The sequence below is a fragment of the Oncorhynchus masou genome, chromosome 23, assembly GCF_036934945.1.
Source record: "Oncorhynchus masou masou isolate Uvic2021 chromosome 23, UVic_Omas_1.1, whole genome shotgun sequence".
Taxonomy (NCBI): Eukaryota; Metazoa; Chordata; class Actinopteri; order Salmoniformes; family Salmonidae; genus Oncorhynchus; species Oncorhynchus masou.
In genome coordinates, this window is record NC_088234.1 from 50,052,863 (window position 1) to 50,197,041 (window position 144,179).

The window sequence follows — 144,179 nt, forward strand, 5'->3', positions numbered from 1 at the left end:
CGTCTCTGAGGAACAGTGGATAGGATGACACCGGGGTCAAGGTAGGGGCCCCAAAAAGTTGTGTTGGTCAGTTAGTTTGTTGATTTGTCATATTTTGTCACATTTTAGAACAGTAACAGACCTGGTGTAGTTAGTCATTTCTCCCATCAATCTAAAACAAGAGTGTAAGCGTCATTGGCAACTGTAGCTAACTCTTCATTCAACTTTTCTTTGTTGCTACGACTAGTTCCTGCAAAGATGCTGAGAAATGCTAGACGTGCAGCAGTTCATGTCAGGAACCTCTTTGCGCGGTTCAAAACATGGATTTATTGTCTTTCAGAGTTATCTGGCGTTTGTAGAACCACCTGCAACTGGACATTTATAAGACTAATGTTTTCCAGAATCGAGAATTGAGAGTGTCGGCAACACCAGATTAGTTGAAAAATCGATGATGACGTTTTGTATAGGCAAACCTGTAACGTCCAGTACAACAAACATATTTGGTTATATCACATTCTGGCGTACAAACTGTAGCAATTAAAACATTTAGTCTGAGATCATTTATTAATCCTGCGAATCTGATTGGTCACACAACTGAATAATTAATGCAATTCTTCATTTTTATCGCTGCTTGTTACTTCCAAGTAGGCTAGATACAAAACAAAGTGAAGAATTCGGTACTATTAGAACTACTTTTAATCAGGGTAAAACGTTACCTGCTGATGACGAGGTACCTGGCATCAACAACTTTTCGCCAACACCACCCGTGCTAAACGTCGCACTCAGGGACTCAACGTCAAAGTTGACATCAGGTCGTCTTGAAATATCATCTTTGGGAATATCCTCCGAGCGTCTCGAGACATGTTCCGCAAGATTGTTCATTTCGTCGGACACAGCTGAAAGTCTCTGCTGGAGTGTTTCTAGAGCTATGTCTGCCATATGTTTGTTGACCAAACCTTCCATACGTCGCTGCATCGCCCAGCTAGAAGTATCTCCATTATTTTGCTCCATAAAATTCCTCAAACAGTCGACCTCCTCAACGTTAGTTTAAACAAAAAAAAACCTTTCTACAATGTCTTTCTATCGTTCAAGGTAAACGCAAATGTGGAATAGTGAGAGGAAAACGGAAGTGGTTATCAAACAGTCCACAGCCATAGCACGATATCACGTTGCAACAACGTCACAGTAATGTTGCGAGAACATTGAGGGAGCTCGATTCATCCTACCCGGGCGCCCGTGCAGCGGCGGAAAGTTGATTGCATTCGATTTGGAACCGGGCTTCCTCTCGGGCGTGAGCCAGGTGCCCCATTCAGTCTGACGGCGTAGTCGGCTCAAAACAAAAGTGATGTAATTAAAATCGTGTAGCAATGAGTAAGATACTGTGTTTCTCATGTTAAAGTGATTGCTTTAATGGCATTCCCAATTAAAACTAGTTTGAAAATTCAAACATATTTTATACAATACTTGTATGTTTCTGGACAATGCTACCTTGTTGACAACATACCAAGCTACGAATATTTACTGTCCAATTTGAGAAGGCCTGAAGACGTGCCGGGCCATAGCTTGGTGTACCCCGGGCCAGATTAATCGAGACCCCACGTTGGGAAGGCCGGAATAACTACATTTCCCAATAGCACCAGCAAAACAATAATTTCCTACGGGTTGACTGCATATTTTGTAGCGTTCAAAACAACTGGGAACTTGAAATTCTCTGACTTCCGACTTCAGTGCGTTCAAGACAACTGGGAACTCTGGAAAAAAATGAGCTCCGATTGGGAAAAGTCGTTTTGAACGCTCATCCAACTCTGAATTCCAAGTCGTGGACTCGGGCTTCATCTTAAACATGTGAAATAGATATGTACAATTGAATAGTCATGGATGTGACCTGATAAAAATGGTATTCAATGTTATCCCATTAACTGTTTTCATAAAACAGGGGACTAGAAACTTGTAAAATTCCATAAGAATGACAATACGTTTTAACCTAATATCTTAATGAGAGCAGCAAACCATCACACATAGTCAGTCTTATTTAAGATGTATGTTTACCATGGGCCAGTTACTAGAATACTAAAATAAATATAATTGGCCACAACAGTCCCAACATTGCATTTTACTACATTGTAATGGAAAGAATGGGGCATGTTTATAGTCCCCATGATGAAAACAGTTAAAGGATAACATTGATTATCATTTTAATCTGCCCACATCCATGACTATTTAAATGTACAAATACATTTAACGTTTGAAGATTGATTAAATGATGTGAATAATTTATCATCTTTACATATCTGACACACCTGGCTCATTTGGTTGTGTATTCTACATCACCACCAATACATCATTGAGCCTACTACAATTATATTTCATACAGGTATGGTCATGCTAAATTGATCCAATAAGACGCCATTGAGTTGTTTGGTGGCAATATTGGAAAACGGTTTCTGTGTGGTTAATATGTATATCCTGTGATGCCCTATATCTACAAATCTTTTTAAAATCCTGTTCTAGCTGTGTGTGAAATGTGGTGCCTCTATAACCAAAGTTACAATCCAAAAACATAGCTGCCCCAGCTTAGGGCTCTGTGCGGGTCAGTCAAGTTCTTCCACACTGATCTTGACAAACTATTTCTGTACTGACCTTGCTTTGTGCACGGGGGCATTGTTATGCTGAAACAGGAAAGGGCCTTCCCCCAAACTGTTGCCTCAATGTCATTGTATGCTGTAGCGTTAAGATTTCCCTTCACTGGATTTAAGAGGCCTGGCCCTGACCATGAAAAACAACCCGAGACCATTTTTCATCCTCCACCAAACGTTACAGTTGACACTGTGCATTCAGGCAGGTAGCATTCTCCTGGCATCCGCCAAACTCAGATTTGTCAGTCGAACTTTAGATGGTGAAGCGTGATTTATCACTCCAGAGAACGCGTTTCCACTGCTTCAGAGTCCAACAGCGGCGAACTTTACACCACTCCAGCTGACGCTTGGCATTGTGTATGGTGATCTTTGGCTTGTGTGTGGCTGCTTGGCCATGGAAACCCATTTAATGAAGCTCCCGACGAACAGTTCTTGTGCTGACGTTGCTTCTAGAGGCAGTTTGGACCTCGTTAGTGAGTGTTGCAACCGAGGACAGACGATTTATACACATTACGTGCTACAGAACTCGGTGTCCCGTTCGGTGAGTTTGTGGGGCCTACCACGACACGGCTGAGACGTTATTGCTCCTAGACGTTTCCACTCTACAATAACAGCACTTACAGTTGACCGTGGCAGCTCTAACAGGGCAGACATTTGCCAAACTGATTTGTTAGAAAGGTGGCATCCTATGACAGTGCCACGTTGAAAGTCACAGCTCTTCAGTAAGGCTATTCTACTGCCAATGTTTGGAGATTGCATGGCTGTGTGATCGATTTTACACACCTATCAGCAATAGCTGTGGCTGAAATAGCCGAATCCACTCATTTGAGGAGTGTCCACATACTTTTGTACATATAATGTACCAACATTCTATTGTCAATGGCACAATTTGTTATTTTTAAACAAAGTTTTCAAAGTTGGTTATATTATATATCATTTGAAAGGTAATTTCCTGACCTTTCAGAACCACTTGTCAAACAGAGGTTAAATATATCAGAGTTTCCTTTTTTATGTGAGTTATGTACACTACTGTTTAAAAGTTTGGGGTCACTTATAAATGTTCTTGTTTTTGAAAGAACATTTTATTTTTGTCAATTTAAATAACATCAAATTGATCAGAAATACAGTGTAGACATTGTTAATGTTGTAAATTGTAGCTATTGTAGCTGGAAACGGCTAATTTGTAATGGAATATCTACATAGGCGTTTGGAGGCCCATTATCAGCAACCACCACTCCTGGGTTCCAATGGCACGTTGTGATAACTAATCCAAGTTTATAATTTTAAAAGGCTAATTGATCATTAGAAAACCCTTTTGCAATTATGTTAGCACAGCTTAAAACCGTTGTGCTGATTTAAAGAAGCAATAAAACTGGCCTTCTTTAGACAAGTTGAGTATCTGGAGCTTCAGCATTTGTGGGTTCGGTTACAGGTTAAAAATGGCCAGAAACAAAGAACTTTCTTCTGAAACTCGTCAGTCTATTCTTGTTCTGAGAAATGAAGGCTATTCCATGCGAGAAATTGCCCAGAAACTGAAGATCTCGTACAACGCTGTGTACTACTTCCTTCACAGAACAGTACAAACGGTCTCTAACCAGAATAGAAAGAGGAGTGGGAGGTCCCAGTGCACAACTGAGCAAGAGGACAAGTACATTAGTGTCTAGTTTGAGAAACAGACGCCTCACAAGTCCTCAACTGGCAGTTAAATAGTACCCGCAAAACACCAGTCTCAACGTCAACAGTGAAGAGGATACTCCAGGATGCTGGCCTTTTAGGCAGAGTTGCAAAGAAAAAGCAATATCTCAGACTGGCCAATAAGAAGAAAGATTAAGATGGGCAAAAGAACACAGACACTGGACAGAGGAAGATTGGAAGAAAGTGTTATGGACAGACAAATCTAAGTTTGAGGTGTTCGGATCACAAAGAAGAACATTCGTGAGATGCAGAAAAAATGAAAAGATGCTGGAGGAGTGGTTGACGCCATCTGTCAAGCATGTTGGAGGCAATGTGATGGTCTTGGGGTGCTTTGATGGTGGTAAAGTGGGAGATATTTACAGGGTAAAATGGATCTTGAAGAAGGAAGGCAATGACTCCATTTTGCAATGACATGCCATACCCTGTGAACGGCGCTTATTTGGAGCCAATTTCCTCCTACAACAGGACAATGACCCAAAACACAGCTCCAAACTATGCAATAACTATTTAGGGAAGAAGCAGTCAGCTGGTATTTTGTCTATAATGGAGTGGCCAGCAGTCACCGGATCTCACACCTATTGAGCTGTTGTGGGAGCAGCTTGACCGTATGATACTTAAGAAGTGCCCATCAAGCCAATCCAACTTGTGGGAGGTGCTTCAGGATGCATGGGGTGAAATCTCTTCAGATTACCTCAACAAATGGACAACTAAAATGCCAAAGGTCTGCAAGGCTGTAATTGCTGCAAATGGAGGATTCTTTGATGAAAGCAAAGTTTGGAGGACCCAATTATTATTTCAATTAAAAATCATTATTTATAACCTTGTCAATTTGTCTTGACTATCTACCTATTCATTTTACTAATTTCATGTATGTATTCATGGAAAACAAGAACATTTCTAAGTGGCCCTAAACTTTTGAACGGTAGTGTAGGTAATTCTGAGATGTACTCTAGAGGTCAAATTCCAGAAATGTATTTGATTGATAGCTGTGATTCTAAGATTTTCAATGATATATCAATAAAGGAAATATGTGAGCAATAACTTGTTGTATGCTGACATTGTTTGTTATAGGGTAAAATCCCTATGGGAAAAATGATGGGACTAGCACACATTTTCCAACTCTAGGAACATAGAGCTTCAAGAAAATCCCTATGAGACATCGTCGGCCCAAGTGAGCCCAACTGACCCCCCTGGCTTGGACTAGTTGATGCAACGTTCTATAATGCTTTCACATAGCTCTGATGGAATGTTGAATACATTATAATATGCTGAGACTGATTACTTGGGGGAACGTCTACTTGAGTGTGGGAGTAGCAACATACTATTCTGCATTTTGATAGTCTGATAGCATTTTTGCAGACGAGAGTGATGGTCACTACTGCTAATTTGTCCAATGTGTGCTCCAAAAGTTGTGAATGCCCTAAAACTCTGTACACAATACAGGAGGCAGTATGTATTGTGAAATTATAAACCACATGATTCAAGCCCTGAATGCTGATTGTCTGAAAGCCATGGTATATCAGACCATATACCATGGGTATGACCACTTAAAATATTTTTTTACTGGTCTAATTACATTGGAAACCAAATTTATAATAGCAATAAGGCATCTTTGTGGTTTGTGGAATATGGCCAATATACACAACAGCTACGGGCTGTATCCAGGCACTCCACGTTGCACCCAAGAACAGCCCTTAATTGTGGCATACTGTCCATATACCACACCTCCTCGGGCCGTATTGCTTAATTATACATCAGGTAATTGACTCATGAAAATACAGTTTTAGTGAATTTCTCTCTGTACCTTTCTCGGTTATATCTAAAAGTACATCATGGATTTTGTTTAACAAAAACAGCTTTTCTGGAGCTAGTATGGATTCAAAGCAACATAAGGATACATGCATTACCTTAAGCAAAAATTACTTTATTTATGCTCAAGTAGCAAAATTATTCTAAACATCTGAAACATCTGAAACATTAGAACACAAAGTAAACCATTCTGTCTAGATCTCCCTGTTCAGGAGGCATACCTTGGTCCATTTGATTAACATTACGTCATTAAACTCAGCAATCCTATCAGCAACAATGCAGTCATCTAGGAAATCCTGTTTAACAGCTGAGTCTAGTCCATCTTTAATATATATATATATATAGTACCAGTCAAACGTTTGGACACACCTACTCATTCAAGGGTTTCTCTACATTCCAGATGACTACCTCATGAAGCTGGTTGAGAGAATGCCAAGACTGTGCAAAACTGCCATCAAGGCAAAGGGTGGTTACTTTGAAGAATCTCAAATACAAAATCTATTTTGATTTGTTTAACTCTTTTTTTGGTTACTACATGACTCCATATGTGTTATTTCATAGTTGTGATGTCATCACTTTTATTCTACAATGTAGAAAATAGTAAAACTAAAGAAAAACCCTGGAATGAGTAGGTGTGTCCAAACTTGACTGGTACTGTATATAACTATGATTCAATTACATTATAATTACCATAAATAATGTATTATATTAAAATATATCCATGCAAGTTAACAAAGGATACAGTGATATCAATAAAATCTCAACCACAAAACAAGGACTAAGGAGGGTAACAAGGGGGATGTAGGATCACATCTATGAAAATATATTCGACAGATTGGTTGACTAAATATATAAATACATTTACATGTATGTATATCTATGTACATCAGCAATATATCACCATGTTTATATCACCAATTATTAAAATATTCATTTCTTCAAGACACTCATATCTGCAGATGAGCTCTTGGCAATAGTTTGGTTAATTTCAAGCACATGATCGTATAGTATATGTTTTTAGAACATAATCCTCAAACGTACTGTAGAAGCTGTAATACAGGGATAAATTAACAGCAACACATGCCATCTGACCATATTGTCCATGCTATTATGGTCAATGATGAACTTGTCACTGGTTAACATTTCAGTTACAATAGATGTGCCACTGAATATAGATTTTTTTCTCAACATAAATACCTGTATATTGAATGCTGCATGGGGATATTTGTATGATATTTGCAAAAACAAAGAGAGTTGGGAGCCTTTAACTTATAGGCTGGTAGATATTTAGATAAGTCCCATTTTCATAACAAGCTTCCAGTGCAGATTTCTGTAAACCATTTAGCCTTAGTCTGTCCTACAAGAAAGATGTTCCTCTATTGACAGATAGATGTGCTACTGTGTACGTGCATGTACCATCTAGAAAACTGTCATATGTGCCTTCAAACAAACAACATATTTACATTGTAAAGCTCATAATTATTGCATTATAAATAATTTGACATTTGAATGATAAACCCTGTTTTCCTTTGACACTAGAGTTGTGCTCTGTCTATACTAATCACCCAAGGAAAATATGATAAATATGATATGAACAAAAACAAACAAACATCCTTTAAAAACAAATGCAACCCTAAGACTTTGTACATTCTGAGACTTTTTTTTTTCATTATAATTTATGCATTTGAGATGTTGTGCTATTGGTCCATGAAATGAGTGTTCACAAGATAAGTAATTCAGAGCAGTTTGTAAAACAACGTTTTTCTTCTCCAATAAATGTGTTATTTGCATTTATGAAATAAACCCACCAGGTGAAACATCAAGATTTGAACAGTGTTTTAACAGTGTTCCCCTGCTTTCAGGAGAGGATAGAGAGAGACATATAATACTTTCTGTAGGGCCAATGTAATTATGGTGCTTTGCTGGTTGGCTTGCCTTGAGCAACAGTCTCTCAGAATCCCCTGTAGGTTGACAGATGATGTCTGATATATTCCCTTTAAACTAAAGGCGCAAAGGACATAAGCAGTGATTTAAATGTACCACAACCTCTAAACATTGTGCATTACAAAACACAAATTACCACAGCCCAACCAACACCAGGTCAGGTCAAAGTTCAGATGCTTTATTCAAAGTGCATCCCTACCATAGAGATAGATCGAGGACTAATGTTTGTATATGTGCCATTATAGCATCTGTGACAACATGAGCGCATCTCCATGTTTAAGTAGTACATTTTCTTCTTCAGGATTGGCTGATCCCTCCTGATGACCCGGGTGGACATGATGCCAACAGGGTCACAAGGAGGGATCAGCCAATGAAGTTGGAAGTCCCACCCAGTTGACTATATTGTAATGGTGGAAGCCCTCAATGGCGCTGCCCGTGCTAATATGACTTTTTGGCCACTAGAGGACTCTGTCATTCTCAATGATCTCGACTCCTATGAATAATATCACTAGGAGTAATTAGTACAGATACGCCTCATTTCCTCTGTGTGCCACCCTTTAAACAGGAAGTCCTTCCAGGCAATGTACATTTGGTAAAAGTTACTTTGAATAGGAGAAAGTCTGTAGGAATCCAATAGTGTGCTGTTGTTCATAGTTGTGCCCCTAGGTAGCAGCACATCTCATTCTCTTGAGCAACATGAGTGGAAAAAAAGGAGTTCACTGTTTTTGACAATCGCTTGCTTCATTTTACCAGGAGATTGTCCTAACAATCAGCAAGTAGGGACACTCATGGCCATTGAGTCTCCCACCTTGGATAGGTACCACATATAATATACCCCAGTGTAAATAAATTCTCACTGAAGAGGTTTGACTTGCTAAGGAACAATACATTTTCTTCCATAAATTGTTACCATCTCAATCAAGTCCGTCATAAAGTAAATGTTCAGAATAACTTAAGTAGAAATTCCTCTCTTGCAAGAGTCAAAAGAGTGTTGAAAGGATGTTTTTCCAAAAAGTGACTTTTGACTTGAGTCTCACAACATGCCAAGGAGTATTGGTGTCACTAAGCTCTGCAGACAGTATCTCCAAAATGAACTAATCTTTGAGACCAATATGGGTTGGTTTGGATTTAAAATGCAGACCCCCCCCTCCAAATATGCATAAATAATGTTCAATAAGTTAATAAATAAAATATCTGTCGTCTGGGTGTATTTACAAAGGGTAAAAATGTACAAAACCCCTAATTCAACACATTTCATTATATTTTAGAGATACTTTTCACTTTCCAACAGTATAGCATATCTGACCTCATATTGCTGTTGCCTATTCCAACCAAATGCACTCCATTTATCCTGTCCTCTCCTGAAATCGACTCTATAGATTAAATCAAAAGGGACAGAATCAATTCAATAAAAGCTGATTAAGCAATGTTTAAAAAGTATCTTTGTGTACATACTGCTGCTCAACAGCATTGTCTGTGTGTGTGTGTAGATTGGGGGTGGGGGGGGGGGGGGGGGGTAATGCCCACAGATCATGATGAGAAGTCTGGGGTGTCATTCAGCTAAATGTCCTCTGTCAACTATTTACATCAAGTTACCTAGCACTTTCACGTTAATTGATTTCCATTGACATGATCAACCATAAGAATCATTGCTAATATTGTTCAAAGAACAACACTATTCCAGTAGACTACCAATTTTCTTCAGGCCGGCTATCCTCTAAGCCAGTTAGCAGCTATTAAACACATTACATTATAAAATATAATCAAGATCACACTGTAGAATATAACGCAGTTTCAATCACCTTTACAAAAAAAAAATCCCAAACAAAAACAATCTTCACATCAAAGCAGGCAGTAGTCGACAAAAATAGCTTTGTTCACGAGTCCTCGTGAGAGCTTTTTACAAGTCAGTTTGTGCTCCCGCATGTGTGTGCCCAATCATCTCCTCTCCTGTTTAAAAACAACCCCACACACCAGGGCTGCTCCATATTACTCTGACCATAAAGAAAAGAGACGAAATTCAAAAACGAATGCTTTGAACAATAAAAAAAATATCTGAGCCGCAGACAGACAGGGGGCGACAGAGAGGAGAAAGAGGAGAGAGAAGCAAGCCTCAGCGGTCTCTGCAGGTGGGCAGGTTGACGAAAGTGAAGATGTTGTACTCTATGAGGATGGAGAAGCAGAGAAAGATGGAGTACATGAACAGACACACCAGGCCCAGACGACGGTCCAGTTTCCACCCGTTCAGATGTACCCCCAGGACCTGAGAGAGAGAGAGAGAGAGAGAGAGAGAGAGAGAGAGAGAGAGAGAGAGAGAGAGAGAGAGAGAAGATGTGGGAAGATATGGTGGGGGTGGGAAGATATGAAGAAATTATATCTATAGTTGATCAAAATACCAAACACAAGTACATTTGAGTATTTTAAAAAGTACTAAAAGGTCACACACCGTGAGGAACACAGACCCCAACAGAAGTCCCACAGAGAAGATGAGCCCTTTGCTGTTCAGTTGAATCTAAGAGAAGAACGGGTTAAACAGAAGAGGGTAAACCTCGGGGTTGGGAACTGATTTACAACACTTTTGCACCAGTGTAAAGTGTACACCTTCTATTTCCAAAAGAGAATAACAGTTTGAAAAACAACACCAACTTTACACGACCACACTGATGCATTAGAAGGACGGCATCTCTTTTGAATTCGAGCCCTTCTGAAATGAATACAGTACATCAGCGGTTCTCTGTGTATCCTCTTCTACACCCTCAATACACATCTCGATTCTCTAACACACAGTCAAAGCCTTCATTCAGAATAATCATGTCACACTCCAAAAGCAGCAAAGCTGTATGTAGGCATTCCTTCACAGCACCCCCACGTGTGTTTGATCTAGTGGGGTTATGGGCTGCAGGTGCACTCAGCTCTATATTTCACTTGGACTGCCGACAGCTACTCTTCTCCTCCCTCTTTCAGCTGTTAGGACCATATCCCTCCCATGCCAAGCTGGAAGATATGTTTATCTACAGAGATCACAAATAACACATGCTCCAATGGCTATGTTAGCATGACATGACTAATATTGTATATAAACCTACATACCATTGGTACCATGTGACATGAGCAGAGAGAGCTCTGGACAGAAGATCAATTGTGTCATCTCTCACATGATAAAGCAACATCAAAATGACCTCAGAATAGGCCGAGCATGTCTAAGTGTCACAGGGGTTGTACATGGCAGTTTTGATTGTGTATTGCTAGTAGAGGTTTACTAAAGACCTTACACAGTCAGGGTTAGGAGAAATGGTGTTTGCTACTTACGTAGGAGCCATAGTTGATGGCTAGGGTCTGCAGGGCCCAGGGTAGTCCCAGTCCAATAAGGATATCAAACACATTACTGCCTATAGAGTTAGACACAGCCATGTCCCCGAGACCTGAGAGAGAGAGAAAGAGAGAGATGAGTCATAGGCCCGAGAAATATAAATCAAAAGACAGAAGAAGGAGGGAGAGGGAGGCAGAGAGAGAGAGAGATGTTGGTAAACATCTGTAACATCAATAAAGAATTCCAACTTGCTGAGGTATTCAGGTTGCCACAAACAACAAACAAAACAACAACAAACAGACTGTCAGGGAATGTGGTTCCCATTTCCCCCTCTCAGACAGACTGATGAATATTTGACAGGGGGAGTGGGAATTAACACAGATTTAAAAAATGGAGGAAGGAACCACACTGTGTTTTCTTCTGTCACTGCCACACGACTCTGTCACAGAGGTTGGGAGGGGACCTGGGTGACACCCAGACTGCCTCATCCCTTCTCTCTTTCCCCTCTCTCTGTTGACCAGGTACACAAACCGTATGGAGCTGTTTGATTCCTGGGTGTTGGTTCATGGGGCAGGTGAGCAGCAATGCAAACAGCCTGGTTGAGAAAGTACTCTGTGCGTCCTCACCTTGCCGTGCCACTATAAGACTGGCCATGCAATCAGGGACACTGGTGCCAGCTGCCAGGAAGGTGATGCCCATGATAACATCAGGGATACCCAGAGTAAACCCGATCACTGTCACCTGAAGGGAATAGACACACATCAGTCTGTCTGTCTGTCTGTCTGTCTGTCTGTCTGTCTGTCTGTCTGTCTGTGTCCTCACCATCCAGACCATGACATAGGAAAAGCCAGCAATCCAGAGGGTGGAGTTGACGAAGGAGACCATGAACCATCTCTCCCAGCGAGGGGTGGCACAGTTAGGCACCGTGAAGAACAAGAGCAGGCACAGAGGCCAGGCCAACAGCCACTTGATCTTATTACAGCACCCAGCTAGAGAGAGAGAGAAAAAGATAGAGAAAGGAAGAAGAGATGTAGTTTCAATGTGTTCTTTGCTTAGATTACATTGTGTGATGCTTTTATTAAGGAAATCTAAAAATACCTTTAGGTGGGTGTGAATGTGGCTGACCAACACAATAAAGAGAGCTCAGAGAGACTGAAAATTGTTTGAAACCCTTTAATGTTATTAAAAAAATTATACCTGGGGCATGAAAGGGTACGAAAGGTCCTTCCCCTTCTTCCTCCTCCTCTTCCTCATCATTCTCATTATTCTCATTGTCTTCGTTTTCGTTTTCCGTCTCGTTGCCAGACTCCACCCCTCCCCTGTCGTCCTCTCCATGGTGACCACGGCGACCATTGACGCCCCTTTCGGGCCCGCCCAGTCCATTCTCCAGGCCCCGCCTACTGCCGACTTTCACCGTGATCTCCGAGTCTCCGTTCGTGAACGGCCGGGTGCTAATCAGACGCTGTCTCTGCACAAATGCATGCACACGTCATAGCTAAGGCCCTGTGTTTTGGTTAATCATGTCACATGACCTGGATTTTTCATCAAACTATCCCCTTTTCTTTTAATGTTAGATAGACCAGCACCACCCTCAGAAAATTGCTTTCATTTTTTGGTCTAATTGCCATTTCTGGAAAAGGCTTAAAATAAAGGTTAAAATCCATGTCATATGACATGACTTACCATAAAACAGGTATCTAGTCATAGCCTATACTGTACAAACACATGCCATTTTCTGAACATGTTTGTACAGCATAAGTATGCTGTAAGAATATAATTTCTTCATACCCACACAGCAAACAGAAATACCCACGTGTGCAGAAGGCCATGGGAAAGTGTGTGTGTGTTTGTGTCTGTGTGGTCCTACCTCAGTGATGAGCATGCATGATGCCCTGGTGAGGTGTGTGTGTGTGTGTGTGTTTGTGTTGTCCTACCTCAATGATGAGCATGCATGATGCCCTGGTGAGGTGTGTCTGTGTGTTTGTGTCTGTGTGGTCCTACCTCAATGATGAGCATGCATGATGCCCTGGTGAGGTGTGTGTGTGTGTGTCTGTGTGGTCCTACCTCAGTGATGAGCATGCATGAGTCCATGGTGAGGTGTGTGTGTGTGTGTGTGTTTGTGTTGTCCTACCTCAGTGATGAGCATGCATGAGTCCATGGTGAGGTGTGTGTGTGTGTGTTTGTGTTGTCCTACCTCAGTGATGAGCATGCATGAGGCCATGGTGAGGTGTGTGTGTGTGTGTTTGTGTGGTCCTACCTCAATGATGAGCATGCATGATGCCCTGGTGAGGTGTGTGTGTGTGTCTGTGTGGTCCTACCTCAGTGATGAGCATGCATGAGTCCATGGTGAGGTGTGTGTGTGTGTGTTTGTGTTGTCCTACCTCAGTGATGAGCATGCATAATGCCCTGGTGAGGTGTGTTTGTGTGTTTGTGTCTCGGTGGTCCTACCTCAATGATGAGCATGCATGATGCCCTGGTGAGGTGTGTGTGTGTGTTTGTGTCTCGGTGGTCCTACCTCAATGATGAGCATGCATGATGCCCTGGTGAGGTGTGTGTGTGTGTTTGTGTCTGTGTGGTCCTACCTCAGTGATGAGCATGCATGATGCCCTGGTGAGGTGTGTGTGTGTGTTTGTGTCTGTGTGGTCCTACCTCAGTGATGAGCATGCATGATGCCCTGGTGAGGTGTGTGTGTGTGTTTGTGTCTGTGTGGTCCTACCTCAATGATGAGCATGCATGATGCCCTGGTGAGGTGTGTGTGTGTGTTTGTGTCTGTGTGGTCCTACCTCAATGATGAGCATGCATGATGCCCTGGTGAGGTGTGTGTGTGTGTGTGTCTGTGTGGTCCTACCTCAGTGATGAGCATGCATGAGGCCATAGTGAGGTGTGTGTGTGTGTGTGTGTGTGTGTGGTCCTACCTCAGTGATGAGCATGCATGAGGCCATGGTGAGGTGTGTTTGTGTGTGTGTGTGTGTGTGTGTGTGGTCCTACCTCAGTGATGAGCATGCGTGAGGCCATGGTGAGGCGGGTGCGAGGGGAGAAGTGGCTGGTGATCATGATCCTCATGCCGGCATCAGAGAAGGACAGCTGGTGGGGGTAGGCTGACAGCAACTCATCTACCATCAACACTGACTGCTTTCTATGTAAGTTAGCTACAAGAGAGCGTGAGAGAAAGCGAGAGAGAGACATGATGCAAACACACACACACAGACACACGTATGACAGGACAGGCAGACCATACCTTTCTTCAGCAGGACAGCGGTGGCATCACAGTTGTCTTCCAGGTCAGCGTTACTGGCTGTGCCGTTCCCCAGGCTGGACGAGTTCTTCTTCCGCCTCTCCAGGAAGTGCACAATGTTCGAGTTAAACCTATACACAGAAACGAACAACGCGACAGTTGAACCGAGACAAAGAGGGACAGAACAAGGACGTGGATCCGACTTCATTGTTTTGAAGTGTGCACCGGCGGTTTCAGACACAAGACTTACTTCATTATCAAAATGTAGCCGAAATACATCAGAACCAGTGTCAGAGACTCCCACCTGGAACAAACATCAAGAGGGATTCAATTGAAGCCGATTTTTAACAGCTATACAATACAACACATAACATATGTACTGTATACACAAGAAAGTGAAAGCCATATTTACCACGAAACCTTTTCATCATATATGAACTGTAAGGAGAAAAAGAGGAATGATACTGAACACTTGGAAGAATGCCTGGAAGTATGGTACACCTTGTGGTTCACCATTCTCTGATGTAAACAGTACTGTATGGATCCACTGTAGTTGCACCCTCTGATCAACAGGATGCAACATACTCAAATCCAAATCCTACTCTGGGATTGCGATCCGGAGGCTCCGTATGGAGGGTGTGACGCAATTACGGAGCCTCTGGACGCCCAATTGAGCTCCGTACCGCATTGCCGTGCGCCTCCCAAATTTTGTAACAATGCGGAGGGCTCCGTATAGTTCCGCATTGACATGATTGGTTGATGGTAGGTGGGGGCGGGATGTCCTGTGTAACAACAAACTCGCTTCCTTGACAACTTCCTTTACGACAGCTCTGCTCTACGAAGCGCAAGAAGTAGGAATGGTCTGACTTCTGCAGATGTCAGATTGACCATGCAGAGCCATGAAGGCTCACGTCACTGGTTTGCAATGGTCAGGCTCCACTCACCACTATGAGAGCAGCGATGGACAGGGTGTAGTACACGGAGTCTCTCAGAAGAGACCAACGAGACAGATGCACCGCCTGAGAGTGAGAAAGAGAGAGAGAAAAAAAGGTAAAGAGAATGGGAGAGAGTGGAATAGACAACATTTTAACCCGGGGTATTCATCCCTTCCGGTGTATGTGTGTATACCTGAGCAAGTCAAGGTACAGAAACCTACCTGGCCAGCAAATATTCCACACACTCCGATAATGCAGAGGATATTGAAGACGGCGGAGCCCACAATCGTGCCCACCCCCACATCCCCTTTAGTGATAAACACACCTGCACAGGGACAGAAAGAAAGAGAACAGAAGTTATACAATGGTTGGTAATGGAGTATAAAAATGGAGTGTTACAAGCTTGTACATGTAAAGTATTGACATGGCCAACATAGTGTCCCTTGACTTTTTCTATACGTTACGTTACAGCCTTATTCTAAAATGGATTAAATAAAACTATTTGCAATCAGCAATCTACACACAATGACCCACAATGACAAAGTGAAAACAGGTTTTTAGACACCTAATAGAAATACCGCATTATCTACCAAGAGAATTCTCTTCGATTATAATCACAGCCGTATATATCCCCCCAAGCAGACACATCGATGGCTCTGAACGAACTTTATTTAACTCTTTGCAAACTGGAAACCATTTATCCGGAGGCTGCATTCATTGTTGTTGGGGATTTTAACAAGGCTAATCTGAAAACAAGACTCCCTAAATTTTATCAGCATATCGATTGCGCAACCAGGGGCAGAAAAACCTTGGATCACTGTCACTCTAACTTCCGCGACGCATATAAGGCCCTGCCCCGCCCCCCTTTCGGAAAAGCTGACCACGACTCCATTTTGCTGATACCTGCCTACAGACAAAAGCTAAAAAAAGAAGCTCCCACGCTGAGGTCTGTCCAACGCTGGTCCGACCAAGCTGACTCCACACTCCAAGACTGCTTCCATCACGTGGACTGGGACATGTTTCGTATTGCGTCAGATAACAACATTGACGAATACGCTGATTCGGTGTGCGAGTTCATTAGAACGTGCGTTGAAGATGTCGTTCCCATAGCAACGATTAAAACATTCCCTAACCAGAAACCTTGGATTGATGGCAGCATTCGCGTGAAACTGAAAGCGCGAACCACTGCTTTCAATCAGGGCAAGGTGTCTGGTAACATGACTGAATACAAACAATGCAGCTATTCCCTCCGTAAGGCTATCAAACAAGCTAAGCGTCAGTATAGAGACACAGTAGAATCCCAATTCAACGGTTCAGACACAAGAGGCATGTGGCAGGGTCTACAGTCAATCACGGACTACAGGAAGAAATCCAGCCCAGTCACGGACCAGGATGTCTTGCTCCCAGGCAGACTAAATAACTTTTTTGCCCGCTTTGAGGACAATACAGTGCCACTGACACTGCCTGCAACGGAAAAATGCGGTCTCTCCTTCACTGCAGCCGAGGTGAGTAAAACATTTAAACGTGTTAACCCTCGCAAGGCTGCAGGCCCAGACGGCATCCCCAGCCGCGCCCTCAGAGCATGCGCAGACCAGCTGGTTGGTGTGTTTACGGACATATTCAATCAATCCCTATACCAGTCTGCTGTTCCCACATGCTTCAAGAGGGCCACCATTGTTCCTGTTCCCAAGAAAGCTAAGGTGACTGAGCTAAACGACTACCGCCCCGTAGCACTCACTTCCGTCATCATGAAGTGCTTTGAGAGACTAGTCAAGGACCATATCACCTCCACCCTACCTGACACCCTAGACCCACTCCAATTTGCTTACCGCTCAAATAGGTCCACAGACGATGCAATCTCAACCACACTGCACACTGCCCTAACCCATCTGGACAAGAGGAATACCTATGTGAGAATGCTGTTCATCGACTAAAGCTCGGCATTCAACACCATAGTACCCTCCAAGCTCGTCATCAAGCTCGAGACCCTGGGTCTCGACCCCGCCCTGTGCAACTGGGTACTGGACTATCACTCGTTAAAACATACTGGGACTGCTGATAAAGTAAAATATAAAAAAAGTATGTGTGTGTCCAATGAAAGATGTGGATGTGTCCATCTACGTGTCTGTACGTCTCACCGATGACAGAGGTGAAGAGTTCAGGAGCTGAGCTGCCGGCCGCCATGAAGGTTGCACCTGCCACATCCTCACTAAGATGAAGACGCTGAGATAGCCAGAGCGACAGACGCAGAGAGAGAGAGAAAGAGAAAAAGAGAGTGAGTATAGGGGGAGTAGAAAGCACATCTTGAATTGTGTGCTTAAAATTAATTCCAGTTGAATTGACCCTGACCCTGTTACAGAATAGTGTATTACATTCTTACCTCGCATATCTTCTCCAGAGATGGAACAAAGTAGTCATCACACACTAGGGCCAGCGCATAGAACATGTACATTGCCTATAGAGGAATTACACATCAACAATTGTCAGAACATGCATGCACATATAAGAACAAACAAATCTCAGCAGTGTTCTGGAACCTTTCAGATCCCCATGTGATGCAGTGATAGTGTCCCAATGTGTCAGTTTTTTCTGAGGAGGTATCCTAAGCTGAGACACTCTGTGCCATTGGCCTCATATGCCAGCTAAGTCTCTATACAACATCTCGCACCCAAGCCTGCCAGAGAGACGCTGCCCTCTTTATGATGGCTAGGCAACTTTGCCGTGGTGTAAATTATTTAAGCAAAAATACTTTAAAGTACTACTTAAGTCGTTTTTTGGTGTATCTTTTACTTCACTACATTACTAAAGACAATTATGTACTTTTTTACTCCATACATTTTCCCTTACACCCAAAAGTACTAGTTACATTTCGAATGCTTAGCAGGACAAAATATTTGTCCAATTCACACACTTATCACTGATCTGGCGGACACACTAAACACGAATGCTTCGTTTATAAATGATGTCCGAGTGTTGGAGTGTGCCCCTGGCTATCCATATAATAATAAAACAAGAAAATAGTGATGTCTGTTTTGCTTAATATAAGGAATGTTAAGTTATTTATACTTTTACTTTTGATACTTAAGTATATTTTCCTCAAGTAGTATTTTACTGGGTGACTCACTTTTACTTGAGTCAATTTTTATTAAGGTATCTTTACTTTTATGACAACTGGGTACGTTTTCCACCACTGCAACTGTGTTAAAGACACAAGACATCCTGCTTGTCAATGCATTGCATCACATGGTCAATGGCAGGTAGCCATTGTATGTAGAGTAGATAGTGTGTTGAGTGTAGAACGGGGAGGTGGTGGGGTGGGGGGGTGGGGGGGGGTTACACTCACAAATAGGACATGTAAGGCCACTGCTCCCTCTGTGCGCTCCTTGTTGGTGAACAGGTCTGTGGGGAACTCATGTAGTGCTGGAGAGAAAACACACACAATATTACTGTGAAAACACTGTCTCATTTAATGCAGCAGAAACTTGTGCAGTGGCACTATCATACACAGTCCATTTGAGTGACAGGACCTAAAAATAGCATTGCCATGAGTGTGCGTGTACACGCACACATGCCAGGGTGTGTTTGTTTGTGTGTATTTGTAAGGGGAGCCGTGTGTGTGAATGTATGTGCGTGTTGATGGCTGCACAATGTGCAGTGACATTCTCCCTCTGAACACCCAAGAGGTTGTGTGAGTCAGCGAGCTTCAGCCTGCCCTCAGTGCCCGAACAAAACCATTTCAGCTCATAAGAACTGACAAGGCCCGAATGAGAGAGAGAGAGAGAGAGAGAGAGAGAGAGAGAGAGAAAAAGAAGGGGTGAGGATGTGTGAATTGTGTAGGGTTGTAAGACACATCGTTGTGTTGGATTTTAATGTCCTCGTCCCTTAGAAAGTGTATAATATCTATCTCCCTACCTCCTTCCAATTTTACATTCCCATTTTAATCATTTAACATATACTATTGTCCAGAGTAGCTTTCAAATAGTGTGTTCCAGTAAGCTGAATCAACTACATAGTACGATCATGGTTAGAAAACATGGCTTCAAAACCCTCAATCCATCCCTTCCTCCCACCATCCTTTTAGTACAGTACAAAGATATTCTCCCAGTAGGCACTACTGTACCATTCAGTTGGCAGGTCAGCAACACACCGGAATGCATTTCACACTGTGGCTCTGCAGCCAAAGCAACCAGTGCTAGGGCTAGTGCCCACTCTGTGCCCAGTGCTGCCCACTCTCATACAGGGCAATCACTCAGGGAGCCACTCACCCAACCAACCCTGCTGCCAACAGCGCAACTAGCAAGTATGGCTTCACTAAACAAAGCTCCACACACAGGCACACACACGGTGCGAATAATTACAAATACCTCAATCACACTCCAACCAACAACAAACAAATAAAGACATCAACAAACACCAAAACAACAGTTGGCTAGACACTTAGGTAAAGAAGATGGCTCCCTTACCCAATTTTGTGTTGGAGTTCACTTCAGCTTAGTTCAGTGATTCTTGGTCAAAAATAAAATAAAATTATTGGTCACATACAAGTTAAGCTGATGTAATTGCGAAATGCTTGTGTTTCTATCTCTAACAGTGCAGTAATATCTAACAATACACACAAATCTGAAATAAATGAATAGAATTAAGAATATATAAATATTTGGACGCGCAATGTCGGAGTGGCATAGACTAAAATACAGTAGAATAGAATACAGTATATACATATGAGATGAGTAATTCAAAATATGTAAACATTACTGAAGTGGCCAGTGATTTCAAGTCTATGTATATAGGGTAGCAGCCTCTAGGGTGCTAGTGATGGCTATTTAACTGTCTAATGGCCTTCAGATTGAACCACAGCTTCTGTCTCTCGATCCCAGCTTTGATGCATCTGTAGTGACCTCGCCTTCTGGATGATTAGCAGGGTGAACAGGCAGTGGCTCGGGGGGTTGTTGTCCTTGATGATCCTTTTGGCCTTCCTGTGACATTGGGTGCTGTAGGTGCTGGAGGGCAGGTAGTGTGCCCCTGTGATGCGTTGGTCAGACCGCAGCACCCTCTGGATAGCCCTACGGTTGCGGGCGGTGCAGTTGCCATTCCAGGCGGTGATACAATTGTGCATCTATAGAAGTTTGTGAGGGTTTTAGGTGCCAATCCAAATTTCTTCAGCCTCCTGAGGTTGAAGAGGCACTTCTTCACCACACTGTCTGTGTGGGTGGACTATTTCAGTTTGTCTGTGATGTGTACTCAGAGAAACTTGAAGCTTTCCACTGTGGTCCCGTCAATGTGGATAGGGTGTGCTCCCTCTGCTGTTTCCTGAAGCCCACGATCAGCTCCTTTGTTTTGTTTACGTTGAGTGAGAGGTTATTTTCCTGTGACCACACTCCCAGGGCCCTCACCTCCTCCCTGTAGGCTGCCTCGTCATTGTTGTTAATCATGCCTACTACTGTTGTGTCCTCTGCAAACTTGTTGATTGAGTTGGAGGTGTGTGCATGGCCACGCAGTCATGGGTGAACAGGGAGTACAGTGTTGAGGATCAGTGAAGTGGAGGTTTTGTTTCCTACCTCCACCACCCAGGGGGGGGCCTGTAAGGAAGTTCAGGACCCAGTTGCACAGGGCGGGGTTCAGACCTAGGGCCCCGAGCTTAATGATGAGCTTGGAGGGTACTTTGGTGTTGAATGCTGAGCTGTAGTCAATCAACAGCATTCTTACATAGGTATTCCTCTTCTCCAGATGGGATAGGGCAGTGTACAGTGCAATGGCGGTTGCATCATCTGTGGATCAATTCGGGTGGTAAGCAAATTGAAATGGGTCTAGGGTGTCAGGTAAGGTAGAGCTGCTATGATCCTTGACTAGTCTCTCAAAGCACTTCATGATGACAGAAGTGAGTGCTACAGGGCGATAGTCATTTAGTTCAATTACCTTTACTTTCTTGGGTACAGGAACAATGGCAGACATTTTGTGTAACCAGCTGTCATATCTGTTCCGCCCGCTAGGGACGTTTTCCTTTATGACGTTATTTGTAATCAAGGTATGATTCATTCTTTGTATATGTAATTCTGTATGATTAGTTATGTATTTAGTAAATACATAATTGAACCCAATTTTTTTAAACTCTTAAAGAGTTTATTCGGAAGATAACAGCTCTATAAATATTATTTTGTGGTGCCCCGACTCTCTAGTTAATTACATTTACATAATTAGCTCAATCAGGTCATATTAATTACGGAGAAAGGATTTTATAGAATAGCATGTCATATCACTTAATCCGGCATAGCCAAAGACACGACAACACACTTAAATGTCTTAATCACGTCAGCCATGGAGAAGGAGAGCCCATAGTCCTTGGTAGCTGGCCGCGTCGGTGGCACTGTTTTATCCTCAAGGTGGGGCGAAAAAGGTGTTTAGCTTATCTGGAAGCAAGATGTCAGTTTCTGTGACGTGGCTGGTTTTCCTGTCTGTAGACCCTGCCACATACATCTCATGTCTGAGCCATTGAATTGCGACTCCACTTTGTCTCTGTATTGACGTTTTGCCTTTTTGATTGCCTTACGGAGGGAATAACTACACTGTTTGTATTTGGCATTATCCCCAGTCACCTTGCCATGGTTAAATGTGGTGGTAGTGGCCAGGGTTAGGGTCAATTCTGTCCATGAATCAACTGAATAAATCCCTCATTGAAAAGTGATAGCCCAGACAGATTGTACCATGTTTTGGGGCATCTTTGACCGTGTCCTTCATTCTCCTTAGTCTTACCATTCCATACAGAGGATCTTTGCACTTCATTTTGAAGCCGTATGAAAGCATACGCATACATATTTTACACACAAGGTTTGAGTCCTAAATTAAAAATCACATAGAACCAATGCAGGATTTCCATAAAACTTACGCATCCGTTTCCCAGTTAGGATTAAGCCCTAAGCGGTGTGAGGGTGCAGGGTTGGAGAAGAGAGCGCGTGTGGAGGGCTGGAGAGGAGAGGGGGCTCATCTCTGCTCAGCCTGGCACCGGGAAAGAACACCCCTGCAGGAAGGACAAAGCTCCACATCCACATACATTACAGTAACCGCTGACCGAGACCCCACCCCATGTAGAAAAAAGTATTGTTACCATGGCGATGAGGCATCACACACACACCCCGGGAGTAATCTCATCATAGATTCTGTAAATATTCTGATTCCACAGTAATAGCTTTCAGTGCCCTGGCCCTTATTTAGACATCCTCAAGTTTAAATCCCTACGCTAAAGTCTACTAAATGTCCTGTCTGATGGCTCAAAACAATATGCTTTCGGCTGCATTAACCATTGCTGGAAATACATAACCGATTCTACTGTACATACTGCAACAGTCTGGCTAAGTGCGTAGTGCCATACTGGAAAAAGCTTGATCCTCTGGTATGGCCAGGGAGAATGACATGGTATTAGGACAACACAAAGTGCTGTAAGAGGTGATAGAGGAGCTACGGCTGTTGTATCTGCTCTTAAAAACCGTCAGAGAGGTAAGATACGATTTGGTTTTACTCGAAAGCACGTTACACATAGTAGCTAGCATGAGATAAACGCACACGCTCCACAGACTCTCTCATAGCACATGATGGTTACTATAACCAAGTGTCAAAGAGCAATCGATTCCAATGTTAAAAGTCATCTGGAAAGCTTTTTCATTTGGACACATAATTCCAATCCAATACATTTGAGGCTTCAGAGGTGGTTGGAGTTATTGTATAGTTTAAGACTGTTGAACACCTCTTTGGTTTATTGCATTGTCAAGCTAGAAGTCATTCCTTTCAGCTCCTCAATCGATTTCTTCTGAAGGTTTCAGGCATGGTTAAATATATACCGAACAAAAATATAAAATGGAACATTTCAAAGATTTTACAGTTCATATGAGGAAATCAGTCAATTTAAATAATTTCATTAGGCCCCAGTCTATGGATTTCACATGACTGGGAAAATGGATATGCATCATTTGGTCACAGATACCTTAAAAGAAATGGGCCTGACAATGGGCATCAGGATCTCGTCACGGTATTTCTGTGCGTTCAAATTGACATTGATTACAATGCAATTGTTTTCGTTGTCCATAGCTTATGCCTGCCCATACCATAACCCCACCGCCACCATGAGGCACTCTGTTCACAACGTTAACATCAGCAAACTGCTCGCCCACATGATCCCATATACATTGTCTGCGGTTGTGAGGCAATTGGATGTACAGCCAATTTCTCTAAAATGATGTTGGAGGCGGCTTATGGTAGAGAAATTAACATTAAAGTCTCTGGCAACAGCTCTGGAGGACCTTCCTGCAGTCAGCATTCCAATTGCACGCTCCCTCAAAATATGAGACATCTGTGGCATTGTGTTGTGTGATAAAACTGCACATTTTAGAGTGGCCTTTTATTGTCCCCAGCACAAGGTGCACCTGTGTCAGCTCCTTGATATGCCACACTTGTCAGGTGGATGGATTATCTTGGCAAAAGAAAAATGCTCACTAAGAGTGATTTAAACAAATTTGTGCACATCATTTGAAAGAAATAAGCCTTCTGTGCTTATGGAACATTTTGGGGATCTTTTAGTTCAGCTCATGAAACATGGGACCAACACTTTACATGTTGGCGTTTATATTTTTGTTCAGTGTTAGTAAAAAAAAGAAGCCAACACCTCTGATAGGGCTTTGTGTTTTGTTGTGTGAGAGGGATTTTAAATCAGTGATAACTTTGCTCCATGGGACAGTATGTGAAGTTAAGATAACCTGTCACTTCTGTGTGGCATCACAGTGTGGAGGGTGGGCGCATGCACACGCAAACGGACACACACACACACACACACACACACACACACACACACACACACACACACACACACACACACACACACACACACACACACACACACACACACACACACACACACACACACACACACACACACACACACACACACACACACACCTCAAATCCCTGACTTTGAAATCTGGACTGGATCAGGCAGGATTGAACTGAGCTGTGAGCTGCGATGGCTTGCTGGGGGCAGAGGGCTGCTGAGGAACAACAGAGACTTGACTACTCTCTCTCTCTTCTTACATAAGCATCACAATCATTACATAAGGCGGTGTGTTGGAGAGAGATAGAGAGATGAGTCCTCCAAATTCTCTACATCATTACAGAGATCTCAGGAGGCTTGAACAGTAGAAAAGACCACATTGAAGGATTTCACCTGGTGGTGTGGTTTGTTTACTTTCGCGATGGGAATATAGAGGTGCATTGTTAGAGAGAGAACAGAGCCAGCTGTCTTCCGTGTCACACAGAACGCATACACACCTATTTATAGTTTATTTCCTTTGGGGGGAGCACATTGGATTGCACATGCTTTGTTTTAAATGTGCTATATGAATACAGATTGTGCCTGCAAGCCCAAATTACTCACACACACACGTGCCAGTGTACGCTGGATCAGGTGTATGCATATGTGTGCGTGTTGTATTAGCGGTATCATGCAGTGTTGTATGTGGCTTTTGAAGTTCATCTTTAATATGAATAAATAAATCCAGCAGCTTTAGAAGCACAAATCCAGCACTCATCTATGAAACACTATTGTTTCTGACCTCTATGGACACCCACTGAGTGCTGTGTGGTCCTTATGCTCCCAGATGGGATAAAAGCGACCACCAATAAAGAAATAGCCAAGGTAGTTGAACGAAGGCAGCCGTGCCATACACACCGAAATGAACAGTCATCCTCGAAAAGGGATCAAAGCCTCCCACCCTTTGCATTTTCCACCCCTCCATAGCGCTCCTGAAAACATGTGTACACGGAAACATGTGGTTGCATTTCATTTTCACCACCTGCTTAAAAACAACTGGATGGCATTACCTAATGTGTCGGACATTCATCTAATTGTGCAGAAACGGGAAGAGGATGGGGGGGGGGAGAAAAAGGGGAAAGAGTGAGTGAGTTTAGTGATGTTATGCTTTCCAGTTGTGACATTAGGATATGAGGCTGATCATCCCTCAGGAATGGAAAGGAATTAAATGAGAGTAAAGGGTAGAAGAGAGGGTCAGCCACACAGGTTGAATATCCCCCGGCTCTACCACTCTGCAAAGTGCTCCTATGAATGTCTCCAGCTATGAGCTGCAATTAGCACCAGGGGTGGCTCTGAGAGAGGGTGAGATGGGTCATCTTAGCCCAGCTCCGAGCTCCTCTGGCTGGGTTATTGACCTCGCACAGCCCTGCTCACTAACTCAGACATCCAGAGCCCCAGATCATGCCAAAACCACCAATCCTCAATTAGCTCCTGTCAATCATTTAGTCACTCATTAAATGGAGTGGGCACGAAAGTGTGAAACAATGGATGGTCATCTCTCGTGTGAGATTTTCAAATAATATAACCCCGTTTTCCTGGAACTAATTAAAGCAAGTGTGATTCAATGGTTTCGTTTTTCTATGAATTGTTTTGTTTGCATATGCTTCAAAATGTATTTCCTCATTGAGGTTAATACCATTCGTGATCTAATCTAATGTATGCCAGGTTCAACAACATATTTATCTAACGTTCCACACTCATTATGATTCACTTCTCCACGTCTCCCTTAATGGAACAGCTAACATCTAAATTAGAGTATTGCGTCATACGACTTGTAACACAACCATACCCCGAGAGTTCAATCTCTGTCAATTATCAGCGTCTCCGTGGCGACAGGTTTAAGGCTCCAGCCCGCTCCTGCGCCACAGCCTGAAATAGGCACTTCTCCTCGTCGGAAGTTACAGCGTTCCGGTCTCCAAGGAGGCTTGTTCCCTAGAGACGTCATATTCATGGAAACGCGTCTATTTCCGACTCAGAGAAGAGAGAACATAAATCATGCAACACAAGGATCAGGTCAGCAGCAGCGCATCAGGAGGGTGTGTGTGTGTGTGTGTGTGTGTGTGTGTGTGTGTGTGTGTGTGTGTGTGTGTGTGCATGCGTGTATGAGAGCAAGGGAGCAAGAGAGTGTGAGGGAGTGAGAGAGAGCAAGAGGGCGTGTGTGAGACACCGACAGATAGTCAGAGAGAGAAAGAGAGAAAGAGAGCGAGCAAGAGAAGGGGATTGAGTCTGTATCTGTGTGCACGGGCTTGTGTGCGTGAGGAAACAGGTGGACTGTGTGAGGGAAAGAAACGCGTTTGGTCAGAGGGACCAGCAACCAGCGAAAGGTTACATGGTAATGCTGCCATTTAACCAGAGCGCCAGCCAACGTGCGCAGAAAGAAATCATGGTGCTGAGATCGCGCCACTGACCTAGGCCACAGGAACACAGTAGAAGAGTACAGTTTCACAAAGAAAGTCACTGCTAAATGCATTGTTCCCAGGCATGGCACACAGGCCCCCTGACAAAACATTCTAGGACGCAAACACTATAGATTTTCGAGTGCTAATTGCAGGATTTTATTGTCCTTATTAGGATACATTGCTTGTGGTTTACTGCAGGTGAGTGATGTCACCAGCTCACCCGTGGTCTCTCTTGTCTAAGTAATGATAGAGGAAACGCTGCTCTATGATCAAACTATCTAAATTCAGATTACATCCCACGGTGTTGTGCCACAATGTAGGATCAAGGGTGTCTAAATGAAAGTGTGTAAATTATGAACAGATTACATGAATCCCTCAGTAAACCAGTAAGCCTTATACAGCTCTAGTAACTCTCAGAAGAGTGCAGCTCATAAGAGAATACAAAAATGCCGTTGTGGTGAATAATATAACATAAAAGATTACAAGAGCCATCCTATGAAAAATGGCTTACCCTGAAAGTACAATTAAAATATAGTAAGTTTGCATAGCTATTTGATTGATACAACAGAAATATTTCACAGAGCTGGAAATCAGAAACCAAATCCTAACCTTAACTGGTGGGAAAAACACAAAACTGACCTCCTGTCAGTGTCTAGGGGAAACTAACATAATTCTTCAGTAGCCTACTCCTTACAAAGGGGGTATTGCTCCCCCTAAAGGCCCCAGTGGAGTGTAGGGACTTTTAAGGGGACACAGATTTTGGGTGGGGATATGTTACTTTACTGTACTGTGTCTGAGTTGTTTTGAGGGATTGGAGGAATCACGTGACAGTCCTAGTGCTTAATTGCAAACACATTTAAGGAAGTAGAATGCTTGTAAAGAAAAGGTTATGTGCCAGAGTGGTATGTGGAGAGAGAGAGAGAGAGAGAGCGAGAGCGAGAGCGAGAGAGAGAGAGGGAGAGAAAGAAACATGTACCGTTATGCGTCTGTAGCAGAGTTGTTATTCTGATGAGATTGTGTGTTGCTCTAACTTCTATAAATGAGCATCAGAAAACATCCTACAATACACACAAACATCTTAGCATATTTCAGCCTGGTCTCATAGACTAGACATAACATGGGAAATGAAAATCAGGGACACTCAAATTAGTATGATATGCTACGTTTGGTATAGCTACATAAGAGAGATTGTTACTTTAGGCAAAAGCGTAAAAGGAGGGTTGTTGGTCGGGGCGGGCGTATAATGTGAATCTCATCATGGACAACTTTTGTATTTTAGCACCTTTGCAACTATTACTACTTTTTAGCTACTTTGCAACTACTTAACATGGTTAGTTAAATGGTTAGGGAAAGGGTTAGCTAACTCCTAACCCTAATCTTAACCCTAACCTCCAGCGTAGCTAACGTTAGCCAAGACCAACTGAAATTTGTAACATATCACACGTATTGCAAATTCATTACACGGGGTGGCAGGGTAGCCTAGTGGTTAGAGCGTTGGACTAGTAACCGGAAGGTTGAAAGTTCAAACCCCCAAGCTGACAAGGTACAAATCTGTTGTTTTGCCCCTGAACAGGCAGTTAACCCACTGTTCCTAGGCCGTCATTGAAAATAAGAATTTGTTCTTAACTGACTTGCCTAGTTAAATAAAGGTTACAAAAATAAAAACACATTGTAATCCGTAACATATCACACAAATTGTAATTAAAATGATCATACGAAATGGATGATGGACATCCACAAATTAATACTTACCATACTAAATGCAACATATCACACTGGATATTGTTTGACTATGTTATGTCTACCCCTGAGTCCACGTTGCATATTTCCTGTGGGAGAGTAACTAATAGAAATCTCTCACTGTCTCCTGACCTCTTCCATTTTCTCTCAACCATGTGGCCCATTAGAGAGAGGTGGGAGCATCAATGAGGAAAACTACAAGATCAATCCCTGCAGTTTAAACATAGCATGCATAGCCTGTCGTAAATTAGCAACACATGTATGCATGCACACACACTCATGACATGATGTAATCAGCTCAAAATTGGTCTGGCTTGTTTGAAAGCCACTTAAGAGCATTACATGTCATTTTTTATTAAGAGGCTGTAGTTCCCTTCTGGGCAAGTGGCATGGGTCGTGGAGAGCTATGTTGGTTTTCACAGGGACATTTCCAACGGAAATGTATGAATCCCATGGGACTAAGAGGACATGTAGTGATGGAGAGGAGGATGGAAGTGTTTGTACTATGGATAGACGTTAGACACACACATACGTAAAGCATGTATGGCACATAACGCTGAGCTATTAACCAAAATGTATTTAAAAAAAAAATGTTATTAACAACTAATTGACAGACATCTGTTCAATTACTTGAATTCCAATTCCATTCACTTCTCTGGAGAGAAATCAGATCATTCATGAGCGAAATCAAGTCAACTGTGGGACGTTGGGCTGAAGGGAGTTGTAGTTTTCATTAAGTAAATGTTCAACCAAGTTCAGCACAGAAACATGGTAATGAACTATAATGACCATAATCCATTGCGTCTGTTCTTTCTAGCTCAGACAGAAATGGATACACTTTTGCGCCTGCTACATTAGGTTAGAAACACACAGACCGCATGAAAGAGGAATGTACACAACACAATGGATGAGAGAGAGGGATAGCGACAGTTTGTGAAAGTCTGCCTCATCTACTTTGAAGAACTAGCAAAATTATTTTTTCAGACAGCTCTACAGCATACTTAAGCAGCAGTGGTCGGAGATGTTTAAGATCAGGGAGGACGATTTTTTTTATTTATTAGCGTGGCCTTATTTATATTACAGCATATTGGATGACTGTCATTCATATTCCATTCACCCAATTCAATGTAACATCGATAGGTTTAGACTACTACATGATACTCACATTTTTCCTATACCCATCATGAGGTTGCTACAACCTAGCCTATTAGTGAAAGTTTAAAAAGTAGGTGCACAGGTTGAGAAGAAATGTGAGTAATCAAGGTGACAGTGACACATTCAATACTGCCTTGCACACTTTTGCCTGTATCTAGCTGATCTAGGAAGCAATCATTAGCAAACAAGAGTTTCTATTGGACAAATTCAAGTATGTTTATCCCCGTTTTGTTCCGTTTAATAAATGTTCTTCAACAGACTTGGTGGCATGAATACACCCCTGATCACACGCAAACACAGTTCACTTTCATAGCAGCCACATACAAACAGCATCATCACTTTGCTCGTTGCATACTTTGTTGTACTCACTCTCCTCCTCTCACCTTTCCCCTTTGCTTGTGGACTTTAGAGTATAACACATCAGCTGTCCGTGACCAGGCAAAAAAAACTTTCCAAACCTTCATACCATAACCGCTAACCGCTACACACAGCCTACATCGGTGTCACCATATAAGATTGCATCATAGCTACTAGAATTAACACGTTAGTAAACCTGCTACAATTATGCAGTAGGTTAGCAGTTTAGCAGTTACACCAGCCCGCTGGTGGCAATAAATTGATAAAACCAAAATCTTACCTTGACTTGGAAGAGTTCCAGTGCTGGATAGCCATAGCTATGTGAAGACTTACAGAAAACGTTTGACCTCTGTCATTGCCAACAAAGGGTATATAACAAAGTATTGAGATAAACTTTTGTTATTGACCAAATACTTATTTTCCACCATAATTTTCAAATAAATTAATAAAAAAATCCTACAATGTCATTTTCTGGATTTTTTCTCTCCTCATTTTGTCTGTCATAGTTGAAGTGTACCTATGATGAAAATTACAGGCCTCTCTCATCTTTTTAAGTGGGAGAACTTGCACAATTTTGGTGGCTGACTAAATACTTTTTTGCCCCACTGTATTTGGTGACGTGAATATGTTTGGTATAGTTTGATCTAAAAAGGAAAACTTTAATGTTTCACTATTTTTATTTTTATGAAATTCACTGAGGTGGATGGTCCTCCCCTTCCTCCTCTGATGAGCCTCCACTGTTAAGCTGGCTAGCCTAACTAAAGCTAGGATGACTAACGACAGTAAAGTATGGGGAGCATAGAGATAACGTTGTCTGGCTGGCTGCTCAAATCAAAGTTTATTTGTCACGTGCGCCGAATACAACAGGTGTAAACCTTACAGTGATAATGCTTACTTACAGGCTCTAACCAATGGTGCGGAAAAAAGGTGTGTGTGTGTGTGTGTGTGTATATGTAAGTAAAGACATAAAACAACAGTAAAAAGACATTTGAAAAAAGAGTAGCAAGGCTATATACAGACACCTGTTAGTCAGGCTTATTGAGGTAGTATGTACATGTAAGTATTGTTAAAGCGACTATGCATATATGATGAACAGAGAGTAGCAGAAGCGTAAAAAGAGGGGTTGGCGGGTGGTGGGACACAATGCAGATAGCCCGGTTAGCCAATGTGCGGGAGCACTAGTTGGTCGGGCCAATTTAGGTAGTATGTACATGAATGTATAGTTAAAGTGACTATGCATATAAGATAGACAGAGAGAAGCAGCAGCAGAAAAGAGGGGTTGCGGGGGGGGAGTACACAATGCAAATTGTCCAGGAAACCATTTGGTTACCTGTTCAGGAGTCCTATGGGGGTAAAAACTGTTGAGAAGCCTTTTTGTCCCAGACTTGGCACTCTGGTACCGCTTGCCATGCAGTAGTAGAGAGAACAGTCTATGACTGGGGTGGCTGGGGTCTTTGACAATTTTTAGGGCCTTCCTCTGACTCCGCCTGGTGTAGAGGTCCTGGATGGCAGGCAGCTGTGCCCCAGTGATGTACTGGGCTGTACGCACTACTTGAAGTGCCTTGCGGTCGGAGGCCGAGCAATTGCCGTACCAGGCAGTGATGCAACCGGTCAGGATGCTCTCGATGTTGTAGCTGTAGAACCTTTTGAGGATCTCAGGACCCATGCCAAATCTTTTTGGTTTCCTGAGGGGGAATAGGCTTTGTCGTGCCCTCTTCACGACTGTCTTACTGTGTTTGGACCAATCTAGTTTGTTGTTGATGTGGACACCAAGGAATTTGAAGCTCTCAACCTGCTCCACTACAGCCCCGTCGATAAGAATGGGGACGTTCCCGGTGCTCCCTTTCCTGTAGTCCACAATCATCTCCTTAGTCTTGGTTACGTTGAGGGATAGGTTGTTATTCTGGCACCACCTGGCCAGGTCTCTGACCCCCTCCCTATAGGCTGTCTCGTTGTTGTCGGTGATCAGACCAGTTTGAGGGTACTATGTGTCGTCAGCAAACTCTAATGATGGTGTTGGAGTTGTGCCTGGCTCTTATACGCAAGTTAAACTAAATGCATGCTATTCAATCGATCACTGCCCGCATCTGCTTGCCTGTCCAGCATCACTACTCTGGACGGCTCTGACTTAGAATACGTGGATAACTACAAATACCTGGGTGTCTGGTTAGACTGTAAACTCTCCTTCCAGACTCACATTAAGCATCTCCAATCCAAAATTAAATCTAGAATTGGCTTCCTATATCGCAACAAAGCATCCTTCACTCATGCTGCCAAACATACCCTCGTAAAACTGACCATCCTACCGATCCTTGACTTCTGTGATGTCATCTATAAAATAGCCTCCAACACTCTACTCAACAAACTGGATGCAATCTATCACAGTGCATCCATTTTGTCACCAAAGCCCCATACACTACCCACAATTGCGACCTGTACACTCTTGTTGGTTGGCCTCTGCTTCATACTCGTCACCAAATCCACTGGCTACAGGTTATCTACAAGTCTCTGCTAGGTAAAGCCCCGCCTTATCTCAGCTCACTAGTCACCATAGCAGCACCCGCTCGTAGCACGCACTCCAGCAGGTATATCTCACTGGTCACCCCCAAAGCTAATTCCTCCTTTGGTCGTCTTTCCTTCCAGTTCTCTACTGCCCATGACCAGAACGAATTGCAAAAATCTCTGAAGCTGGAGACTCACATCTCCCTCACTAGCTTTAAGCACCAACTGTCAGAGCGGCTTACAGATCACTGCACCTGTACATAGCCCATCTGTAAACAGCCAATCTATCTACCTACCTCATCCCCATACTGTATTTATTTATCTTGCTCCTTTGCACCCCAGTATCTCCACCTGCACATTCATCTTCTGCCGATCTACCATTCCAGTGTTAATTGCTATATTGTAATTACTTTGCCACCATGGCCTATTTATTTCCTTAACTTACCTCATTTGCACTCACTGTATATAGACTTTTTGTTTTCTTTTGTTCTACTGTATTATTGACTGTATGTTTTGTTTATTCCATGTGTAACTCTGTGTTGTTGTATGTGTCGAATTGCTACGCTTTATCTTGGCTGGGTGGCAGTTGCAAATGAGAACTTGTTCTCAACTAGCCTACCTGGTTAAATAAAGGTGAAATAAAAAATAAATAAAAATAGAGATGGCATCATCTGTGGATCTGTTTGGGCGGTATGCAAATTGGAGTGGGTCTAGGGATAATTTCTGGGATAATGGTGTTGATGTGAGCCATTACCAGCCTTTCAAACCACTTCATGGCTACGGACATGAGTGCTACGGGTCTGTAGTCATTTAGTCAGGTTGCCTTTGTGTTCTTGGGCACAGGGACTATGGTGGTCTGCTTGAACCATGTTGGTATTACAGACTCAATCAGGGACATGTTGAAAATGTCAGTGAAGACACCTGCCAGTTGTTCAGCACATGCCCGGAGCAAACGTCCTGGTAATCCGTCTGTCCCCGCAGCCTTGTGAATGTTGACCTGCTTAAAGGTCTTACTCACGTCGGCTACGGAGAACGTGATCACACATTTGTCCAGAACAGCTGATGCTCTCATGCATGCCTCAGTGTTGCTTGCCTCGAAGCGAGTATAGAAGTGATTTAGCTCGTCTGGTAGGCTTGTGTAATAGTTTGCAAGCCCTGCCACATCCGACGAGCATCGGAGCCGGTGTAGTATGATTCAATCTTAGCCCTGCATTGAAGCTTTGCCTGTTTGATGGTTCGTTGCAGGGCATAGCGGGATTTCTTGTAAGCTTTCGGGTTAGAGTCCCTCACCTTGAAAGCGGCAGCTCTACCCTTTAGCCCAGTGCGAATGTTGCCTATAATACATGGCTTCCGGTTGGGGTATGTACGTACAGTCATTGTGGGGACGACGTCCTCAATGCACTTATTGATAAAGCCAGTGACTGATGTGGTGTACTCCTCAATGCCATCGGAGGAATCCCGGAACATGTTCCAGTCTGTGATAGCAAATCAGTCCTGTAGTTTAACATCTGCTTCATCTGACCACTTTTTTATAGACCGAGTGAACTGATACTCCCTGCTTTAATTTTAGCTTCTAAGCAGGAATCAGGAGGATGGAGGACAAGGGAGAGCTTTGTACGCGTCTGTGTGTGTGAGTACAGGTTATCTAGAATTTTTTTCCCCTCTGGTTGCACATTTAACATGTTGATAGAGAAATGGTAGCACTGATTTAAGTTTCCCTGCATTAAAGTCTCCGGCTACTAGGAGCGCCGCCTCTGGGTGAGTGGTTTCCTGTTTGCTTATTTCCTTATACAGCTGACTGAGTGCGGTCTTAGTGCCAGCATCTGTCTGTGGTGGTAAATAAACAGCCACATAAAGTATAGCTGAGAACTCTCTAGGTAAGTAGTGTGGCCTGCAGTTTATCACAATATACTCTACTTCAGGCGAGCAAAATCTAGAGACTTCCTTAGATTTTGTGCACCAGCTGTTGTTTACAAATATGCACAGCTTCCCTTTACAAATAATTGGAATGTCTGCCCTGTGGGGTGTTTGGAGAATATCGTGTGAGTCCTGCTTGTTGCTGTTGTTGTTGCTGAAGAAATCTTTGTCTAATCCGAGGTGAGTGATCGCTGTCCTGATATCCAGAAGCTCTTTTCTTCCGTAAGATACGGTTGCAGAAACCTTATGTACAAAATCATTTACAAATATCGCAAAAAAAACGCCACATAATAGCACAATTGGTTAGGAGACCGTAAAACGGTGGCCATCTCCTCCGGCGCCATTTTGTATGGCCTGGGCAGAGATGAGATGACTATATAAGAACTGAAAATGAAAGCCATCAAATAAAAAGTAATATACACAACTGAAATATTTTTTCATAGTAATTTCATATGTTTTATTGATGTTTACCCAATGTGAAACGAGACAATTGAATATTTTAAATGTTTTGGCAATTGAATGTTCACTGTTTTGGGCTTGGAATTTCCATTAAAAAGCCAAAAGATATATTTATAATACAATTATTACTAACCGAACAGGAACCGGACCGAACTCAAAAAGCACTAATCACTCAGCACTAGCTAGCACAGAGTAACACACACACACACACACACACACACACACACACACACACACACACACACACACACACACACACACACACACACACACACACACACACACACACACACACACACGCGGGGAGCAGAAAGAAGTGTCCTCATAAGACTCAGTTCACAATTCAGAGAAGTGTTAATAATTAAGCAGTGTTCTCGTTTTAAATCATGTAGCTACAATCCAACACTCCACTACACCTGAGCCCTTGCAGCTCTCACCATACTGGCAAGAGAGATCATTATGTGCTATGCAGAGTCAGCCCATGAAGTGTGTGTGTGTGTGTGCAAAAGAGCCATCATCACTGTGCGTGCGTGCGCGTGTGTGTGCGTGTGTGAGCGTGTGCGAGTGTGTGCGAGCGTGTGTGTACGTGTGTGAGCGTGTGTGTGCTTGCGTGAGCGTGTGTGTGTGTGTGAGTGTGTGTGAGTGTGTGTGCATGCGTGTGCGTGCCTGCCAAAAAAAGTGCAAAGTAGCTGGCAAGGTATTGCTCTGTGTCAGCTGCTGAAGTAAACATATCTCTATGAACTCTGTTTTCAGTTTCCAGACATCAGTAACTTTGAAATATTTGTTTCTATCTCACTTACATGTGTGTGTGCGCGCGCCCTATTGCATTTTCGCTCATACATTTCACAAGTGTGTAGTTACATTAGATCTATATTGTCAGATAAACATATACATAAAACTAAATCAAAGGGGCACCCGAGTGGCTCAAGTCTATGGCACATCATATCAGTTCTAGAGGCGTCATTAGAGACCCTGGTTCAATCCTGGGCTGTATCATAACCAGCCGTGATCGGGAGTCCCCATAGGGTGGCGCACAATTGGCCCAGCGTTGTCCGGGTCAGAGGAGGGTTTAGCCGGAGTAGGCCATCATTGTAAAATAAGAATTTGTTCTTAACTGACTTGTCTAGTTAAATAAAGGCTCAATTTAAAACATATATACATCTAATATGCCTTTTATTCCATAGGATTAGATCACCGTCCAGTCCCTCTTTACTCCTCTGTCCTCGCTCTCAATGATGACATCATCCCTAGCATGTGTTGTGTAATCACAGTGATCTGATCGGGCTACTAGGCACAGACTGCTCAAACAGAGCTGCAATCGTGATGACATCTTACCAGAACTGGTTGTCTTGGTAACATACATTCAATGAATGAACGCACTGGCGATTTTGAGGATGGAATCTTATAAGGGCGACTGAAGACTACATTTGCTACTTTAAGTTTGGCTTGGGAGAGTGAGAGAGCGGGAGAGAGAAAGGGTGGGAGACAGAGAAAGAGGAGAGAGCAAGAGCGAGACTAATACAGAGAGTACAGCATAAGAGTACAGTCTTCAAATGCTCAGATCCCTTTTCCTTTTTTCTTGGGTCCTCTACCCTCTCCAGTTCTACCTCCCTTCTGCCGTTGTGAGTTGCTGAAAGGAAAACATCCCCTGCGGGCCAGCATGGAGGTGGAATGTAGAGAGGAGAGGCCCGGCAAGAGGTAGTGAATGCCTGGGTGCGTGAGTATCACAGCTGGCACACTGCAGTGGTGTGAGGGTCATGTCCGTTAACTTATGTGCCAGCGCACACGTGCATGAGCACACGCACACATGCACGCATAAACACACACACATCCTGGCAGGAGACAAGGGACATGGCAGGTTGCCATGGTAACTGGAGGGGGACTGAGGGGTTGTTCAGTGCATCGGCCAGGCTGCCCGTGTGCATACCTGATGGGAGATGCTGACTCGTCTGAGGAAGGAAATAGAATATACTGTAGAGTCCTTAGTTCAGTCACATATACAGACCAATAATAAAAAAGCTCAAGTCCTCAAAAGAGAGAGAGGGAGAGAGGAGGAGAAAAAAAGAGAGAGAAGGAGAGAAGAGGAGAAACAAGAGAGAGAGGGAGAGAGGAGGAGAAACAAGAGAGAGAGGGAGAGAGGAGGAGAAACAAGAGAGAGAGGGAGAGAGGAGGAGAAACAAGAGAGAGAGGGAGAGAGGAGGAGAAACAAGAGAGAGGGGGAGAGAGGAGGAGAAACAAGAGAGGGAGGGAGAGAGGAGAAACAAGAGAGGGAGGGAGAGAGAAGGAGAAACAAGAGAGAGAGGGAGAGAGGAGGAGAAACAAGAGAGAGAGGGAGAGAGGAGGAGAAACAAGAGAGAGAGGGAGAGAGGAGGAGAAACAAGAGAGAGGGAGAGAGGAGGAGAAATAAGAGAGAGAGGGAGAGAGGAGGAGAAACAAGAGAGAGAGGGAGAGAGGAGGAGAAACAAGAGAGTGTAGGTCATCCTGTCAAGAACATGAGGTGTTAAAGTTCAACAGAAAGAAATCCTGACTGAGTGTGGAGAGATGCAGAAGAATGGATTAGCAGGGAGACGTAATGTTCCTCAGTGCAGGAACAGGTGTGTGTGTGTGTGTGTGTGTGTGTGTGTGTGTGTGTGTGTGTGTGTGTGTGTGTGTGTGTGTGTGTGTGTGTATGTGTGTGTGCGCGAGTAGGGCTGTGGCGGTCACGACATTTTGTCAGCCAGAAACTGTCAAGCAAATTACTGCCGGTCTCACGGTAATTGACCGTTAATTAACATAAACATGTTTAGCATCTCCTGGCTTCCACGCATAGCCTACAAGCTACTGATGTGGACCTTTGGAACATCTACATTTGAAAAATTCTAATGAATCCATTTAAAGGGTAACTCTCAAACCCCAAATTCAGCCTTTGCCCAACCCCCTGTAGTTGTACCTGATCCCAAACCCTTTCTCACTAAAGCATACTTACCCGCTCTGACAATAAAATTGTGTGCATCGCAAGCACACAATATACTCTTATAACCTCCCCCCGGCCAATTATAAGAGTATATTGAGCCTGGTTCCTCTCTAGGTTTGTTCCTAGGTTCTTCTAGGTTCTTCTAGGGAGCCACCGTGCTTCTACTTCTGCATTGCTTGGATTTCTGTATAAGCACTTTGTTGATGTAAAAAAGGATTTAAAAATACATTTGATTGATTGATTGAAATATGGCTCTGGACAGTTCGCTCACAGTGGTGCCAAGTTCCTGACATCTATTGACACTTGCGGTGTATACAGTACCAGTGGAAAAAGAGCTACTGCGTAAATACTTCAATGTGGGTTGGATTGAATTGAGACATTAATCTTAATTTTCAAGGTGATGATTGCACTTTTCTTCCCAACACATTACCGATGTGTATGAAACTGTAAGCATTAACTTTGAATTTGGTCTATGTAGAAATGTGCCTTAAAGCCTTTTGAATTTTGTGGAACGTGAGGTGTTTAGTCAAGGAAGCATCATCCAAAATATAATGGCACACTCCTCGTACTAAGACCATTGCCAAATAAGGTACGCAATCTCCTGATTTAATAGTAAGCCTTGAGGTGGTACGACACAGCACATCTAGAAGGGAGTGGATTTCATTCTCCATTGAGATGATGTAGAGGGACCTTCTCAAAGTGCCTCTACATCAACATTTCAATGACAGAGTTGAATCTCTAGCGGCAAAAAGAGCTAGATTTACTACTAAAAGACCAAAATATAAACATTTTGCAACGAAGTGTCAAAATAAAGATCATAATTGATGTGTTTGACTATAACTAAGCCTAAAACATCTGGTTTTAATTTTTAATTTTCATGATTACTCTTTACTATAAACTGGGTGGTTAGAGACCTGAATTCTGATTGTGTGACAGCTGTAGTATATCAGACCCTATACCACGGGTATGACAAAACGTTTATTTTTACTGCTCTAATTACATTGGTAACCAGATTATAATAGCAATTAGGCACCTCGGGAGTTTGTGGTATATGGCCAATAAACCACGGCTAAGGCCGGTATTCAGGCACTCAGGGTTGTGTCGTGCATTAAGAACATCCCTTAGCAGTAGTATATTGGCCATATTTATTTATTTAACCATTTACCACATCTCCTCGTACCTTACTGCTTTAATATAGCCTACACCATCATAATAAAGCCATTGTTTATTTTAGGCAGGTCTAATCTTGTTTTTACATACCCTAAATAATATGTATGAAATTAGTTTTGATTTAGAATGTGACAATATCACCCACATTTCGGAACAGGGCCAGGGGAAAAATACGTCATTGAATAGCGAATGGAGGACCCTTTTCCCGCGGTTCATTTTCATGTCAGCCAGGTAGGCTACTCCGGCTGTAAAGCGAAGCAATGTGCTTAATATATGGAGAGTTTATAAATAAATATAGTAGGCCTTGCCTATAGAAAGCTGATGGGATCCTCTTTTAAGAGGCCATCTAAACTCTGTTTTCTCACGCAATTGCATAGTCTAGGCTATATAAAAATGTTGCGCAACATAGGCTTGCTTTTCGGAACACATTTCATTACATGCATCAACCAGCTATGAGGAGCTGGCTCTCACTGCGCAACAGGTGATCTTATTCCGCTCAAACTGAATGTCAGGGATCTCATGACGTGTTCGATTTGATTTTCAATTACATTTGCATTGATGCCAGAGTGATTAGAGGGACAATTGAGCGCTTAGAGGGACAATGGAGCGCTGAGTACAAGCCCTTTAGCCACTTGCATTTAGCAAGTTTGGTAGGCTACTAATGACCATCAGAGGCATCACCTGACGGTGTTTTGCACCTGACGGAGGTGTTTTGGTTATTTCTTTTGTTCCTTGTTGTATTTAGTGTTCAGTTTATTGAAATAATGATGAACACTTACCACGCTGCATCTTGGTCCTCACCTTCTTCCACCAATGGTCGTTACAGTTAATTTGGTGGTGAGGTGTGTTGGGATGTCAATCAGTGTTTTTCGTTGTTTATACTCGTTTTATAAGCTCAAGGCCAGGAAAAACAATATGTATTTTTTTTAACCTGTACCTGAATGTATTTTTTCTGTTCTGTGTTTATAAAACACACACACACTCCGGGTCATCGCAGCTAGCTAGCTGCTACCGAGTGGCCCAGCCCCGAAGCTAGCCTTGAGCCAGGCCCATCTCCCGGCCTGCTCAGTGGACCCAATGGACCCAATGATCACTTGGCTACACAGTTGACGCCTCCCGGACTCTTCACTAACATGACTAGAAGCCACTACATCACTGGATTCCTGCCGTAAGCTCTGGACCTTTGCATCGGATCATCGCAGCTAGCTAGCTGCTTCCGAGTGGCTATAGTGGCTAACACCCTTGTCCCAAAGCTAGCACCAGTTAGCCTCAAGCCAGGCGCATCTCCCAGCTAGCAAACAAAATTACTCCCATCTACAATACCTCTTTTGCCAATTGGACAGGACCCTTTCTCGACACGGAGCCCCGCCGGTCCGTCACGACTGGTCTGCCGACATAATTCCGTTCGATGTGCCCTTAACTAAGTTTGTTTTACTCACTGATTTAGCACACTACGCCAACCCTGATGTCCTTACCGTGTCTGAATCCTGGCTTAGTAAGGCTCAACATTTTCCGTCAAGATAGAACTGCCAATGTCACACCTTAGAGAGCTGTTTTATTTCTCTATTTGGTTAGGTCGGGTGTGATTTGGGTGGGCATTCTAGTTTTTCTATTTCTTTGATGGCCGGGTATGGTTCCCAATCAGAGCAGCTGTCTATCGTTGTCTCTGATTGGGGATCATACTTAGGCAGCCTTTTTTCCACCTTTAGCTTGTGGGATCTTGTTTGTGTGTAGTTGCTTTCTGCACTGCATGTAGCTTTACGTTCGTGTTTGTATTTTGGTGTTTTTTCGGTGTCATTTAAAAGAAAAGAAAAATGTACGCCTACCATGCTGCACCTTGGTCCAATCCATCTTTAAACGATCGTGACAGAAGATCCCACCACAAACAGACCAAGCAGTGTGGCCAGGAGGAGCAGACATCCTGGACATGGGAGGATATCTTGGATGGTAAGGGATCCTGGATGTGGGAGGAGATCCAGGCCGGAAGGGATTGCCTTCCATGGGAGCAGCCGGAGGCAGCGAGGGAGGAACAGCGATGACACCGGGGTTCGCGACCAGTGATGATACATGGCCTGGAGCCTCCAGTGATGATCCATGGCCCAGAGCCTCCAGTGATGATTCATTGCCTAAAGCCTCCAGAGACGATCCAAGGCCCGGAGTCCCCGGCGACGATCTATGGTCCGGATTCCCCGGCGACGATCCACGGTCGGGTTCCTCCGGCGACGATCTAAGGTCCGGAGTCCCTGGCGACGATCTACAGTCCGGTTCCTCCGGCGACGAACCACGGTCCGGAGCATCTAACGACGATCCACGGTCCGGTTCCACTGAAGCATAGGGATTAGCGAGCGGAGCGGGGTCTACGTCGCGTGACCTCAATCTCACACCAATTATCAAGGAACCCACCAGGTACAACCCTAAATCCGTAAACATGGGCACCCTCATAGATATTATCCTGACCAACTTGCCCTCCAAATACACCTCTGCTGTTTTCAATCAGGATTTCAACGATCACTGCCTCATTGACTGCATCCGTTATGGGTCCCCGGTCAAACGACCACCCCTCATCACTGTCAAACGCTCCCTAAAACACCTCTACAAGCAGGCCTTTCTAATCGACCTGGCCCGGGTATCCTGAAAGGATATTGACCTCACCCCGTCAGTAGAGGATGCCTGGTTGTTCTTTAAAAATAATTTACTCACCATCTTAAATAGGCATGCCCCTTTCAAAAAATGTAGAACTAAGAACAGATATAGCCAGCCCTTGGCTCACTCCAGACCTGCCTGCCTTCAACCAGCACAAAAACATCCTGTGGCGTACAGCACTAGCATCGAATAGTCCCCACGATATGCAACTTTTCAGGGAAGTCAGGAACCAATACACACAGTCAGTTCCAGCAAAGGATAGCTTTTTCAAACAGAAATTTGCATTCTGTAGCTCTAACTCCAAAACGTTTTGGGACACTGTAAAGTCCAAGGAGAATAAGAGCACCTCCTCCCAGATTCCCACTTCACTGAGGCTATGAACCACTGTTACTACTGCTAAATCCACGATAATCGAGAATTTTAATAACATTTCTCTACGGCTGGCCATGCTTTCCTCCTGGCTACCCCAACCCGGCCAACAGCTCCGCACCCCCCGCAGCTACTTGCCCAAGCCTTCCCAGCTTCTCCTTCACCCAAATCCAGACAGCAGATGTTCTGAAAGAGCTGCAAAACCTGGACTAGTACAAATCAGCTGGGCTAGACAATCTGGACCCTCTCTTTCGAAAATTATCTGCCCCCATTATTGCAACCCCTATTACTAGTCAGTTCAACCTCTCTTTCGTATCATTCAAGATTCCTAAAGATTGGAAAGCTGCCGTGTCAAATCAGAGGGCCTGTTGTCCGGTCCTCTGGTAGCCTCTATGGGGGTACCACAGGGTTAAATTCTCGGGCCGACTCTCGTCTATATATATATCAAATGATGTCGCTCTTGCTGCGGGTGATTCCTTGATCCACTTCTGTGCAGACGACACCATTCTGTATACTTTTGGCCCTTCTTTGGACACTGTGTTAAACCTCAAAACAAGCTTCAATGCCATACAACACTCCTTCCTTGGCCTCCAAATGCTCTTAGACGCTAGTAAAACTAATGGCATGCTTTTTAACTGATCGCTGCCTGCACCCGCTGCCCGACTAGCATCACTACTCTGGACGGTTCTGACTTAGAATATGTGGACAACAACAAATACCTAGGTGTCTGGCTAGACTGCAAACTCTCCTTCCAGACTCATATTAAACATCTCCAATCCAAAATTAAATCTAGAATCGGCTTCCTATTTTGCAACAAATCCTCCTTCACTCATGCTGCCAAACATACCCTCATAAAACTGACTATACTATCGATCCTCGGCTTCGGCGATGTCATTTACAAAATAGCCTCCAACACTATACTTAGCAAACTGGATGCAATCTATCACAGTGCCATCTGTTTTGTCACCAAAGCCCCATATACCACCCACCACTGCGACCTGCATGCTCTCGTCGGCTGGCCCTCGCTACATATTCGTCACCAGACCCACTGGCTCCAGGTCATCTATAAGTCTTTGCTAGGTAAAGCTCCACCTTATCTCAGCTCACTGGTTACCATAACAACACCCACCCGTATCACACGCTCCAGCAGGTATATTTCACTGGTCATCTCCAAAGCCAACACCTCCTTCCAGTTCTCTGCTGCCAATGACTGGAACAAATTGCAAAAATCACTCAAGTTGGAGACTTATATCTCCCTCACTAACTTTAAGCATCAGCTATCTGAGCAGCTTACCTATCACTGCAGCTGTACACAGCCCATCTGTAAATAGCCCATCCAACTACCTACCTCATCCCCATATTGATTTTATTTACTTTTTTTTTGCTCTTTTGCTCACCAGTATTTCACTCCAGTATCTATCACTCCAGTGTTAATTTGCTAAAATGTAATTACTTATCGCTACTATGGCCTATTTATTGCCTTACCCCCTTATGCCATTTGCACACACTGTATATAGATTTTTTCTATTGTGTTAATGACTGTACTTTTGTTTATCCCATGTGTAACTCTGTGTTGTTGTTTTTGTGTCGCGCTGCTTCGCTTTATCTTGGCCAGGTCGCAGTTTTAAATGAGAACTTGTTCTCAACTGGCCTACCTGGTTAAATAAAGGTGAAAAAATACAAATAAAACACACACACACACCCCTCAGATGCTAATGAAGTGATACATCTCATGATAGTTAGCGTTGCTTCCCGTCACTGTGCTGAGTAATATGACATTTAAGCCTCCTGTCTGTTGTTGACATGCAGCTGATTTGAAACAGATGAGTCCCTATGAATATTGAATTAATTTTCGCAACAGGAATACAGCTGACACCTAATTTTTTTGCCACTGTTAGTTTGCTGAGTGACAGTGTCATGAAGCAAATACACCAGAAATGCTGACAAAATCCCTGATTATAACACTGAAAATAAACCTAAATTCTGAATCAGGTGCAGAGTAACACAAATCTCCCTCTAATCCTTCTTGTCCACATGGGTCAATAGAAACAAGACCTGAACTTAGCAGGTTCAATTCCCCCAGTCAGCATGGACACAGCTGACCCACAGGTTAAACTCACACCCGGGCAGTCATGCAGGCAGGCAGAGTGTGCATGCGTGTGTTTGTATGTGTGTTACTGCACATTGTGTGATTTTGTGTCCTTCTGCTCCATTCATCTTAGCCTCGATCCTGACTAGTGTCCCAGTCACCCCCACAGCATGCTACCATGACCATGCTTCACCGTAGGGATGGTGCCAGGTTTCCTCCAGATATGACGCTTGGCATTCAGGCCAAAGAGTTCAATCTTGGATTCATCAAACCAGAGAATCTTGATTCTCATGGTCTGCGAGTATTTCGGTGCCTTCTGGCAAACTCCAAGGGGGATGTCATGTGCCTTTTACTGAGGACAGGCTGGCCACTCTACCATAAAGGCCTGATTGGTGGAGTGCTGCAGAGATGGTTGTCCTCCTGGAAGGTTCTCCCATCTCTACAGAGGAACTCTGGAGCTCCATCAGTGACCATCGGATTCCTGGTCACCTCCCTGACCAAGAAACCCCCGACTCCCCCCATTGCTCAGTTTGGTCAGGTGGCCAGCTGTGCAGATTGCTGAGGAATTGTTCTTATTTAATCCATTTTAGAATAAGGCTGTAACGTAACAAAATGTGGAAAAGGTCAAGGGGTCTTAGTACTTTATGAAGGCACTGTAGCCTGGTCTACTGGCCCAAGTTGAGAGATGTGCAAGGAAGTTGGATTGGAGGAGTAGTGGAAAGGAGAGAGAGAGAGCAATGGAGAGAAAAGGGGGGAAGGGGGAGAACAATCAAGAGGGAGTGAGAGATGAGACAGGCTCTTGTGCAGAAAAGCAGGAATAATCCCTATTAAAATAATTACAGCGTTTCAGGAGGCAAAGCGACTAAGCGGAAAACAGGCTATTAAGTATTTCTGCCTAAATATAACTCCCATATAACTCACTCAGAGAGGGCAGGGTTTGGGAGCAGGCAATACACTCCTAGAAAAGAAACGTGCCAGCTAGAACTTAAAAGGGTTCTTTGGCTGTCCCCATAGGATAACCCTTTCCCCAGAGGTTCTACATTGAACCCAAAATAGTTCTTCCTGGAAACAAAAAGGGCCCTTCAAAGGGTTATCCTATGGGGACAGCCGAAGAACCCGTTGGAACCCTTTCTTTCTAAGAGTGTAGGGTAAAGCGTTGCATATGCGCATCTGTGTGTGTGTGAGTGATTGAGTGTGTTTGACTTAGGTGTGTGTTTGGTTGGTGTCTGTGTGTTGCTTCTAGGACAGGGGCGAGATTTGGGAGGTGGTGTGTTAACAGTGAGATCAAGAGAATGCTTGGCAGGAACGCAGTCTCGTTAAACCCCAGGATTCCACATGGAAAACCCTCACACACAAGGGCCCAGAAAAACACACAAGTGCCCAGAAAAACACACACGCCCACGGAAAAAACACACACGCCAACCCACCCACGGGCAATGCAAACACACCAAGTGCCATTAGAATAGAGCTTACATATCTGCACATCCTCACAACACACACGTGCACTCACATACAAAACTCACTCCCCATACACACAGACTGCATTAACTGCAATAAACCAAAGCTCAAACAGCAATAATATTGATAGAACAATGTGTAAAAATAGGGAAGGCAGAATTATCGTTTAAACCGTGTAACTGTAAATTATGGACAATAATCAAACAAAAAAAATTGAGCAGTCAATCATCTTAATACATTCAGTTTAGGAGAAATGGGGATTCAACATTATATTCAAGTAGATATAGTTTACCCTTACCCTATAGTATTTTTGTTTTACATGAAGTGGTAAAAGTTTATGAGCAGAACGACAGTCAGCTTCATTTCCAAAAGTGGTAAAATCTATTGTTTAAGATTGGGGTGTCACCCCTGTGTTGTAGCTAATTTTTAAATATGCATTCGAATTGTAACGTCTGCTTCCAGCTCACACTCTCAAACACATAGATCCCCTGAACGCAGCTCACGCTCCAGATCCCAATCACGTGAATTCTGATCACCTGTTCACACACCTGTATGTCATTATCACACACTATTTAGTTCAGTTCTTTGCACCCCATCATTGTGAGGTATTGTTTGTTTTGTGACACATTTCTAGTCGGAGTGCTGGGTTTCCTGTAATTTAATCGTCCCATTTATGATAGTTTTGCCTGCCTCACTAATGATGTCTTTTGCCTATTCTCTCCCTGTTATCAACCTATTACCTGATCTCCTGTTATCAACCTATTACCTGATCTCCTGTTATCAACCTATTACCTGATTTCCTGTTATCAACCTATTACCTGATTTCCTGTTATCAACCTATTACCTGATTTCCTGTTATCAACCTATTACCTGATCTCCTGTTATCAACCTATTACCTGATCTCCTGTTATCAACCTATTACCTGATCTCCTGTTATCAACCTATTACCTGATCTCCTGTTATCAACCTATTACCTGATCTCCTGTTATCAACCTATTACCTGATTTCCTGTTATCAACCTATTACCTGATCTCCTGTTATCAACCTATTACCTGATCTTCTGTTATCAACCTATTACCTGATTTCCTGTTATCAACCTATTACCTGATCTCCCAGACAACGTTACTAGCCTTTTCCCTGCCTGTACTGTTGCCTTTTTGGACCCCCTGTGTATGACCTTCTGCCTGCCCCTGGACCCAGCTACCATGATGTCTTTTGCCTATTCTCTCCCTGTTATCAACCTATTACCTGATTTCCTGTTATCAACCTATTACCTGATCTCCCAGACGACGTTACTAGCCTTTTCCCTGCCTGTACTGTTGCCTTTTTGGACCCCCTGTGTATGACCTTCTGCCTGCCCCTGGACCCAGCTACCTGCCTCCTCCTGTGGTCCAAATAAACACCTGCTGCGCCCTGCGTGTGAAAACAGCTCTCTCTCCCATCGTGTTTATTACAATATTTTCCAACATTACAATTATGACATTAACCATGGTAATTTGCATGACAATGAATCATTACCAAACATTCCTTAATCACAGCACTACCTAAAACACTATCCCCGTCTGCCATGTGTATCTGAATTCTCAACCCGTTACTTTCTTTTCTTTCATCTGTACTCCAGTCTTCCCTACAGTATATCCTCCAGGAATCCCTCCGGTCTTCCCCATAGGAGTGCCATGTACACTCATTCTGAAGCTTCAATTTGAATCTTCAACAGAATCTCTCACTTCCTGCTATCTGAGCAATTGGTTTTACAGAGACGGGGAAAACGACACCAAACACATTTCAGCCACTGCAGGAAAACACAGGTTGCAATATAGCAGGCATGTCTGTAAACATACACTTTGTTATTGTGGGAATAGGAGATGTGCGTGTTTTGTGTGTGTGTGTGTGTGTGTGTATCAGACTTCCCCACCGTATTAGGTTTTAGGACAAGACCTACCTGGAATCTTACCTTTTGGCTAAATAGTTACACCAATCTGGCAAAAAAACATGAATCTCAACTTCCAAATCAAGGCCTGACCTACCTGGCTCAGTGCAGTTTTTGGACGGGGGGCCCAACAGAGGGTCTGTCTCGTTGTCCCAGGATTCCTGTAGTAGCCTTCGAGTCTCCCACCCGGCACCCTCCTCAGTAGTAATGCTTGAGAGGTCATATCCTGGGATGGAACAAGAGAATATTGTTAAGAGTTAAAATCACACTCTGTTAGGTGCGTATACCATAAAAGAGTGGGCCACCAACAAAAAATGTTAACAGTGGAGCGAATACATCCCATAACATTCACATACTGTACAAATATATTTTGACTTCCATGACATATATGTGGATATATCTGTCGGTCGTGTGAGGCTTGTAGCTAGCAGTGCAGAGTTCATGGAATGTGTTCTTCAGAATGTAAGAATGTCACATAGGATGCAGAGCTCAGCCCCATTCCCATTATTAGATACCAGCGCTCCGAAAATCTGGTAAGTCGGAATAAGATGAGATCATTAGGAGCATCCCTACGGCAACACAGTCTGCGGTGGCGTGCTCCGGAGGCCCTGGGGTGATCATTCTGGCGGCTCAGTCATCTGGGTCACCATGTCCTCAGGCCACCGCCTCCAACTCAATGCAGCTCCCAAGATGCAACAGGGCCTGACATTAGGATTTGGCAATGCCTGCTAATAATAGCCCTTACTATATTTATCAAAACAGGGATTAAAAACAAATCACAGCTTCGCTCGCCTGTCCACATGTTGAGGAGCAGGCGGATAGGATGATAACATGTGGACACTGACCCGAGAACCAAGAATGGGTCCATGTTGTGTGACTGTAATCATAGACATTAATACAGATCCTTGAAATAAATAGAATGTCTGTCCTTGTGTTTGTTTGTGCAACCTGCACAAGACTGCAGACAATTTTGTCTTGTCTTTGTAGGACAATCTTTTATTTATGATCTGAAGTGTTTATTTCAACCTTGGTGTATCAGAAAGGCCAACTGTGTGTGTCTTTCTCTCCCCCCCCATACCAAAACACTGGAGTGGCTCTCTCTGGGGCTCTCTGATGACGCGTGTCCCAGGCAGGTAGCCTAGCAGTTAGAGCGTTGGGACAGTAACCGAAAGGTTGCTTGTTTGAATCCCCGAGCTAGCAAGGTGGAAAACAATCTGTCATTCTGAAAATGAACCCCCACAACAACTGCTCCCCGGGCGACGTTGACATTGATTAAGGCAGTCCCCCGCACCTCTCTGATTCAGAGAGGGTTAAATGTGTAAGACACATGCAATGCATTCAGCTGTGCAACTGACTAGGTTTCCCCTTTCCCTCTCCTTCTCATTAAGCTGTGGGAGCACTGAGCAGACTCTACATGTTAGGGGACAGAGGCCTTCTCCATGCAGGGCCGGCGCCAGAACAAATTCCTTGGATTGGCCATTGATTACCATAGGCAGGCAAATCTTTTCATGTGATCTCCTATGCATTCATTTTTTATGGGTGTTATAGTGAAGACCATAGGCAGCTCATGAGTTTCAAGTTTGGGGAAGCTTACAACTTATCCTACCATTTCTACCGATCTGTGTGCCAGTTGATTATTTTTCTATGATTATTTTAGTGGAACAGTTTTATTTCAATAATATCATTTTGTTTTCTCAAAATTATTGTCACATTGGGCTTCCGGTGACGCAACTTAGGAAATGGCTGCCTAGTTTTTCATACTGCACATCGGTTGGGTATTTCACCCCCTAAATTCAAGTATTTACTCTGAGCATTATAATAACTTTCGCAAAATGGAAAAGGTCACAGAGCTACAACAACAGCCCGTAACAAGACAGCAGAAGATATAATCGTCGACGAACCAGAAATGGCTAATGCTAGCGCAAATAAGATAGCAGCAGCAAAATAACCCTCATTTCATGAGGTGATGAAGGAGGAATTGCGCGAGGCGCTCACAGGCTTACGAGAGGAACTTCGAGAAGATGTAAGAAAATAACTAAATGAGTTCAAGAAGGACATTAACCAGAACCTGGAAGAAAACAAATTAGAACTTCACAGCATATCTACAAGAATGGGGGGCGCAGAACAGCGCATTGGGGAAATGGACATATGGAACTCAGCAGTCAAGGAAATACTTGAACAGTCACTGAAAAGCCAACACGCACTACAGGCAAAAGTGACAGAACTCGAAGGTTTCTCACGTCGAAACAACATTAGACTTTATAACGTAGTAGAGGGCGCAGAAAAAGACTATGCCCAACTTCGTGGAGGGTCTATTCAAGAGCATACTTGAAGACGACACTGACCTGGGAATCGAGAGAGCACACCGAGCTCTGGCCTCAAAACCCCCCAGCGGCGCCCCACCAAGATCCATAGTAGTACAGTTCCTAAAATTCTCAGTCAAAGAGAAAGTCTTACATGCAACCTGGAAAAAGCCTGTTAAAACCTCTTGAAACTCCCCATCCCGGATCCGGGATTGTGACTAAGCCTCAGGCTCATTAGCATAACGCAACGTTAACGATTTCTGAAAATCGCAAATAAAATTAAAATAATGTGTTTGCTCTCAAGCTTAGCCTTTTCTTAACAACACTGTCATCTCAGATTTTCAAAATATGCTTTTGAACCATAGAAATTGACTAATTTGTGTAAGAGTATGCAAAGCTAGCATAGCATTTTGTGTAGCATGTAGCACGCAACATTTTCACAAAAGCCAGATAACCAAATAAATAAAATCATTTACCTTTGAAGAGCTTCTGATGTTTTCAATGAGGAGACTCCCAGCCACATACCAGATGCGCAGTGTTTCCTGAAAGCGTCTGTGTGTAGGAGAAATCGTTCCGTTTTCTACATTGCGCCTGGCTACCGAAACGAACCGAAAATGCAGTCACCTACAACGTGAAACTTTTTCCGGATTAACTACATAATATCGACCGAAACATGGCAAACGTTGTTTGGAATCAATCCTCAAGGTGTTTTTTCACATATCTCTTCATTGACATGCAGTTCGTGGAAGCTTGCTTTCTCTCTGTGCCCCATGGAAAAATACTGGCAGGTGACTTTTGCGCACCAATTTCGGCGCAGGACACCGGGCGGACACGTGGTAAATGTGGTCTCTTATGGTCAATCTTCCAACGATCTGCCTACAAATACGTCACAATGCTGCAGACACCTTGGGGAAACGACAGAAAGGGCAGACTCATTCCTCTTGCGTTCACAGCCATATAAGGAGATCATGAAAGACAGAGCCTCAAAAATCCTTGTCATTTCCTGGATGCCAAGTCATCTTGGTTTTGCCTGAAGCTCACGTTAAAGGGCACGCACAGAGAAGATATTTGTATTTCTGGACACGTCAGAGTGTTTTCTTTCAAACAGTAGCAATTATATGCATAGTCGAGCATCTTTTTGTGACAAAATATCTTGTTTAAAACGGGAACGTTTTTCTTCCAAAAATGAAATAGCGCCACCATAAGTGTAAGAGGTTAACCTCCAAGGCCAACGAGTGTTCTTTGATCATGACTACGCGGGAGAGATACTGAGAAGAAGGAAAAAATACACCCCTAACTCTACACCTTCAAAGCACTTAAAGAGAATGGTATTCGCTTCCAAACACCATACCTGGCAAAAATGCAGGTATTTCTGGAAATTGGCCCGGTTACATACGAGCATGCAGACGTGGCGGCTGAGGACCTGAAGTCAAGGGGCTTCCCAGTGGAGTATACCGCCAGGAGAAAGGCGACATCACCAGCGGAAAGACTCGAGCAAGCTCTCCCATGGATCATTGTTGACAAGCAGGGTCATGGAGAAAGAGGGAAACCATCTCGGAGAGAGGACGTTCACATCCGAGAGAGACTCAGGCATTTCCAACAGGAAGATGTAAGACACTGAATCGGATTTAACAGAATTAATAGTTACCCTCGAGCTGTTAAGACTTTATGTTGTTATGGTTGACATTACAATAGGTAAAATACAGTGCCTTGCGAAAGTATTCGGCCCCCTTGAACTTTGCGACCTTTTGCCACATTTCAGGCTTCAAACATAAAGATATGACTGGAACGAATTGCAAAAATCGCTGAAGTTGGAGACCTTTATCTCCCTCAACTTCAAACATCAGCTATCTGAGCAGCTAACCGATCGCTGCAGCTGTACATAATCTATTGGTAAATAGCCCAACCATTTTCACCTACCTCATCCCCACAGTTTTTATTTATTTACTTTTCTGCTCTTTTGCACACCAATATCTCTACCTGTACATGATCATTTATCAATCCAGTGTTAATCTGCAATATTGTAATTATTCGCCTACCTCCTCATGCCTTTTGCACACATTGTATATAGACTCCCCTTTTTTTCTACTGTGTTATTGACTTGTTAATTGTTTACTCCATGTGTAACTCTGTGTTGTCTGTTCACACTGCTATGCTTTATCTTGGCCAGGTCGCAGTTGTAAATGAGAACTTGTTCTCAACTAGCCAACCTGGTTAAATAAAGGTGAAATAAAAAATAAAAAATATAAAACTGTATTTTTTTGTGAAGAATCAACAACAAGTGGGACACAATCATGAAGTGGAACGACATTTATTGGATATTTCAAGCTTTTTTAACAAATCAAAAACTGAAAAATTGGGCGTGCAAAATTATTCAGCCCCTTTACTTTCAGTGCAGCAAACTCTCTCCAGAAGTTCAGTGAGGATCTCTGAATGATCCAATGTTGACCTAAATGACTAATGATGATAAATACAATCCACCTGTGTGTAATCAAGTCTCCGTATAAATGCACCTGCACTGTGATAGTCTCAGAGGTCCGTTAAAAGCGCAGAGAGCATCATGAAGAACAAGGAACACACCAGGCAGGTCCGAGATACTGTTGTGAAGAAGTTTAAAGCCGGATTTGGATACAAAAAGATTTCCCAAGCTTTAAACATCCCAAGGAGCACTGTGCAAGCGATAATATTGAAATTGAAGGAGTATCAGACCACTGCAAATCTACCAAGACCTGGCCGTCCCTCTAAACTTTCAGCTCATACAAGGACAAGACTGATCAGAGATGCAGCCAAGAGGCCCATGATCACTCTGGATAAACTGCAGAGATCTACAGCTGAGGTGGGAGACTCTGTCCATAGGACAACAATCATTCGTATATTGCACAAATCTGGCCTTTATGGAAGAGTGGCAAGAAGAAAGCCATTTCTTAAAGATATCCATAAAAAGTGTTGTTTAAAGTTTGCCACAAGCCACCTGGGAGACACACCAAACATGTGGAAGAAGGTGCTCTGGTCAGATGAAACAAAAATTGAACTTTTTGGCAACAATGCAAAACGTTATGTTTGGCGTAAAAGCAACACAGCTCATCACCCTGAACACACCATACCCACTGTCAAACATGGTGGTGGTAGCATCATGGTTTGGGCCTGCTTTTCTTCAGCAGGGACAGGGAAGATGGTTCAAATTGATGGGAAGATGAATGGAGCCAAATACAGGACCATTCTGGAAGAAAACCTGATGGAGTCTGCAAAAGACCTGAGACTGGGACGGAGATTTGTCTTCCAACAAGACAATGATCCAAAACATAAAGCAAAATCTACAATGGAATGGTTCAAAAATAAACATATCCAGGTGTTAGAATGGCCAAGTCAAAGTCCAGACCTGAATCCAATCGAGAATCTGTGGAAAGAACTGAAAACTGCTGTTCACAAATTGCTCTCCATCCAACCTCACTGAGCTCGAGCTGTTTTGCAAGGAGGAATGGGAAAAAAATTCAGTCTCTCGATGTGCAAAACTGATAGAGACATACCCCAAGCGACTTACAGGTGTAATCGCAGCAAAAGGTGGCGCTACAAAGTATTAACTTAAGGGGGCTGAATAATTTTGCACGCCCAATTTTTCAGTTTTTGATTTGTTAAAAAAGTTTGAAATATCCAATAAATGTCGTTCCACTTCATGATTGTGTCCCACTTGTTGTTGATTCTTCTCAAAAAAATACAGTTTAATATCTTTATGTTTGAAGCCTGAAATGTGGCAAAAGGTCGCAAAGTTCAAGGGGGCCGAATACTTTCGCAAGGCACTGTATATCCCCTATTTTCCCCCAATGCTGAACAAGGGTGAGTAGCCAAAAGCATGTGTTCTTTACGAACACACTAAGTAGTGTCAAGTTAATAACATTTATATATATTAGCTAAGGATTAATGACAGCGGGGCGACAGAAGGGCATATCAAGGGGAGGGTTCATGATATGCAAGCATGACCGATATAGTTCTCACTTGTAATTAACCGATGTGTATAAGCTACGAAATAGGCGCCCTTATTATTTTCAGTCCCACCAGGTCTTGTTTGTGACTGCGTCACGCATTTTCATATCTGAGCGAGGGGCCCATCCTGCGGACAGGCTCATCCCCTCAAACCCCAGAGGCAAGAGACAGTCCTCTGACATGGGAGTCCAAATACCAAAGTATTTTCCCACTTTGGTTTACTTTATTATCGTTCTTGATTTTTCGTTCATTTTTAGGTTCATGATAAGCAGGCAGATATGGTGCACAGGTTTTTTTATTTATATCGATGCATCATGGGGAATTTAAGGTCATAAGTTTCAATGTAAACGGACTGGGGAGTGACATCAAGAGAAGTAAGGTAATAGCAAAGATGAAACGGGAGAGAGTTGACATATTATTCTGGCAGGAAACTCACTTATCCACACCTGAACACGAGAAACTCAAGAAAATGGGATATAGGAACACTTTGTTTTCTTCTTACAAAATGGATAGAAGGGGAGTTGCAATCTTGATCCCAAATTCAGTTAATTTTGAGTTTATGTCAGAAATAAAAGACAAGGAGGGTAGATTTATACTTGTTAAATGTAAACTGGATAACAAGGAAGTTACATTATTTAATGTATACACACCCCCTGGGAGTGACACGGTCTTCTACGGGAAGGTGTTTGATTTAATTGCCTCAGAAACCACTGGCACTCTTATCTGTGGGGGGGACTTTAACACAATTCTAAACTCAAAATTGGACAGCACAAACCAAAATAGGAAAATGAGCCGAGTTGCCAAAAAGATCAATAGGATACTGCAGGATCTAGGACTGCTCGATGGCGTGACACCCACAAGACCGAAAAGGAATATTCTTTTTACTCAGCCCGCCACACTGAATACTCCAGGTTAGACTAATTTTTCATGTACAGTGCAGATAGACACAGTCTTAAGGATTGTAGGATCGGGCAGAGCGACTTATCAGATCATAATGGAGTTCACCTAACTCTACACCTTGATATCAAACCAAGAAATACTATATGGAGACTTAATACAAGCATGCTGAATGATCTAGCATTCAAGGAATCAATAAAGACAGAATAAACATCTATCTGGAGAATAATGATAACAGAAAAGCATCTCCTGCTACATTGTGGGATGCAGCTAAGGCGGTTACTAGAGGGAAGATCATAGCCTCATCATCTCTCAAGAAAATGATTAAAGCACAGAAACTGCTGAAATTACAGGAAACCCTAAGACACTTAGAACGATCTCATAGTCAATACAGAGACCCTCTTATATTACGAGAGATTCAAAAGGTAAAACAGGAAATTGACCAGATTTATAGAGAAGTAGTGAAAAAACTTAGGTTCCTGAAACAACGATATTATGAAGCTCAAAGGCAACCAAATTACTAGCATGGAGACTCAGGAAACAACAAGCACAGAATGCCATTTTCAAAATAAAAGACCCCAAGACAAAAAAGATCACATGCAAATTAGATGAAATACAGAATGCATTTGAATCATATTACACAAATCTGTACAAGCAACCAGAGAAGGCAGGTGCACAGACAATAGAGCACTTTTTGAACTTACTTGATCTCCCCTCAATTGGGACAGAGCAAAATGATAGACTAACTTTAGAAATATCCACCGAAGAAATTAATAAAGAAATATCTCAACAAAAAGTCAATGATGGCTTCCACATTACAGTTACCAAAAAACTGTGGGGGTATGGCCTTACCAAACCTAAAAGATGATTATGTGTCAGCCCAATTGAGACCTCTGGTGTGTTGGTGCAATTCAGAATACGAATCCAAATTGAAAGACATCGAGACTACTTTGACAGAGATACCCATACAGTCAGTTTAGGGATATAAGGACATGGTAAAATAAATATACAATAGACAAAATCAGTGGGTTAATTTCTCTCTGAAGACATGGTTTAGGGTAGTTAAGCAAAATAATTTAGACAGAGAGATCAAACTGCTGAGTTGGCCCGCATACGACCCCAGCTTCATCCCTGCAACTCAGGACAGCAGGTTTAAACAATGGACGCAGAAAGGCATCACGTCATTCAGTACAATTATAAGGAATGGGAACCTAGATAACTTCCAGGACCTAAGTAAAAAACATGGCTTGGATAAACAAGATTTTTACAGATACCTACAAGTTCGACACTATTTCTTAAGGGAGATAAAAGTGACTGACCCTCGAGCACCTCCAAAATGAATCCAAGTATTCACTAATGCATACAACTTGGGGAGTAACAAAAAAACAATTTCAAATCTCTACTTGGGTATTCAATCCTCAAAGAAACATTCTACAAACTATATTAAAAAGAAATGGAAGGAGGAACTTAACATTGAAATAACTGATGAAACATGGTTGAACATATTAGAGACTCAACAAAGCTCCACCAACTCAAGGTCATGGAGAGAATTCTGTTGGAAGAATGTTATACGTTTCTTCATAACACCTAAACTGAAATCAAAACAGACTGGCACACTACACCCTTGTTGGAGAGAATACGGTCTATTGAGGGCAGACCACTCTCATATCTATTGGCCCCGCAATCAAAACTTACTGGGGAGAAATAAGATCTAACATTGGAAAAATAATGGGATTTGACATAGAACAAAAATTCATTTCTTTGTACATGGGTGAAATACCTGATAACTTACACAATAGAGAAAAGTACCTCTTGAAGGTCCTACTGGCAGCCAGTAAAAAGGCTATCACTAGGAAATGGCTACAAAAAGACCCTCCCACAGTGACACAATGGACAGACATTGTAGAAGAAATACACCACATGGAGCGTATGACCTTTGCTTTAAGAACTCAACAGGAGAGAGGTCAAGAATACTGGGAAAAAATGGGTTTCGTACTTGGAAAAGTTCTAATTCAAAGATGTCAATGTAAATAATATGATGATATGATGATGAAGGTATGAAGTGCACTGTAACTGCCAGATCTTTTTTGTTGTTGTTCTTTTATTTGACTTTATTTGTACTTTCTTTGTGTTCCTACAATAAAAACAAAGTATAAAAAAGATATATATATATATTATCACATTGTTAATCATAAAAATCTGAAGTAAAATGATACAAATTGAAAAGTTAAAATTCAACTAAGTCGAGAGCAGCAGCCTCTGCCACATTGACACATTGATAAACAGATCCATTGGCGGCTAAAGAAATGAGCCAATACAGCAGTAAGCCTCCAACGTAATCTTCAATTAAGTAAAATACATTGGTCTAAAGCCGGGAAAAAAACTGTTCAAAATATCCTGATGAAAATTCTGGTTCTTTCAATCACATTCATCTCTATACTCTGCCTGTCTGCCTCCCTTTCTATCTCTTGACTTGAGCTATTGTCGGTGAAGTGCACCATTGTATCAAATAATTAACTGGATTCAGCCTGAAGCCATCGCTATAGAGTACCACAGTATGAGTAATAATAATCATAAAACCTAGAGGTCAAATAGGGAAATAGTTCAAATTGTTTTTCCACCATTCATTTTTCCCATAGGGGATTTAAGAAACACATATTAAGGGCTGTGTTTCGTGTAGGTTTACCCTGGTGTGACGTTTCCATAACTATGTAAATCTCTCTTAAGACAAGGTGACTTTTCTCAATATATTTGCCTGTATTTACCCCCCTAAAATTAAATGCTAAATTTGCTGCTAATGTGGATATCATAAAGAACTACAAATGCCACAATCCTGACGAGACTGCCAAATCGAGGCAAAGGAAAGAATCTCAGGATTAACTATCTAATGTTAGCTAAATATAGTAATGAATACATTGGAAAATGTGTTTAAATGGACAATTCTGTGAACCGTCTTGTGCAAGTTTTAAATTGACAATTACCTGTTAGCAAAGGTGTCAGCTAGATGTGCAGAGGCCTGCAGGGATTTGTAGTTTTGCAGGATGTCTACTTTCATTCTAATTAGCATTTTTAAATCAGAGTAAATACAGGCGAATATATTGATAAAGTCACCTTGTCTGAGAGAGATTTAAACGGTTATCAAAACGTAACGCCAGGGTAAACCTACACGAAACACAGTCCTTATTTTAAGTGTTTCTAAAATCCCCTATGGGAAAAATGAATGGTGGAAAAACGATTAGAACCATTTCCCCGTTTGACCGCTACTGTAGGTTTTATGACACCTCCACTATGGGGCCCTATAGCGAACTTGCAACATTTTCTGAACTAGCCTATTCCGGGCCCTCTGAGTTTCCCTTGCCAGTGAGCTTGGGACAGACCGCTGTATTCATGACATTTTCACTAAATACATGGAATCATCAGATCATGATATTTTGCTCCATCACCCCGAGGCTTGGGGATTATCGAGGCCGGGAGTGTTGGAAAGATTTTTCATATACTGAGGAACTATCACTGGCAATGGATGTTAAAAAAATGGACTTTGTTGACTTTCTGTGTCAGGTGAAGAACAAATTACTGAGAAGCTCAGCTTATTTGTGGTGGACGTGATGAGTTATGACAATCAGAAATGGCCAAATGGGGACTCTTATTTTTGCACACAGCAGACCAGGTAGGCCTTATTCTGTGCGTGCTCAGGTGTGCTCCCTCAATGTTGTCAGGACAAATAAACCAGACACATGCTCATTGTGCACATGGAGCACACGAAACAAAAGACAATGCATTTTTAATGGTTATGAAACTAACCAAAACTTGTTTCTCACAAGTGTAGCAGGTTGTGAACACCGCAAACAATGAAACGGAAAACGGAACGGCTTGTGGACTGTGGTGATTGGTGAATTCCCTCTTCTTTCCCCGTGTGCAAAGATCCCTAATAAACTTCCCCTTTGCGTGCCTGTTTTGTTACTGAACTTGGTGACATGGAATCCCCACACCCTTGATCTTGCTACACTATACTCACGACACATTATCTTCACACATATTTTAAATGCTTATCACTGACAACCGCAACTCAATCAGCTAGAACTAGTGCCATGAGCACTACTCAAATTGTGCGCTTCCAAATAGGCATACTATAGGCCTACACAATTGTGATTTGAAACAATCCACAGCAAAAAAAGAAGCTAATTATGCTCTGTGGCTAAGTCATGCTCCCTGGTGAAGTATTTTGAATGAGACCCATGAGGCGACGCACAATTGGCCCAGCGTGGTCCGAGTTAGGGGAGGGTTTGGCCGGCTGGAATGTCTTTGTCCCATCGCGCTGTAGCGACTCCTGTGGCGGGCCAGGCACATGCACGCTGACACGGTCACCAGGTGTATGGTGCTTCCTCTGACACAAAATGTTTTTTTGTGGATGGGTATAATCGTATGTATAAAACGTATAATAGTACTATTGTTCTTTATATATATATATATATATATAATTATTTATTTATTTACTTATTGAATATTCAAAACATACAATATACTTGCAGTGAAGCCGCTCAACAACTACATCATACCAGTCATCCAACAGACTCCCATTCAGAGCGACACACAGAAGCATCCAGGGTCAATGGGCTGATCTACCACCAGGCCAAAAACGTGAACCCGAACCCTCCAAGATCCCCACATTGTTCGCCAATAGCTGTCCCTTAACCATTCGAGACCTCTCCCACAGCCCCCCCCCAGGAAGGAAAATAAAAAATAGAATCAATTCCATTCCCCCAAGAACCCCCCAATGCACAATACAACCAAGAGAATGAACTAAAGACAAAAAAGGAAAAGACTGAAGAAAACAGCAAACAATTTAAAAATAATAAAAAGACATTTAAACAAATGACATCAAGGACAATTAAAATCATAACAGCAATGCCAACTGTATATGTTTGTGTGCATGTCTGGCACTATTACATGTATGTGTGTGTTCTTGTATGTGTTTATTTGAATATTTAAAATGACTAAATCGGGTAATTTTGTATACATTAATTTAAATTTGATCGGGCCGCTTCTTCGGGGATTCTGGTAAGATGCCGGCAAAGTCGGCTGAATTCCGGTAGACGGAAACGGCCCAATGTCCTTGGGACGATTATGGGCAGTCATTCATTTTGATTCCGGGCCGAATCCGACACCTGATTCCTGGCTGATTCAATCAATTCCGACCCCCTCAGAAGAGGGCCGCTTCTGGGCCGATTCCTCATTGCTAGCTGGGATGCATCTATCCAATGTTATGACCTGTTTTAAGAGATATTATACTTTAGTAATCCACAATGACCTGGTGATGACATTATCTTCCATATTCCTACAGATTCCTACCTTGAACTGGAGATTCCTTCAAAACGATTGACTACAGTTATCGTGTAGGGCATGGCAAGGTTGGGTGACTAGGTGTCACGCCCTGACCTTAGTATTCTTTGTTTTCTTTATTATTTTGGTTAGGTCAGGGTGTGACATGGGTGATGTATGTGTTTTTGTTCCTGTCTAGGAGTTTTGTATGTCTATGGGTGTTTACTATTCTAGGTGTTATGTATGGCTATGGTTGCCTAGATTGGTTTTCAATTAGAGGCAGCTGTTTATCGTTGTCTCTGATTCGGAACCATATTTAGGCAGCCATATGCCTTGGGTATTTTGTGGGTTAGTGGCTGTGTTAGTTGCCTGTGTCTGCACTTATCATATATAGCGTCACATTCCTTTTGTACAGTTTGTTTAGTGTTCTTTGTTTCAATAAATAGAAGAATGTATTCACATCACGCTGCACCTTGGTCTCCTCCATTCAACGAAAGTGACAGAATAACCCACCAAACAAGGATCAAGCAGCGTGAAAGGGAGAAAAGCGCTTTGTGGAAGAATGGACCCGGGAGAAGGATGAGTGGGTAACAACCTGGGAGGAGATAGAGAGGTGGTCGATCGATGCAGGGAAAGTACCAGAGCCCGCGTAGGATTCTATGGAACAGTGCGAGGAGGGATACAGGAGAATGGAGGAACGGCGATGATATAAGGGTACACGGCTAGCACGGATGCCCGAGAGGCAGCCCCAAGATTTTGTGCTTGTTACTGTGAGCGTGTTACTGGTCTGGCACCTTGTTATGCGGTGGAACGCACGGTGTCTTCAGTGCGCATTTCTAGCCTGGTGCGCTCTATTCCAGCTCCTCGCATTTTCCGGGCTAGAATGGGCATCCAGCCAGAAAGGAGGGTGCCGGCTCAGTGCTCCTGGTCTCCAGTATACCTCCATGGACCAGGATATCCTGCGCCGGCTCTGCGTACTGTGGGTTTGCAAAGCCCTGTGCCAGCGCCATGCATTTGCAAGGCAAGTATAAACATCCAGCCAGAACGGGTTGTGTCAGCTCTACACTCCAGACCTCCAGTACGCCTCCACAGCCCAGTACGTCCTGTGCCTGCTCCCCACACTCGCCCTGAGGTGCGTGTCCTCAGCCCGGTACCACCAGTCCCGGCAGCACACACCAGGCCTACAGTGCGCCTCGCCAGTCCAGAGCGTCCGGTGACAGTACCCAGTCCAGAGCGTCCGGCGACAGTACCCAGTCCAGAGCGTCCGGCGACAGTACCCAGTCCAGAGCTTCCGGCGACAGTACCCAGTCCAGAGCGTCCGGCGACAGTACCCAGTCCAGAGCGTCCGGCGACAGTCCACAGACCGGAACCTACCGCGACGGGCCGCAGTCCGGAACCTACCGCGACAGGCCGCAGACCGGAACCTCCTGCGACGGGCCGCAGACCGGAACCTCCTACAACGGGTCGCAGTCCGGAACCTACCACGACGGGTCGCAGTCCGGAACCTCCTACGACGGGCCGCAGACCGGAACCACCTAAAACGGGTCGCAGTCCGGAACCTACCACGACGGGTCGCAGTCCGGAACCTCCTACGACGGGCCGCAGTCCGGAACCTCCTACGACGGGCTGCAGTCCGGAACCTCCTACGACGGGCCGCAGTCCGGAACCTCCTACGACGGGCCGCAGTCCGGAACCTACCACGACCTTGGGTATTTCGTGGGTTATTGTCTGTGTCTGCACTTAACATATATAGCTTCACATTCATCTTGTTGTTTTGTATAGTTTGTTTCAATAAATAGAAGAATGCAGGAATCCATGTGCAGGAGACCTTCACCTCCTACTTCTTTGAAGAGGGTGCTGTTCCCTGGCAACACCATAGACTACACTATGCACAACCAAAGGCTCTTTTAAGAGCCATCCACATTGCAATAAGAGTATTGTTCCATTTACTTAGCTATGTCAACTGCAGTTATTCAACTCCCAATTTCTCTCCCTTTGATTTCTACTTCTCAGGTGAGGGTGTTGTTCAGGTAAGTCATTTATGTAGTTAAGGGTGATGTCTGTACAAAAACAAACTGTCCTCTTTCAAGAGTCAATCATATTGAAAAAAAGGAACAATTAGACACCCTATAACCCACACATACACACTTGTGTATCAATCTGATTGATGGACTGAGTTGTGCATTAAGCAGGCTCAGGTGTATAACTGTGGCTCCTTACAAATTAGGCAAGAACACCAACACTTCATTATTAAGAAGACACTTCATTATTTCCAGTTATATACCTACGCTATACTGTTTGTCCTCATGTGTCTGTGCATGTTTTTCAGTGTAAAGCACACTGCAGCCACAGTGTGGGCGCCAGATGAGGCCACACACACACACACACACACACACACACACACACACACACACACACACACACACACACACACACACACACACACACACACACACACACACACACACACACAGATTCCTGTTGAACATTGTCTTTAACTACCTTATTTTCTCAATAAGTCTCTCGTTCACTTCATCCCTCTCCCCCCTTCTCCCTAAAGCCTCTAGGTTATATCAGCTGTGTCAGTGAACACCTCCCGCATCTGAACTGGCTACATAGAGGGCACAGCATGATCAGAAGTGAGAGGTCACTTGGTCGGGTCAACAGGAAGTATTTTTAAAGTGTTGTGATGAACTGAGAGAACATTAAGTTTAGCTGCACTGTAATTCATCAATCATATGCTGTCTTCCCTGCTCCTGTTCTTAGCACTTTCCCTTGGTCTTCTCACACCTCTCTCCTCACCTCCTTTCTCCTTATGTTTTAATAATGCACACCGGGCCTGCATTGAATATTGAACTTGTATTTATATTTTTTTGATGATTATTTAATTTTTAAACCTTTAACTAAGAATGCAAGTATTATGTTTTTATAACACTTGGATAATGAACTTTTCAATCAAGCGTTTGACATTCTCTGCTGGTTGAAATGAAGTCTCTCATTTGATGAAATACTACACCTATCCTGTGTCCTCAGATGTTTTATTTAATTTAATCTTTATTTAACCAGGAAGGGCTAATTGAGATTTGAAATCTCTTTTTTAAGAGTGTCCTGGCCAAGATGGGCAGCACCAATTACAGACAGACAACATGCAAAACTACAAGTAATCTAGTAAAAACCATAGAATTCACAAGAGAATAACAAAATCATTAAACAGCTAATTAAAAACTATAACAGGTCAGGGAATCAAAATCCTTCATCAGTGATTTTAAAACACAAATCGGGACAAGTTCTTCCAGTCTAAAGGTATTTTTTTAAGGCGTTCCAAAACGATGGCGCCGAGTACATAAAAGCCCTTTTACCAAATTCAGTTGGGACATTTGGAACAGTTAGTAGGATAAAGTCCTGTGAACGAAGAGACGACCCACCACATTTCTGAACAATACATATGTCCTAATAAAATGGAAGTAAACCCAAAATGGCTTTGTAAATAAAAGTATACCAGTGACTGAGCCTGCGAGTGACTAGTGAAGGCCAGTTAACCCTGGTACAAAGTGCAGTGGTGCGTAAGGGTTTTGCAGATTAAAATACATCTCAAAGCGCTATGGTACTGAGATGAACCGGTTTTAGAGTATTTACATGATGCATAGAAAGTGTAGTGTACTGTTTCAAAAAAATCTGGTTCTGTATATATTAATTACAAATCAGCCTTTAACTAGTTAAATCATGTTTCTAGTCTATTGCAGTTACAATGTGTAAACATTGATGTCCCAGGACCAGGATTGATCCAGTAAACACTGTTGAAGTGTATAATTGTAATCCATATAATTATTAGCCTCATATACATTGTCTACTGGCATTGTTTTTAAATTGAGAACAATAGTCAAAAGTTTGGACACACCTACTCATTCCAGGGTTTTTCTTTATTTACTATTTTCTACATTGTAGAATAATAGTGAAAACATCAAAACTATGATATTGTGTAGTAACCAAAAAAGTGTTAAACAAATTCTTCAAAGTAGCCACCCTTTGCCTTGATGACAGCTTTGCACACTCTTGGCATTCTCTCAACCAGCTTCATGAGGTAGTCACCTGGAATGCATTTCAATTAACAGGTGTGCCTTGTTAAAAGTTAATTTGTCGAATTTCTTTCCTTCTTAACGCGTTTGAGACAATCAATTGTTTTGTGACAAGGTAGGGGTGGTATACAGGAGATGGTATTTAACCAAACTCCATATTATGGCAAGAACAACTCAAATAAGTAAAGAGAAACGACAGTCAATCATTACTTTAAGACATGAAGGTCAGTCAATCCGAAAGAACATCAAGTGCAGTCACAAAAACCATCAAGCGCTATGATGAAACTGGCTCTTATGAGGACCGCCACAGAAAAGGAAAACCCAGAGTTACCTCTGCTGCAGAGGATAAGTTTATTAGAGTTACCAGCCTCAGAAATTGCAGCCCAAATAAATGCTTCAGGGTTCAAGTAACAGACATCTCAACATCAACTGTTTCGAGGAGACTGCATGAATCAGGCCTTGATTGTCGAAGTGCTGCAAAGAAACCACTACTAAAGGACACCAATGAGAAGAAGAGACTTGCTTGGGCCAAGAAACACGAGCAATGGACTTTAGACCGGTGGAAATCCGCCTTTTGGTCTGATGAGTCCAAATTTGAGATTTTTGTTTCCAACTGCCGTGTCTTTGTGAGACGATGAGTAGGTGAACAGATGATCTCCACATGTGTGGTACCCACCGTGAAGCATGGAAGAGGAGGTGTGATGTGTGAGGGTGCTTTGCTGGTGACACTGTCTGATTTATTTAGAATTTAAGGCACACTTAACCGGCATGGTTCCCACAGCATTCTGCAGCAATACGCCATCCCATCTGGTTTGCACTTAGTGGGACTATCAATTGTTTTTCAGCCGGACAATGACCCAACACTTCCAGGCTGTGTGAGGGCTATTTGACCAAGAAGAAGAGTGATGGAGTGCTGCATCAGATGACCTGGCCTCCACTATCACCCGACCGAAAACCAAATTGAGATGGTTTGGGATGAGTTGAACCGCAGAGTGAAGGAGAAGCAGCCAACAAGTGCTCAGCATATGTGGGAACAACTTCAAGACTGTTGGAAAAGCATTCCAGCTGACGCTGGTTGAGAGAATGCCAAAAGTCTGCAAAGCTGTCATCAAGGCAAAGGGTGGCTACTTTGAAGAATATGAAACACATTTTGATTTGATTATTACATGATTCCATATGTACCATTTCATAGTTTAGTCTGTTTTCTCAGGAGTCCCTAAAACATTAAAACAACCCAAAATACATTTTCAAACTCATGTTACAATGCCCATAAAGCTAGCTGGCTAATGTTAGCTAGTCAGCTAGCTTGCAAAATAGCAATTTTTACTTCCATAATTTCATATGCATAATTGTTTGTCTCTACATTAACTAACATATTCCTCTCAACTGTAAATGTTTCGCATGATTCCTAATGACATTTTAATTACTAACATTTGCTTCCATCCTAGTATTTTTGTCAGCCATCTTTGCTGAAGAAAGTCTCCCGCGTTGGGTTACCTAGCGTCAAATTCATCATGGGAACCACTCGATATGATTGGTCATTGCCCAGCTGTCGCCGCTGGTGATTTGCAGAAAGTTGGGAAATACTGAACTTTTTCACCGCGTCCCACGCCACGTTCGTGCTACCCAACAGTCTCCCGCCCACTCCACTTCTCACCGTTTTCCTTCCATTGAAAATCAATGGGAAGCGGTGTTTCACCGCGTGCTTGTGTACATGAAGGGATAGGTCTGCATATTATGCCCATAAAAACGCTTTGTCTTATTCTTGACAGATTTTGGTGAGAGTGAGCCCTCTCGCTTCAACCTCTTCCTCTGCTTAAAATATGTCACTGGAGAAAGCATTAGAGCGGGCAAAACAGCGCCCCTCTATAAGTAGCCCATGTATCTGATGCTGTCTGGCCAGAAATAGTATGACATGCCATACTCATTTGGTCCAGACAGCATCAGATACTTGGTCTCCACATACTGAGACAGAGGGTGCTGTTTTGCTCGCTCTGACAATTTATCTGAGATTGATGCGTCTTTCTGTCCGCGCATCTCTGTCAAATAAATAAATGGGCAAGGTGGTGTGGTAGGGTGGGCAAGGCCCACCCATAAAGCTGTACCTGTCTCCATGACTGGACACAACCACAGGTAACAGGAACACAACTATTCAAACACAGCAGACACCAGAGGATTCTCCTGCTGCTTTCTGGATGGATGCATACACACACGCACACGCACACACTCAGGCACAAACGCACACAAAACACTACATCTTGTTCTTTTCTGTTGTGAGTACATGCATTACCTGTTCAATGAGCCATAATGCACCCGGGAGCTGGAGTTACTATGGTGATGTGACTTAATTGCCAATGCTGGGACCAGGGAGAGTAGATGACATAACACACACACAGACTTTAACAATGTAGTGACCACGTCGTCCCTTGCATCCAGTAGTCCAGTAACAGATTTTGTGGTGTGTCTGGGCCTGAGTAAATGCATACGGATGTAATCCCTGGGCAAGTTTGGAATAAATCTCCATGTCAGACACGTCAGGCTCACAAGCCTGCTGGAAGAGGCTCCCTCATTCCCTCCTCTCACAGGAAACCTCCTCTATACTGGTTTTTGTGGGTCCCAGCTTGCAGCAGCATACATGGCGGCTGAGTTGAGCGTATTCATACTGCAGATCACATCTTAACAGAGAAAAATAAGGCCTCGATTTCACTCAAATCATATCATGAAGCTGGTTGAGCGAATACAAAGTTGTCATCAATGCAAAGGGTGGCTACTTTGAAAAATGTAAAATATATTTGAATTTGTTTAACACTTTTTTGGTTACTACATGATTCCATGTGTGTTATTTCATAGTATTGATGTCTTCACTATTATTCTACAATGTAACAAATAGTCAAAATAAAGAAAAAACCCTGAATGAGTAGGTGTCCAAACTTTTGACTGGCACAGTATACTCCATATAATCACACATTTCATTTTGGTATGAAATGACCATTTCCTTCTCCTCTGAGTGGGCACAATGTTGGGTTTGATGTGGGTTGTTCTTGTGTGTGACTGCCATTCAATCACAACAAACCAAGGGCAGTAGTGAGTAGTGACAGCAAGGTAAACGAAAGCTAGCTTTGCTATGGAGAGAAGTTTTGAATTTGGAGACTTCTCCCTTCCTGACTGACTCACCATCTCAAGATGGTTAGCTAAGTCAGTCTATGTGTAGGCTGAAGCCTGCGCTAACCTTGTGTTTAGCAAAGCTGACAGCAGTTAGGTAGCATTGCTTGGGGATAGCTGCAGCTGGCTAGCCTATCTAGCTAACTGATATTTCTCTGTCAACTCACAGTTATGACAAGATGGCAAAAACCAGTGTCTGGAATGTGTTTCATGAGACACTCGTTCTACAACGACTTGCTACAAAAGTAGCTTGCAACTTAGTTTCAGAGTGTCATCACGTCATGCAAAGACCATGGAACCGATGTCAACTGCGAGTTGAATGCCTCGTCTTCAGTCAGCTCAGCTGTCCTACAACACAATATTCAATAACTGGCTAGTTTTTTGTGATGGAACGATTGATACCGGAGTGCCGATGCAGTGTTTAAAGCACTACTGATCCGACAAAATGTACAAATGCTTGTTTCAAAGAACATTATCACGTAATCAATGACATCTGAAGCTTCATTGTATCAAATGGTGTTTCAAACTGTCTTTTGCAAAATGTGAGATCCCACTGATTTCGCAGTGGTTCCAGTGCTTTCAAACACCAACCTCGACTGGACACCGTACTTAGGCCTACAATGTACAGTAGTTAGGATTGTTCCATGTAGCCTCACCTGAATGGTACCTAAACAGGTAGATTAGAGGACAATAGAACACTCACTGACGACAGAGAATGGGGTCAAATTCCAGTGAAGGCATATTTCGAAAACAATTTTATGTGACGCTTTCTGCATATTGTTGTTCAAACAATTCATCTTATTTATACTGAACAAAAATATAAATGCAACATGCAACAATTTCAAATATTTTAACAGTTCATAAGGAAATCAGTCAATAATAATGCATTCATTAGGCTCTAATCTATGAATTTCACATGACTGGGAATACAGATATGTATCTGTTGGTCACAAATACCTTTAAAAAAAGGTCGGGGAGTGGATCAGAAAACCAGTCAGTATCTGGTGTGACCACCATTTGTCTCATGCAGAGTGACATCTCCTTTGAATAGAGTTGATCGGCCTGTTGATTGTGGCCGGTGGAATGTTCTCCCACCCCTCTTCAATGGCTATGCGAAGTTGCTGGATATATTGTTGCTGTCATACAAGTCGATCCAGAGCATCCCAAATATGCTCAATGGGTGACATTACTGGTGAGCAGTCCATGGAGGAACTGGGACATTTTTAGCTTCCAGGAATTGTGTAGAGATCCTTGCGACATGGGGCCTTGCATTATCATGCTGAAACGCAAGGTGATGGCGGCAGATGACTGGCCTCAGGATTTCATTACGGTATGCCAATTGTAAGCTCCCTCATAACTTGAGTCATCTGTGGCATTGTGATGTGTGACAAAACAACACATTTTAGAGTGGCCTTTTATTGTCCCCAGTACAATGTGCACCTGTGTAATGATCAATCATGCTGTTTAATCAGCTTCTTGATATGCCACACCTGTCAGGTGGATGGATTATCTTGGCAAAGGAGAAACAATAACTAACAGGGATGTAAACAAATGTGTGCACAACATTTTAGAGAAATAGGCATATGGAAGTTTTCTGGGATCTTTTCTTTCAGCTCATGAAACATGGGACCAACACTTTACATGCTGCGTTTTTATTTTTGTTCAGTGTATATAGGTTAAGCTTCGGTCTTAAGCATCCTAAATAATGCCATAGATTCAGTTTTACAGCAAAATGAAGGGATTCACAGCAAAAAGGGAAGCATGATGTACGGTGCAAAACTGTAATCGTAGCTGATTGTAGGCTATTGACACCCATGACTAACAGCTAACCCACAGAGATTTGATGAATATTGTGGAAAAAACTGTATATGAACACTCATTTGCATTGTGTTAAAAGCTCAGAGTAATGAACTGTTTTTGGCACAATTTGGTGAAAGCACCAAAGGCTTCAGAAAGCTTCCAATCACTACTAATTTTGTCTTGCCTCTCCGTATGCTAGTATAACCTAAATGTAATAGTGTTGTTGGTGTACCTTCACCAACAACACTAGTCTCAGGTTTGACAGTTGACAGCCCGCAGAAGTAGTAGTTAGTGTTGAATGTAATCCATATGCTGACCATCTTCCCGAGATTGTTGAACAACTTTATGGAAGCCTATTTTCACTAGAGTATTTACAGAGCATCTGTGGCAGACCACCAGTCCTCAGCATGCCAGGGGGAGTTAACCACACCGTATTGTCCGTGCATGACATTTCTCCCTTGGATCGGCCACCATGTGCTAATGGGCAAAAAGCGGGCATGTATGTTGACATAATCTTGACGAACTCACTTACAAAACTCAGTTTTGGACGAGATTGACTTTATGACCCACATTATCCTACTTTGTAGTCAATTTTGACACTAGAAAAAATGTTTATAGGCAGTTTTCAAACAGTGAAGTTGCTTTTTTTGGTTCAGTGGAATATTTTTGGGTATTTTGTGGAATATTTTTTTTGCATTGATTACCACCAGCTATGTGGCTCATTGTAATTATTACATTGGTAGGTCCCAGGGAGGGGCTGAGTCTTAGGCAGATTTGTCTTGGTAATGTTGGAGAGGGTGGCTGACCTGAGCCTGGTATACCACAAGCTAAGTCTTAATGGAGAGGGCTGCTGACCTGAGCCTGGTATACCACAACCTAAGTCTTAATGGAGAGGGCTGCTGACCTGAGCCTGGTATACCACAACCTAAGTCTTAATGGAGAGGGCTACTGACCTGAGCCTGGTATACCACAACCTAAGTCTTAATGGAGAGGGTGGCTGACCTGAGCCTGGTATACCACAACCTAAGGCTTAATGGAGAGGGCTGCTGACCTGAGCCTGGTATACCACAACCTAAGTCTTAATGGAGAGGGCTGCTGACCTGAGCCTGGTATACCACAACCTAAGTTTTAATGGAATGGACAGCTGTCCCTGCTCCGAGGCAGTGCTAGGTGGTGCTACATTTGCCTGTTCACTGACATAATGTAAGGATGTGCTAAACCTACAGGTCTTTTCCAACAGGAATCTGGGCTAACTGTGTGTGTGTGTACTATTTATGACAACAGGCAAGCTGTATGTGTTCTCCCTCTGTGCTTCGCAACCATTGTCTGACTAATTGTCTCACCCTAAACCACACACACACACACACACAATAATGTCCCAGATCTCTAGAGTCCCCACCCAGTCCTATAGGTTTAGACTGACCCCATGATGTCTTTGTGGGGGTATAATTGGCGGTCCATCTATCCCTCCTGCATCCTATCCTGCAATGCTTAATCAGGTAGTTTATCTTCATTAGTAACCCAGGCATGTGTGTCTTCATCTGGGCCACATCTGGGCTAGTTAGAGAAGAGCTTCATTCACATCCCTGGAGAGTGGAGAATCAAGGAAGGGGCACGTGCCACTGCATGTTGCCTACTACATGTCTCTGATGTATGCTACAACATGTTGAGAACAGCCTCAATTCGTGGAGACATGGATACAAGGTGTCGAAAGGGTTCCACAGGGATGCTGGCCCATGTTGACTACAATGCTTCCCAAAGTTGTGTCACGTTGGCTGGATGTCCTTTGGATTGTGGACTATTTTTGATATACATGGGAAACAGTTGAATGTGAAAAACCCAGCAGCGTTGCAGTTCTTGACACAAACCAGTGCGCCTGGCACCTACGACCATATCCCTTTCAAAGGCACTCTTTTGTCTTGCCCATTCACCCTCTGGATGGCACACATACACAACCCACATCTCAGTTGTCTCAAGGCTGACTCCTGTCTCATCCCCTTCATCTACACTGATTGAAGTGGATTTAACAAGTGACATCAATAAGGGATCATAGCTTTCAGCTGTCATGGTGAGAGCAGGTGTTCATAATGTTTTGTACACTCAGTGTCAGCCTTTGCTATTTGTCTGTATTGGGTAAATCCATTTGAATGCAATCACTTTTAGACAGCATCTCTTTTGATTTAAACTAAACTCTCCATACATGTTTGCCCATGGAAGAAGTGGTCAGAAAATGAGTTTTTGGACCTGAATGGCAAATCATTATTTTTTATTTGACCTTTATTTAACTCGGCAAATCAGTTAAGAACAAATTCTTATTTTCAATTAAGGTCTAGAAACAGTGGGTTAACTGCCTTGTTCAGGGACAGAACGACAATTATTAGTAGATAAAGGTGCTCCATGTTGACTCATTTTGCATAACCCACCATACCATGAGACATCCATGTCTTCCTCACTGGAAAATATAAAACGGTTGAGTTATTTAAAGTGATATTATTTAAAAGCTTACAAACAGTTGGGAAAATGATTTTATCATTTCTTAAATATATATATTTTTCATGTAAAACCTCTGAAATTTAACCTTAAACAGCAATTATCTAAAAATGTGCAAACGTCACCCATGTTGCATCACAATCAGGCCAATCTGATATCGTGTATGACTAACGTACAAATGGAGACAGATCCACAGATCCCCTCCCCGATTTAATAGTGGGGGACAATAAAATACACAAGAATTGCGCTTTACACAGAGAGTACTAATATAAGATCAATCTGCAGGGGTATGAGGTACAGTGGGGCAAAACAAGTATTTAGTCAGCCACCAATTGTGCAAGTTCTCCCACTTAAAAAGATGAGAGAGGCCTGTAATATTAATCATAGGTACACTTCAACTATGACAGACAAAATGAGAAAAAAATAAATCCAGAAAATCACATTGTAGGATTTTTAATGAATTTATTTGCAAATTATGGTGGAAAATAAGTATTTGGTCACCTACAAACAAGCAAGATTTCTGGCTCTCACAGACCTGTAACTTATTCTTTAAGAGGCTTCCCTGTCCTCCACTCATTACCCGTATTAATGGCACCTGTTTGAACTTGTTATCAGTATAAAAGACACCTGTCCACAACCTCAAACACTCACACTCCAAACTCCACTATGGCCAAGACCAAAGAGCTGTCAAAGGACACCAGAAACAAAATTGTAGACCTGCACCAGGCTGGGAAGACTAAATCTGCAATAGGTAAGCAGCTTGGTTTGAAGAAATCAACTATGGGAGCAATTATTAGGAAATGGAAGACATACAAGACCACTGATCTGGGGCTCCACGCAAGATCTCACCCCGTGGGGTCAAAATGATCACAAGAACAGTGAGCAAAAATCCCAGAACAACAAGGGGGGACCTAGTGAATGACCTGCAGAGAGCTGGGACCAAAGTAACAAAGCCTACCATCATTAACACACTACGCCGCCAGGGACTCAAATCCTGCAGTGCCAGACGTGTCCCCCTGCTTAAGCCAGTACATGTCCAGGCCCGTCTGAAGTTTGCAAGAAAGCATTTGGATGATCCAGAAGAAGATTGGGAGAATGTCATATGGTCAGATGAAACCAAAATATAACTTTATGGTAAAAACGCAACTCGTCGTGTTTGGAGGACAAAGAATGTTGAGTTGCATCCAAAGAACACCATACCTACTGTGAAGCATGGGGGTGGAAACATCATGCTTTGGGGCTGTTTTTCTGCAAAGGGACCAGGATGACTGATCCATGTAAAGGAAAGAATGGGGCCATGTATCATGAGATTTTGAGTGAAAACCTCCTTCCATCAGCAAGGGCATTGAAGATGAAACTTGGCTGGGTCTTTCAGCATGACAATGATCCCAAACACACCGCCCGGGCAACGAAGGAGTGGCTTCGTAAGAAGCATTTCAAGGTCCTGCAGGGGCCTAGCCAGTCTCCAGATTTCAACCCCATAGAAAATCTTTGGAGGGAGTTGAAAATCCTTGTTGCCCAGCAACAGCCCCAAAACATCACTGCTCTAGAGGAGATCTGAATGGAGGAATGGGCCAAAATACCAGCAACAGTGTGTGAAAACCTTGTGAAGACTTACAGAAAACGTTTGAACCTCTGTCATTGCTAAACAAAGGGTATTTAACAAAGTATTGAGATAAACTTTTGTTATTGACCAAATACTTATTTTCCACCATAATTTGCAAATAAATTCATTAAAAATCCTACAATGTGATTTTCTGGAATTTTTTTCTCATTTTATCTGTCATAGTTGAAGTGTACCTATGATGAAAATTACAGGCCTCTCTCATCTTTTTAAGTGGGAGAACTTGCACAATTGGTGGCTGACTAAATACTTTTTTGCCCCACTGTATGTGAGGTAGATATGTACGTGAAGCAGGGTAAAGGGACTAGACTTCAGGATAGATAAGAGTAAAAAAAGGCAACAGTAAACATGTAGTCCCCCACGAATGATGCAGCGCCAATCAATATAATTTTGTGAATGATGGCAAGAATCATCATTCACCCAAGTTTTATGAAAATCGTGACAGTGGATGTCTGAGATATCACGTGTGACTAACATACGTACAGTTTATTACTATAGCACCCTCATTGGTCCAATCAGTGTCATTTTGGAAATGCCGGATCTCTATGGCAAGACGCATCATTCACCCAAGTGTCGTCAAAATCAGAACAGTGGTGTCTGAGATATCACATGGGTTAGCGAGACTCGTATCCATGAGCATGTGTGCCAAATTTCAGAACTGAGTCAAACAGATCAAAAGATAAACTTGTGACCGACATAGCGGCACCATGTGGTTGATATACATTTTTCTTGCATATGTAGTGTGGACCGTGTTTGCAACATGTGTACCAAATTGTGTTGCAATACGAATATCCTTGACTGATTTATAAGCATTTTTGTGCCAGACCATGCCCACGTGAATGTTTATTGATCAATAACGGCCATGTTATTTAAGGTACTAGTTTAGAAAATATTGCAGATTGGTCAAGTGTTTTTCACAAAAATCTATCATGGCAGACCATATTGGTCCCTGAGGCAAATTTGTTCCTTGTGTGAAGAGGGACGTATATAGCAAATTTCATGACTTTTGGTCAAATGGGGTGAGGGGCGTGACCTTTCAAGTTTGCATTTACAATCTTGTTATAGCGCCACCATCTGGCAAATCAGTGTAATTTTGTAAATGCCGGATTTCTATGGCAAGTCGCATCATTCATCCAAGTTTCATCAAAATTGTGCAAGTGCCGTCTGATATATTGGATGTGACTAACGTGCGTACTAACATACAGATGGAGAGACACAGATCCACAGTCCCCTCCCCGATTTCATCGTGGGGGACAAATATTTAATGACGTTGAATCAACGTGAAAAACTTTTTGGATTTTTTAAAATCATCAATGTAAGCGAATTTCATATTTTCTTCAGAACTTTTAGCCTAAATCCAATGACATGTATATCAAAACAAGACGTTGAACTGACGTCTGTGCCGAGTGGGACGTCTCTAGGAATTGTTAGCAGCCGCTGGTCACAATTTCTCCATAAATAAATCAATATGGCATTAAGTGGGATGAATGACACTGGATAAAAATAACGCCAACATCCATCTAGGCCACCTAACCCACAAATGAGGTCATTATGGGTGGCCGAGGATGGGCCCGAACAGAATAATTAAAAACACACCACGTCAACAGTGGGTAAAAAAAATAAAAGGCCCATCTGAGGGCATCAGTAATTGGCCATTTCTGAGTTTGACAGCTCATTAATGGGTTTGTTAATAAGCTTTTTAGCTGAAGGTGTCAGCAGCCCTCCCACTGTGTGTGTGTGTGAGAGTGTGTTGTCAGTTTGAAGGGTTTCTAATGGTCTTCTATCTCTCCATCAGAAGCTCAAGACAGGCAGGCTTTGAGGAGCTGCTTCCCACAGTGGGAGAAGAGTTTTGTAGGTTATAGTGCTCTGTGAAGTCCCCAATCTCTCTCTCCTGTGGAGCTCATGGCAGGCCAGGCAAGCAGCATCTCACATATGGAGGTATCTGCAGGCATATGCTCAAATTCGCACACAAACAAACACTGTTGCTGTCTCAACCTCATCGGCTCTCTCAGACACATACAAATGCATTCACAATCCTCAACAGCTCTAGAGATGAGCGGGCCTTTAACAGGCCTTTTAAGGTATCAGCCTCAGCCAACTTACAAGCAGTATCACAGGTTCCAAGCAGGTTTGTTTTCTCCGCATTCTGTTCTCTGGCAATAGCACTAATCAAATTAGATGTCCACAAGCAATCAAGATGATGTCAGATGATTTTATTCAAGGAGAGAGCAGACACCAGAGCAGTGAGGTGGTTGTTTGAGTTTGACCGTTGATGAGTTGGACTGTTGCCTTGAACATTTAGAGTGACCCCTTTTTTTAACGTTACTGGCCCTGTACATCCACAATGCATGTGTGTGTGTGTGTGTGAGAAAGAGAGAGAGAGAGGTGGAGTCACCTCTTCTGCAATTACAAAAATACCCCACTGTCGGTTGTCACATTGGGACTTAAACATTAACAACTAATCACACAACCAATGGGATGTGACATGTCCAGGTCACAACAGTGATAAAGAATTTCACACCCCTCTTCCCAGGTAGAGTTATGGCTACTTGACCTCACAGAATGACACCACACCCCAACACAGCTAATGCTTACAGCACATGTTCTGTACAAAATAGCTCCCTATACAAAAATTACTTCAGACCCCCCCCCCCCCACACACACACACACACCTCTAACCGATTCTGACATTTGATGGCTTGAAATGAATTGGTGTAATCAAATCAATCAAACTTTGTCACATGCACCGAATACAAGTGTAGACCTTACCGTGAAATGCTTACTTACAAGCCCTTAACCGACAGTGCAGTTCAAGAAGAGTTAAGAAAATATTTACCAAGTAGACTAAAGTAAAAAAATATATAAAAAGTAACACAATAACGAGGCTATATACAGGGGGTACCGGTTCCTTAGTCAGTGTGTGGGGTACAGGTTAGAGGTCATTTCTACATTTGTATTGCTTTTAAATCTTTTTAATTAACGTTTTATCTTATTAACACTTTGTTCTCGCTAGCTATTTGTGGAAGTAGCTATCAAGTAAACACAATGAAGTGACTATGCAGAGATAACAAACAGTGAGTAGCAGCAGTGTACAAAACAAACGGAGGTGGGGGGGGGGGTCAATGTAATAGTCCGGTGGCCATTTGATAAGTTGTTCAGCAGTCTTATGGTTTGGGGGTAGAAGCTGTTAAGGAACCTTTTGGTCCTAGACTTGGCGCTCCGGTACTGCTTGCCGTGTGGTAGTTGAGAAAATAGTCTATGACTTGGGTGACTGGAGTCTGGCAACTTTATGGGCTTTCCTCTGACACCGCCTATTATATAGGTGCTGGATTGTAGGAAGCTTGGTCCCAGTGATGAACTGGGCCGTACGCACTACCCTCTATAGAGCCTTATGGTCAGATGCCGAGCAGTTGCCATAGCAGGCGGTGACGCAACCGGTCAGGATGCTCTCTATGGTGCAGCTGTAAAACGTTTTGAGGATCTGGGGACCCATGCTATATCTTTTCAGTCTCATGAGGGGGAAAAGGTATTGTCGTGCCCTCTTCACAACTGTCTTGATATGTTTGGACCATGATAGATCGTTGGTGATGTGGACACCAAGGAACTTGAAACTCTCAAACCCGCTCCACTACAGCCCCGTTGATGTTCGCACTGCCTTTCCTGTAGTCGACAATCAGTTCCTTTGTCTTGCTCACGTCTTGCTCACATTGAGGGAGAGGTTGTTGTCCTGGCACCACACTGCCAATTCTCTGACCTCCTCCATATAGGCCGTCTCATCGTTGTCGGTGATCAGGCCTACCACTGTTGTGTTGTCAGCAAACTTAATGATTGTGTTGGAGTTGTGTTTGACCACACAAACGTGGGTGAACAGGGAGTACAGGAGGGGACTAACTACACACCCTTGAGGGGCCCCACGTTGAGTATCAGCGTGGCAGACGTGTTGTTGCCTACCCTTACCACCTGGGGGCGGCCCGCCAGGAAGTCCAGGATCCAGGTCCTTAGCTTAGTGATGAGCTTCGTGGGAACTATGGTGTTGAACGCTGAGCTGTAGTCAATGAACAGCTTTCTCACATAGGTGTTCCTTTTGTCCAGGTGGGAAAGGGCAGTGCGGATTGCAATTGAGATTGCGTCATCTGTGGATCTGTTGGGGCGGTATGCATATTGGAGTGGGTCTAGGGCAGGGCTGCCCAAGTCCTGGTAATCCATCTGGCCCCGTGGCTTTGTGAATGTTGACCTGTTTAAAGGGCTTGCTCACATCGACTACCAAGAGCATTATCACACAGCTGGTGCTCTCGTGCATGCTTCAGTGTTGCTTGCCTCGAAGCAAGCATAAAAGGCATTTAGCTCATCTGGTAGGCTCCTGTCACTGGGCAGCTCGCATCTGGGTTTCCCTTTGTAGTCCGTAATAGTTTTCAAGCCCTGCCACATCCGATGAGGGTCAGAACCGGTGTAGTAGGATTCAATCTAAATCCTGTATTGACACTTTGCTTGTTTGATGGTTCGACTGAGGGCATAGCAGGATTTCTTATAGGTGTCCAGATTAGTGTCCCGCTCCTTGAAACCGGCAGCTCTAGCCTTTAGCTCGATGCGGATGTTGCCTGTAATCCGGTCACTGTGGGGACAACGCCGTCGATGCACTTATTTATGAAGCCGGCGACTGAGGTGGTATACTCCTCAATTCCATTTGATGAATCCCGGAACATATTCCAGTCTGTGCTTGCAAAACAATCCTGTAGCATAGCATCCACGTCATCTGACCACTTCCGTATTGAGCGAGTCACTGGTACTTCCGGCTTTAGTTTTTGCTTGTAAGCAGGAATCAGGAGGATAGAATTATGGTCAGATTTTCCAAATGGGGGGAGGGGGAGAGCTTTTTATGCATCTGTGTGTGGAGTAAAGGTGGTTGAGATTTGTTTTCCCTCTGGTTGCACAAGTGACTTGCTGGTACAAGCATTTTGTGAGCATTTTCTTGGTTGCTTATGGCCTTATATAGTTGGTTTATGGCGGTCTTAGTGCCAGCATCGGTCTGTGGTGGTAAATAGACGGCTACGAATAATATAGATGAGAACTCTCTTGGTAGATAGTGTGGTCTACAGCTTTTCATAAGGTCCTCTACCTCAGGTGAGCAATACCTCGAGACTTCTGTAATATTTGACATCGAGCACCAGCTGTTATAGACAAAAAGACACACAACCCCTCGTCTTACCAGAGGTAGCTTCTCTGTTCTGCTGGTGCATGGAAAATCCCTCTAGCTCTATATTATCCATGTCGTCGTTCAGCCACGACTCGGTGACACATAAGATATTACAATTCTTAATGTCCTGTTGGTAGGATAATCGTAGGTCATCAATTTTATTTTCCAATGATTGCATGTTAGCAAGCAAAATTGGTGGCAGTGGGAGTTTACTTTCTCACCTACGGATTCTCAAAAGGCAGCCCGATCTATGTCCTCTTTTCCTCCATCTTCTCTTCACGCAAATGACGGGGATCTGAGCCTATTCCCGGGACAGCAGTAGATCTTTTTCGTTGGACTCGTTAAAGGAAAAAGCTTCTTCCAGTTAGTAGTGAGTAATCCCAGTTCTGATGTCCAGAAGTTATTTCCGGACATAAGAGGCGGTAGTAGCAACATTATGTACAACACAAGTAAAAAATAAGTTGCAAACAATGCAAAAAAAAGAACAAAATAGCATAATAATTGGTTACAGGCATGTAAAACGTCAGCCATCCTCTTCGGCGCCATCTTATCCATCTGCATCTAAAAGTCGATTCTAATAATAAGGAGCAGTCTGAAGATAAGCTTAATGTAGTCATTGCGTGCTAGGAATATGGGACCAAATACTTAACTTTTTCACAAGTACCAACACACGGGTGTGATCCTTCTACAGTTGTCTCTGTAGCATAAGATCAAACCGGTGTGATTAGAAAGCTTATTTAGAACGGCCAGTTTTGAATGATGCAACAATCAGCATTTGAGCCGGCCACACTTTTTTTCAGAAACATTTTGCACACAGTCCTTACAAAGTTATGTCCAGAATGTGAGCAGTTTATTTGTGGATGCAATGTTCAGACATTCACAAAGGTATCTACAGCGTAACACAATCATCCAAACTGGAAAAATGTAGGCTACATTTGTCCTAGCGCTAACTGAGGAAAGATTGAGGTAAAGCAATAGGTCATATGTGTAACTCTCGCTGACAAACTACAATATGAATTAGCTAATAGAAATTATTATTTAGAGTTAATCACATTATGGGTGAACTCACCATTGATCGAAATAATTGATTAAAACACTCTAGAAATGTAAAGTAATCCGAGGATGGGTAGTTTCTGCTCGCTGCCGTGCTTTTTCCCCCTCACAGAAGCCAAAGATAATAAGAGGAGACAAGATAAGTTTGGTCTGTTTATAGTATGCATGTTCAAGGGGGGGTGTTGTCCACCATCGTTCACATCCCACCATTCATTTCTGGAAGTCCTCAAAAAATGAGTGAACCCTTACTCACCTAATTTTGTTATAACCTCTTTGGTCCAGCAGACGATTACGTGAAACCCAGAATGCATTGTGTGTCAACAAACATGGCTACACACAGCTGGAATTAGCTTAGCTCATCATAATCAGTACAATCTTCAAAAAAGTATTTTTCACACATAATATGTGCCCATTACAATCTATGCAATAATCGGAATGCATGCAAACAATTGGGAAGTGCTTGGGGAATTTTGTCCAGGTCAGAAATGTCCCAAATAATGAATTGTCCGCAAAAATAAAAATGACTATTTTTACGTGAATGAATGAGGAGGCAGAACACACTTCAATTCAAACTGTTCTTAGAAAATAAAAACTTGTTAGAATATCATTTGAAATTGAAGTTGAAAACAGCCTATAAATAAAAGCCGGCTAAGTGCCTTGGTTTGAGGGCAGCGAGGATGAAATGTACTGTTGAGTAACAATCACATTCTGGAATTGAGAGAACGTTCTAACATCACGTGCATAAAAAAACTCACGCTGGGGCGCCTGTTAGAGATATTTGGAACTCACCCACGAAAGGGTTAATACACGTAAAACTGTTCACCCTTAAATTAAAGCTGACAGTCTGCACTTTAACCTCTGTCATTGTATCAATTCAAATCCATATTGCTGGAGTACAAAGCCCCCCAAAATTGTCACAGTCCCAATACTTTTGGAGATCACTGTACATGCGCACACACACAACTTCATTTTCCCTCCAAGAGACTCTGAGCAGACGATTGATGTGCTCTGAGTAATTAAAAAGCTAATGGGTTCCTCTAGCCCTGGAAGTGCAGGTGAAGAGAGCTCTGATTGTGTTTGCTTTGTTCAAGTGAACAAAGGCTCCGGGCTAATCTCTGTTGGAGAGCTCCGGCTATTTCACACACAGTGAGAGACTTATCACAGCCGTGAATAGGATGACGGATAGCAGGGCGTGATGATGATGGGGAGATAAGCGTCTGTTGGCTCAGGCTGTATACAATATGAACACCCCCTCCCTCTCCCTCTCCCTCCCACACAGTGAACATTCCCTCTCTGTGAGTGTGGTACCTGGTGTGTGCGTCATCCAGTCACAGTGGACTCAGTGAGTTCCACACAGATGGGACCTTCCTGCCAGTACAATACAGCAGGGGTACTTAAGTATTATTTGAGAAGGTCCAGTCACACATTTCCTAGGTGGATAAGATCTGGATGGATATGGTCATTTATTGCTGAAGTAACAAACCCCCATCTCGCAGCCGAATGCGACCAAAAATTGTTTGCACCCTTCTTGTTGGCGGAGAAAACGTTTTTCAGTTTTAAAAGCAAATGTCCTGCAATTCTACACATTTTCCAGGTCTTATGTGTGTTTATGTGATACCAGGAGTCGAAGCCCAACCGAGTTCTGAAAATATTAAATAATGGGGTCCGTATTGACCGCATTCTGGGTCTGGATCCGGACCGCCAGTTGAGTATGGGGGGTATACAGTATATTTGCCATTTCATTTTGATGCTGTCTGGGAAACTCTTTCCTAATATTCCCTTCCAATACAGTGCCTCTCCAATGGTCGATGTTATAAATTCTAAAACGTCATGGATTGTCTGAAAGCTCATTCTCCAAATGGCCAAATCTGACAGGAGTAAATGACGAAAAGTGCATGTACGCTAGTGTGTAACAGTATGAGTATCTCTGTGTGTGTCGAGTGCACAACAGAGCCTTGCACGTCTGACCCCAGGCATGTAGTCAGGGAGCTTGTTACATTACTCACATTGCTGTAAGTGTGTGTGTGTATGTGTGTGTGTGCACTCAACACATCTTTACACAATTACAGTCCTGGTCTGTTTCTCCTCCACTAGCGTCAGAGCTATTCAAACCAGCTGCCTGCCACCCATCTCTACTTCCCCTCAGACGTAAAAAGAGTTCAGTGCTCTTACAAGGTTAAAAGGTCAAGGTTTAGAGTTGTGACTGGTTCGGTAAAGCTGTTAGGACTGCTTTATGATGAGTCCTGGGGTCCAGTAGAAAATAAAATGTTGAAACTACCCGTAGAAAATAGCATGCCATTATGAAACTGCATAAACATGTAGTTTGAGTGACAATGACATCATGTGAATCTGGGCTGTCTCTGGGCAGACTCTGCCCTACATAATGGATCATGGAGGCTCGGTACTGTAAGCCCCGAGTCTTTACTCCTCTGAATTGTGGGGCGCCGCCTCCCTTCCTGTGTTCTCCTATGGCCCATTGGATGAGGTAGACACCCATAGAGAGGGATAACAGGACTCGTCAATTACCTGGTTAATGAGGACATTTATGGGACTTAAATATATATATAATTTTATTTTTATTTAACCTTTATTTAACTAGACATGTCAGTTAAGAACAAATTTATATTTACAGTGACGGCCTAGGAACAGTGTACCTTGTCAGCTCGGGGATTTAATCTAGCAACCTTTCGGTTACTGGCCCAACATTTTAACCACTAGACTACCTGTTGCCCCACCTGGTATATAGGGATGTGGGATGGACCTCACAGCCAACAAACCACCGCCCCTCTCAAGAATTACCGGTCCGAGGTACAAGCCCACTACTCTGGGCTTGTGTGAAAGGGGGGGGGAAGAGGAGATGAAGGCAGAGGAGCATTCTGTACTCTTCAGGTACAGAACGCTCTCCCCCACCTCCTATCCCTGTCTCCTCCCGTCCTCCATTCTTCTCCAGGTCCTGTGGGTTCCCAGAATACATGAAGTGCTAATCTGGGCGGGGGTGATGAATTAGGCAGGGTGTATTTGGGGAGCTGGAATAGTGTTTAATCACAGCCAGAGCTAATACTGTACTGCAGAGCATGAATAGTCTCACTGACCCCTGCTCCTATCAGCACATCCATCAGCAGTTTTCACTGGGAGGACAGACACACTGCTCCGCTCCCCAATGCTGGGAATGAAATATCTACTGCCTGTGTGTGTTAGTGCTGAGCGATTAGTGATTAGAGGTCGTTTGGTTTGATGTTTAAACAATTACAGTTTTCAATTTCAATATTATCATTTTGTTTTACATTAAATGCATCATGAAATGATGATATTCAAAATGTTTTTAGAGCTTTTTAAATGGAAATTCCAAAGCCAAAAATTGTGAACATTCGATTGCCAAAACATTTAAAATATTCCATTGTCTCGGTCAGGTCCACATTGGGTGGACATCAAAAGAAAAATAGGAAATTATGAAATAAAACAATTTTAGTTGTGTAATTCTTTGTTTGTATTGGATGACTTTATTAGGTTTCATTCCTTTTTAAAGTAATCATCTAATCTCTGCTCAGGTAGAAGCAACCACCCAGGCCATCTAACGTTGTCTCTATGCTCCCCATACTGTACTGTCTTCAGTCATTCTATTTAGCTAGCCAGCCTAAGTATGCTTCAGAGCTGTCTGACAAAATCATTTTTTTAGTTCTTCAAAGTAGATACGGTACACTTTCCTGAATTGTCTCTGTCCCTCGTCGTTATCTTCTGTACATTCCGCTCTCATGTGGTCTGTGTGTATCTAACCTAACGTAGCAGGCGTAAAAGTGTATCCGTCCAGAGATCTGTATATAATGATGAGATGCTCATGATGTCCCAAAGGCGGGAAGGCAGGCGACAAGCTTATGTCCAAAATAAAATCGCTCAACACTAGTGTGTCTGGTCTACTCGCGCAATGACAGAAATGCATGCTCTCCTCCATAACATTTTTTGGGGTAAAGATTTACAGAAATGTGACTACCATTTCAAATCAGCCGAATTCCCTGACTTCGACCAAACGCAGGCCTCAGAGGCAACTACCTTTACACAATGAACATTGTACACATCAACTCCCAGAAGTATTTATTATTTCATATCGGGGACTGAATTAGTAATAGTCTGGGACTTCCATTGAATCAACAGCCTTCGTATAGTAATGACATTGGAGCTTGACTGAACGTAATCAGACAGGATGGGTGTATATGCTTAAGAGATACCTAAAAGGAGTGAGGGTGCATGCGTTCATGTGCATGTGAGAGATCAAGAAAAGGGGAGGGCACTATGAAATGAACAACGAACAAGCCGACACAGATACCATAGAATGTGGCCATAAAACATATTTTCCCCTCACATAGTCAAATAGCTCAGTGGTGGTCACGCAGTCCAACCGTGCGGTCATAAACCCATTAACCATCACTAAATTCAATGGACGCCAAGGTAACCAGCATGACAGTCTAGAGACAGACAACCTGTTTCCCTAGATGTCAATGACGTTTACAACAGACCTCTTCCAGATGGACTGGAAAAGTGGTGCACTAGATGGGAGTATGTGTATGATGTCTGTTTAAGAGAAAGAGAGACAGCAGGTGTGTTTGGGCCCCCTAGCTATAATAATACTCATTATTCTATGATAAAAGCATGAATGGTCCCACTCATACATACATACAACGGGAGTCTCCACTATGTCACACCGTCAGCTGGTTTTCAGCTGACAGCACGGTGTAGCAGTAAAAGCAGACACAGGAGGACTACATAGAATACACACAATCCCTCTATTACCCCCTACCTACATACATACTTAGCTCTTATTCTCTTCAACTGTTTACTTGTTTCAATATTTCTGTAATGGAACAACACTATAACCTTATGTCAAACCCAACTAAGGAAGTCCCTACGCTATAATTGGAATATGTTGTGGATGGTAGGATATCTGAGAAGTTCTTTGTAGATCATCATTGTTTTGTAATCTAGTCAACGTACTGGCCCATCTACTCTACAGGTTCCATGAATCTAGTTCTTCCTGAACTGACCTGACAAGGAAACACTTATTCCGGTTCAGGTCAGGTTAGCCCGGTCAACCAGACTGACCGCTGCGCTCACCATTCACAAAATAAAATAAAAACAATAAATACATTTACTCAATAAACGTTTTTAAAAGATATTTCTCAAAAGCATTTGTATATTTTCCCATAAAATAATCTGTACTCTTCATAATAATGTTGCTACCCCACTGCAGTTCCCCCAACATTGAATACCACTGGTCTGTAGTGTAGCAAGGCACCACCTTGGTTTAACCCATAGAGACTTTCTATGAAAGGTCTGGTTTATTATACAGCCACATATCTAAACACTTTGTCTGTCACACTGTGCGCCCACAGAGCCATATAAAACTAGGTAAAATAATGAAGTGCTTTACTGAGAGAGAGAGAGAGAGAGAGAGAGAGAGAGAGAGAGAGAGAGAGAGAGAGAGAGAGAGAGAGATATTACTCTGTGTGATGACTGATGAATGAGGTAGTCAAGATATAGTGGGAGCAAAGATACTGCTCCCTTCACTAGGGACCTTGTGGATTTCTTTCTCAAGCACACATCTCCACCCACACCTACACACCCCCACAGTCTTTCCCATTATCTGCTAAGAATTCAGTTTTCTGATAATTATTCTCTATTGGAATTTGGCCTGAGGTCACCGTAAAGCAGGTTTTAGTAACTTGAATCTGGGCCCGGCTCCTATATGAGTGTGTCAGTCTCTGTAGGTATTCTTGCTAGCTAGCGGTCTTTGTTTCTGAGCCAGAGGCTATACTGTATCAGATGTATTTGCTGATAGAAAGGCATAGCACTCTAACAAGACATTCTTCCCTCTGCCATGTTTCAAAGATATATAATCATTGGCTGTTATTATTTGTAGTATGGGGATTGGAGTACGTGTACAATATCTCTGTGTGTGTGTGTGTGTGTGTGTGTGTGTGTGTGTGTGTGTGTGTGTGTGTGTGTGTGTGTGTGTGTGTGTGTGTGTGTGTGTGTGTGTGTGTGTGTGTGTGTGTGTGTGTGTGAGAGAGAGAGAGCGTACAGAGTACAGCCCAGGCAGCTCTCTTCTTTGATTGAGGAGATAAAAGGTGCCGTTCATTCCACTGGTTGTTATATCAGTATATAAAGCCTGATGGTGGGAACCTCTCTAAAAATCAGCTTACAATTCCCAATACTAAACCTTAACTGTTAAGAAATGGAGAAAACACAATCAATTAGAGCAGCGTCTCTAGGGGCAACTTTACCCTAGTCTGTCACTCTCTCCCACCAGGTACACTCAAATAGATTTGATGTAAATCATCTGTTTTCCTGTCCAGGACCTTGTCTATCACATACAATAAGATGGCTGCGCTGAGGGCACCCGTTTTGCCGGTTCCTGCTCAACATAGCTTTGTTATGGCTATTTGTGTGTTAATTATTACTTTGTTTGCTAAGAATGTTCGTGCCATAATTTCCTATGACCGACAAACACTTCTGGATCATGACTCTTCTCTCAGCCCCGGGGGGAGGGGTATGTTTCCTCAAACAATTCCTGGTGGCCGAAGTTGAAAACATCGCAAGCTCCCGTTCACTCGACCTGGAGTTTCTGATGCTGCGATGCCAACCCCACTATATGCCGAGGGAATTCACATGTGTTATTATCATAGCTATGTACAACACCAAGGCGGCACTAAGCGAACTGTACAAGATTATTAGCCAGCAAGAATCCTCTCACCCAGAAGAGGTCTATTGTCGCAGGTGACTTTAACCAAGCCTGTCTAAAACAAATTTCCCCAAAATATCACTAACATATATCCTTCCCCACAAGAGGATCCAGTGTGCTTGACCATGTATACACAAACATCTGTCGCGTACAAAGCCACCCCTCGCACCCACTTCGGCCAATCAGGTCACATCTCTGTTCCTACTCCCTGCCTACAAGCAACAACTCAAGAGGGAATCACCAACAGAGTACAATGAGGCGCTGGACAGAGGAGGCAGACAATGCTGGAGGATTGTTTTGAGAATACTGATTGGAATATGTTCAAAGATTCCTCCATCCAGGACTCAACCATCAACATTGGTGGACCGTCAGTTACAGGCTTCATTAGGAAATGTGTTGATGATGTACTACAATAACAATCCGGACATACCCCAACCAAAAACCATGAATGAATGGAGATATTCATACACTGTTGAGAGCCCGTACAGCAGCATTCAATGTCAGCAGAATGAACCCCGACAACTCGGTGGCGTGTGGCGCATGCAAGGCAAGCAGATACGAGCTCCGCAAATCCACTAGGGATGCAAAAAAGACTCAAACTTAAATTGATGTTCGACAACTCAGACTGGCGTCACGTGGAAAGAACTACAGACTATCAATCACAGACTACAAAGGCAAATCCACCCGAGCTTAACACATTCTACGCTTGCTTCGAAGCAGCCAATACCGAGCCATCCAGGAAGACTCACTGCTCCGAACAACCAGTCTCCGAGGCTGACTAAGGAAAACTCTCAAAAGATACCCAGATGGCATCCCTGGCCACGTCCTCAGAGTGTGTGCTGACCAGATGGCATCCCTGGGCACGTCCTCAGAGTGTGTGCTGACCAGATGGCATCCCTGGGCACGTCCTCAGAGTGTGTGCTGACCAGATGGAATCCCTGGCCACGTCCTCAGAGTGTGTGCTGAACAGATGGCATCCCTGGCCACATCCTCAGAGTGTGTGCTGACCAGATGGCATCCCTGGCCACGTCCTCAGAGTGTGTGCTGACCAGATGGCATCCCTGGCCAGGTCCTCAGAGTGTGTGCTGACCAGATGGCATCCCTGGCCACATCCTGTCAGGACCCGGTTACGAACCTGGGTCTCCGGAGTGAGAAACCGTCACTTAACCAACTGAGCCACGAATAGTCAGCAGAACACAGCAGTACTTAAGACGGTGTATTTAATAAAGTAAAAAGGAGAAGTCCTTCAATACAAAAAATGGCAAATCCAAAAGGTGGTAGGAATAGCACAAAAAAGCCTCAAGAGATACTCGAAAACAAAAACAGAATTCCACAAGAGCATCCACCGGAATCGACAAGAATACACAGAACACTAGGGCTGGGTGCTAACATACAAACACAGAGCACAGAACTGAGGGAAACTAAGGGTTTAAATACAATCAGGGGAAACTAGGCACAGGTGCAAATAATAATGGGGAACAAGGGAAAAAACATAAGGTCAAAAAGCACAATGGGGGCATCTAGTGACCAAAACCCGGAACAACCCTGGCCAAATCCTGACAGAATCCCCCCCCAAGGAACGGCTCCTGACGTTCCTACCAGCTCTCTCAGGGTGGAGGGCCCTGAACTGACGAATGAGGTCAGGGTCCAGGATGTCTTTGGCAGGAACCCAGAAGCGCTCCTCGGGACCGTAGCCTTCCCAGTCCACCAGATACTGCCAGGACCGCTGCACCCGGCGGGAATCCAGTATCCGATGGACGGTATAAGCCGGCTGGCCTCCAATGACACGAGGCGGAGGGGGAGGTCTGTCTGCCGGGACAAGGGGAGAAAAAACAACAGGTTTTAACAATGAAATGTGAAATGTGGGATTAATCTTAAGGGATCTGGGTAAGTGTAGGCGATAAGAAACTGGGTTAACTCTCCTGGCAACCTTGAAGGGACCGATGTATTTTTGGGACAGCTTGCGAGACTCCACCCGTAGAGGTAAGTCTCTTGTGGAGAGCCAGACTCTCTGGCCGGGGCGCAGGGTAGGCCCGGGACGGCGACGTCTGTTGGCTTGTTGTTGGTACCTCTGTGAGGAACGCATAAGATTAAGACGGGTCTTCCTCCACATAAGCCGACAGCGTCTGACGAACTTCAAGGCTGAAGGCACTCTGACTTCTGCCTCCTGGTCCGGGAACAATGGAGGAGCATAGCCAAACTGACACTTGTGCGGGGACATACCAGTGGAGGAGGAGCGCAAGGTGTTGTGCGCGTATTCGGCCCAAACAATAAAGGATGACCATGTGGACGGGTTGTCACGAGTCATACATCGGAGGGTGGTTTCCAGCTCTTGATTCATCCTCTCTGTTTGGCCGTTGGACTCCGGATGGTACCCTGAAGATAGACTGGCAGAAGCCCCCATGAGTTGGCAGAAGGCCTTCCAAAACCTTGAGGCGAACTGGGGACCTCTGTCAGAAACCATATCTTGAGGAATGCCGAAGACTCGGAACACATGATTAATTACCAACTTAATTACCAAGCCGTTTCCTTGGCAGAAGGTAACTTAGTCAGAGGGACGAACCAAGCCGCCTTTGAAAACCTGTCGATTATGACTAGGATAGTAGTATTGCCATGGGATGGAGGAAGTCCAGTAATAAAGTCCAATGAGATATGGGACCAGGGTCTGTGGGGAACAGGTAAAGGGTGAAGGAGTCCTTGAGGGCGGAGGTAAGAAGATTTGCCCTGGCAGCACACGGGACAGGCATTGACGAAAGTGGCAACGTCTTCTCTTATGGTAGGCCACCAGAACTTACGCTGGATGAACTCCAAGGTGCGACCTACGCCCGGATGACAGGTGAGGCGAGAGGAGTGCCCCCACAGAAGGACCTGAGTCCTCACTGCCTTGGGGACAAACAACCGATTGGCAGGACCTCCTTTCGGGTCCGGTTCGCTAGCTTGAGCACGTCTCACGGTATCCTCAACTTGCCACGAGATCGGAGCCACAATCTTAGCAGCAGGAAGGACAGGCATGTCCGTGTCATCTCGAATGGCAGGAGCGTAGACTCGGGACAGGGCATCCGGTTTGAGATTCTTCGACCCGGGCCGATAGGTGAGGATAAACTGGAATCGATTGAAGAAAAGAGACCATCTAGCTTGTCTAGAGTTCAACCGCTTCGCCTGCTGGATATACTCCAGATTTTTGTGGTCCGTAAGCACTTGAAACGTGTGAGAAGCCCCCTCGAGCCAGTGTCTCCATTCCTTCAATGCCATCTTAACCGCTAGGAGTTCACGATCCCCCACATCGTAGTTCCTCTCAGTCGGGGTAAGCCGGTGTGAGAAGAAAGCGCACGGATGAAGCTTCTTGTCTTCACCCCTCTGAGACAGGACAGCTCCAACACCAACCTCTGATGCGTCTACCTCCACCACAAATGGTTCATCCGTAGTCGGTAGTATCAGGATGGGAGCAGAGAGAACTCGCTGCTTGAGTCCTTGGAAGGCCGTCTCAGCTTCTCTTCCCCACAAAAACCTTGCATTGCCACCCTTGGTTAAAGCTGAGAGAGGGGCAGCCACCAAGCTGAAGTTCTTGATGAACTTGCGGTAAAAGTTTGTGAAGCCCAGGAAACGCTGAACTTCCTTAACGGATTTGGGGGTGGGCCAATCCGCTACCGCCCCTACCTTCCTGGGGTCCATTTGGACTCGACCGGGTTCCACTACAAATCCCAGGAATTGTACTCGGGATGAATGGAATTCACATTTTTCCGGCTTAACGTACAGATGGCTGTCTAGGAGGCGTTTGAGTACTTGTCTGACATGCTTAGTGTGTTCTTGAAGGGAGCTCGAAAAGATGAGGATGTCATCCAAGTAAACGAACACAAATATGTTAAGCATATCCCTAAGCACATCGTTTATGAGCGCTTGGAACACCGCTGGGGCGTTGGTCAGGCCGAAGGGCATCACCAAGTATTCATAGTGACCAGTAGGCGTGTTGAAAGCGGTCTTCCACTCGTCACCAGGTCTGATCCGCACAAGATGGTATGCGTTCCGCAGGTCAAGCTTAGTGAAAACAACTGCTTCCTGGAGCAGCTCGAAGGCTGTGGCCATAAGGGGTAGCGGGTAACGGTTACGGACGGTTATGGCATTGAGTCCCCGGTAGTCGATGCAAGGACGTAATCCACCGTCTTTCTTGGCCACAAAGAAAAACCCTGCTCCCGCCGGGGAGGTGGATGGACACATGAGGCCTGCTTCCAGAGCGTCCTTGATGTAGGTATCCATAGCAGCTCGTTCGGGTGGAGATAGGGAAAAGATCCGACCCCTGGGGGGGCAAGTGCCCGGAAACAGGTCGATGGGGCAATCGTAAGGTCTATGGGGTGGTAGCATGGTGGCCCTCTGTTTGCTAAACACCAGTTTGAGGTCATGGTAACACTCGGGAACTCGGGTCAGGTCGATGGATTCTAAAGACTCGGGAGTAGAACTCGGGGAATTCTGGAAAATACAAGTAGCTTGGCACGTAGGACCCCACTGCTTGATAGTGCCCACAGACCAGTCGATGTGAGGGTTATGGCTGTGAAGCCAGGGGTATCCAAGGACGAGAGGGAACTCGGAACAGGAGATCAAATGAAAGTTCATCAATTCCTGGTGTTGTGAAACTGAAAGTCGCAAGGAGGTAGTGACATGAGTGACAAGTCCAGATCCCAAAGGGCTTCCATCCAATGTAGTGACCCTCATGGGTTCACTTAGAGGTTCAGAGGGAACGCCATTCTCCTTCGCCCAGACACCATCCATGAAGTTACCTGCGGCTCCAGAGTCTACCAAGGCTTGAAGGTGAAGCTTGTGGTTGTCCCAGGAGAGGGTGACTGGAATGAGCAGACGGGAGTTGGACGGATGGGAGGATGTTATGTTTCCCGTTACAGTTCCCCCGGTCTGTACGGGACAGAGCGTTTCCCTGGAGCCCGGGACACGTGGAACGGAAATGGCCCGGTTTGCCGCAATATAGACAGCGTCGCTCCCTCATCCGGCGGTCTCTCTCAGCCTGGGAGATGCGTCCAATCTGCATGGGTTCCGATGGAGCCAGCGAGGATAAAGGTGGGGACTCGGAGCTGGGACTGATAGGGGCTAGAGGTCTACGGTTGAGTTCTCTCTCTCAGACGCTGGTCAATGCGTGAGGCCAACTTGATCAGGGACTCGAGATTGTCCGGTGGTTCCCGAGTGGCCAGTTCATCTTGGATAGTGTCGGAAAGGCCTTTCAGAAAGCACACCGTGAGCGCCTTGTTGTTCCAGCCACTTGCTGCTGCCACCGTGCGGAACTGGATGGCATAGTCCGTCACGCTGCGCCAACCTTGGTGGAGAGTCAGGAGCTGTTTGGCTGAGTCAGAACCACTGCTTGGGCCTTGAAACACTCGTTTGAATTCCTCAGCAAAGGCAGAGTAGCTGGCACAGCAGGAACTATGGGCATCCCACACAGCAGTAGCCCAGGCCAGGGCTTTTTCCGACAGCAGGGTGATGATATAAGCGATCTTAGACCGGTCGGTGGGAAACGACGAGGGTTGTAGCTCAAAGGAGAGAGAACATTGGGTGAGAAACCCTTTACAAGCACTTGGATCACCTGAGAACCGTTGGGGAGGTGGAAGACGAGGTTCAGCCAGGGGGTTAACTGCCATGGGTACGTGAATCTGAGGTACTGGGACGGGAACTGTTCCCGGGGTAAGACGATCAGATATTTGCTTAATGGAAGTCAGCATCTCCGACAGAAGATGAGAATGTCTAGCCATTAAGGCCTCTTGCTGAACCAGGGCGGCTTCGTGGCGTTGGACAGTCTCCTGGTGGTGGGACAGCATGGCAAAAGGTCCTGGGAACTGGCTGCCTCTGGGTTCATTTTTGGCTCTGTGTTTCTGTCAGGACCCGGTTACGAACCTGGGTCTCCGGAGTGAGAAACAGTCACTTAACCAACTGAGCCACGAATAGTCGGCAGAACCCAGAAGATGAGGCAGACACAGCAGTACTTAAGACGGTGTATTTAATAAAGTAAAAAGGAGAAGTCCTTCAATACAAAAAATGGCAAATCCAAAAGGTGGTAGGAATAGCACAAAAAAAGCCTCAAGAGATACTCGAAAACAAAAACAGAATTCCACAAGAGCATCCACCGGAATCGACAAGAATACACAGAACACTAGGGCTGGGTGCTAACATACAAACACAGAGCACAGAACTGAGGGAAACTAAGGGTTTAAATACAATCAGGGGAAACTAGGCACAGGTGCAAATAATAATGGGGAACAAGGGAAAAAACATAAGGTCAAAAAGCACAATGGGGGCATCTAGTGACCAAAACCCGGAACAACCCTGGCCAAATCCTGACACATCCTCAGAGTGTGTGCTGACCAGATGGCATCCCTGGCCACATCCTCAGAGTGTGTGCTGACCAGATGGCATCCCTGGCCACATCCTCAGAGTGTGTGCTGACCAGATGGCATCCCTGGCCACGTCCTCAGAGTGTGTGCTGACCAGATGGCATCCCTGGCCACGTCCTCAGAGTGTGTGCTGACCAGATGGCGTGTGTCTTCATCTTTAACCTGTCCCTGTCCCAGGCTCTAGTCCCCACCTGCTTTAAGGAGACCACCATTGTCCCAGTGCCCAAGAAAAACAAGGTGACATTCCCAAATGTGTCCTCAGTCCTCTACTGTGCTCCCTGTTCACCCACGACTGTGTGACTTTGCACAGCACCAACTCCATCATCTAGTTTGCTGACGACACCAAGGTTGTCGGCCTGATAACCAACAACGACGAGTCAGCCAATAGGGAGAAGGTAAGTGAATTGGCATTGTGGTGTTGACTTCAGGAAGCAAAGGAAGGAACATGTCAAGAGGGCACCACAGCGTCTCTACCACCTAAGGCGTCTGAAGAAATTCAGCATGCTTCCCCGGGTCCTCTTCAAATACTACCGCTGCACCATCGGGAGCGTCCCGTCTGGTTGCATCATGGCCTGGTATGGGAATTGCTCCATCCAGGACGGCAAGGTCCTCCAGCGGGTGGTGAAAATGGCCCAGTCCATCACTGAGACTGTGCATCATCATCAAGGACCCCACACACCCCAGCCACAAGCTGTTCGGAAGACGGTATCTGAGCAAGAGGTCTGATAGAAACTATCTCTGAGCCATCAGATTGCTGAACACTTGAACTGGACTGACCACACACACACACACACACACACACACACACACACACACACACACACACACACACACACACACACACACACACACACACACACACACACACACACACACACACACACACACACACACACACACACCTTATACTGCTCAATTTATACACTCCCCCCTATCCTCAATACCCTATCCCCAATACATGTGTAAATATTGGACTATGAATTGTGTATTTCTGTATTATACTTATGCTAAAAATTTTATTCTACTGAGCCATTTACTTTGTTCGTATTCTCATCTTTTGAACAAAAATAATCTTATTGTTGTTGCATTGTTGAGAAGGAACCTGCACGTAAGCATTTCGTTGGACAATGTATACCCTGTGTATCCCGTACATACAACTAAGAAAAACAGCCTCCACTTTACTGATGAAGTGGATTGAAGGTTGGAGAGTGCGAAAGAGGGGTAGTGAGAAAGCATAAGAGAGCGATAGATAAACGAAAGAAGGAGAGTGCATTAGAGAGAGGGAGGGGAAAAGATGAAAAGTAAGAGAGACTGACAGAAATTGCAAGCGAAGGAAGGTGATAGTGTTTTAGAGAGAGATGAAGACAGACGGACCGAGTGATGGAGGGAAAAACGTTGTGTTCTCTCAGTCAGACTGGCGCAGAGCGGAGCCCTGCTCTCTGTTCAAACCGGCTGACCCAGATACAGCCGAATTAGTGACAGACTCAAAGAGCAGAGAGAGAAAGTGTGTTCGTGTAAGACAGGAAGTGAGAGGAAGAAAAAGAGAGAAGGGGGGGCAAAGAGAAAGAGGGAGATGGAAAGGGAGACAGAAAGAGAGAGAGTGCAAGTGAAAGAGAGCAAACGTCACTTTGCCTCAGACTCGCTGCTGATGACAAGTTGCTGTCTACATCGCCATTCTCCACCAAGATCTTCACCTCTCTCATTTCCTCTTCATCTCTACCCCTTATTTCACAATCATACAGTTCTCATTTCTTCTTCATCTCTAGCCCTTATTTCACCATCATACCTCTCTCATTTCCTCTTCATCTCTACCGCTTATTTCACCATCCTCTCTCATTTCCTCTTCATCTCTACCCTTTATTTCACAATCATACAGTTCTCATTTCCTCTTCATCTCTAGCCCTTATTTCACCATCCTCTCTCATTTCCTCTTCATCTCTACCCCTTATTTCACCATCATACCTCTCATTTCCTGTTCATCTCTACCCCTTATTTCCTCTTCATCTTTACCCCTTATTTCCCTCTCACTGTCATACCTCCTCCCTTTCCGTTTCCATCTCTACACCACTATCTCCCAACTACCCTTCTCAATTCCAGCCGCTCTCTGCCCCTTTCCTTTCCTCTGTCCACTCTCTCTCCAACTCCGCCAACCATCTCAACTCCATTTTTCTCTTGCTCTCTCATTCCCAATCTAACTCTATACCTACGTCACACTCTCTTTAGTCGGTGTTCTCAATCAATAACAACACCATGGTCCAAATCTATAATGTACTCCTTTGCTCTGTGCTGTTTTTTAGTGTTCTGCCACTGCTGCCACAACACAACCATGATACACAATGAGATTATCTAGCAGACCATAGGGAAAAGCACATTAGTGCCCAGATGACACTCCATACATTGCCTGTGTTCATTTGTCTCAGCGGCATCTACGTAGATATCATGTCTTTCAGGGATCACTCACCAACCCATAGGGCGTAATGGTCTGACTTAGGTAAAGTGTCAAGGCCAATCATTTTAAATGGCAGGAGATAATAAATCCGCTAAAACATGTTTGCTCATATTAATAACTATGGCTTTCTCTAAGGTTTCTATTTTAAAAAACCTAACGCAATGATAAATCTAAGCGCTGGTGGTAACGCTATACTGTAGGTTCGGTGGTGTCATAAATATTTTTGCTATTTTCACAACCACAATTATGGGCGCAGTTGCTGGCGGTGGCGCAAAAGGATTGGGTTTTGATAAATAAACAAGTTGTGGGTGTGTCGAGGCTTGGCTCCTCATTAGCCAATCAGAACATGCCCCTGGCTAAGTATGTGGTTAATTCAAGTTGTCTATTTATGATGGGAGGGCTGCCGTCTTATCGGCTCTTAACTTGTTTGGGATAGGGGGCAGCATTTTCACTTTTGGATGAATAGCGTGCCCAGAGTGAACTGCCTCCTACTCAGTCCCAGATGCTAATATATGCATATTATTATTATTATTGGATAGAAAACACTCTGACGTTTCTACAACTGTTTGAATGATGTCTGTAAGTATAACAGAACTAATACGGCAGGCAAAAACCTGAGAGAAAATCCAAACAGGAAGTGAAAATCTGAGTTTTTGAACTCACCCCTATCGAATACACAGTGGGATATGGGCTATTTTGCACTTCCTAAGGATTCCACCAGATGTCAACCGTCTTTAGAACGTTGTTTCAGGCTTCTCATGTTAAGGGGTGCCGGATGGGAGCTGTTTGACTAAGAGGTCTGCCTACAGCCTCGTTCTCAGTCACGCGCTTTCACTTGAGAAGTAGCTCTCGTTCCATTGCTTTTCTACAGACAATAGAATTTTCCGGTTGGAACATTATTGAACTTTTATGATAAAAACATCCTAAAGATTGATTCTATACTTAGTTTGACAAGTTTCTTCGACCTGTAATATAACTTTTTGAACATTTCGTCCGAATGGACCAGATCACACTTTTGGATTTGTTTACCAAACGCCCGAACAAAAGAAGCTATTGGACATAAAAGTACATAAATGATGGACATTATCAAAAAAAACATGCATTTATTGTGGAACTACGATTCCTGGGAGTGCATTCTGATGAAGATCATCAAAGGTAAGTGAATATTTATAATGCTATTTATGAATAATGTTGACTACCCAACATGGCGGATATTTCTCTGGCTGGTTTGAGCTCTGAGCGCCGTTCTCAGATTATGCTTTTTCCGTAAAGTTTTTTTGAAATCTGACACAGCGGTTGCATCAAGGAGAAGTGTATCTAAAGTTCCATGTATAGTAGCTGTATTATCAACATTTATTATGAGTATTTCTGTGAATTCATGTAGATCTCTGCAATATCACTGCATGTTTTGGAACTACTGAACGTAACACGCCAATGTAAAATAAGATTTTTTTATATGAATATGAACCTTACCGAACAAAACATACATGTATTGTGTAACATGAAGTCCTATGAGTGTCATCTGATGAAGATCATCAAAGGTTGGTGATTAATTTTATCTCTATTTGTGACTCCTCTCTTTGGCTGGAAAAATGGCTGGGTTGAGTTGGTGGTGACCTAACATAATCGTTTGTGGAGCTTTCGCTGTAAAGCATTTTTGAAATCAGACACTGTGGCTGGATTAACGAGAATTGTGCCTAATACTTGTATGTTTGAGAAATGTGATTTATAAGATTTCTGTTGATTTGTATTTGGCGCCCTGCAATTTCATTGGCTGTTGGCGAGGGGTTCCACTAGCGGAACGTCCTAGACAGGTTAACCAATCATGCTATTTTGTTTGTTTTTCCGCGTTTGTAACTTGTTTTGTACATAATGTTGCTGCTACCGTCTCTTATGACCGAAAAGAGCTGCTGGACAGAACTGTGATTGTCACGAATCTCGACGAAGATGGTGCCTCTTCCTGTTCGGGCGGCGCTCGGCGGTCGTCGTCGCCGGCCTATTAGCTGCCATCGATTCCCTTTCCGTTTGTTTCCATTTGTTTCTGTTTATTGGGTAATTGGGTACACCTGTTTTGAGTTAGTGTTTGTTTGTAGGCTAGATAAGGGCACTAGGCCCGCTGGGTATTTGTGCGGGCTTGTTGTCCTGTTATCTGGTGTATGAGTGTATTCAGTATTTTCCCGGACAGTTTTAGTCCGTTGTATTTTGGGACGGGTTGTTTCATGCTCCCTGGTGTTTTGCATGTCGTGGCTCCACAGTCTATGGAATAAAATATCCACAAACTGAATTACCTGCTCTCTGCGCTTGACTCCTCCACTCACCTCTGTTAGAATTTGTAACAGCGATTGCTCACCTCAAACTGGACAAAGAGTTCTTCTTCAATGAGTCGGACGGGAGGGATATACTACTACAGGCACCCAACCAGAGAATAATTTATTTCAGATTTGATTTCTTTCATCACATTCCCAGTGGGTCAGAGTTTACATACACTCAATTAGTATTTGGTAGCATTGCCTTTCAATTGTTTAACTTGGTTTAAATATTTCAGGAAGCCTTCCACAAGCTTCCCATAATAAGTTGGGTGAATAATGGCCCATTCCTCATGACAGAGCTGGTGTAACTGAGTCTGGTTTGTAGGTCTCCTTGCTCACACACGCTTTTTCAGTTCTACCCGCAAATCTTCTATAGGATTGAGGTCAGGGCTTTGTGATGGCCACTCCAATACCTTGACTTTGTTGTCCTTAAGCCATTTTGCGACAACTTTGGAAGGATGCTTTGGGTCATTGTCCATTTGGAAAACCCATTTGCGACCAAGCTTTACCTTCCTGACTGATGTCTTGAGATGCTGCTTCAATATATCCACATAATTTTCCTACCTCATGAAGCCATCTATCTTGTGAAGTGCACCAGTCCCTACTGCAGAAAAGCAACCCCACAACATGATGCTGCCACCTCTGTGCTTCACTGTTAGGATGGTGTTTTTGGGCTTGCTAGCCTCCCCCTTTTTCCTCCAAACATAACGATGGTCATTATGGCCAAACAGTTCTATTTTTGTTTCATCAGACCAGAGGATATTTCTCCAAAAAGTATGATCTTTGTCCCCATGTGTAGTTGCAAAACCATAGTCTGTCTTTTTTATGGCGGTTTTGGAGCAGTTGCTTCTTCCTTGCTGAGCGGCCTTTCAGGTTATGTCGATATAGGACTTGTTTTACTGTGGATATAGATACATTTGTTCCTGTTTCCTTCAGCAGCTTTACATGGCCCTTTGCTGTTGTTCTGGGATTGATTTGCACTTTTCGCACCAAAGTACGTTCATCTCTAGGAGACACCACACGTCTTCTTCCTGAGCGGAATGACGGCTGCATGGTCCCATGGTGTTTATACTTGCGTACTACTACTCCAAGACTGCTTCCATCACGTGGACTGGGATATGTTTCGTATTGCGTCAGACAACAACATTGACGAATACGCTGATTCGGTGTGCGAGTTCATTAGAAGGTGCGTTGAAGATGTCGTTCCCATAGCAACGATTAAAACATTCCCAAAACAGAAACCGTGGATTGATGGCAGCATTCGCGTAAAACTGAAGGCGCGAACCACTGCTTTTAATCAGGGCAAGGTGACCGGAAACATGACCGAATACAAACAGTGTAGCTATTCCCTCCGCAAGGCAATCAAACAAGCTAAGCGTCAGTAGAGAGACAAAGTAGAATCTCAATTCAACGGCTCAGACACAAGAGGTATGTGGTAGGGTTTACAGTCAATCACGGATTACAAAAAGAAAACCAGCCCCGTCACGGACCAGGATGTCTTGCTCCCAGGCAGACTAAATAACTTTTTTGCCCGCTTTGAGGACAATACAGTGCCACTGACACGGCCTGCAACCAAAACATGCGGCCTCTCCTTCACTGCAGCCGAGGTGAGTAAAACATTTAAACGTGTTAACCCTCGCAATGCTGCATGCAGGCATCCCCAGTCACGCCCTCAGAGCATGCGCAGACCAGCTGGCTGGTGTGTTTACGGACATATTCAATCAATCCCTATCCCAGTCTGCTGTTCCCACATGCTTCAAGAGGGCCACCATTGTTCCCGTTCCCAAGAAAGCTAAGGTAACTGAGCTAAACGACTACCGCCCCGTAGCACTCACTTCCGTCATCATGAAGTGCTTTGTGAGACTAGTCAAGGACCATATCACCTCCACCCTACCTGACACCCTAGACCCACTCCAATTTGCTACCGCCCAAATAGGTCCACAGACGATGCAATCTCAACCACACTGCACACTGCCCTAACCCATCTGGACAAGAGGAATACCTATGTGAGAATGCTGTTCATCGACTACAGCTCGGCATTTAACACCATAGTGCCCTCCAAGCTCGTCATCAAGCTCGAGACCCTGGGTCTCGACCCCGCCCTGTGCAACTGGGTACTGGACTTCCTGACGGGCCGCCCCCAGGTGGTGAGGGTAGGCAACAACATCTCCACCCCGCTGATCCTCAACACTGGGGCCCTACAAGGGTGCGTTCTGAGCCCTCTCCTGTACTCCCTGTTCACCCACGACTGCGTGGCCAAGCATGCCTCCAACTCAATCATCAAGTTTGTGGATGACACAACAGTGGTAGGCTTGATTACCAACAACGACGAGACGGCCTACAGGGAGGAGGTGAGGGCCCTCAGAGTGTGGTGTCAGGAAAATAACCTCACACTCAACGTCAACAACACTAAGGAGATGATTGTGGACTTCAGGAAACAGCAGAGGGAACACCCCCTATCCACATCGATGGAACAGTAGTGGAGAGGGTAGCAAGTTTTAAGTTCCTCGGCATACACATCACAGACAAACTGAATTGGTCCACCCACACAGACAGCATCGTGAAGAAGGCGCAGCAGCCCTCTTCAACCTCAGGAAGCTGAAGAAATTCGGCTTGTCACCAAAAGCACTCACAAACTTCTACAGATGCACAATCGAGAGCATCCTGGTGGGCTGTATCACCGCCTGGTACGGCAACTGCTCCGCCCACAACCGTAAGGTTCTCCAGAGGGTAGTGAGGTCTGCACAACGCATCACCGGGGGCAAACTACCTGCCCTCCAGGACACCTACACCACCCAATGTTACAGGAAGGCCATAAAGATCATCAAGGACAACAACCACCCGAGCCACTGCCTGTTCACCCCGCTATCATCCAGAAGGCGAGGTCAGTACAGGTGCATCAAAGCTGGGACCGAGAGACTGAAAAACAGCTTCTATCTCAAGGCCATCAGACTGTTAAACAGCCACCACTAACATTGAGTGGCTGCTGCCAACACACTGACTCAACTCCAGCCACTTTAATAATGGGAAATGATGTAAAATATATCACTAGCCACTTTAAACAATAATACCTAATATAATGTTTACATACCCTACATTATTCTTCTCATATGTATACGTATATACTGTACTCTATATCATCTACTGCATCTTTATGTAATACATGTATCACTAACCACTTTAACTATGCCACTTTGTTTACATACTCATCTCATATGTATATACTGTACTCGATACCATCTACTGTATCTTGCCTATGCTGCTCTGTACCATCACTCAATCATATATCTTTATGTACATATTCTTTATCCCCCTACACTTGTGTGTATAAGACGGTAGTTTTGGAATTGTTAGTTAGATTACTTGTTGGTTATTACTGCATTGTCGAAACTAGAAGCACAAGCATTTCGCTACACTCGCATTAACATCTGCTAACCATGTGTATGTGACAAATAAAATTTGATTTGATTTATACAGATGAACGTGATACCTTCAGGCGTTTGGAAATTGCTCCCAAGGATGAACCAGATTTGTGGAGGTCTACAATTTATTTTCTGAGGTCTTGGGATTTCTTTTGATTTTCCCATGATGTCAAGCAAAGAGGCACTGAGTTTGATGGTAGGCCTTGAAATACATCCACAGGTACACCTCCAATTGACTCAAATGATGTCAATTAGCCTATCAGAAGCTTCTAAAGCCATGACATCCTTTTCTGTAATTTTCCAAGCTGTTTAAAGGCACAGTCAACTTAGTGTATGTAAACTTCTGACCCACTGGAATTGTGATACAGTGAATTATAAGTGAAATAATCTGTCTGTAAACAATTGTTGGAAAAACGACTTGTGTCATGCACAAAGTAGATGTTCTAACCGACTTGCCAATGAGAAGTTTGTAGAGTGGTTGAAAAGGGAGTTTTAATGACTCCAACCTAAGTGTATGTAAACTACCACCTTAAACTGTACCTAGAGAGTTTTCATCTGGATTTTTCGTAGCTGTCTACATACCACCACAGACCGATGCTGGCACTAATACTGGGCGCAATGAACTGTATATCGCTATAAACAGGAAAACGCTCATCAAGAGGCTGCGCTCCTCGTAGGCGGGGACTTTAATGCAAGGAAACTTAAATCAGTTTTATCTAATTTCTATCAGCATGTTAAATGTGTAACCAGAGGAAAAAATTCTAGACCACCTTTACTCCAGACACAGAGACGCGTACAAAGCTCTCCCTCGCCCTCCATTTGGCAAATTCTATCCTCCTGATTCCTGCTTACAAGAAAGAATTTAAGCAGAGAGCAGCAATGACTCAGTCTATAAATAAGTGGTCAGATGAAGAGATGCTAAACTACAGGACTGCTTTGCTAGCACAATGCCTTCTGCATTGAGGAGTACACCACATCAGTCACTGGCTTTATCAATAAGTGCATTGAGGACATCGTCCCCATAGTGACTGTGCGTACATAACTCAACCAGAAGCCATGGATTACATACAGGCAACATTCACACTGAGATAAAGGGTAGAGCTGTTGCTTTCAAGGAGCGAGACTCTAACCCGGAAGCTTATAAGAAATCCTGCTATACCATCCAACGAACCATCAAACAGGCAAAGCTTCAATACAGGACAAAGATTGAATCGTACTACACCGGCTCCGATGCTCGTTGGGTTTGGCAGGGCTTGCAAACTATTACAGACTACAAAGGGATGGGACAGCTGAGAGCTGAGAGCTGCCTAGTGACACGAGCCTACCAGACAAGCTAAATAAATTCAATGTTCGGTTTGAGGCAAGTAACACTGAAACATGCATGAGAACATCAGCCGTTCCCGACAACTGTGTGATCACTCTCTCCGCAGCCGATGTGAGTAAGACCTTCAAAACAGGTCAACATTCTCAAGGCCACAGGACCAGACGGATAACCAGGACGTGTACTCCGAGCATGCGCTGACCAACTGGCAAGTGTCTTCACTGACATTTTCAACCTGTCCCTGTCTGAGTTTGTAATACCACCATGTTTCAAGCAGACCACCATAGTCCCTGTGCCCAAGAACACTCAGGTAACCTGCCTAAATAACTACTGACCAGTAGCACTCATGTCTGTAGCCATGAAATGCTTTGAAAGGCTGGTCATGGCTCACATCAACACCATTATCCCAGAAACCCTAAACCCACTTCAATTTGCATACCACACCAACAGATCCACAGATGATGCAATCTCTATTGCACTCCACACTGCCCTGTCACACCTGGACAAACGGAACGCCTATGTGAGAATGCTATTCATTGACTTCAGCACACCCAAACACACCAAGACAGTCATGAAGAGGGTACGACAAAACATATTCCTCCTCAGGAGACTGAAAAGATTTGGCATGGGTCCTCAGATCCTCAAAAAGTTTTACAGCTGCACCATCGAGAGCATCCTGACTGATTGCATCACTGCCTAGTATGGCAACTGTTCGGCCTCTGACCGCAAGGCACTACAGAGGGTAGTGCGAACGGCCCAGTACATCAGTGGGGCTAAGTTTCCTGCCATCCAGGACCTCTATACCAGGCGGTGTCAGAGGAAGGCCCTAAAAATTGTCAAAGACTCCAGCCACCCTAGTCATAGACTGTTCTCTCTACTACCGCACTGTTCTCAGCTGTACCGAAGTGCCAAGCCTAGGTCGTAGAGGCTTTTAAACAACTTCTACCCCCAAGCCATAAGACTCCTGAACAGCTAATCAAATGGCTACCCAAACTATTTGCATTGACTTTGTACCGGTACCCCCAGTATACAGCCCCGCTATTGTCATTTACCTGCTGCTCTTCATTTATTTGTTATTCTTATCTCTTACTTTTTTTTGTATTTTCTTAAAACTGAATTTATTGTAAGTAAGCATTTCTCTGTAAGGTTTAAACCTGTTGTATTCGGCACATGTGACAACATTTGATTTGTATTTATTTTATGTATTGCAATGTCATCAACTCCAATTTGAATGTAAGTCTAGCTCACTAAATAGCCTGCCCCATTTGCTAAATATGTTAAACTTGTTTGCAGTCCGCATTGTTCTAATTGCGTTGCTTCAATATGGAAATACATTGTTAAACATAGGCTATAGCATTTGCACTGATATAGTGGCTAGGCCTACTGTAAATTGCAGGCTGGACATTGCTGTGGGCGTATAATACAGACAAGGCAACTTAGACTATGGAGGGTTTTACGCACATCCTCACTTTTCACAGGAGCTGGATAAAGATCCAAAATAAAGAGAAAAGTGAATGTCCACACACTGTTATAGTGCGAAAATGTGTTGTGTTTTATAAACACTCAATGAACCATCTTACAGATCAAATTTGCACTTCTCCAGCAATAGCAGACGGATTTGCATTACATTCAAGCCATGTAGCCAAAGTTCTCACCATAAACCCAAGGACGGTGAATCTTTCTAATTAGTTTGGTTTTTAATCAAGTTAAACAGAAAATGATCAATCAATCTGCTTTTTAAACCAACAATGACAATTCTAAATAGGATTGGGTCAGAAGCATGATATCATAAATCACTTCTCATTCCATGGCACAGTGTGTGTAAAGTATGTCACGCTGCTTGCTTAGCGAGTACCACTTCCTCCCGATTCGGCCCATACCTGGCTTAAACTCTGGACCTCTGCCTCGCAAAGTCACGTGACCGCCCTCCTCGAGTGTCTTAGCCGATTGTGCTACCTCGAAAGCTAGCTAATGAGGCACAGCAAGCGGAACACTTAGGGCTGAGGAGTAACACACATCCCCATGTGCTACATGTGCACATATAAGCCTAAATGTCTTTATTCATAACATTTGCTTGTCTATAGAAACTACAAGGCTCCTGTCAATTGTGTCGTTGCCTATGTGTGAGGCAGGTATTTTTTTTTTAAATGGTCGTCGACATGGCATTATAAGATAATTGAATAGTTTGGAGGAGCGCGTGTTAGTGGGGGTCAGTGTGCGGGTCAGTTTTTTGTTCACCCGCACACACCCGCAACTGTGAACAACCCATCCGCAACTGCCCGACTAGACGAGATGTGATTAAGTGAAAATCTGAGTCCCGTACCAGACCCAAACCCGCTAATATAGAAAATGCACTGTATTTGTTAGTCAACTTGTCAATAATTAGATACATGCAGCTTCTCTCCTGTCATTACTAGAATACTAAATAAACCCTTGATCACCAGAATGTCATAAAATCGATAGAATGAATGCTTTAATCTAGTTTTCATCAGTACAGAGAAAATCCAATAAAAAAATAAAAATAATAACAGGAAATATTTTCTTTGCAAAATGTCCAAATGACATCAGTTTGGCCGGTTGTAAGGAAATAGGAAGCTGTGAAAACGACCCAACATTTAGGCCTATGTTTCTGATAAGATTTCAGTTCGGCTTGGATTCATTTTATGTGGTTGTAAAATACTATCAACCTTTATGATGCTGATAAAGATAGCACCTCTACAGACAATATCTAATTGCATTCCCATTCTCTCGAGAAGCTGAAAGAAAGAAATCATATTTCTCCCATCCTTTTCCCTTGTCAAAATATTGGTTACATTTGTTCTATAAATTACTGAAAGAAATGTTTTATTCTGCAGGAGGTAATATTAAGGCTATGTGAGAGGATATAGACCTACAGTCAGAGTCAACATTTCTGTTTCCATTTAACCATCTTCTGAACAGTAGGCTACAGTTCCGTTGATGTGCCATAGGTCTATATCTTGTGACTGTTGAATTTGCTAACCGCCTCAATCTTCACACATAACATTGACGGCACCGCTATCATCCTTTTACCACTTCACCAAATCTTTCCCAAACATTACTTTTCTGGCCCTCCCTTCTTTCCAATTTCAACTCTCATTTTTGCAGCTTTTTTCTTATTGAATTAAACTTACCACCGAGACATTGTCCTTTTCGGCATCCGTGGTTCGACTTCAACTTTTTCTGCACATTCCCAAAAGCATTTGGCGATGGCTCTGTAGTCTATTTGGCGTGCATAAGTGTATGCTTACACACTAATGCCAGATAGCCTAAAATAATGAAATAAAAACCTCAATGTAGCCTATAAATATCATACATTTATGGATTTAAGGTATTGTTCTCTATTCAACCCGTTCGCCTTTCATCCATACAATATTTCTGTAGGGACTGTAGGAACTGCTGGTTGAGTCAACCCGAACAGCACTAGCACAAATATCTTGGTAGCCTGATCGTTTGAGGGTCACTCTTTGAAAATTGGGATGGATATCCTACTCGAACAAGCTAAATGAAGTATGCAGGTATGTGAATTGTGAATAATGAAAAAGCAGGAGGGCAAAGACCTCCAAATTATTTCAAAGCCCTTAGTAGACCATTTAAAACCTATTGATTCATAAGCTAGTTGGCTAATGGCCAGGATAAAAAGATGCACCTAAGTGACTCTGCTAAACTAGCCTTGATTAAGGGGAGGGAAGGTCGAAATAGGCGGAAACCAAGTATGTTTTATTTTGGGGGGAAATTCAGTCACAAAATGCACATCTCTTCCATGGGCAGCATCAATGCTAGGTAGGCTGTGGTTCCACTCTCAAAACCCATTCCATTATCAACTGCATTACTGTCAAGACCGGCTTTTTGTGGGTCTTCAAACTTCCCATTACCCTGCATGAAATTGTCACTTTTGCGCTTGTTAAGGACACACCTCAAATATTGCCACCCCTTCCACCTCAGCGCAATTGAGCTGACGTTAGACAGGTAAATTGCCAAGACTGGCATTAGGCCTGGAAAATGCCAATGCGCCAGTTTTTACATAACGAAATTGCAAACTAATGTGCGTTTGACACTTGCGCCACCTTACCGCCAGACAAAAATAGAACCCTAAGTGTAATTATTATATTGCTTTGTTTAAAAAAAGGGCCTGAATGGAAAGACATAGGAGCAGATTGAGGAGGAACAGAGGGAGGGATGTGAAGGGGTTGATGCTATATGGGAGACAGAGTAAACAGTGCCCACAGGCAGGCACACATGCACAATTTGTTGGTGTGGGTTCATGATGACTGACGGTCAGCCCTGGAAAACATCACTATACTCTGAGGAAGGGAATCAGCACCATCTGACAACACAATCAATGATCAAGCTTACAGTCCCTGACACCGCCATCTTATCAGTAGAGGAAAAAAAAAACATTCCTACAGGTGCTTGACAACATACAGTTGAAGTCGGAAGTTTACATACACTTAGGTTGGAGTTGTTAAAACTCGTTTTTCAACCACTCCACAAATTTCTTGTTAACAAACTATAGTTTTGGCAAGTCGGTTAGGACATCTACTTTGTGCAAGATACAAGTAATTTTTCAAACAAATGTTTGCAGACAGATTATTTCACTTATAATTCACTATACTCACTACGGTTTGCATCTGCACATGGGGACAAAGATCATACTTTTTGGGGAAATGTCCTCTGGTCTGATGAAACAAAAATAGAACTGTTTGGCCATAATGACCATCGTTATGTTTGGAGGAAAAAGGGGGAGGCTTGCAAGCCGAAGAACACCATCCTAACACTGAAGCACAGGGGTGGCAGCATCATGTTGTGGGGCTGCTTTGCTGCAGGAGGGACTGGTGCACTTCACAAAATATATGGCATCATGAGGCAGGAAATTCATGTGGATATATTGAAGCAACATCTCAAGACATCAGTCAGGAAGTTAAAGCTTGGTTGCAAATGGGTCTTCCAAATGGACAATGACCCCAAGCATTCTTCCAAAGTTGTGGCAAAATGGCTTTAGGACAACAAAGTCACAAAGCCCTGACCTCAAACTGAAAAAGCGTGTGCGAGCAAGGAGGCCTACAAACCTGACTCAGTTACACCAGCTCTGTCAGGAGGAATGGGACAAAATTCACCCAACTTATTGTGGGAAGCTTGTGGAAGGCTACCCGAAACATTTGACCCAAGTTAAACAATTTAAAGGCAATGCTACCAAATACTAATTGAGTGTATGTAAACTTCTGACCCACTGGGAATGTGATGAAAGAAATAAAAGCTGAAATAAATAATTCTCTCTGCTATTATTCTGACATGTTATATTCTTAAAATAAAGTGGTGGTCCTAACTGACCTAAGACAGGGAATATTTACTATGATTAAATGTGAGGAATTGTGAAAAACTGAGTTTAAATGTACTTGGCTAAGGTGTATGTAAACTTCCTACGTCAATTGTAGATACCACAGAGCATCAGCACCTTGGTTCTGTAGAAAACTAGTGGATGATGGAATGTACGCCTACTTTGACAATCTGGAAGAGTGTTATAATAATCCAATCCATTACATCCGTATAGGTGTAAATAAAATAATGTAATAAAATAAGAGGTGCCCAAAGAGTGTGTCATTGATACAATATCATGTTGTACTTTACCTCCAAATAGCCAACAAGTGATTTCTTAGACACATTGAGTCGCAACTAACATTCAACTTTGAGCTTGCTTCCCCTAAGATAAAACCTAACTCTGTATTTGGTAAGTAGCATTACGTGAAATCTAAAATCTTTCGTTTTATGATCTCTCTTGCTTTAACAGTGTATAAGGGGGAGAATGCAGGAAGATGTCACCAGTGTCCCTCTCCCCTCTGTCATTTTTTTTTGACCTTACAAGAACGTGAATTGCTTCACTTTTCTCCACTTTTCGTTCAGTGATGATCTAATACCATATTATGGTCATGTTCAGTTTCTCATGTTAAGTTCTTCTTTCAATAGACGCATTTTAGACATAGGATTTTAAACACACGTTACGACATTTTATTGACAGTGCAAAAGACACATAGCTGGGTTGTGTTTGAATTACGGTGGCATTTGGAAATGGCATTTGAGAAAAAAGAAACATACCTTTTCAAGATGTTTTCATTTAAATGTATTTGCGTACATCTTCCCATAGTAAATCAACTAATATTGTGGCTTAATGACTTTTTACCATTACAATAACATTGGCCACCAGTAGGAGTAGTAACACCAATGATGGTAACGCCAATGAGACATTTTTGGTAAATGAGGATTTTCTTAAATGGCAAAAATTCTCAATTCTAATGTAAGCAACTATTTAAAAATAATTTACTAAAGTGATAATCAATCATTTTAAATTGACTAACGCCATGTAACACTTTGGATTTAGATAACAAATGATCAATGGAATCCTCAAATTTATGGCATACTAAATAATAATTGTATTTAATATATCCCCCAATAACAGTTTGCCATTGGAGAGAATGCTCATGGTCCTTGTTTATCTTTGTAAAGAGTGATTTTGAAGGGGGTAACATCAATGACATAAAACTGAGGGACACACATCATACTAGTAAAAGTTATTTTTAATAGCATTCATTATTTTTATTGATCTATACCATATGTGTCAAACTCATTCCACGGAGGGCAGAGCTTCTGCGGGTTCACACTTCTTCCTTGTACTTGATGAATTAAGGTCACTAATTAGTAAGAAACTCCCCTCGCCTGGTTGTCTAGGTCTAATTCCATGGAGGGCCTACTGTCGGCAGGTTGATGTTTTTTTCCTTTCAATTAAGCCCTAGACAACCAGGTGTGGAGAGTTCCGCAATTAGTGACCTTAATTTATCAGTCAAGTACAAGAGAGGAGCGAAAACCCACAGACACTGCCGTCCACGGAATGAGTTTGACACCTTTGTTTTAACTTAACTCCTAGCCTAGTTAATGTTAGTCACAACATATTGGAATTCGTAACATGACAATAATTTAGCAAATTTGTAACATTGAACAAATTTCAGTTCTTGCAAAACACGTGGGTGGCAGGTACCCTAGTGGTTAGAGCACGTTGGACGAGTACCAAAAGGTTTCAAGATCGAATCCCTGAGCTGACAAGGTAAAAATCTGATGTTCTGCTCCTGATCAAGGCAGTTAACCCACTGTTGCTAGGATGTCATTGAAAATTAGTTTGTTCTTAACAGACTTGCCTAGTTAAAGGCAAAAAAAATTACATTATTTGTTGTAACTAATTTATGCACAATCTTCACTTTAGGCCAACATAACAAAACCCATTCTCATGGAAACTAAAAGGTCACACTCCAACCTGGTCTCAGAGCATTTCATATTATTCTGTAGGTAAATCCGGAATACCCATTTACAATATATTATACAATATAGTATACCATACAATATTATGTTTCGTATGGTATGTATTTATTTGTTGATGTCCATCACCCATTTCGTATGATGTTACGAATTACAATTCATATATGTTACAAATTTTAGCTAGGTGGCTAACATTATTTAGCTGGTTAATGTTAGCTAGGCTAGGGGTTAGGTTAGGGTTAAGTTTAGGAGTTAGGTTAAACGGTTACAGTTAGGGCTAAGGTTGGGGAAGTGTTAGTTTACTACAAAGTAGTAATTAGCAGAAAATTTGCCTGTATTGAGATTTGAACTCACAACCTTTGGGCTACTAGACATTCTTGTTATACGCCCGACCAACCACCCTACTTCCGTTTTTGCCTTAAGTAACCATACCAAATGTAACATACTAGTTCGTGTCCCTGATTTACCTTTCCTTTATTACGTCTAGAATGAGACCACGCTGCACACTCACTATGAAGTGTCTACTAAAACTGATATTATTGAACAAAGTTCTAACATCACTGCCTATATGTCCATTCTCAGGAGCCTCATACAATAGTGAAACTCAATACAAACACTCTCCCAAACGATTGCAAATAGGCAACTGTTCAACAAACCATTCTGGCAACAAGTATCTCACCTGCTTTCTCCGCCAAACACGAGAGCCCCATTACAAGCACGAGCAGCACCCCAATGAAGCATATTTGCACACCGAGCAAATCCTTTCGCTTTTTCCGCCGAGCTTTGGTTTTCTGCTGGTTCAGCATCACTTGAAGCGGCCCACACCGCACCCGGACGGTCCCGGGCATCATGCCAACAGCCATCCCATCCATGGATACGTTTTTACGGCGACAATGCTTCTGGGGTACCGGAAAGTGAACGTGGAGGGAAGCCGGGAGAAAGAGTGTTTCGGAAAGTTACACAACGAAAGAGATGAGCGAAAGAAAATGTTCTATCTTGCGTCGGTTGCGATATCTTCTATATTACTTCGGACCGAAGTGTTGTGCGTTGTGGATTTTGCGAGAGGACGGAGCACTCCATGGATGCTTCAGTTTGGTGCCAGTTCTCGCAGGACACAGTCTGCAGCGAGGCTGGTGGTGTTGAAGAGAGAGCGCAGAAAAGAGAGGGGAGGAGTATGTGTGTGTGTGAGAGAGAGAGAGATTGTAAAGCTATAGCCAACAGAATTAGCCTATGGTTTACATTTTTTTATGATTTAATGTTGAATTCAGGTTAATTGACAACACAATCAAATTTAAATCAACACTAGACGTTGAACTTGCGTATGTGCTCAGTGGGATAAATTTTTGAAGCGGCGGGCGTTATTTGGAACAAAAAAATACTCGCTCATCGTTGCCCTCTCCTGGATGCAGTAGGCCCATATTCCATCGTTTCTTTCAGATAGCCTATTGCAGTAAATCCGTTTGACAATGGATGGCAATTTGGACATTGTAAATCCTTTGCATGAGAATGGCAGGCACCCATAAGTGCGCGCGCGCACACACACACACACACACACACTGTGGGTGAATGTCAATATTAACACTCATGCACCGCACCACTCTCCTCTCCATTATCTCATAATCACAGGTTGACCTCTTCTAACCCGGTGAGACCCAGCATACACCCACTCCACTCTGCTTTTGATGCATTTCACTCAACAGCGGGTTCATGTTCAGTATCAGCCTCCATTCAGTATGTAGTATAATGTAGTTAGCCTCAATAGACTGAACAACAGGTTGATCACACACACTCCAGTTGATTGGGGTCCAAGGTAACACCCTCTGTTCCTCCCAAGCCAGAAACATCCATAGTGCATTTTAAGCACTTACATGAATCACAGGATGGAGGTGTCCTCAGGCCCACCCATCCCATAATGCCCTCTGAGTGTTAGCCAATGAGTTGCCAGACTAGAGCTATCGCCCCTTGGTCCGTACTCGCACAATCTCACTCACACATACACACTCATATGCCCAAACAAACGCACACACACTTCAGGATTGAACATAATCCTGTTCCAGAGCGCATCACAGCAGGGATTCAGGACATTGGAAAATTGAATCAAATGGATTATGATGAGGAAATGGATTTTTGATTCAGTGCCGTTTCTACTGCCTTAGTGGGAAGAAGGAAGACTGGTTTAAACACGCAATGAACCTGAGATTCAAGAGTTTTACTAGGTAACATGCTGACCACACCGGTCACGTCGCGTGCGTGAGCATTTCAAAATAAATTTACACATGTTATTCAATCATTGCCCCCACATTGCTCACACGCGCCAACGAGCGTCTGCGTTGCCAAGCGCTAAAATAGAAGTCAGTTCTATTTGTGACGCTTAACGCGGTGCCAGTCCTGCCTCTCCCATCTCCTCATTTGTTTATAGAAGCATATACCCACGTGCCATTTCGTCATTGGTTATACTCAGGTGGGTGATTGAAAGACGAACTGAGGTCGGTTGTCGTCATGGTGATACTATGAAAGTTAAATGACAATCGCCATATAAAGTCCAAAGAAGAAAAAGCCTGGAAGGAGGAGAGATGACAAGAAGCGATTTGGTTGACCGTTTTATGTGTGGATTAATTGTCGGAGTAACAACTCAACATTTATATCCCACAGCAAATTAGATAGCTAGCTTTTGCTATCTAGCTAAATTGGCATAAATGTTTAATTATTTTCGACCTGTCCCCAAATTAATATAATTGTAGAGTTTGTTTTGATATTTCAACCTGCGTGTCATGATTGCGTTTGGAGTGGGGGGACAAAATCTATTTGCGCACGATGGCACACGTGGTCGCAAGCACCTGGTTTGGGTATGGTGATAGCCTCACTGGGAATTAAATGCTAGCCCAAGCAGACCTATGGGGTATCTTCAACATTACCTCTTATTTTCACACGTTTATCCCTCTTATTCTCTTTCCCTGCCTCTAATCCTCTTGTGTATTCATTTGCTCATGCACTTATCCTCCCTCTCTTTCAGCCATGCTGTACATTTTTTCATCTCTAGTGTGTGATCTCTGTCTCTCTTTCTCTCTCTGGCGTGATTTGTCCCTGTCCAGTCTTTGATGTGCTGTTAGTCTTGTAACTCTGTGTGAAGCTGGTTTCAGTTCAATTGAGCTCTGCTTTCTCCTTCTTTTGATCAATAGAGATGGACGTTTTGTTTACCCAGTTAAAAGGCGTCAAACTGTATCGGAGTGGCCAGCTGTGTAAGTGAACACATCACTCAGATGCACCACTTAATGCATCACTCAGTGGCAGCCATGCAATTTCAGGCAGCCTCAGGTACAGTAGATATTGTTATTAATGAAAGACATTTATCTCCACATTTGTATGGCGCCTCCGTAGATACACATTGACCTCTCCAAACATAACATACCACTTCAAGAGAGAGTTTACTCAAATGTTATAATTGTATAACCTTGTGGTTATGGAGGAAGAGAGACAGTTACAAATGATTAGCATTGAATAATTCACAGCCACCACTGGCAGAACGCATTGTAATGAGAGAGAGACTCAGGTTTCAGGTTGTTTGGGATTCCGAGTGGCGCAGCAGTCTAAAGCACTGGATCTCAAATCCCGGTCTGTATCACAACCAGCAGTGATCGGGAGTCCCATAGGGCGGCTCACAATTGGCCCAGCATCGTCCGGGTTTGGGGAGGGTTTGGCCGGGATAGGCCGTCATTGTAAATAAGAATTTATTCTTAACTGACTTGTCTTGTTAAATAAAAAGTATATTGCTGATTTATGTGGGAGATTGTTGTTGTATGATGAAGAGGAAGTAATCAGGGACAAGCTTGAGTGCCACATTTACCCATCATGCACTGCTTCATGCCACATTTACCAATTTACAAAAAAACTCTAGCACTTCCCAGTAATGGTTAAACGTCTTCAATGTTTTAGTAGCTCATAAAATCTCTCCTCTTCGGGTAGGTTTCAGCCTCTATCACTTGGATATTGGTCCCTATATAGGCAATACCCTGTGTACTATTAGTGTCAACGTCACTGAGCAGTGATTTGTCTCAGCTATTGATGAAGTGAACACCTCCCATTGATTCTGTAGGGCTTTAGATCAGCATAGGTTGCAGTGAAGCATTTCGAGGTGTGTGTGAGAGAGAGAGCGAGCGAGCAAAAGAGGGTTTGTGGTGATATTGTTCCATACTACTGGATTGGAGAGTTTTGCTGATGTTAGTTGGTGCCCGATTGATGACATCTGGTTGACATCAGATTTATAACCCCGTACAGTCTGTTATGTGAATATACAGTGTCACAGTGTTTGACCCCACACACCTGTTTAATCACACGTTGCTAAGCATAGTCTAGCCCTGTAGTATGATGTTTTGAGGCAGGCCCACAATCCGTCTGTTCTTCATGGAGACATGTGACCCTGACATTGTAGTCTAATATTAGGGAGGGTAACAACGTTCTCTGTCTGTCTTTCATGCTTCTCAACAGTTTCATTCAAAGACAGTCTGCAGCAGTGCCTGTTGCTTGGTTGGCTCCCAAACATGTTACCCGCTGTGACTCATCTAAAACCATGTACTGTGTGTGTGCATTTGAAGATGCCTGATTTGATTAATGTAAGAGAGAGAATGGCTTGATGTGCTAATATTGACCGTACCCAACTATAGAAGCAGTAGTGACAATCACCTCTACAGTATCTTTCTCATACCTGTTCATTAATTTAACAATTTTTACAAGATGCTGTGTACTCAATTTGTATTTTCTAAAACAGACATACATTCAATGAGTATACATTAAGAACACCTGCTCTTTCCATGACATAGACTGACCAGGTGAATCCAAGTGAAAGCTATAATCTCTTGTTGATGTCACTTGTTAGATCAACTTCAATCAGTGTAGATGAAGGGGAGGAGACAGGTTAAAAAGTATTTTTAAACCTTGAGACAATTGAGTCATGGATTGTGTTTTTGTGCCATTCAGAGGGTGAATGGGCAAGACAAAATGTGCCTTTGAATGAGGTATGGTAGCAGATGCCAGGTGCAGCCTACACACTTCTATGCATTGTTCTTCTACAATTGAGAATCAACTATCAGAAACAGAAAGGGCAGACAGCTATGTACGTCATACATATAAATCTGTGTATTAAACGGATTTATGGTAAAGCCATGAAATGGTATCTATGCTCTCCATGTCCACATGACAGTGCCACCTCAGGGATTCAATTAATAAGAGGCGTATAATGACTTGATACCCATGTCATACAGGGCCGGATTAACGAACGGGCATTCAGGGCATGACCTCCCCGACCTCCAGGGGGTCGGTGGGCCCCCAGATGACATATGATAGAAACATTTGTAGAATTGCAGTAAATTAGATTTAAAACGGCAACATTTTCTCTCAGCCTCATGGCAAAATGTGAACAAAAGCATGAGATGAGCTATAAAACGGCAAACAAAAAACCCAAAAAGTGTAGAATTGCAGGAAATTTGCTTTAAAACCGCAACATCTCTTAGAATCATGACAAAATATGTATAATAGCACTATAAAACTTCACATTTCTTCTCTCTGCACCATGGCAAAAGGTGTTTAAATGCAGGAAATTATCATATTTTTCCAGCCCCTTCGTCATATAGTGTAAGCGAAAGACTGTCCTCGCTATCCTTTGCCTCCCCTGAATACCAATGTCTCCTGCTTTTATCAGGACAGTCAGATACAGTTGAAGTCAGAAGTTTACATACACTAGGTTGGAGTCGTTAACTCGTTTTTCAACCACTTCACAAATGTCTTGTGAAAACAAACTATAGTTTTAGCAAGTTGGTTAGGACATCTACTTTGTGCATGACACAAGTAATTTTTCCAACAATTGTTTACAGACAGCTTATTTCATTTATAATTCATGGTATCAGAAGTTTACAGTGGGTCAGAAGTTTACATATACTAAGTTGACTATGACTTTAAACAGCTTAAATTCCATGTCATGGCTTTAAAAGCTTCTGATAGGCTAATTGACATAATTTGAGTCAATTGGAGATGTACCTGTGGATGTATTTCAAGGCCAACCTTCAAACTCAGTGCCTCTTTGCTTGACATCATGGGAAAATCAAAAGAAATCAGGGAAGACCTCAGAAAAGAATTTGTAGACCTCCACGGGTCTGGTTCATCCTTGGGCGCAATTTCCAAATGCCTGTGGCAGCATCATGTTGTGGGGGTGCTTTGCTGCAGTAGGGACTGGTGCACTTCACAAATTAGATAACTTTCCTGCCTCATGATGCTATGTGGATATATTGAAGCATTATCTCAAGACATCAGTGAGGAAGTTAAAGCTTGGTCGTAAATGGGTCTTCCAAATGGACAATGACCCCAAGCATTCTTCCGAAGTTGTGGGAGAAATGGCTGAAAGACAATAAAGTCAAGGTTATTGGAGTGGCCATCACAAAGCCCTGTCCTCAATCCCATAGAAATGTTCTGGGCAGAACTGAAAAAGCGTGTGCGAGCAAGCAACTCTGACTCCGTTACACCATCTCTGTCAGGAGGAATGGGACAAAATTCACCCAACTTATTGTGGGAAGCTTGTGGAAGGCTACCCAAAATGTTTGACCCAAATTAAACAATTTAAAGGCAATGCTACCAAATACTAATTGAGTGTATGTAAACTTCTGACCCACTGGGAATGTGATGAAAGACATAAAAGCTTAAATAAGTCATTCTCTCTACTATTATTCTGACATTTTACATTCTTAAAGTAAAGTGGTGATCCTAACTGACCTAATACAGGGAATATTTACGAGGATTAAATGTCAGGAATTGTGAACTACTGAGTTTTAATGTATTTAAACTTCCGACTTCAACTGTAAGTAACTGGAGTGACTAGCTAGCTTCTTGCTTCAGAAGGTTGAACGGTCGGCTTGAGTGTGTTATGCAGTTGGGGATGCTGGTTCGAATGCACATACACATTTTTGGCAGGTGTCCCTGAAAGAAAACAACAGGCTGTAAAACGTTGTCTTCAACAACAGTGGTGCTCATTGTCTGACTAATCCTGTTGTGCTATAGCGTATTATGTGCAAATGTTTTTACAGGTTACTGCTATTTTTCACACACACACACACACACACACACTCCCATCGTCACCCAAAAGCCGCTACCTGTTCCCTTCTAGGACTGGGTGTTCTCTCTTCTGTCTTGGTAAGAGAACATCCCCTTCTTTAGAGAACAGAATGCCTCAGCCATACTGCACTCTAATAAAGGCTTCTCCACAACTTACCAAAACACTTGCATGCATGCACAAACACACACAGAGCATATCCATCTGCCCAACAAGATCTCATAGTTTCCCTTCAAAAATTGATGAATTATTCTGCATCTGACACCAAACAGGATTGATTACGCTGAGAGCACAAAACAGATTTTACACAGTATCACTCAATGCCTCTGTCTAACATTTGTTCCAGACACATATAGTTTATCCTAATCAATCCAAAATGTCATATTGCTCCTTTCTTTTCTGTGAATATCACTGAGACAGTGAGTGAGGATAGTAATGTGTGTGTGTCGGTCTGTCCTACTAATCAATAACCCTGGTCACTGTCCCAGTCTCTCCTGCTCCACTGCGACACTCATGGTAGGCTTTCCCTATGGGGATTTCCAAAATACTACCTCTTGTCTATTTAAAGTGGAACTGAAAGCGTTCTTAACTACTTCGCAGATATGAAACCTCATAATACAATCACAATATCAGTCAAAAATATCAAATTCACAGTTTTATGCTACAAAACCAACTGTACAAGAGGTTTGAAATATAGCTTCTACCTGACTCAAAATTCCATGACGTACAATAAGGCATTGTTGGCAGACTAGATGGATGCAGTTCAATGTATGATTATATAACTCACCAATACATTTCTTGGTTCAAAAAGGTTTGCTATCAGGTTTTAAATCACAGGGGTGGCAGGGTAGCCTAGTGGTTAAGAGCGTTGGACTAGTAACCAGAAGGTTGCAAGTTCAAACCCCTGAGCTGACAAGGTACAAATCTGTCGTTCTGCCCCTGAACAGGCAGTTAAGCAACTGTTCCTAGGTTGTCATTGAAAATAAGAATTTGTTCTTAACTGACTTGCCTAGTTAAATAAAGGTAAAATAAAAAAATATCTTGTCTGGTACATTGTTTGCTGCTTCCACCCATTTGGGATGCACTGTTTCAGACAAAAATGGATGCATGTAACTAAGGATACAATCAAACTAGCAAGGGCAATGATCAATTGTCAGTCATAATGTGGCTAATAGGCTATTTATTTAGATAACTAAAAACACAGAGCCTAACATTAGCTAGCTGCTGGGAGGATGTCATGTCATTGAAGGTGTGGGTGAGTGACTGACTTTTTCCCCTTATATCATTTTGTGGCCTCCGTTAGATGCAGGTGTCATTTCATTAGCTAGCAAGAAATGAGAATCACTTCACTAGCTAATTAGCTATGCTGAACTTGAACAACTGTTATCCAGTTAGCATATCTCTTGCGTTTGTAAATTTACTCTGGCTATCTCCTCCGATTTCAGAGTCTGCCAGAGCACAGAATAACTGATGAATTTACCAATGCGCAACACTTTGGCAAAAAAGTAATTAAATTGTTGATAGCAGCACAGTTAGTCACTCACTAACGCTCTAGAACATGCAAATAGATCTGCTGAGGCGAGTAAAGTGGTCAGACTGAGTGAGGTGTTCTCTCATTTGTGTCTGGAAGTAGATAGCAAGCTAGCCAACTTTAGCTAGTTAGCTTGGGTGCTTGACTGCCATTGTTGTGAGGAACGCTTGGACCAATCCTACTCCTTGTCCAGAGTGTCCAGTGTCAATAGTGTGTAACAGTATAAAGTTTACACCGTCCCCTCGCCCATACCCGGGACCTTCTGCACACATCAACAACAGTCACCCTCGAAGAGTCGTTACCCATCGCTCCACAAAAGCCGCGGCCCTTGCAGAGCAAGGGGAAAAACTACTTCAAGGTCTCAGAGCAAGTGACGTCACCGATTGAAACGCTATTTAGCGCACACCGCTAACTAAGCTAGCCGTTTCACACCCGTTACAAGTGCAGTGTGCGCTCTGAGTGCTCCAAATTTACGAACAGACATCGGAGCGTACTCAGACACACTGGGGGCAATTTACGAACACACCCTTAGTTGTCAGTCAAATGTATTTGGCATCGATGAAATGGGTGGTCAGGCAGGCAAGTTCCCGTTCAGTTGTCAAAATGTGGGTTGGGACAAGCATGCATTGGCAGGAAAGCAGCAGAAGGACGAGCAGTCTACTATTCTCCATCATTTATCAGTGCAATTTTGACGGCCAACTAGCTGAAAGTTTGAGAAGGTTTATCGAATGTTCCCTTGTTATATTTTAGCTCATCTCGCTATGGCTAGCATTAGTTGTTGATCTTGTTGTTGATGTGCATAACTGAGGGGGAGAGAGCTGCCCATTTCATGTTTTTTTTAGCAAATATTTACATATTTGCAGAAATCCATTCAGGTTTATTTTGTATCTTTTGGTGAATGTGTTCTAATGATCTAACTTTTCACTTTTGCTACTGCCTGTAAACACAGTCCAGTTCAAAGTGAATGATGGCATTCCGAGTGGCAAAGGCTTATTTGCATAAAGGCCTACTGTAAAGCTGTAATTGGCTATGGCACACCGGTCTGCGTAGACTCAGATCCTGGACGAGACAGATGTTTTATTTACTGCAGTGCCTATTAATTGTCCAAACGCATGACCGCTTTCCCACTCTATATTGTTACTTTTTAATTTTTTTAGAATGGCGCCAGAGGAGATGGCTGCCGTTTTACGGTCTCCTAACCAATTGTGCTATTGTGTGTTTTTTTCGTGTTATTTGTAACCTATTTTGTACATAATGTCTCTGCCACAGTCTCTTATGACTGAAAATAGCTTTTGGATATCACAACTTACCTCTGTCATGACATTGGCCTGGGGGGTTGGTTTATGACAGTCATAAATACCTCTTCCCCCGTTTTTCCTCTCTCTACCCTACTAAGTTTGCATTTGCAAAACCCTTGGTTAACATAGAGATTCTGGGAACGTCAGAAAGTGGGGAAATTAACTATATTCTGGTAATCCGAACAATTGAACATATGCGGTGGTACTTAATGAATATGATGTCAGTTCAGTTGTCATCTGAGACATTCTCATCAATGATAAGATAGCAAACTCTACAGTGGAAAGTCTACACATCAGAGTTATCGGATTCACATGGAATTGTTGTTCAATTGAAATGTTTGAATGTGAAATTATTTGTGATGGGATGAAATGTGATTTTAGCTTCTAAAATGTGACATTTGGGTTTTCATAAGATAGGGCTGCTCAATCAGTGGCACTCCCCTGTGAAGGGACAAGGGCTATAAAACTTTTCAAACACATCCTGCCCCCCCTTCCTATATAAGCCCTTGACGACAACATAACTTCCTGTTCCGATGAGGTAGGATGACGATCCTATGTCAGAATGGTTCAGCATCAGCTTTGGTTGCGAATGGTATGAACTTTTGAACTCTTATTGACGACAGAAGTGATACCTCCTAGCCATTGAGTTAGCGACCACAGCTGCAAACGCAGGTTAGGAAGGAACAGACAGAGTATCCCATCTACCACACAACGACGTTACCACAAACGTACAATCATAGGATAACAAAATAGGCGAACTACGATCACAAATACTGTAATATCTTAAATTTCACAGAGTCGTGGCTGAACGACGACATGAATAACATACAGCTGATTGGTTTTATGCTGCAGAACAGCCACCTCCGGTAAAACAAGGGGTGGTGGTCTGTGTATATTTGTAAACAACAACTGGTACACAAAATCTAATAGTAAGGAAGTCTCAAGGGTTATCTTGCCTAAGGTACAGTATCTCATGATAAGCTGTAGACCACACTATTTACCAAGAGAGTTTTCATCTATATACTTCGTAGCTGTCTATTTACCACCACAAACCGATGCCAGCACTAAGACCTCACTCAATGAGCTGTATACGGCCATAAGCAAAAAGGAAAACGCTCATCCAGAGGCGGCGCTCTTAGTGGCCGGGGACTTTACTGCAGGGAAACTTAAATCCGTTTTACTTCATTTCTACCCGACTGTTTAATGTACTTCCAGATGGAAAAAAACTCTAGACTACCTTTACTCCACACACAGCGACACGTACAATGCTCTCTCTCATCCTTCATTTGGCAAATCTGACAATAATTCTATCCTCCTGATTCGTGCTTACAAGCAAAAATTAAAGCAGGAAGCACCATTGACTCTGTCTATATAAAAAGTGGTCAGATGAAGCAGATGCTAAACTACAGGACTGTTTTGCTAGCACAGACTGGAACATGTTCCAGGATTCTTCAGATGACATTGAGGAGTACACCACATCAGTCACTGGCTTCAATAAGTGCATCGATGACGTTGTCCCCACAGTGACTGTACGTACATACCCCAAACAGAAGCCATGGATTAGAGACTACATTCACACTGAACTAAATGGTAGAGCTGTTGCTTTCAAGGAGCGGGACTCTAACCCGGAAGCTTATAAGAAATCCCACTATGCCATCATACAGGCAAGTGTCAACATAGGACTAAGATTGAATCGTACTACACCGGCTCCGACACTCGTCGGATGTGGCAGGGCTTGCAAACTATTACAGATTACAAAGGGAAGCACGGCCACGAGTTGCCCAGTGACACTAGCCTACAAGACGTGTTAAATTACTTCTATGCTCACTTCGAGGCAAGCAACACTGAAGCATGCATGAGAGCATCAGCTGTTCTGGGTGACTGTGTGATCATGCTCTCCGTAGCCTAAGTGAGTAAGATCTTTTAAAAGGTCAACATTCACAAGGCCTCAGGGCCAGACGGATTACCAGGACGTGTACTCCGCATGCGCTGACCAACTGGCAAGTGTCTTCACTGACATTTTCAACCCGTCCCTGTCTGAGTCTGTAATAACAACATGTTTCAAGAAAACCACCATAGTCCCTGTGTCCAAAAACTCTCAGGTAACCTGCCTAAATGTCTATAGACCCGTAGCACGTCTCTAGCCATGAAATGCTTTGAAAGGCTGGTCATGGCTCACATCAACACCATCATCCCAGAAACCCTAGAGCCACTCCAATTTGCATACCGCCCCAACAGATCCACAGATGATGCAATCTCTATTGCACTCCACACTGCCCTTTCCCACCTGGACAAAAGGAACACCTGTGTGAGAATGGTATTCATTGACTACAGCTCAGCATTCAACACCATAGTGCCCTCAAAGGTCATCACTAATCTAAGGACCCTGGGACTAAACACCTCCCTCTGCAACTGGATCCTGGACTTCCTGCTTGGCCTCCCCAGGTGGTAAGGGTATGTAACAACACATTTGCCACGCTGATCCTCAACACAGGGGCCCCTCGGGTGCATGCTCAATCCCCTCCTGTACTCCCTCATGACTGCATGGCCAGGCACGACTCCAACACTATCATTAAGTTTGCAGACGACACAATAGTGGTAGGCCTGATCACCGACAACATTGAGACAACCTATAGGGACGAGATCAGAGACCTGGCCATGTGGTGCCAGGACAACAACTTGTCTCTCAATGTGATCAAGACAAAGGAGATGATTGTGGACTACAGGAAAAGGAAGTCTGAGCACACCCCCATTCTCATCGATGGGCCTGTAGTGGAGCAGGTTGAGAGCTTCACATTCCTTGGTATCCACATCACCAATGAAACTATCATGGACCAAACACACCAAGACTGCCGTGAAGAAGGCACGACAAAGGAGACTGAAAATATGTGGCATGGGTCCTCAGATCCTCAAAGTTATATAGCTGCACCATCGAGAGCTGGTTGCATCACTGCCTGATATGACAACTTCTCGGCCTCCGACTGCAAGGCACTACAGAGGGTAGTTCGTACTGCCCTGTACATCACTGGGGCCAAGCTTCCTGCTATCCAGGACCTCTATACCAGGTGGTGTCAGAGCAAGGCCCTAAAAATTGTTAAAGACTCCAGCCACCCTAGTCATAGACTGTTCTCTCTGCTACCGCAAGGCAAGCAGTACCGGAGCGCCAAGTCTAGGTACAAAAGGCATCTTAACAATTTCTACCCCCAAACTACAAGACTCATGAACAGCCTATCAAATGTCAACCCCGACGATTTCATGCTGCTGCTACTCTCTGTTATCTAGGCATAGTCACTTTAATAACTCTACCCACATGTATATATTACCTCGACTAACCTGTGCCTCCGCACATTGACTCTGCACCGGTACCCCCTGTATATAGCCTCGCTACTGTTATTTTACTGCTGCTATTTTTTTCTCTACACAGTTATTTTTCTTAACTATATTGTTGGTTAAGGTCTTGTAAGTAATCATTTCACTCTGTCTAAACCTGTTGTATTCGGCACATGTGACAAATACAATTTGATTTGATTCCCAAACTTTCTATGAATTTATGAAAACGTGAAATTGACCATATCTACTGTAAGTGTTCGCTTGTCAGAAAATGTTTTTAAAAAGTTGTCATTCTTCCTGGGGGTGTTGATGAACAGATTTAATAAGATTTCATGTTGCTTAAACACTGTCAGTTCCACTTTAAGGAATGCTCTGTTGTCTATGGTGCCTCTATATCATCTAGGGATAGGTTACCAATGTCAGTCCAAGGTCATAGAGGAAAGTGGTGAAAGGGAAAAGAGTAACTGGGGAGCCAGGGCAAGAAAGAGGGGGGTTGGGGTGAGAGACGAGAAAGATCAATGGACAGGGAGGTAGAGAGGAGAGGGAAGAGATGGGATGTGAGGTGAGTAGATAATAGAGGAGTTAGGAAAGAGGGATGGACATAAAGAGGGAGACAGTCCATCTGTAGTTAGCAACGTAAAATTATACCTCCAAAATCACGTTGTTGTCACGCCTGGTTGTCGATGAGACTAATCTGTAGTAGACACCTGGTATCAGAACAGCAGAATTGATGGATGGAAAAAGAAGAGGGATTAGGAAAGATATATGAATAAATGAAGTAGTCTACTGTCAGCACAATCTGTTGTGAGGATGAGTGTCTTCTCCTCTCTTGTCACGCACAAATGTTTGAGTGTCCGTCCAAGTGTGAGTGACCTGAAAGGGAATCAATGGAGAGACACTGGGGAACACAAGACGCTGAAGGATCACCTCATTCACTCAAACTCTTCTCATCTTTCTTTTTATCTCTTCCATCCATCACCTATAGTAAAGAGAATAAAAAGTAGACATGTGACCTCAACTCTCTTATTCAAAGAGCCATTAATGGTAACTTTAAGCCCTGTGTAGTATCATTTATTCATTTTGTGTTTAGAGAGAACACCTAATGAGGAAAATCCCTCATCTTGCCAGAAGCACTAATCTGTTATTTCGAGAATGTTGTGAAACTAGACTGAATTAATGCCTAGGTTTACTGATCTTAGACAGACACTGAGATCTAACACACTTTTACAAACATGCACAGGCATTCACACACATTAATTCAGGCATTCACACACACCATGCAAACACAGACACAAATACGAACATAACAAATACTAAGAGAGGGAAAGAGATGAGGGAGGGAGGTAGACCGAGATGGACAATAACAGAAAGAGAAAAATATAGCTAAACAGAGAAAGGAGAGAGATGTTTGTATAGTAACATCATTAAAAGCACAAACTTTATTTAATTGTCACAGACCTAATAACTTAGAACCAAGAGAGACGGAGATGAGACGGAGAGAGATTGATGAGACAAATCTTCTGCTGCATGAAGCACTAGTCCAGTACAGAAGGGGCATGTCCTTATGGCTTTGTGTCTGGGGCAACCTGTCGAGGTCACTGGTGGGTCAGTGATGATATCATTTCTCCAGTGGGAATTCTGGGAAATTAGGAAAATGTCGGAGTCCTTTGCCTCATCCCTTCCATTGCAATGTATATTTCCCATATCCATGCACAGGAAGTAAATACGACATGACGTTTCAGATAGCGACCATCTGTAGCCTTTTGAGCGAAGACACAACACTCTGCCTTTTGAATAATCTAAGTGTTAACAAACTTATTGTAACAGTCTCAAAATAAGTGATTTATCTGTCCATTATGAAGAGACACGCAGACAGAAATCACTGGACACCAGCTGTAGCCTGAGTGGGAGGCGCTTAAAATGGTCTTTACCACTCCAAATACAGGTTGTCTGGAAGTTGAACATCATTAGTTGTTCAGCCGCTGTGCTTGACCAAGATCAGGCAAAGCAGTGACTGTCATGCATGGGGGGTATGGGCAGTATGTACTGTGTGTGTGTGTGCAGGGGCCTTTGATATCTGTCCCCAAGTCACCATAATCCTCTTCCATAAATCCCACTGTGGACAGACCCATCTCCTAATCCCTATAAGACTCCACATCAGTACAGTACATGCATGCACACACAAATTAACTTTCACAGCATGCTTATATAGTTTTTCACAATCACTTTGGCACTAATTTCAGAACCTTGTGGTCATTTTTCAAAACTCTAGACACAACTCAAAACGGTCATCACTTGTAACACCGGCTGTCCAATGTTCAAACATTGCATTGTGCATTCATATCTTTAAAGGAACTTTGCACTTCCATATTCATTGGTTCAAATAACTAATTTATCATGAAATACCATAGTAACATTTATTTAGATCACCCACACACAAGATACTGAGTTTCACTGTGTGGTTGTTCATACAATCATTAAATATTGTATTACATGTTTCATTATGCTACTACTGTAACGGTTTTCCTCCTCTTCTGAGGAGGAGTAGGAAGGATCGGACCAATATGCATCGTGGTAAGTGTTCGCCATTTTATTAAACTGAACTGAACACTACAATACAAAGTAAACAAAAATAACAACCTGGTAACTAATACAAAGACAGAAAACATCTACCCACTACCCATAGTGGGAAAACAGGCTGCCTAATAAGTATGGTTCTCAATCAGAGACAATGATTGACAGCTGCCTCTGATTGGGAACCATACCAGGCCAAAACAGAACAAAAATATAGAATGCCCACCCCAACTCACGCCCTGACCAAACTAAAATAGAGACATAAAAAAGGAACTAAGGTCAGGACGTGACAACTACATGTAAATACATCACTGTAAAATGACTAGTAGAGAGAATACAACACACAGTGGAATCATTGATCAAAATCTGAAATGAATTGATGAAATACAATATAATCACAACAGGTTTCTTTGAATCAAAACAAATAATTAGCTACAAAAAATAAACTACAGTAAAACGTCAATCGCAGTGTTCCTCACCTGGCTTACTGTAAAACATCACTGCAGATTTCCTCACCTGGCTTACTGTAAAACATCACTGCAGATTTCCTCACCTGGCTTACTGTAAAGCATCACTGCAGATTTCCTCACCTGGCTTACTGTTAAAAATCACTGCAGTGTTCCTCACCTGGCTTACTGTAAAACATCACTGCAGATTTCCTCACCTGGGTTACTGTAAAACATCACTGCAGATTTCCTCACCTGGTTTACTGTAAAACATCACTGCAGATTTCCTCACCTGGTTTACTGTAAAACATCACTGCAGATTTCCTCACCTGGCTTACTGTAAAACATCACTGCAGATTTCCTCACCTGGCTTACTGTAAAACATCACTGCAGTGTTCCTCACCTGGCTTACTGTAAAACATCACTGCAGATTTCCTCACCTGGCTTACTGTAAAACATCACTGCAGATTTCCTCACCTGGCTTACTGTAAAACATCACTGCAGTGTTCCTCACCTGGCTTACTGTAAAAAGCAAAACAAAGGATTGATTACTGTACTATATTTCCATCAACTCCGTCTTGTGGATTTGGCCACAGGTTCTCATCCACATCACAATGGATGTTTTCATTAGCCAAACATCTTGGGAAGAATCTTCGGGTGAATCCAGGCCTGACACTGGTCTGCTGTGATGTCATTGCATGCATCATCCATGGCCTGGAGAAGGGTGGCTTGTTCGTGAGGGCGCCTATCATATACAATACATTCCATCTCCATTTGGAGAAAAATTCCTCAATCAGGTTAAGGAAAGAGTATGGGGGTAAGTACAGGGTGGTAAATTGTGGATAGGCCTGAAACCATGCTTGCACCATTTGAACATGGTTGAACCTGACATTATCACACACAATGACATAGGTCACACCATTAGCTTTACAGACCTGATTTAGCTCATCAAGGAAGGTTACAAGGAGAGCTGCATTATGTGATCTGATATGAGGTTTGCGTCCCACCACACCATCTTCTGATATAGTCTCACAGATGGTGATGTTGGCCCCACATAGTCCAGGTACTTGGATGGTTGCCCGCTGGCCAATGAAATTCTGGCCTTTCCTTGTCTTGGCCAGGTTGAAGCATACCTCATCCAAAAAGAGGAATTTGTGGTTTTCATCAGCATCCAACTGCGTCACCCTCTAAAAATAAATTTTGGAAAGAGAATTACTGATTACAATGATGTAGAATTTGGGGGGAATTTTTCACAATAAGCACCTTGAAACTGAACATACCTGAACGTACTCAGTCCTCAGTTGTTTCACTCGGTCTGCATTTCTTTCAAAAGGCACACAGTATAGCTGTTTAAGAGAGACCTGGTGCCTTTTTCAGCATGCATGCAATAGTCGGCAAACTTATGGCTTCCACATTGCTGAACATGTTATCATTGTCCAAGATGTGCTGCTGAATTTCTGTAAGGCGACTATCATTTCTGGCCCGAACCAAATTGACCACAGCCCGCTCTTGTTGGTCATTCAGAATTTTGACTCTGTCTCCCCTATTTGGCCTAGTCTCAATTCTGAAGGGAAAATTACAGTAAGAACACATTTAGTCACATCCCCTACTACAGTGGGGCAAAAGTATTTAGTCAGCCACCAATTGTGCAAGTTCTCCACTTAAAAAGATGAGAGCCACTGTTATGGCTGCATCCCTTAGTTCTCAATTTCCGCCTGAAGACATACCCAAATCTAACTGCCTGTAGCTCAGCCCCAGAGGCAAGGATATTCTTGGTATCATTTGAATGGAAACATTCTGAGGTTTGTGGAAATGTTAATTGAATGTAGGAGAATATAACACAGTAGATCTGGTGGAAGAAAAGAGAAAGAAAGAGCATACGTTTCTGTTTTTATTTTTGTAGTATCATCTTTCACATATACTAGAATAGCCACACAGTCAGATAATTTTGATGGATAACACAAGAGGGCAACTGTAGGTGTGCAAAGTTTCAGACTGATAACTTCAGGAATGGGTGAGCTACATGACCTTTAGCATGAAGTCACCCAGGTGTCCCACACAAGTTGCCCAAATGTACCCAAGTGGCCGAATTGGTGAAATGACCTATAACTATATACAGCAGTGCAAATAACTATAATCAACACATCAAAAAGCAATTCTAACACACACACACACAAAATGTTTAAAAAATATTAGAAAATAAATATTTTTAAAAAACAGTACACCCCTTGGAAGTCCTCGTCACAGTATTTTGCTGCCTGTGCCATGTCCCATAGCAGTCTCTTTCTGATGTAAAGCAGAGGCAAACTGAACAAGTGGTGCATTTCATGTGATACAGAACACAACGACGCCTCCATGCTGTGCCCTTCTGGCCCTGAGGCACAGTCATGCCTGCAGTAATGAACTGTGGCATATGAACACCGGGGGCACAGGTAGAGTGGGCAGCTTGGCACCGGCGGCTCCCAGTCGGAGTCGCTATCACTGTGAAAGAAAACATAAAAAAATATTTGTATTGTATGAGCCTTTTATCATCACATAAAATAAACATATGTATTGAATAGAGCAGAGGGAACAGTCCCTAAGGTGAAGTGCTGTTCCATTCAACTCCGGCCATTGTTGTGTGTATATAAACAAACCAACACACACACACAAACCACACATTTCATTGCAAAAAAAAATATATATATTTTTTTATATATTTTTATATTTCATAAAACGGCATTAGCACTTACCCGTCCAGAAGTACGTCCTGTCCTCAGTTCGTTTGAATCATAACACTCCAAGATTCCTCAAACAAAAAATCTGTCTCACTTTCACTTTAGACTTTGACTTCGCTTTACATGATTTATTCGCCATGATATCTTCAATGAAATCGTTGAAACTACAACTTTCCGAAATACAGCTGCTCGTCAAGGCGAGAATGGAGTTCCCTGCGCGTGCGATTACAAACAAGGAATTGTGGTCCAACCCAAAACCATTACATACTGGCGTTTACCTCAGCTCATTGGCTATCTACCCAGCTAGATTTCAAGAAGATCAGTGGTCATTGGACAGAAATATAGACAATCAATGAAGCTTCACTAAAATTATTGGTGCGTAAGGTAGTCATTTATCGTTGTCTTCAAATCAGCTCACTTCGGTCAATACTCCCCGCAAAAAAATCAATGAGGTTTGGCAGTGTTGCAAACATCCAGAGGAATGCACTGAAACCAACCATGACTAGATAAACGATTGTTTACAGGGGGGAATCACGTCGAATGCTCCGTAAAAAATTGATAGAGATGGAATTCACGGCACAAACGGTTTACAAAATGTTTCGATTTTAGGCTATAAAAATGGATTTTATCAAAGAAAACGGCACTTCATGTGATCACTGGGACCCTCAGGAAGAGAAATAAGAGCAAGATATCAAAATGTAGGTCAATTTTACCTTCAGATGTGAATGTGTAAAAACTGTCATGGTGGAAAATGTTTCTGTTGATTGCTCTTCTCAAACAAAAGCATGGGATTTGTTCTCTGTAACAGCTATTTTAAATTGGAAAATGTAGTTTGATTACCAAGATTATAATCTTTTGAAGGGTGTAAGACACTTGCATTTTCAAGAATGTTTAATGTTACAAAGTTGTATTTTTAGCTGTCACTGAAACTTCCCCTGCTGTTGGTCCCTGTACAGGGATCACAGCCATAACAGGATATTAACCAATTCTTATTAACAATGATGGCCTAACTGTGTTGTTCAGGGCTAGAACGCCAGTTTTTTACCTTGCCAGCTCGGGGATTCGATCTAGCAACCTTTCGGTTACTGGGCCAATGCGCTAACCACTAGGCTACCTGCCACCCACAAAAATACTGGATTTTCGGGCAGATTTTTTAAAATAAAAGTTGATTTATTATGAAAAATATGAATAACATTACACCCATGAGGCCACTAGGTCATTTGACTGCAGAAAAGGGCTAGCTCCATATTCTTAAGGTTAGGCATTAACACCCAATAGAAAGGTAAGGGTTAAGGTTTGGGATAGACTTAAAACAAAAATATAAAAAATGACTTATCACTGGATTTTAACTTGCAACCTTTGGAATCAGAGTTAGTTGCTTACACTCATCTGCCATCCCCATCCACAACACCTTGGCAAAACCAAAACCTACTTGAAGGTACCAGCGCTCACTGTTGCCCCTAGTGGATGGTTTTCACATCTCCTGATGTCCTCAGACATGGATGGACGTCGAATACTGACTTGTATCATGGGTGACCTGGCTGGGATGGATGGTAATCCAGCAATTTAGAGAGACGTTTTACTCCTGGTGTGACATTTTACTCTTAGACCTGTGTGTGTGTGTGTGTGTGTGTGTGTGTGTGTGTGAGAGAGAGAGACACAGACAGAACCACAAAGGGTGTGTATGTGTATATGAATGCACTCTGTGTGGTAACATTTTAGCATTCCACAGACAACCAGTGAAGCATAGCATTGCTAACCTCAATCCAAACCTAATGTTTGGAGAAATTAGACTTAAACTTTCATGAGAGCAGCAGAAATATTTATAACTGAGTTGAAATTTGAAACATCCCTTTTGAAGAAACACAGATGTATTATTCATTAACCTAAATTCTGAGATGGGAAATGTTTCCAATTATGGAAAGTGATAAATTGGGAGGGAATTAGAGGGTAGAGGACAGATCCATGTAATGGCGCAATTCCACTAGATAAACCGGGCCGGGCCATGCCGGAACCAGCAAGAACTAGCCTTGTTGGTTCTTTGTAGTTTTCCATTTGCTGTGGAACTGGAAACAGGATTAGGTTTAATTAGCGGGAAAAATGGCTAAAGTCCACAACCAATGATGAAATTCGACAGTGACATTGTTGTGATCCTCGGTGACTGGCATTTTTGGGAGGGAAATGTGCTGGTAGAGTTAGCCAGGCTATTTTGTGCCATCCTTTTCAATTTGGTTTGTGGGCAGCAATTGAGACTAAGGAGACTAAGGAGACTAAGGAGACCGCTGAAAAGAAACTGAGATATACACAATGTATCGTCATGCGAGGAGAGGATTTCTTCAGCTGGTTCAAACATGCGTGGAAAGAAACACTTGAGGTATGTGTATCTGTTTTGTGTATCTGTCTTTGTGAATTGTTCAAAACTTAGGGTGCATAGGGTGCAGTCCTGCGATACAGTACTAGTCTTGCAGTATTACTCTTGTAGTATGCTGTGTGTGATTGTCCATACCTCCTAGGGGCCTATCTATTTAGCTACCTAGCTACATAATGTCTATCTATCTTTGGGATACATTGTACCAGTGGAGGCTGCTGATGGGAGGTCGGCTCATAATAATGAATGAAACAGAGCAAATGGAATGGCATCAAACACATGGAAACCATGTGTTTGATGTTGTTGATACCTTTCCACTTATTCCACTCCAGCCATTACCACGTGCATCGTCCTCCCCAATTAAGGTGCCAATAACCTCCTGTGCTTTGTACATACCTAGGCCTAACTACATCATACACAACATACTGCAAGAGTAATATTGCCTACTGCACCTTATTGCAAGTGTAACAGCTAGCTGTCCTCGTTCAATACTGCAAGAAGAATTTAGCTGAACATTCTGATGAGAAACACTTCCTGACCTTAGCAGGTGATAATTATTCAACCCAATCAGCAATATTATCTCCACCTATTCTGTGGTGAGTTGATGTATGTTCTATTGACTGGAGTGGCCAGCTCACGTTCTATTGATCACCTGGGTCCAGACGGTCTGATCTGGTGTGCATTACCATCTGGATGGTAATTGTAATTGCACTCAGGAAGTCTGGGGGGGTGGGGGGTGGGTGTAGGTGCCAAGGTAGAAACTGCAGACAAAGTACTATTGCACTAAGGAACATAACAATATCATGAAACCATATAATAAAAAATCTGCAATATACTGTATTGTATGTGTTTCAGATCTATCACATTTTGCAGAGCCGCAGGCGAGCACCCACTCTCTGGAGCCGATTCCAGTCAACTGAGTGGTGGTACAATTGTGTTCCAGAATTTACAGACACCTAATGGATTGATAACTTCTGCTTGTCGGCAGAGATTTTACAGTTCCTCTGCAACAGGCTGAGTCCTGTTAATGTAAGCACAGTGAGTGATGGATAACTAGGTACATCAACGTGGATTACACAGGATTGCTAAAACGAAGGCGGATGCTCTCTGGTGTGTAGGTAGCCAAAAGAAAGAGAAAATTACCAAATAAATTACCAAGACAAATAAACAATGTTTAATAACAGATTCTCTTGTTTCTTTCTTTGTGATTTTCTCCCTCCCCTCACAGATACCCAGCCCCACCAACACCCTTTGGACAACAAAGCACCTGGACCAACAACAGAACTACTAGCATGATAGACCGAGCCTGGTCCCTTAGCTCACTGGTTCTCTCCCTTTTTTGGTTACTGTACCCCCTATCACATGACTTAACCTTTGGGTATTAATACAGTACTACTTTAAACTCCCTTATGTTAATTTTACCATTAGACCGATGTTCTTATTCAGTTTTTTTACCCTGTAAACACACTGCTACACAATTGTATCTTCAATTTTCGACCAATGTTTTGTTTAAGTAAGCATGTTTAAGTGTATTGCTACAAAATGTACATTCTTTTCATTGTTTAACAGTAGGCTAAATTCAATGAACAGTAATTGAAAGCCACATTCACAATGCTTTTGGTGTAGGGAATAATTGTGTTTTATTTTACATAGAACTTCAGCTAGCTTAGTCCAGTTCAGTCTAGTGACATGCCTGCTGTGTCACGCTCTGGCCATAGAGGGTTTTATTCTCTATTTTGGTTAGGACAGGGTGTGACTAGGGTGGGCATTCTAGTTTCTTTAGTTCTATGTTTTCTATTTCTTTGTGTTTGGCCGGGTGTGGTTCTCAGAGGCAGCTGTCTATCGTTGTCTCTGATTGAGAATCATACTTAGGCAGCTTTTTCCCACCTGTGTTTTGTAGGTAGTGGTTTTGTGTTTCTGCACCTGACAGAACTGTTCATTGTCATTTTTGCTCTTTCTTATTTTGTTCTAGTGTTCAGATTTTAATAAACATCACGAACACGTACCGCGCTTTGGTCCACTCTTCTTCAGACGAGCGTTACATGCTGCTGGTATCTAATGTCCTTTTATGGCCTGGACAAACTGTCCAAAATACAGCTAGGAAGCTGTTCTTAAACGAGGTGGTATCTCAGCCGCCCTGGCTGACCTGTCTGATGCACTGGCTGCTGCTTCATCTTCACGCAGCAAACATGAGGGCAGCCAGTGAGTGCAGTTTTGTTCGCCAACCATGTATTAAACATCATCCAGCAAAGAACAGTGTGGGGCCAACCAGATCTACCAACCAGAAACACTAATTATGCAAATAAAGGTTTTGGGTCAGAATATGATTAATTGCATCAGTGTGACAGTTTTACATATACACAGTGCCTTTAGAAAGTATTCATACCCCTTGAGTTACTCCACATTTTGTTGTTACAGCTTGAATATTTTTCTCACCCATCTACACACAATACTCATAATGACAAAGTAAAAACATTTTTCGAAATGTGCTCAAATTCATTAAATTAAATACAGAAATATCTCATTTATTTATACCCCTGAGCCAATACTTTGTAGAAGCACCGTTGGTGGCGATTACAGCAGTGAATATTTTGGGGGTAAGTCTAAGAGCTTTGCATTGTAAAATATTTTTCCATTATTCTTTTAAAAATTCTTCAAGCTCTGTCAATTTGAGTGTTGATAATTGCTAGACAGCTATTTAAGTCTTGCAATAGATTTTCAATCTGATTTAAGTCAAAACTGTAACTAGGCCACTCAGGAACGTTCAATCTCGTCTTTATCAGGATAAGGTAAGACCCAGATGCAAACCGTGTCAAAGTAACAATGTTTATTACAGCAACAGAGGCAAAGGTACAGGACTTCAGGCAGGCTTAGATGAGACAGAGGTTGGAAATCCAGATAGGGGCCAAGGTACAGGACGGTAGGCAGGCTCAAGGGCAGGCAGAGTGGTCAGGTGGGCGGGTTCAGGGTCAGGAGAGGCAAGGGTCAAAAACCAGGAGGGTGAGAAAAAGAGAGGCTGGGAAAAGACAGGAGCTGACAGGGCAAACAAGACCAACTGGCAAAAGACAGAGAACACAGGTATAAATACACAAGGGATAATGGGCGACACCTGGAGGGGGATGGAGACAATCACAAAGACAGGTGAAACAGATCAGGGTGTGACAGTAGCCCCCTCTAGGGGTGCCACCTGGCGTCCTACCTGGGCAGGTGAAATGGATCAGGGCGGGCCAGTACCCTGGTAGACCAGGGTGTGCCCAGGTAGGACGCCAGGTGGTGCCCCTAGAGGGGGGTGTACTGGCCCGCCCTGATCCGTTTCACCTGCCCAGGTAGGACACAGAGGTTAGAGAGGCAGAGGTTAGAGAGGACCAGCCGGAGCTTGCCGAGGAGTCTTGTTCTGTGCACAAACTGTGCAAGCGGCGACGAATGTGGACACGTCTGGGACCATGGTAGGCCACTAAAAGAGCTGTCACACAAAGGCCAGGGTCTGACGGGCGCCTGGGTGGCAGGCCAGGGTGGAGGAGTGGGCCAACTCCAGGACCGTGGACGGTGTCGGGAATGAACATCCGGTTATCAGGCCCCCCCCCCCCCAGGGTTTGGTTGGGAACGCTAAACCTCACAGACCTGCATCCCTATTCCCCAGCTGAATGCTGTCGCCAGGCCTGAGGTGGAAAGGATAGTAATAGTCGTGGGGCTATAGCAGTGGGACAGTGCATCCGGCTTGACATTCTTGGATCCCGGCCAGTACGAGAGGGAGAAGTTGAACCTTGTGAAAAGCAGGGCCCATCTGGCTTGCCTGGAGTTGAGGCTTTGGTGATGCGGAGATACTCCAGGTTCTTGTGGTCAGTCCACACGATGAACGGATGTTCCGCCCCCTCCAGCCAGTGCCTCCATTCCTCCAACGCCATCTTCACCGCAAGAAGCTCTCAATTCACCACATCGTAGTTCTTTTCTGTGGTGTTGAGGAGATGGGAGAAGAAGGCGCATGGATGTAGCTTGAGGTCAAGGGCAGAATGCTGGGACAGGAAAGCCCCCACTCCAACGTTTGAAGCATCTGTCTCCACCACAAACTGACGAGATGGGTCCAAATGAACCAGGATGGGAGCTGTGGTGAAGCGATGTTTGAGGTCCTGGGAAATGCCGGTCCCGCAGCTGGGGAACACATGAATGGAACCTTGGGCAAGGTGAGTGCTGACAGGGGGGAAGCCAGGGTGCTGTAACCCCAGATAAAGTGGTGATAGAAATTGGCGAACCTCAGGAAACATTGCAGCTCGAACCTGGACGTAGACTGAGGCCTATCCATCAATGCTCTCACCTTCCCAGGATCGGGACACTCCCATCAGAGATGATGTAACCTAGAAAGGGGATGGTGGAGCGATGGAACTTGCACTTCTCCGCCATCACAAACAGCTGATTCTCCAGAAGGAGTTTTCAGGACCTACCGGACTGTCACGCCTTGGTCTTAATATTTTGTGTTTTAGTTAATTAGTTGGTCAGGCCAGGGTGTGACATGGGTTTATGTTATTGTATTTCATATTGGGGTTTTGTAGTTATTGGGATTGCGGCTGAGTAGGGGTGTTGCATAGGTTTGGCTGCCTGAGGCGGTTCTCAATCAGAGTCAGGTGATTCTCGTTGTCTCTGATTGGGAACCGTATTTAGGTAGCCTGGGTTTCACTTTGTATTTTGTGGGTGATTGTTCCTGTCTCTGTGTAGTGTTCACCAGATAGGCTGTAATTAGTTAGTTTGTTGTTTTGTATTTATTAAAGTTATTGCATGTATCGCTATCTTCTATATTAAAGACATGAGTAACCACCACGCTGCATTTCGGTCCAACTCTCTTTCAACAAACGAAGAACGCTGTTACAGAATCACCCACCACACACGGACCGAGCAGCGTGTCAACGGGCAGGAGCCACAGGAGAAGCAACAAAGGCAGCAACAGCGATCACAGGACTTCTGGAATTGGGAGGAGAAATTGTTCGGAGAAGGACCCTGGAATCAGCCTGGAGAATATCGCCGCCCCAAAGAAGAAATGGAGGTGGAGAGAGCTGAGAGGCGCCGGTATGAGGAGGCAGCACGGCGATGCCGATGGAAGCACGAGAGTCAGCCCCAAAACTTTCTTGGGGGGGCTCAGGGAGAGTGTGGCAGAGTCAGGAGTCAGACCTGAGCTCACTCTCCCTGTTTATCGTGAGGAGCCAAGGAGGAGACCCGAACCGGTGTTGGAGGTGAGCGAAGCAGAGACTGTGAAGGAGTAAATGGGGAAATTGGAGGAGAGAGAAATGAGGGAGCTGCTGTGTTGGTGCTTTTTACATGGAATTCGCCCGACGGAACGTGTCAGGGATTTAATGGCACCTGGGTCAGCGCTCCATACTCTTCCTGAGGTGCGTGTTAGTCGGCTGGTGAAGTTGGTGCCAGCCTCACGCACCAGGCCTCCTGTGCACATCCCTAGCCTTGCACGTCCTGTGCCAACACTGCTCTCAAGATCTCCAGTGCGCCTTCACGGTCTAGCCCATCCTGTGCCACCTCCACACACCAGCCCTCCGGTGGCAGCTCCCCGCACCAGGCTTCCTGTGCATGTCCTTGGCCCAGTACTACCAGTGCCAGCACCACGCATCAGGCCTACAGTGCGCCTCGCCTCTCCTGCGCTGCCGGAGCCTCCCGCCTGTTCAGCGCTGTCGAAGCCTTCCTCCTCTACAGCGCTGCTGGAGTCTCCCGCCTGTTAAGCGCTGCCGGAGCCTTCCTCCTCTCCTGCGCTGCCGGAGCCTCCCGCCTGTTTAGCGCTGCCAGAGCCTTCCGCCTCTACAGCGTTGCCAGAGTCTCCTGCCTGTTTAGCGCAGCCAGAGCTGCCAGTCTGCATGGAGCATCCAGAGCTGTCAGTCTGCATGGAGCAGCCAGAGCTGCCAGTCTGCATGGAGCAGCCAGAGCTGCCAGTCTGCATGGAGCAGCCAGAGCTGCCAGTCTGCATGGAGAAGCCAGTCTGCATGGAGCTGCCAGTCTGCATGGAGCTGCCAGTCTGCATGGAGCTGCCAGTCTGCAAGGTGCTGCCAGTCTGCAAGGAGCTGCCAGAGCTGTTAGTCTGCATGGAGCAGCCAGAGCTGTCAGTCTGCAAGAAGCCGCCAGAGCTGTCAATCTGCATGGAGCAGCCAGAGCCGCCAGTCAGCATGAAGCAGCCAGAGCCGTCAGTCTGCCAGGATCCGCCAGTCAGCCAGACTCTTCCAGATCTGCCAGTCAGCCAGACTCTTCCAGATCTGCCAGTCAGCCAGACTCTTCCAGATCTGCCAGTCAACCAGACTCTTCCAGATCTGCTAGTCAACCAGACTCTTCCAGATCTGTCAGTCAACCAGATTCTTCCAGATCTGCCAGTCAACCAGTCTCTTCCAGATCTGCCAGTCAACCAGAATCTTCCAGATCTGCTAGTCAACCAGAATCTTCCAGATCCTCCAGCCAGCCAGGATCTACCGGAGCCTACTACCTGCCTGAGCTTCATCTCAGTACTGGGCTTCCTCTCAGTACTGGGCTTCCTCTCAGTACTGGGCTTTCTCTCAGTGCTGGGCTGCCCCTCAGTTCCGAGCTGCCCCTCAGTCCCGAGCTGCCCCTCTGTCCCGAGCTTCCCCTCAGTTCCGAGCTGCCCCTCAGTCCCGAGCCTCCCCTCAGTCCCGAGCTTCCCCTCAGTCCCGAGCTGCTTCAGTCCCGAGCTGCCCCTCAGTCACGAGCTGCTCCTCAGTTCAGTGGGGTTCTGGGTGAGGACTATTAGGCCATGGTCGGCGGCGAGGGTGGATTATCCCAGGACGCGAAGGGGAGGAACTATGACATTTATGGAGTGGGGTCCACGTCCTGAGCCGGAACCGCCACCATGGACAGACGCCCACCCGGACCCTCCCTATGGTTTTGAGGTGCGTCCGGGAGTCCGCACCTCAGGGGGGGGGGTTCTGTCACGCCTTGGTCTTAGTATTTTGTGTTTTAGTTAATTAGTCGGTCAGGCCAGGGTGTGACATGGGTTTATGTTATTGTATTTCGTATTGGGGTTTTGTAGTTATTGGGATTGCGGCTGAGTAGGGGTGTTGCATAGGTTTGGCTGCCTGAGGCGGTTCTCAATCAGAGTCAGGTGATTCTCGTTGTCTCTGATTAGGAATCGTATTTAGGTAGCCTGGGTTTCACTTTGTATTTCGTGGGTGATTGTTCCTGTCTCTGTGTAGTGTTCACCAGATAGGCTGTAATTAGTTTTCACGTTCCGTTTATTGTTTTGTATTTATTTAAGTTATTGCATTTATTGCTATCTTCTATATTAAAGACATGAGTAATCACCACGCTGCATTTCGGTCCGACTCTCTTTCAACAAACGAAGAACGTCGTTACACGGACGTGGATTACGTGTTCATGAGGAGAGCGGGAGAAGACAAGGATGTCATCAATGTAGATGAACCGGTTCAACATGTCGTGGAGAACATCATTCACCAGAGCCTGGAACACAGCAGTGGCATTGTTGAGGCCAAAAGGCATTACCAGATACTCGTAATGGCCACTAGCCATGTTGAAGGCGGTCTTCCACTCATCCCCCTCTTGTATCCGCACCAGGTGGTTGGCATTTTGTAGATCCAGCTTGGAAAACACAGTGGCCCCCCTAGAGCGTCTCGAAGTTTGAGGAGATGAGTGGTAGTGGGTAACGGTTCTTAACCGTAATGTCGTTGTGTCCCCGGTAGTCAATGCACAGATGCAGGGTCTTGTCCTTTTTATCCACGAAGAAGAAGCCTGTGCCGGCGGGAGAGAAAGAGGGACGGATAAATCCAGCAGCTAGGGAGTCCCCAATGTAAGTCTCCATAGCCTTGGTCTCCGGTCCCGACAGAGTACAGACATCTCCGGGGCGATGTGGTGCTAGGGAGAAGGTCAATCCCGCAGTCATAGGGTCGGTGCAGGGGACGCGCCGTGGCTTGGACCTTGCTGAACACCTCCCGAAGGTCCTGGTACTCCGCGGGAATGGCGGAGAGGTACGGGGCACCTTCCGAGCCCCCGTGAAGACTTCCCGGGGCAGGTTGTGCTGACTTTAGGCAATGGGTGTGGCAAAATGGGCTCCAGGTGGGATGCCAGAGTAGCATCCAAAAAACTATAATCGGCCTCCGAGCCAATGAGAAAAGAAATTAAGTCCCCCATCACCTGCGCCACATGCTTGGTGACCCTCTGCTTTACAGCAGAAAGAGACTGCTATGGCACCTGGCATCAGCAGCACAATATTGTGTAGAGCTTTGGCAAAGTGGGTGGGGTTATATCCTTCCTGTTTGGCCCTGTCCGGGGGTCTCATATGATGGGCCACAGTGTCTCCTGACCCCTTCTGTCTCAGCCTCCAGTATTTATGCTGCAGTACTTTATGTGTCGGGGGCTAGGGTCAGTTTGTTATACTTCTTCTGTCTTTTCCGGTGTCCTGTGTGAATTTAAGTATGCTCTCTCTAATTCTCTCTCTTTCTCTCCCTCGGAGGACCTGAGCCCTAGGACCATGCTTCAGGACTACCTGGCATGATGACTCCTTGCTGTTCCAGTTTCAACTGTTCTGCCTGTGGCTATGGATCCCTAAACTGTTCATATTTACTCTTGAGGTGCTGTCCTGTTGCATCCTCTACAACTACTGTGATTATTATTATTTGACCCTGCTGGTCATCTATGAACGTTTGAAAATCTTGGCCATGTTCTGTTATAATCTCCATCCGGCACCGCCAGAAGAGGACTGGCCACCCCTCATAGCCTGGTAAGATTGCACACCCCTGTTGAAGACAGCTAAATTGTGTGATTAGGGCTAAACAAGTGACCCTGACATTATATTGACGTTGAACTGTTTACCAACCGAGAATGGACCCTTGGTGACTCGGGGTGCAGGCTCAGGGGCTGAAGGAGCATTGACTGAGTCGATAGACCCTGGGTGGTGGGGGGGTGCAGGGTAGAGGTCGACTGATTAATCGGCATGGCATATTAATTAGGGCCGATTTCAAGTTTTCATAACAATCGGTAATCAGCCTTTTTTACATTGCAATCCACGAGGAGACTACGTGGCAGGCTGACCACCTGTTATGCAAGTGCAGTGTCAAAAAGGACCTTGTGGCTGCAAGGAGCTACGGTAAGTTGCTAGCTAGCATTAAACTTATCTTATAAAAAACAATCAATCTTCACATAATCACTAGTTAACTACACATGGTTGATGATATTACTAGGTTAACTAGCTTGTCCTGCGTTGCATATAATCAATGCGATGCCTATTAATTTATCATCAAATCACAGCCGACTTTAACTTCGCCAAACGGGTGATGATTTAACAAAGGCATATTCGCGATAAAAGCACAATTGTTGCACAAATGTACCTAACCATAAACATCAATGCCTTTCTTAAAATCAATACAGAGAAGTATATATTTTTTAAACCTTCATATTTAGTTAAAAGAAATTAATGTTAGCATACAATATTAACTAGGTAAATTGTCACTTCTCTTGCATTCAGTGCAAGCAGAGTCAGGGAATGTGCAACAGTTTGAGCCACCTAGATTGTTGCGAAACGTGTGACTAATTAATTTGCCAGAATTTTACATAATTATGACATAACATTGAAGGTTGTGCAATATAACAGCAATATTTAGACTTGGGGTTGCCACCTGTTCGATAAAATACGGAACGGTTCCATATTTCCCTGAAAGAATAAACTTTTGGTTTTCAAAATTATAGTTTCCAGATTTGACCATATTAATGACCAAAGGCTTGTATTTCTGTGTTTATTATATTATAATTAAGACTATCATTTGATATCTGATAGAGCAGTCTGACTGAGTGGTGGTAGGCAGCAGCAGGCTTGTAAGCATTCATTCAAACAGCATTTTACTGCTTTTGCCAGCAGCTCTTAGCAATGCTTGAAGCACAGCGCTGTTTATGACTTCAAGCCTATCAACTCCCGAGATTAGGCTGGCAATACTAAAGTGCCTATAAGAACACCCAATAGTCAAAGGTATATGAAATACAAATGGTATAGAGAGAAATAGTCGACGTGCCATAATTCCTATAATAACTACAACCTAAAACTGGGAATATTGAAGAACTGGGAATATTGAACCATCAGCTTTCATCCTGTCTCGATTGTCTGTGTGGGTGGACTATCATTTCCTGTCACAACTTGCAGACTTTTTTTTGCTAACCTTACTTTGCAAACTGTTTTTTTCATTCAACTTTTTCACTCCGGTTGTTTTATCTGGACGTGGTTCGTCAGGACCTCAACCAGCCGAAGCTTAGTAGTAACATTAACATGATGCCTTCTAATTGCAGTCACTGTACTCATAATATACAGGAGAACGATCGCCTTACGGCGAGGATAGCTGTGCTACAAGCCCAGCTTCAGACGCAATCGTTAGGCAAGGGTAATTTCAGTGTAGGAAAGGATGAAACAGCGTCTGTGCCACCAGTAAGTACAGATAGTAACGTTAGTATAAATCCCCTTGCACGGTCCCCGCAGCCGGACAACTTTCTCATTGCTTCTGGAGGGAAATGCTGTAGGAATGCTCAACCGGTGTCGCTCATTCAGCCGACAGAAACTTTCAACCGGTTCTCCCCATTAAGCAGCGAGTCGGAGTCAGAGGCCAAGCCTTCTATAGTCTCTACTCCTCCCGTTACGGGGTCTGAGACTTCCCACCATTAGCTCTGACAAATTAAAAACCCTAGTCATTGGCGCCTCCATTACCTGCAGTATTAGACTTAAATCATCCAGCGATCATACACTGTTTACCAGGGGGCAGGGCTATCGACGTTAAGGCTAATCTGAAGATGGTGCTGGCTAAAGCTGAAACTGGCGAGTGTAGAGAGTTTAGGGATATTGTTATCTACGTCGGCACCAACGATGTTCGGATGAAACAGTCAGAGGTCACCAAGCGCAACATAGCTTCAGCATGTAAATCAGCTAGAAAGATGTGTCGGCATAGAGTAATTGTCTCTGGCCCCCTCCCAGTTAGGGGGAGTGATGAGCTCTTCAGCAGTCTCACAACCCAATCGCTGGTTGAAAACTGTTTTCTGCCTCTCCCAAAAGATAGAATTGGTAGATAATTGGCCTTTCTGGGACTCACCCACAAACAGGACCAAGCCTAGCCTGTTGAGGAGTGACGGACTCCATCCTAGCTGGAGGGGTGCTCTCAACGTATCTACGATCATAGACAGGGCTCTAACCCCCCTGGCTCCACATTGAAATAGGGTGCAGGCCAGGCAGAATGCTGTTAGCCAGCCTGCCAGCTTAGCGGAGTCTGCCACTAGCACAGTCAGTGTAGTCAGCTCAGCTATCCCCATTGAGACAGTGTCTGTGTCTCGACCTAGGTTGGGCAAACCTAAACATGGTGGTGTTAGCCTTAGCAATCTCACTGCCATTATTGAAAGAGATTGTGATACATCACATCTCAAAATAGGGATAATTAATGTTAGATCCCTCACTTCCAAGGCAGTTATAGTCAATGAACTAATCACTGATCATAATCTTGATGTGATTGGCTTGACTGAAACATGGCTTAAGCCTGATGAATTTACTGTGTTAAATGAGGCCTCACCTCCTTATAATCTGGACCTAGTTTTGTCCCATGGAATAAATGTTGTGGATCTTAATGTTTTTCCTCATAATCCTGGACGATCGGACCACCATTTTATTACATTTGCAATCGCAACAAATAATCTGCTCAGACCCCAACCAAGGATCATCAAAAATCGTGCTATAAATTCTCAGACAACCAAAAGATTCCTTGATGTCCTTCCAGACTCCCTCTGCCTACCCAAAGACATCAGAGGACAAAAATCAGTTAACCACCTGAGGAACTCAATTTAACCTTGCGTAATACCCTAGATGCAGTCGCACCCCTAACAACTAAAAACATTTGTCAAAAGAAAGTAACTCCCTGGTATACAGAAAATACCTGAGTTCTGAAGCAAGCTTCTAGATAATTGGAACGGAAATGGCACCACACCAAACTGGAAGTCTTCCGACTAGCTTGGAAAGACAGTACCATGCAGTATCGAAGAGCCCTCACTGCTGCTCGATCATCCTATTTTTACAACTTAATTGAGGAAAATAAGAACAATCCCAAATTAATTTTTGATACTGTCGCAAAGCTAACTAAAAAGCAGCATTCCACAAGAGAGGATGGCTTTCACTTTAGCAGTAATAAATTCATTAACTTCTTTGAGGAAAAGATCATGATAATTAGAAAGCAAATTACAGACTCCTCTTTAAATCTGTGTATTCTTCCAAAGCTCAGTTGTCCTGAGTTTGCACAACTCTGCCAGGACCTAGGATCAAGGGAGACACTCAAATGTTTAAGTACTATATCTCTTGACCCAATGATGAAAATAATCATGGCCTCTAAACCTTCAAGCTGCATACTGGACCCTATTCCAAGTAAACTACTGAAAGAGCTGCTTCCTGTGCTTGGCCCTCCTATGTTGAACATAATAGACATCTCCCTATCCACCGGATGTGTACCAAACTCACTAAAAGTGGCTGTAATAAAGCCTCTCTTGAAAAAGCCAAACCTTGACCCAGAAAATATAAAAACTATCGGCCTAAATTGAACGTTTCATTATCTTTTGAGACTAGAAAGATTTGATGTATTATATTAAGTTAAAATAAAAGTGTTCATTGTTCATTCAGTATGGTTGTAATTGTCATTATTACAAATATATAAACTCATCAAAAAAAGAAACATCCTCTCCCCTGTCAACTGTGTTTAATTTCAGCAAACTTAAACGTGTAAATATTTGTATGAACATAAGATTCAAAACTGAGACAAACTGAACAAGTTCCACAGACATGTGACTAACAGAAATGGAATAATGTGTCCCTGAAAAGGGGGGGGGCAAAATCAAAAGTAACAGTCAGTATCTGGTGTGACCACCAGCACTGCAGTGCATCTCCTCCTCATCAACTGCACAAGATTTTCCAGTTCTTGCTATGAGATGTTACCCCACTCTTCCACCAAGATACATGCAAGTTCCCAGACATTTATGGGGGGAATGGCCCTCGATCCAACAGGTCCCAGACGTGCTCAATGGGACTGAGATCCTGGCTCTTCCCTGGCCATGGCAGAACACTGACATTCCTATCTTGCAGGAAATCACGCACAGACAAGCAGTTTGTCTGGTGACATTGTCATGCCGGAAGGTCATGTCAGGATGAGCCTGCAGGAAGGGTACCACATTAGGGAGGAGGATGTCGTCCCTGTAACGCACAGCGTTGAGATTGTCTGCAATGACAACAAGCTCAGTAGGATGATGCTGTGACACACCAGCCCAGATCATGACGGACCCTCCACCTCCAAATCAATCCCGCTCCAGAGTACAGGCCTTGGTGTAACGCTCATTCCTTCGATCATATACGCGAATCTGACCATCACCCCCGATGAGACAAAACCGCGACTCGACAGTGAAGAGTACTTTTTGCC

General features: G+C 43.5%; 2 protein-coding genes across 3 annotated transcripts in view; both read right to left on the reverse strand.

The window, feature by feature from the left end:
* si:dkey-187a12.4 (uncharacterized) overlaps positions 1-1,146 on the reverse strand; it is a 7,036-nt gene extending 5,890 nt beyond the window's left edge. Inside the window, exons 1-2 of one of the 2 annotated variants that reach the window (XM_064932420.1) lie at positions 696-1,144; positions 1-5 (exon numbers count right to left, since the gene is read on the reverse strand). The exon at positions 1-5 is cut by the window's left edge and continues 222 nt beyond it. In XM_064932420.1, coding sequence (XP_064788492.1) covers positions 1-5; positions 696-990 — 300 coding nt within the window. In that variant the 5' untranslated portion in view covers positions 991-1,144. Of the gene's footprint in view, positions 6-695 lie in introns of both variants that reach the window. The other variant, XM_064932421.1, reaches the window with a different exon arrangement.
* A 5,073-nt stretch (positions 1,147-6,219) lies between these two features.
* On the reverse strand, positions 6,220-110,498 carry slc24a3 (solute carrier family 24 member 3). The gene is made up of 17 exons (XM_064932422.1): positions 110,063-110,498; positions 47,636-47,764; positions 18,887-18,963; positions 17,924-17,998; positions 17,682-17,766; positions 15,765-15,868; positions 15,553-15,627; positions 15,021-15,046; positions 14,859-14,912; positions 14,612-14,739; positions 14,362-14,522; positions 12,571-12,841; positions 12,196-12,362; positions 12,000-12,114; positions 11,373-11,485; positions 10,510-10,575; positions 6,220-10,326 (listed from the first exon to the last, which is right to left on the reverse strand). The coding sequence occupies exons 1-17, from the start codon at positions 110,253-110,255 to the stop codon at positions 10,177-10,179; spliced, it is 1,989 nt and encodes a 662-aa protein (XP_064788494.1). The 5' UTR covers positions 110,256-110,498; the 3' UTR covers positions 6,220-10,176.
* Between the last annotated feature and the right edge of the window lie 33,681 nt (positions 110,499-144,179).

Coding starts and splice junctions, on each gene's coding strand:
- slc24a3 (XM_064932422.1), bottom strand. CDS start 110,255: ATGGATGGGATGGCTGTTGGCATGATGCCCGGGACCGTCCGGGTGCGG. Junction 15,047..15,552: donor CCATCGCTGCTCTCATAGTG/GTGAGTGGAGCC, acceptor TTCTCCTTACAG/TTCATATATGATGAAAAGGT. Junction 10,327..10,509: donor TGGGGTCTGTGTTCCTCACG/GTGTGTGACCTT, acceptor TCTCTCTCTCAG/GTCCTGGGGGTACATCTGAA.